Consider the following 135,133-nt stretch of genomic DNA (forward strand, 5'->3'; position numbering starts at 1 on the left):
AGACCACTGATCTAAAAAAAAAAAAAAGCCCATCTCCACTCATTGTTTTATCACATAACTGCCTCTTTAGCCCCCTCCCTGTCTCCATCTGACTTCTCTTTCTGTCTCTTAAAACTAGAGATGATGATTAATTATCTTTGTTCAGTGCCGACAGTGCACTCAGTTCTGTGCAAGACATAAAAGAAGGCACGAGCATACACCACGAAGTCCACTTGGGATTATGCTATTGCTTTTACCGGGAAGACATTCAGATACTACGGGGATAGGCAGCAATATAAAACTTTAATATATAGTCAGAGTCTAAATAACAATCTCCATCCTGCAAAATTCAGACCTGCCCATAAACTTCCCATCAGTACAGGAGTGTTCAGAGCTGAGATTTGGATTCAGGCTCATTGCTTCTTGATTCTCTGCATCACAGGCCTTACCTGGCAACTTATCCTGTCTGATTCTGCCTACATTCTCCTATTACCTTTAACTCCTGACCTGTATGATTGTTTACCCTTAGTTCAGGCATGTGGGTTATGGTGTTGGACAGCCACTCCCACCCTGTGTTACTGGGCAATTGTAAATGTTCACCTCTGATGTACAGTGTCTGCAGGGCAGTGTGGGGTGTGGAGGAAGCTGGCACTGCTGCTGTTTCTCCTTTAACTATTCTGTAGGCAAGTAGATGTCTTTGGTCTCCAGAGCCACCAGTCTGCCACCTCTCACCAGCCCTAAACCAACTAAAAATAATCCCCCAAACTGCCTGTTATGCATCTATATCAGGGAAAAGAGAGCAGGAGCTGCCGTACTCTTGAGTAAATGATATGCCTTTTAAAACGCAATTAAATTTTAGAGACCGCATTTCTGATCTCTTAAGGAAAAAAGTGCACTTTTTTTCTTTTACTATTTATTTAGGACATTTTAACAGGTTTACAAATCCTTGCCGTGTAAATATCAGAAACAAAACAATCACTACAACAGTAAGCTTTTGTTTAAAGAGACATTATACAGTAACACAGTCACCAGCTTTCTCTGTTAACAGGATGTAACCATACTGCAGGTGAGTATTATTACAACACTCATGGCATTGTTTGTAGTGATTTTATTAAATTGAGTGAAATCTCTGATTTAACAGACCAGGCACGTCTATCAAATGTTAATATTCCCCCCAAATTGGACAGATATGGTGGTTATTTTTGCAGGCAAATGTACTTTGTCTGAATATTGAATAAATGGTAACCAAATATCTAAGTAACTATTTGTTCTCAGACTATTTTGCTGGGTTTGTAATTGGTGCTTTACATTTTCCATAACAACAACCTCCTATATTTTTTGAACCATTCCTTTAAGTTTGGACTATTTTTATTTTTCCAGTGAGAGGCTATCAGTAGTCTTGCAGCTATTAGCAGATGAAAGATTAATTCTTCATTTTTTTTTGTGTGACCATTTTTGCTAGGAAGCCATAGGAGGGTTTTTCTTATTGTGATACAGACTGAGATTGCTGATCTTTTGCAGATCAGATCCATTCCTCTGGAGGAAATTTGTCTGTCCAGATCCTTTCCCCAGCGTATCACATATGGACTTTTTTTATGGTTAGAAAGTTGTCTGTAAAGATTGCTATAACTTAGTTATAATTTTTTGTTTCCTAATTGACCAAACACCACTTCTATTAAAGTTAGCTGTCTGTAGAAGAATAAACTTTTCTAGAGAGTTAAGAAATGTAATTCCCTAACTTAAAAGCATTGATATCATGGGAGAGTGGGCCAGCTGAAGTTAGTTTTGATCTCTAAATATGTTAAAAAAGTTTCTTTACTGAATAGCTGGGTTATACAAATGAATACAACCATTTGTATTCCATGGCTTTCCCAATCTTTAGAAGCTCTCTGGTTTGTGATTTGGGTTAAGATATGGATTATTTACAATGGGTGTCATTGGGAAGGAGAAAGAACATACCCAGACCCATCGAGTAGCCTATGCTAAAGGATGTGTATACATTTCTAGAGGGCATGATGCTTTTGTGAATTCATGGTAGCCTGGCAATCTTTACATTGCCACAATTTCTTGTTGATTTAAAGACCCAGTATTTGGCTGGGTTAGAGCACCCCAGTTCACTAGTCTTTTGATCTAGCTGGCTTGATAATACCATAGAATATGTGGAACAGCTAATATACCCCATTTAATGGATCTGTACAAAGTATGTGCATTCACTCTTGGGTTTTTTTTATTCCATGTAAATTCTAACATCTTCCTCTGTATTCCTGACATGGTTTTATCTGGGGTGATTACAGAAAGATTTTGAAACAAGATAGATATCTTTGGCAAAATTTTCATTTTGACTGTGGCTATTCTTCCCAACCAAACAATTGTACACTTCCCCCACCACTGTAGTTCTTTTTCATTTGCAGAAGTAGTGGTTTGAAATTTAAATTATAGAGCTCTCCTAGGTTTGAGATTTGAATTTCCATGTACCTTACAGGATTTGTTGCCTATTCGTACCCAAATGTTTTCTGGATGAATGACTTCTACGAGTCTGGCAAATTTATAGCTAGCATTTCAGATTTGGTATTATTGACTTTAAATCCAGAAGCTTTCCTCTAAAGACATGGATTTCTTTAGATACTAATTTTAGAGAAATATTTGGTTTAGATAAAAATAATATATCATCTGCATATATAGCTATTTTCTTTTGTGTTCCTGCAAGTTTTATTCCTGTGATAGTCATTGTTCTGTATCCTGTGTACAAAAGGCTCCAGGGCCAATGCAAAAAGTAAAGGCAACAATGGACATCCCTGCCTAGTCCTTCTGCATAATTCCAGTAGGGGAGATTTAACTCCATTAACTTGCAGAGCTACTTTTGGGCTAATGTAGAGAACACTTATCTGTTTAAGGACGGGGGGCCCAAAGTGCATATGGGATAGAACTTAGAATTGAGTGGAACTTTGTTTCATCAAAAGCTTTCTCTGCATCAAGTGATGATAAAATAAATATTTTTTTTTGATCTGGCATTGTGGATGATTCCAGGTACGCTCTGAATATTGTCTGACACTTTTCTCTCCTTAATGAATCTATTTTGATCTGGATTTATATATACTCAGAGCACAATCAGCTAGCTAGTATTTTTGCTAAAATCTTTGTCATGATCCAGCAGTGATATGGGCCTATAAGAACTGCACAAGTAATGTCTTTTCCAACTTTGTTTGTAGGTTGTGGAAGTTTTTCCCCTAACAGAATAGCATTGAAAGGTAGTTCTCAAGGGACTCATTAATACTTCCTTAAATACCTTGTAAAATGCAGATGGAAAGCCATCAGGTCCTGGAGTTTTACCACTTTTCATGTTTGCTATTGCCTCTAAGATTTTCTTCTTCTATTATTTTTTTAACCTTTATCAATTTTGTTTATTTTTGACAAGCCTGCAACTTCCAGGTATTTTTGAATAATTTCAGAACGTGGAGTATCTGAGGTATAGAGATTTTTACAATAAGTAGCTGATTGTTTTTAATTGTTGGAATAATATGTTGCTTTTGAATCCTTTTAAGCTTTCAAGCTAATGTTTTATCGAAAAGGAAATAGAAGTGATAAGCTATATGCCCTGTATACCAAAGGTCTTTTTCAGTGGCATCTGTTATCAACATATTAAATTTCCCCCTTATATTAATTAATGGTTGATATACTTTTTTTAAGCTTGTGTTTTTATGAATGTCTTATAATCTTTTTATCTCTTGTTCTAGTTTTATTTTTTCTTGAGCTCTCTTTTTTTCAGTCGAGAGGCTCTGATTTTCAACTGCCTCCTAAAAATTACTTTACCTGCCTCCCAGAGAAGATGACTTTTTAATCTTTATCATTTATTTGAAAATATTGAATAATGTCCTCTTTAATTGCTGCAACCCAATCTTTGTCTTCCAGAAGGAAGCAGGTCATTTCCAAAAATAGTGGTCTTAGGTTAACAAATATTACTTCCAATGGTGCATGATCTGACCATGTAATGGTGCCAGTTTCTGCAGACTTTGTCTGTTTCATTAAGAATTTAGCAGTGCTGGATTAAAGAATTTGATGGCCCTGTGCACGATGGAAATCAGGGGGCCCCAGCTTCCTTCAAATTTGACCCAGCTGTCTCTCCCACCTCTCCCCTGTCATGACAAAGAAGTGGCCAGGCCAAGCCTGAATGGTGCTCTGACCCCTGTGCACCAGGTCAGAATGCCACTCACTCACATTTGGCTGTCCCCTGTCATGACAGAGAGGTGGTTGGGCCAAAACTGAGGGACACTGAACCTCTGTCATAATGCCACATATCCAAATCTGATGGTCAGAGGCCTCCCTCAGATGGGATCCCTATACAAATGCTCAGTGTGCACATTGGTTAATCTAGGCCTGGGATTTAAAGATTAACATTACATCTGTTTCAATATATAACTGATGAGGGTGTGAATAAAATGTGTAATATCTTTCCTTATGGGTTCAGTTCTCTTCAACAGTCTGAAAGATTGAACTTTAAAGACGTTACTTTAAGAGGAAGAGCCATTGAGAATAATTACTTAGCTTATTGAAAAACTTGAAATTATTGTGATTCTTTAGCTGTGTGATTGCATGAACCCTTGTGTGGCCAATGTCTTTCTTGTTTCTAATTACGGTGTATTCACAGTTGTGTGCCTGAATATGGTTTGGTTTCTATTTGCAAACTTCCATATCTATTTCTTGTAATAATTTCCTCACTGCTTCCCAGTTTCCTCCCTCTCCTGCCTTCCCCTTAGTTTAAATCCAAAAATAAAATACCAAAATATCATAAATAAGTCCCCAAATGATTGTGCTTTGCTGAAATCTAAATCCCCATACATGCCTCATGAACTCTTGAACTGCTTCTCTTGCAGTCCAAAGGAGAGACATTTTCCACCTATGGGGCCTTAATCCTCGCCTTAGGGAGAGATTACCATCTGATCCTTTGAGTTACATGAAGGGAATTTAGACTGACCCCATAAAGGCTCCTCCCCATCCCCACTCTGTTTTCTCCAATCTCCTCCATCCCTGGGACCACTCCTGCCCAATCCCCCCTTATTTGTCCTTTATTTTCCCTAATTTTGGAAATACAGAACACAGCTATCACAAAGTTATAATCATCCCAATTAAAACAAACCTCACACAGTTTTCTTTTTTCTAACATGAAGGTAGTTACCGCATAACTTTTCATTCTTGATGACTCCCAGGAAGTCCCTTCTGGATAATCTTTATGTTACTTCTCAGGTATCCAAGTCCTTTGGTTCAGCTTCACTTCTGCTATTGTCACTATGTTCAAGAGACTTTTGTCTTTTCTTTTCTTTTCCTATCCTATCCTCCTTTTCTTGGGAATCACCATTGCCAGGATTTTTCCAGCATTTTATCCTTGGTTTCTACCTCTGGAGTATCCTCTTGTATGGCTGAGGTTGGGAGTTGTGTCCCAAGCAACCGGAGTATATGTTTTGTCTTGTTTAAAGTCTCTTAATGCATTATACTTATTTTGGAACTGAATGAGAATTTAAATAGGAATCCCCATCTGTAAAGGATATCTCCCCTCCTGAGTGCTGCTGTAATTTCCCTCATATCTTTTCTTTTTTTAAGGCTAGGTCAGTGAGGTCATGGAAAAATTGTAGCCTGTTGCCTTTGATGTGAGCTCTGAATGCTCTCTGGCTTTTTTCATAATTAAATCTTTCTGCTGATAATGATGAAATTTCACAATTAGATCTCTGGGTCTACTATTATTAGGGCCAGATGGGAGGTGGGAGCTCCATCAAATGTACTTTCTCTACTTTCACCTCTTCCAGACAGCTCAGATTTAACAGCTCTGCAATTAAAGTTTTTACGTACCAGATTGGTTTTCCTTCTTCAGAATTAAGGGACTGCCTGAAAACACTGATGTTGTTCCTTCTTGCTTTTCCCCCTGTATCATCCAATTTAGGTTGCATCTCTGTCTTTCCCTCTTTCTCCCTGTGCCATGGAGCTCCGCAGGTCTATCTTCATCTCTCTTGCTTCTCCTTAGACTAACCCTAACACAGACTCGCTCTTCCAAGTCAGTAACTTCCTTCTTTACTGCCAGAAACTTGGTCTTTAGATCAGGTTTCAGGGCCTTAAACTCAGAGATCAACTCCCAGATGTCCACCTTGGTAGCCATTTGATTTTCTTCAACCCTGGAGTTTCTACCTGATTTGGCTGCCATGTGTCCATTATGAGTCTGAGAGGTCTCTCCACGTTAAGAGCCAGAAACACTCCTCTTAGAGAGCTATTCATTTAAAATGTCCAGCTCTTTTTGGAGAATCCATCTTCTGCAACCCTGTTTGTTTGTTTGTTGAGGGGGGAGTTTAGTATGTTTTGGGGGTCAGTGGAGGCAAATAACTCTGCCATCCCCTCAGAGCTCAGGCTTCATGCAGCTGTTTTAGTCTGGTCGCCCTGGTCCTCCAACAAATACATATTTTACAACCTTCCATGGAAGATTTTCCCCCCTCCGACTACTTGATGGAATATAAGTTTATAAAACAAAAAACTGAATTAAATATTAACAATAAAAATACCCCCATGCCCATATGGGCCCAACGTACACTGATATCAAAAGGGGAATTCAAACCCAGTGTCTTTAAGTCACCATTTTAGTGCTGGGCATTTTCCCTTCGGGCAGCAGGCCTGATTCTTGTTCTCAGTTATATTGGTGAAAATCCAGAGCAGCACCACTGAAGTCAGTGGAGCTGCACTGGCACAAAAGCAGGGTTGACAGAATTAATTATTTTTTATAATTTAAATGGCTAATATCAGTGTTTATTATTAAGCTTTTGTTTTCGATATTTGTCTATTTAAATGTTCACAGTTGTGGGAGATTATGGTATGTGGGACTCAGACAATAATTATTTAACAACAGTAGATAGTGAGATCCAAACAGTTAAAGCTTTATAACGGTTAAAAACACAAATGATCAGTATCACGTCAATATGTGAAGTAAATATCCTTAAATCAAATGAATACATTCTCAAGCAGCATTTTTCATACTGTGCCTATCTGTAAATTTCAGTTGCTATCGATGGAAATATTTTTTCATCAGTTTGTGCGTGTACGGTGCAACCGACGTTATCCTTCCAAGTTTACATAAAAGCATTGTTGGACCAGAACCAAGTCCAGCACTTTCATTCTCTGCCTTTTCTAAGCAAGTGGGGAATTGAACGCAGGTCTCTCTGGTAAAAAAAAAAAAAAAAAAAAAAAAAAGCTAGTGTCCTAACCACTGGTCTATCTGTGACAGTCCCACAATGTCCTGGACACACCCTGTGGAATGAAGTTAAACCTTATTCAACCAATTTTACATATTTTGAGAGTTCATCGTACTGAAAATGCAAATGTTTATGTACTATTGTGGGATTGTATGGAACTTCTTTTGGAGGAAGGACACAGTGAATGCAATCTCTAGACGACATTAGGAACTTCAAAGGAGTATTGGGGACAAATACGTGTGAAGTGGATTTTCTAGCCAGTATTTGGAGAGTGAGGAAAATGCAAATGTCCACCTTGAATCCATCCATTTGAAGCTGCACTTAGAGCAGAGACCCACTGTGTTGGCTGATTCCTTATATACAGAACGAAAGAACCAAACTGGATAAATGAGTGATTCACAGAGTCATGAGTGGTTCTTGGTCTGAGCAAAGAGTGCGGTGATCTTGAAACCACATGGCAACCCCATGTTGTGTTTTGAAGGTCTGCTCCTGCTAGAGCCTATGGCAGAGTTGGTGTGATCTCTGAAAAGCTTATTACCCTGCATGTAGGTTCTTTTTATTGTTTTTAATATGTTTTCTCTGTAGTGCTGTTGCCTTAAGTATAAAATGTGCTTGCTTAAAAAGAGCTGTGACGTTCCTTATAACTGTCGCAATTACACAGTGCACCATCTCTGAGGAGAGAAGCAAAGCAGATCTGCTTAGGCAGCCTGTCCTTTGCTGGGAAATAACACAGTGATGGAAGGGAACTATTCAGCCTGAAAACACCCCATCGGAATAGAGAGAGACGTGAGTCTCCACCCAAGAGAGACAATTGCTAGGGAGCTGGAAGCCTGAGAGTGGGTGCCCTTGCTGGGCCACGGAGGGGAGATACAGGTGCAGCTGTTCTGAACTGTGACATCATCATGTCTCCCTCTTATGCCTTGGTCACCCTCCCTAAAGTGATGTTTAAGGCTACCACCCTCTCTTCCTTCACATCCCTTCTCAAGATCACCTTGTTCGGATGGCTACAAGAAATCAGCCAAAGCTTTACGGCCAGCCAACTTAGCCCCCAATAGTTGGGGAAAGGTTATTATTAATTTTATTTTGGCTTTTGTGGTACTAGAGATGACTCAGTGCTTAAGGGGATTGTCAGAGATCTGCTTTATTTGACATCCAGTTCCAACTGTTGTGCATAACAAGAGCTTCACAGCACCCTGCCCATACTCTCTGTCTGGGAGGCTTAAAGGCACGGTTCCCAGTACTACAGTACCAGCTGAGACCAGGGCCCAACTGGACTATACTCTGTGCAAATGCACAATAAGAGGCAGTCCCTGCCTTGAAGAGCTTGCAATCTAAACAGATAAAGGGTAGGAGGATAAAACAGAAACACCCAGAGGTGCAATGTTTTGCCCAGCAAGTCTGTGGCAGAACAGGGAATAGAATCCAAGTGTCCTGATCACTGAATCAATTTATTTATGTCATTACAAAAGTAAACGGAATGGATCTGTGTCTACTACAAGTGTCCATATTTTTGGTATTGCCCTCTCCTCCACCCATCATCTTAGTGGCCCAGTCTTGCAATGAGATCCATGGAGGTGGAATCCTGCACAGCCCCACTGACTTAATTGGGAGTCTCCAAGGATGTAAGGTTCTGCCCACCAATGCTCATGGAAAGATTGTGGTTTTGGATGGTAAGCTCTTTGGTGGCAGGGAGTCATGTTGACTTCTGTATTTGTACAGCATGAAGCACAACTGGGACTGGTCTTGACTGGGGCCTCTGGATGCCAGTGTAATGTGAATATTGACTCTGAATAATTTAAATTAGGGATTTACAATCTTATTTTACCAAATTGCAAACCCACTCAAACATGGTGGGTTCAAAAGTTCAACCTGAATTCAAACATCCTTGGGTTTTGCATTGTACTTAGGAGGAACTGTAAGAAATGCAGCAGAGAGGGAAAGGGAGAGAAATAATTCTGTGACAATTGAGGATTAAAACCGGGTGAGGGAATTAAGACCAAATACTCACAGTGTGAAACAGGAGCCGATACATACTAATGAAAAACTAAATATAGTTTCTGTACTAGATATACAGGGCAACCACTTGTGTCAGCCAAGGTTTTGGGGGCTGCTTATACTTCTAACACATTGCAGAAGCGTCCCTCTAACTAGAGAAATGTAGGGAAAGAAATATCCATGAAAAACAAACGTGGCTTTAAATGATCATGGTAATGAAAGGTTCACAAACTCAGTTTTGCACATCTCCAAATTTGCTAGGAAAACGAAGCCACAAATCTCACCAGGTTCACCCATCCCTAAGGTAAGCATTGGGGGAAGACCGAACTGAATTTTGCAGAAGGCTGGAATCCTGTCTTGGGAAAGTAAGTTGTGCTGGCTTTGCAGCAATATGTACACACATGCACACAAAACTAACTTTGTAACAAAGTGATGCAGGCTGCAAGAGCTGTGTCAGTGAATGGAAGCAATCCTGACATGGCAGCTCTGTGAAAGGTGCTAATTATACTGATCTGGGTACTATGCTGTGCGGTCCTTTGCTCAGAGGAAGGATGTGGTGCAGGCATAAGGAACGGCACTACAGAGGAAATGGGAGAGCAGAAGCACCTAGACACATCAATAATTCATAAAATGCCAGCAGCAACAAAGGGAAAGAGGGACCAGAACTAGGGGAACAGAATACCATAAAGCTTTTTAATGGTCTTGTTCTATTAATGTCAGATTGTGACCGTTTTTCAAGTAGGTGGAAGTTTTCCAAAACTCCCACAGAATTCAGTGACAATAGCTAAATAGTGCTTGCTTTAGCTAAGGCGTTTGGTCTCAGAAGCAGAGTATTATCAGTGTTACTGGGTGTTTGATGCTATTTAAAGGCGCTTGTAATTTTTCAGGAGGTTTTAAAGGAAGGCCTGGAATGGTCTGCATACCATAAGTCTTGTAAAGGAGCTGCTGTATAATAATAATATTGTAGAATCATACTGGAAAGGCTTCTGGTATCTTGTATTAATGTATTATTAGTTTATTGATTGTCCACATGTTTTCTTTGCCTATATCCAACCCACACCCCATCCGTCTCTATTAACGATTAGCCAACTGTCACCTATCTGTCATCTGTGAGCATCCTGCTCCCACCAGGGCTTTGATCCAGTTGCTAGTTCTGGTGCAGTGCACAACAGGGTCTGCAAGGTTGAGTGGAGGCATCATACGGCCGCAAGCAAGTTCAACCCTAGGCACAGTCCTCTACGCTGAGAAGGCGTGTCAAGCTCCTTGTACATCTGCTCCCTTCCTTCCACCAGTTTCAGGATAAGGGGTAGGTGTGTCTGAGCAGATATGGGTTTAAGTGAGATCCCAGCATTCAGTGAAGTGCTTAGCTGCACGCTCGCCTCTTTGGCTCTAGTCCTGCTATCACACAGCAGTAGCTGGGTGGCCTTACAGCTCCACTCACAATGGGGCAGGATCAGGTCCCCTGCTTGCCCTGTCCTTGCTTACCACTTTTTGTGTTAACTCATGAATATGCCACACCTGCGCTCTGCAGGATCAAATCCCTAATGCTGCTTCTTCCCCTAGGTAGAAGAAGATCATGATGTACTTGGGCAGAACTCCACTTCTTCTGGGAGATGATTTGTGAGGCTCATAGATCACGCTGTTAGGAAGCTTTTCCTGATACTCAACCTAAAGTTTCCTTTGCTTAATTTCATCTCCTACTCATAGTTGACACCTTCATACCCTCATAATTGTAGCTAATAGTTGGCTCATAATTATACCCCCTCTTTTTGCTCTCCCTCTTCGGTATTTACACTGGATTGGCCCTGCAAAAAATGACTTGGGGACAAATCCTGTTTGCCTTATTCATGTGTGCAATTCCCATTAACTTGAGTGGGACCACTTATGTATGTAAAGCAAGTAGGGTTTGGGTTTGAGTGTTGAGCAGGGAGGTACAGTATATGGGAGCCAATGGAGAGGACACCGACACCATATGATATACCTACTCCTTTCCCGGGGAGCTGCTCCCATGAAAGCTCAATGCCCACGTGTCTGTCAAGTCACATAGAAATGCGTTGGGGAACTTGTGCACTTATCTGGGTGTCTCTGCTCTTCTTGTGTTCAGGACATCTCAACCAATTTAATCAGTAAGTGGATCCTTGGATGAGCATATTGGCCTTTTTGCACTCAGATGAATAAAATAAGAGGGCTAGATATTTAATAGCCCATTGTGGTACAGGGTCTGGCCTCAGTGTTTGTAGGTATTTAGCTATGGATTTCATTCAGCAGGCATCACTTTCAAAACAAGGGACTGTTTCATTACTGCAGCATGGCAACCTAAGAAAATACTTTCCCACCAGGTGGTTCATGCTGGCATTGTACAATGAACTGAAAAGTTCTAAATGAAGGCTGGTACTTTTTTTTGTATACGTGATCTATGACATTAAGTGGCACATCAGGTGGTTTGTGGTCCAGTTCTGAGGTGGAGCCAAAGAGGAGACAGCGGAAAGACGAAAAGGGTGTCCTGATTCTACCCTTCTGCAGGCTAGGAGTAAAGCCCACTGATTTCAATGGGAGTGATCCATATCTAGAAGTAAAGTAAAGGGCACACCACCTTCTCCTCAGCTAAACAGAGGGAGACTACCCGCACATCCTTGGTCAGTGTGGTGAGGAGAGCTCCCCCTTTTATTTCAGTCAGAGAAAAGGCCCTGAGTAAAGAGGAAAAGCAGGACAGAACGAGAAATAGGAGAGAGCTGGCAGGAGCTTGAGACCTAAAAAGCAGAGAGAAAAAGAGATACATAAAGGAACATGCTCCCCTGACGGAAAGGAGAAACAAGTAGCTCTCAGTGGAAGAGAAGGTGTGTGTGTGAGAGAGAACGAGTGAATCCTGGAAGCAGAGAGGAAGAGATGCTGAAAAAAGGGGACCCAGGTAGCTGTACTTTGCCAACTCTGAGAGAGGTGGCCTTAAAGGAGACAGCTAAGTTTATAGACTAAGAACAAACTGTTTTGTTATTGCAGGGAAATTTATATGGCTGGATTGCTGGGATTTTATAAAAGAGCATTGAAGCATCTAAAGTACATGCATACAAGGAACAGCCTGGATTTTTGTCATATAATTATAGGAATATAAGGTAGACCAGACCTTGGAGCTTCCGGCCCTGAGAGTGCTCCTTCAATACACCCTATTGTGTGACAACTGAATTGATAGTATGAGGACTCATGTTATTAAAAGTTTAACAATATTCAGAACCATCTGTTTCCCACCTACACTCCCAGCACTTGCAATTTGCCACAACTGTCATTTAAAGCAGTCTCAGTCCTGCAGAACAATAGAAGGACAAAAGAAAAGTATGAATACTACATGACGGCTGATCTCTGTTATGACATTTATATCCACTGGTGAGGAGGAATGGCGTGAAGATGTCTGTCAGACCAGAGCTTAGCCAACATGTATTCCACATACTGGGGCAGAGTCTCAGCATGATGGGTGCGCACATCTCCTGACAGGATTCAGCGGGTTAGGTGCATTCACGGAGAGAATTATGGACCCCAGCGTATAGAAATACAAAGTATATATTTATGAGTAGAGCAAACAAACTCTATGTGCAGTGGAAGTGGCATATAGTGAGCTCAGAAATCATGGAATTTCTTTCAGAGAACCAGTCCCAAATTGTCTTGGTGCATTTAAGAAATGGACCTGTAGCCGTGTATTCATGCCCCAGCGTCTGTTGCAGCGGGTGATCGGTGCGCTGACACAGTCACTGTCTACCCAACTGTTTCAGATCTCACCACGATAAGGCACAGTGGTCAGATTCAGCACAGCTACTCTTGGGGTCAGGACTGTGAGGCCCAATGACCAGAGCCAAAGAAGTGGGCAGCCACCCGGGGTGGGTGGCAGGAGGGTTGGTAGGGGGACCCAGCCCCTCCCTCTCCACCACATCCTGGTCCAGGGTCCTGTCAGTGGTGAGTGTGGTCACTATCCAGTCAGCAGGGATCCTATCGCAACATGCTTACTGTCTTCGGGTGAGTGGTACCACTCACTGCATCCCCCGGGCCACTTCCTACCGTGAGTCCTGAAGCCGGGGTCCGTTCGTCGTCAGGATTTCCGAGCTCCTTCGAACGGATAGCTGGTTGGGACTCCGACTCCCATCAACTGGCTTTGGGCAGCTGGTCTCCAATCTGGGCCTCAGGCTCTCTGGTTCCTGCAATCGGGGGCTGAAGCGGCTCCTGTGCTGGAGCTTCCACCAAGTGTCCTTGCTCCCCAGCAGTCAGCCAAGAATGAGCTGGGCTTCTCTGCTCTATACTAGTGCAGCATTTGGAGCATGCCCCTTCTGGTCTAAGGGGCAGGACTTCCACCACCCATCATGTGGGATTAACTCTTTCCTGTCTAGTGCGGGGTATGCACGCTCCATCAAAGGACCCTATCCCAAACCTGTTAGGGAGTTCACAACCGGAGTTGAAACAGGATGGCTCAGGCCCTTCATGTGCTGGCTGCAATGTCAGGGAACCTCTTCAATAGGGTGAGGTGTCTTTGGGGGAGAAAAATGACAATTATGAAAAGTTTCTTCTAAGTAATGTGCAGATGGTATTTTCTTCAGATATGTCTAATAGTGTAGTGCTTTACAAACACTAATTCATTAACCCTCACTATAGCTCTGCTAAATATTATTATGATGGTTTAACAGAAAGATTTCCCCATAATGTCATCTCAACATCCATTAAGGTGTATGCCACATCAGAACGAGATGGACCTGCGTCAAAGCGCCACACACACTTATGCTGATCACCAACCTATGTAAGACCCTGATGCAAGTACCCTCAAATGTTGATGGGGCAGTACCTGGAACCCAGATCAGATTCTGTGACTGGTCCCTAGCTCTATAATGGGTCAAACCCAAACCACTGGTCTCAGAATCTCATGTGTGGGAAAACGGCAGGTGAAGGGGAGAGCACACTCCAACCTAGCACCAACACCAGCAGATTAAAGGCACTAATACAAGAGGGGAATTTTACCTTGTCTTGTATTAGGCTGTCTCCCTGCAACCTACCTGGAAGCAGCAGCTGCCTCACCTGTCATGGCTAAACTGCTCCCACGACGTAGTCCCAATCAGGAAATGAGGACAGGGACTCATTTATAATTTCTATATTACACTAACAATTTCCGAATACAAAATGCAAATCTTGACTTTGACATTGTTTTTAAAGATCTTTAATAAAAATCTAGTGGGAGCGAAATGTCAAAAATGTGATGATCCCCAAACAACTTTCCTGCAATTATTGCACTTGAGCCCATATGCCTGGTTTTTGGTGCAGCAGAGGAGAAAAAGATGTAGGATGCTTTATTTTCAAAGGATATTAAGTATCAGTCCTCACGAGACTCTGAGGTAGACAAGTGTGGTTATTCCATTTTAGAGATGGGGGAATAGGAAGTAAGGATGGTTAAGTGGGTTGCCCAGATCGTACAGTGTTAGAGAGACTATTACTCAGCAATTCCTGGCCCCAAGGGCTCTATCCATACTAATCCCTGTATAGGATTGCATAGGGATTTGTTCAGTCACCATAGAGTTTTTCCTCCATTTTGATACTATAATTATTATCATAAAATGCAATTAGCTAGAGTCAGACTGTTCAGCATTAAACTAATTATTGTCCTATGCAAATAAAATACAAAAAAATCTATTCCCCAAACACTTAAGAATGGATCCATTTCAGAACTACAATCCAAGGCCCTCCTCTGCTTATCTTACCATTTACAGCAAGTGTGTAGTGAATGTTCCACTGGGAACGTCTCTGAGAACACTGACGAATCACCTCAGCATGGCAAAGATTGGCATGTAATGCAGTCTAATACACAAAAAGAAAAGACACATTTTATTAGGAGGTAATTCCAAGACAAAAACTGACCGTGGTGCACAGATGGCCCAAATTCCTCTCCCCTCACCACCCTCAAATTTCAGCTAATGAAGTTTAGAGTAAATAAAAAGTCTTGGTTGCAAACTGTTATGGTCAAATTTTGTGTGTGTGTGCGCGTGCGCACATTTCCTCCTCTGCTCCTATAGGCATCTGCAGGTGCAGCTGTTTGCATATATAAGCACCTATATTTGCACACACCAGCCAGGTGTTGGCACCTCCCAGATCTGTGAACAAACTTGTGTTAATTTAATGTTAACATTAAGGTTTGGTTTTAACTTAACCCACTGTCATCTGCAGACCACAGTACCTTGGAGTGGTCTTTTATCCCCCTCCTCCCTTCAAAAAACCCCCAAAATGAAGGCACTCATTTACACAGAAGTCAACAAAATGCCAGAGTGCAGAGTTAGAAAAGTAAATACTTCATTTACCCTTCCTAAGCCAGAAACTCCCTCCCTCAGCCCTTGTGTTCAGATGCCAGCTGAACATTGCCACAGTCCGAAATAAGACCTGTGGGTCTCCCATGGCAGATGCTGCCACTGCAATAGCCTAAAGACCCTGCAGCCAGCCCAGGGCAAAATTTTTAATTGAACATCAAACTTCAACTTTAAATCTGAAAAAATTTAAAAAAACAAAAAAGACAAGATGTTAATGTCTCTGAACCTCTTTAAATGAACTTCTAACTGCAGCTAATGTGAACCACGCAGTACTGGGGAAAGGTTTGTGATTAGCAACTATACAGAAGGCCTTTACCCCTCTAGGGTTGTGCATGGAGTCCAGTACAAGACAATCAATGGCAAAGGAGCCTAAAGAGGCTTTCTTCTTTAACCAGGAAGTAAACCAATGTGGCAAATAACAATTAATGCTACAAGATTACAAATAGAAGGGGAGATCCAAGTGATTCTGATCCAGATAGCTTTAAGAACCTGACTAGATTCAAGAGACAATGTCAAAAAAATTCAAATTTTATCTATCTTATCAATTGTCTGCCTGCAAAGTCTGTGTCATTTCTCTTGATTTTTTTTTAACCCCCAAAACAAATGCTTCTCTAGTAAAATAAAAACAGCATCAGCAGCCCTGTGTAGAGTGTATCACTGAGGAGCAACAATGCAATAATAGATCTATGGGAATGTTTTGTCTGATGGAAAAAAGAAAAAAATAAGGAAGTAGCTGTTTCCTGCTCCCAAGGAGTTAGAATGAGCAGGGAGGAGGGGAAGAAGATTTTTGTAAAGTTATGGAGGATTCTCTGTAGACAGCAGATTGGCCCAAAAGATACCAGGTTCTGCCCTATCTGATGAGGAAACCTTTCAGGGTTTTGCTTTGTGTTTTTTCCTAAGAAGATCCGTTCACTTAAATAAGTGTAAATGTTCGTTTAAATTTTCATTCTTTGAAGACTTGTTTTCCTATGCCCCCCCATTTAGTTTCACTCGCCTGGAGGCAGAATTGGCATCTGTCCCATTTTCCAAGGAGTAGTCCCGTTTTTGGTAGGGTTTCCACATTCTACGGGGCAATAGAGATGTGCAACCCAAAGAATACATTTCCAGAATCACGCAGATAGTGGCCCCAAGGTTTTTTCTGACAATGGTACAAGGGTGTCTATGGAATCTGGTCCATGATATAGAACAGCTGGCAGCAGAGGCAGCACAAAAGTAGGGCAGTTTCCTATTCTCATTCCTGCAGAACAGTGGGGACCAGCACCCTCCATCCCATCTTACCCCAGAATATCTTCTTTGGGGTTAGGGACAGAAGCCTGGCCAGGTGGCCCCACCACATTCTCAAGATGGGGGACCAATCATCCATCACCCTCAGGAGATCCAAAGAAGAGGTGACATTGAGCCCTGAAAACAACGAACCTCAGTGCTAAGAGGGAGTGTTTCAGGGTACTGAACATGCTCCTAAGAAAACATTCAAAGGCAATGAGCAGGCTGGGGGGCTGTGAGAAGGCAGGGTGATATTGGAGGAGAGCCTAGAGTGAGCCCCATGCGGAAAGAGTCTGATATTTGGATTCAAGTCTCCAAATATTTTGAACCTAGATGTGATCTTCTGAATTTAGATACCCACGTACAAGCAGTAAAAGAGTGCTCAAAATACATTTGCAGCTGACACGTTACTTAAACAATGCTACCCCTCTGAAATGTTACTTAACTTCACATCCAGATTTGTGGGAATGACTCAAGCCCCCACCTCTATGACTCTTTGTTTGCATTAGAGTCAGTTTGCTGTCTGTGTTTGTTCCCGTTTTGTGTTTTCATGCCATGAGTCTCGCAAACTAGTTAACTGGCAGAGTGTTCGTGGAAAATGCAAGTTTTATATTAATACATATATATGAATGCGGACAATATCTTCAGAAAGTGAATTTTGAACTCCTTAAATTGCACTGTTTTCCAAAAGTCACATTCCTCCAATCGGGGAGCTTAAACAATACTGATTAAAATGGTCTGAATTTAGAATACTCACAATGAACGGCTCTTGAATGATCTACAGACCAAGAATTATTGGCTGATATTACTCAGCAAATAAAATTGCAGAGCAAATATATTGAAGACAATTGTAAACTGCACATGGACAACAGAAAAAAAAGGCAAAATTTGACAGAGAAATTATTCACTATGAATTATGTGTGTTTCGCTGTGGTCACAACACAAAACATTACGCTGCAAGACTTTAATCCTGTATCAAAAAGGAGGCAGCCCCTGAGCAAACGGTCCCTGCAGGGAGATAAGCCATGTGAAAGAGTTGTTTGGAAATGGTGAAAGGACCTCCTCCTGGAAAAGGGCCAGTTCTTCCTTGAACATAAAATATAAAAGAAACCAGGCCTTGCAGATGCCACTATCTGCCAGTCTGTAATTAATAAATTATTGAGACAATCCTGAAACAAGTAGATGAATAAGGGGATGAAAGATCCTATAGGAAGACAGACATCCCCACTGTTTGGGGAGGATTTAAACTGTCATGTCCAAAAATTGTTTTAATCTCCTGCCATCAGATAGTGCTGAGCACTTCAGAGGTGGAACAGGCAGTTGTGATTGAAGACAATTAGGGGCAGGGACTCGTGTCCTTTTTCATCTCCTCTTCCTTTGGAGTTCAGGAGACAGATATATTTCATCTTGCTGCTAGGACACAGTCAGAAAGGAGTAGTTTGAACTCCTGCTGCTCCTTGGAGGGACAAAGGAAACACTTCTGAATCCACTCCTTTCTGGAGACCTATCACCACCCGCCCGTCACCCTCTGTAAACATGGCAGCCTTGAAAGGAGACAGTGCTGGGGATCTGGGGACTGCTTTTGAATGGGAGAGACTGGGGGGGACAGAATGGATCACTCACTCATCTCAGAAGACCAGCAGGCGCCCTCTGAACTGTCAAAACTCTTGTAGCACTAGTGGTTTTCAGCAAAATGCATGAATAAAAATTAGGTAAAGTGAACAGGAAAATCAAAGTTAAAATATCTAAGAGTCTTTTTATCAGAGTTCCATCAAAAGCTCCCTCAGTAATTCTGATTATTTTTATTATTTAAGAAAGGCTGCTTTTTTTTTTTCCAGGGGAAGAGAGAGCCTGGTAAAAATAAGATCATAGAATCAAAGCAGTTAGAGATGGAAAGGCTTATTAGATCAGCAAGTCCACCCCTGCAAGGAGAGATCATTTGAGGCCTCAGATATGGATTCAGAGCTTTCTGAGTCTTTAACTGAAGAGGTGAGAGTGTTGAATCTTTAACAAAGACAGCTTTTCTCCCCACTGCTTCTCGGGTATTTTAATTGTATGTGTGTTAAATTAAACATAGTTTTAAACAGTCTGAAAAAATGGTTTCCTTCAACAGATAATCACATTTCACTTGTATGGTATCTCTGATATCATAATCCTACCAGTTCTCCAGTCATCTATAGAGTTTTCTAGGGAAACTAGGGTCCTGAAGGCCTGAATTTCTAATTTTTTTAAAAAAGGTAGGAAACAGCTGTTTTGGTTTTGAAAGAAAAAAAACTTCCATAGAGAAGCAAAAAGGGAGCACAAAACATACTTGTTTTTTTCTTTTGCAAGGCAACTTTAACTGATTCTACACTTGATCTCGGCCAGTCCTAAATTCCACTAATTCCTAAGAAAGTAGCTACATTATTTTTTCTACGTCTTAATTTAGCCGTGGGAGAACTTCACAATATCTGGGGTACATATTGAGATAGGTTTCAGAGCCAAAAACTGTAATATACACTCCAAAGCTTTATTTAAATAATCTTACTCTTTGGAGTCTGCTGGACTGGGTCTTAAAATGTCACATTCATATTCTCTCTTCCTCTCTTTCATGACCAGGACTTCCTGTTTCTTTAAGTTCAAGAAACATCACCGGCCTGATTCTGCATTGCCTGCACGCTTGTGTAGTAATTGACTTGAATGCAAAGTGGGTGTAAAATGATATTAAAGGTTGTAGGGCAATGAGAATCAGGCTCTGTGATAACAGCTTTTTTTCTAAGTAAGTTAGCATATCTGCTTCCAGATCCAGGCAGAGACTGGAATAGCAGAGTAGCAGAAAAAGAAAGAAAGTCCCTTTAAAATCAAAAGCTTCAGTCAATTTTTTTCCACTCTCCAGACGGTTCAGTACAGATGAAAGATCAGGCTGGCTCTTATTGAATCTGACTGGTTTATCCAGCCCTACATTTTCTGAGTTAAATCTGGTGAATTTTTGGAGGTGACTGGTGTGCTGGGGATGCCTGGTCTACACTACAGACTTAGGTTGTTGCAAGGCAGCTTCCATCGACCTAACTATGGAAGTGGAGTGAAGTCTGCTATGCCGACTTAATAACTCCACCTCCATGAGCAACACAGAGTTAGGATCGATGTAATTAGGTCAACACACTGTCAGTGTAGACAGTGCATTGCTAATGTTGGCTGTTACTGGCTTTCAGGAACCATCCCACAATGTTCCACACTGACAGTACAATCGACACAAGCATTCCTGGTGAGGATGCGCACTGTCGACAGAAGGAGCAAAGTGTAGACATGCACAAGTGATGTAATTACAGCAGTGGTTGTATGCTGACATAAGTTAGGTTGACTTAATTTTGTAAGTAGAGACATGGCCTAAGCATGAGCGTAGCACAGGCATGTGCAGGCCAGGGCTGTCTCTGCCCAGAGACGACCTGTACCTGCTGATGGGCCAGGCGCAAAATGAAGGCAGCATCTTCAGCAGATGTTACTGAGCACTCTCAGTCCATGTGAGCATACTCAGTACAAACCAAGAAACAACTTGGAGGTGTGGGGGGGCACATGTGCCGCCTCTGCAATAGGATCCTGACTGGCAGTAAAAGTCCTGCATTTTAGAACTGGGTCTCTTCTGTGCAGAGACTGTCAGTTGTGTTCGAGGGCTTATGGTGCTGTAGCTGGGCACCCGGCTGACAGATGTGTGGGTGAGGACGGGGAGGAGGGATGCTGGGATGGGGTCTAGTGTTGGCAGCATGGTAGGTCCTTTGTTTGTGGGAGGGACATCTCTGCCCTCCTTGTAGACACAGTGGTCTGTCATGGAAGCTGCGCTGGCAGCACAGCCCTTTGGGCCTTGTCTAGACTAGGAAAAATGTATGTTTTGCAATCAAGTTAATTCCACTGAGCTAGCTCCACTGGATAGAAGACTTCACTTAACACTCTGTTTCACACCGTTAGTGTGATTTTAGCAGGCCAGCCGAGAGGAGTTTAACTGTGTCTACATTGGGGATAACTGAGGTTTTCAATCCAGTCAAGCTAGCAGTTAGCTTATTAGAATTCACTCGAGTGGAAAAAAAGCATCTTATCTCCTAGCTTACACAAGACATTGGAAGGGCAATTTCCCCACTCCACAGCTGTAGGTGAAGGAAGGAGGGGAAGGCTGGCAAGCTGCAGGTAAGAGGGTTAGAGGCAGGCACAGCAGAGACAAGGAGAGACTGCAACAGTAAGAGAGAGCAAGTTGCTAATTCCACCCCCTGTTCTCACTGGGTCTCTGTGACTGGCATTTACCTTTTTTTGTTTTTTTTTTGGTTTCTCAGTCTATGAGGGATGACACAGTGGGGGCCCCCTGCTGCAGTGACATGCCAGTTGAGAAGTTCTGTTCTTGTCCATATCCTCAAATTAACCTGTAGGAATGTGATGATTTGTAATTGCTCGGCGCACAAATCTGGGAATGTTTCTGGATTCACATTGGTACAAATCTGACTGCTGTACAAAGTTTAAACCTGAGCTAGACACTTACAAGGGCTGCCTGTCATCAGGTAGTGGCTTTTTAGGTATGGCTTATGTTAGCTCCTGCAGCTGCCAACCACTGGCCAGAATCCCTCCCTGATTTCCACAGCTACTTTCCCCTCTGCAGTGACTGGAGACTCTTAGGAATCCAAAGTGGTTGGAGGGTAGTGAGCAAGGGGGTGAATGGCACCAAGAGGGAATGTAGGGTGAAAGGCTGGTGGTCAGAAGTGAGTTCTGTCATAGGTGGGAGCAAGGAAGGGAGAGGGAAGATTTCTACACATAATTCATTTATGTGGAGAAGTCTTCTTTTCCCCACTCCCCCCCAGCATTATGGAGTCCTCTTCAGTGCCTTGAGATTCCTCACCTTTCTTTACTAGAGATAGAAGATGCGGGGGTGGGTGTCTTCAAAATCTGGATCTGTACTTGGTATCAGATTAATACTGATGGAATATACCAGATCTGACAAATCCATCCAAATTAGATTTGTCACACACTTTTTAACATAATTCATAGTATCTACTGTCTGCTGGGGGTGGTGGGGGGAATTGCTTTTTGGTGAAAAGTTTGGTAGAAGAGTTCCCAAATTCTGGGAATATTAAGGAGCTTTGCTCTTGTCTGTTGTGAAGCTGGTTCAACTGATTTAAATGTCTTCTTTATAAGAAAGAAAGAAAGATTTGCCTCTGAACTCATAAGGTTTTAACTTGATAGTATTTCAAAATGTCCAAAATTTTATTCTATCAACCAGACGTGCTCCAGAAAAATGTGATTTACTGTGAAATGAAGAATCTGAGAGAACCTTTAATAATGTGACAGCAGTTGGCCCAGACACCATGCTAATAAATTGTTTGTGTAACTGTTTTTGGATGATGAGGTTGACAAGCCAACATGAGGCTAAAAGAGGAAATCTGCCAAGTCAACATGGTATGCCTCAGGCTCAGCCTGCCTCTAGTTGCTGCAGAAGGCAGCATGCAATGCACCAATTCCCAAAACACACTGCTTCAGTCACAAGGTACAATCCACTGACCTGGTGCCAGCCAGAAAGCCAACTGGGCCCTTTGCATCCTCAGGCAATCCTGATGTCCGTGTCCCACGAGGCACCTGCTCTTTGCACAACTTGCTCAGAATGCCTGTGCCTTGCAAAGGGCAACAAATCCACTTCCTTCCAGAGCAGACATTGAAACTGGGAGAAGGATAACATTTGAACTGCACTGCCAAAACCATAGGCTACTGCACTACAATAGGTAAGTGGGTAAGGCAAGCCATCAGGACTCTGGGGTTCTTATCCCAACCCTGCCACTGACTTCCTGTGTGACCTCAGTCAAGTCACCTTATGAGAGAACAATAGATAATGCACACATGGCTGATACACATCCTTCTTTCCCTCTCTGAACTGAGTCTACAACCACTGAAGCTTGTCACACTGTGACTGTAGCATGGAAATGGAGGGCTGTAAATTTGCTTAGTTCAGTGAACAAAAATCAGTCTGGAATTGTTCTTTTCGTTTATTATGCATATTGCGCTGCAATATGCTAGGCATTGTACAAACACAGAGAAAGACAGTCCTGTACTTACATTCCAAGTAGACAGGACTGGCAAACAATAAACTTACACAAGCAGAAGGTTCAAGATGAGGTTAGGAACACATCTTTGTAAACTCCTTTTATTTCCTGTTGTCCCCTCCCCCCCGCCTCTTCCTCTCTCCAGATGACTCCACCAACATGCCCTGCCAGTGCTGCCCCATGGTTGTTTCTTCCAGTTGCCTACCCCATAGCATAGATAAAGATTTAAAATAGAAAATGCTCCTTCCCCCGACATCTTCAAAGAGATAAGTTGGAGCATTTTTCCTCTCCCATGGTCCCCAGAGGATGAGGTCAGAGTCCATCATGCATCAAAACCAGTATCTTTTTATTTAAACCCCCTTAACATGGAGATTGAATCACCTTATAAGATCATATGGCACCCATTCAAGTAATAATTCCAAAGTCCCCATCTGGATAAGGAGCCCTGATCTGAAATACTTTAGTAGGGTCTGAAGACTTGCTTTCTAGGCCTTTTGCTCCACCTCACTTTGGCTTCCTCTGAAATGGCTCCTTCACCTTTCCATGCTGTTTTACCCCCATAGTTTGGTGTGTTTGGCTTTAGCCATTAAAATAATCTACCACTAAAGCATCTTCTGGCCATCAAGAAGTGAGGAGCAATCTACATCAGTTGCCCTTGGAAAGACAAACGAGACAGAACAAACAAACCATGTCAACAACCAACCAGTATTGCAGACTTTCCCCACTCAAGTCCATGAGAAGCTGCAATGCTGTATTTCTGCCACCACATGGTGCTGTGTGAGGCTACAGATCAGCAGAACTCCCAGGTTCATAGACTTGACTGCAGAATGGCAGCTTCCAACAAATATTACTGCCTTTTCTTTAGGTGGAAACCCAGAACACAGGAACCATCCCCCTAAGTTAAGAGTGCAATGTCTCCCACCGCACCACGGCAACAATGGAGATGCATCATGGATTCCGCCGTCTCTGCAGGTCAGAGTGGATAACACTGCTAGAGCAGCATTCAGGAGAATGCAAAGGCTGCAGACCCTGCCTAGGAGACATAAAGTTTGGGGGTAGCAGGGAAGGCTTCCTATCATCCTTCCTCCAGCGTTGTGCATCCACTCTGAAATTAGCTACACTCTGATGTATAGTGAAGGACAGCTATCACCTGCTTTCTGAGGCCACAGAACTTTTTGGAGTTGTTTGACCCACTTCTACTTGAAATGCCAGCTGGCGAAAGCATTTTTCTTTCTTTTTATATTTTCTTTAAAAGAAGAAGAAGAACAACAACAACATGTAGCTGTAGAAGCAAATCAAAAGTTCTTCTTGATGCTCTGACAGGCTCACCACAGAACGTGTGGAATATACTCCATTTCTGTGCAAACTCTTTGTAGATTCCCATCTGTGACTCTATGAATATTTGATGCCAATGGCCAGTATACATACCCATATTACTGATACTTTTGCCCAGGAGCTACAGCACAATTATCAGCTAGAAGAGTAAGTTAAAAAGAGCCCATTCATTAGCAACATCAAAGGGTCGGGGATATATATATATTTTTCCCAGCTAGCAGTTTTCTGAATTTACACTGTCAGACCGTTATCATCTTACATTCATGCCATTGCAGTAAGGCAACCATAATAGCTTGCTTTTAGAAACACTGTGAGCTGCCTTTATGCTGACAGTCACATACACAGCTTATTTGAATGAAGTAAAACACACCATTAATCAGGAGTAAATAGCCAAGGCATCATATAATAAAAATAATAGAAGGAACTCCAGATAATACAATAAATAAGACTTTGCCCTTGTATCACATATTTCAATAGAGGATCTCAAAGTGCTTTACAAACACTAATTAAGCCTCACACAATCCCACTGGGAAATTAATTCAGTATTGCTACTATGGCTGGGCAAATAGTGCAATCGCCTGCAAATGTTCACAAACAAGCAAAGTTTGAGCAAATTTGGAGGAATATTTATGAAAAGGAAATGTGTAATCATGAATATTTGTGCCAGAATTGGTTTCAATCAGAAAAAAGAAAGTAAACCATGTGATCTATGTCCGATCAAAACAGCTCAAATATCAAGTATCAAATACTCTCATTGAACCTCTTTCTAGAAGGATGATTCTTTGCAAATACTAAGCAACAAATAATTCTGAGTGATGCACACACATTCTAGAAAATTGGGATCTCTTTTTAGACAATTAGCAAACAGAAAAATGATTCTCTCACTCTAATTTCCTCTCCCATTCCACAGATGAAGAAACTGATGCAGAGACAGTTGAGAATAGTTTTACAAAGTTATACCATCAGTCAACGGCACAGCAGGGAACAGAACCCAGAAGTTTTGCTAGGACAGCATGAAAGACTCAGAAGCCATTGCCCACTCAAAATCAAGGTGAGTTTCTGTGTTTTTTCACCAATAGCAGCCCTGGTTTGGGAAAGAATCCAGACCAGGCTGCCAGCCACTGCCATTCTCACAGGCACCTCCACCTCTGTCCCCTTTCGCCCCAATTCCATTTTATCTCGGGCACCATCATTCTGTGTTTAGTTAACCGTCTCAGGTTTCAACTGGGAGTTCAAGGGTGCCAGCTAGCTGTTCTCCACTCCATCATGATTTCCAAGGTGGAGCTGTTTGGGCCACTGCCCTATAATTCATACAGGGTCTTAAGGGAATCGAGGGGCAATGGAATAACCCACCTAATAGCCAAAGAGAAAAATACTTTTACTCCAAATTCCTAGCAATTGGCCCAACTGAGCCAGTGGTATAGATATCCCATAATCCCTACCAACCACAAAGAGAATTTCTTGAATACCTAGCTCAGGGGTGGGCAAACTTTTTGGGCCGAGGGCCACATCTGGGTCGGGAAATTGTATGTAGGGCTGGGGCAGTGGGTTGGGGTGCGGGAGGGAGGGAGTATGGGGTGTGGGAGGGGGTGTGGTGTGCAGGAAAGGGCTCAGGGCAAGGGATTGGGTCAGAGGAGGGCTGTGGGGTGTATGAGGGGGCTCTGGGCAGGGGTGCAAGAGGGGTGCGGACGGCGGGAGGGAGCTCAGGGCAGGGGTCTGGGGTGCAGGAGGGGTGCAAGGTGCAGGCAGAAAGTTGGGGGGTGGGGTGCAGGAGGGGTTCAGGCTCCGGCCCAGCGCCGCTTACCTAAAGTGGCTCCGGGGTGGCAGCGGCGCGCACCGAGGCCAGGACAGCCTCCCTGCCTGCCGGCCCTGGCCCCATGCCATGCCACTCCAGGAAGTGGCTGGAACCATGTCCCTGCACAGCCCCTGGGGGAGGGGAGGGCATAGGGCTGCACGCGTTGCCCTTGCCACACCTCCAGGTACTTCCCCCGAAGCTCCCATTGGCCATGGTTCCCCATTCCCGGCCAATGGGAGCTGTAGGGGGCAGTGCCTGGAGGCAAGGGCAATGCACAGAGCCCTCTGCCTCTCTACCCCCACCCAGGGCCCCAGGGACGTGGTGCCAGCTGCTTCTGAGGGCGGCGCAGGGCCTGTGGCACCACGGGAGGTAATCCCACAGGCTGGATCCAAAGCCCTGAGGGGCCGGATCCGGCCTGCGAGCCGTAGTTTGCCCACCCCTGACCTAGCCCTACCATGCAATAGAGCTTATAGGGTGTGCCTGCTATCACTGCAGCAGAGTGGGAAGGAGACAGCAGGTGCAACAGTTACCTTGTTCCAGTGCCATACTATAATGAAGGCATAGATTGCCCCCTTAAGAATGGATTGGAGAAGCAGTAACTCAGACCATATGATCCTTTCTTCCCCTACAAAGAAGCAGCCATATAGCACCCCCTGAAGACTCAGCATATGGTAGAAATGGTTATTGGGCCCCAAGAGGATGGCACAGAATAGGAGAGGCTCATCTCAAAGACAAAGTGTGCTGGAGTAGAAAAGAGAAAACACTGAGGAAGGGGGATTTCAAGGAGGTCTGCTCAAGAGCACCTGCAGGGTTTGGTCCAGCATTCCCTTGCACGGTTTGTGCAGCACTAGTCCTGTTCCCTGCTTTACCACCAGATCTCACTCAATAAGGCTGTTGTTCCATTGAAAGAGTCTGGTGACATAAGAGCCTCTGCCCCAGGATGGAATTTTCAAAGCTACATTGTTGCATCTTTGTTATTAAATGTTTTCCTTTGAGAAGTTGTCAGTTTAATCCATAGTTGAGTAAAGTCCATTAATTATTGCCTACCGTGGCAATACCAACATCCAGCTACCAACAAAACCAACGATAATACTGTACGTCAGTCAGAACCAGACTTTGCAAGTGATTTAGTCTATAATGATCTCATCCAGATTGTAGTGTAGATTTTAAACCAACTCAAAGTTCAGAGCTGTTTGGGTGAGCTGGATTTGGGATCAGGCACCTCTTTAGTATACTGATTTTTGTTCTATGGGAATTTTAAGAGGGTATGTGTCATAAGAACATGATAACACCTGACCTAGGGCATGTTTGTCAGTCAATACACACATACCTTGTACTTTCATATTTGTAATTAGTTTTCTAGCATCTGTGGTTGTCCAGAAAACCGTCTGAACCTCATGTGATGCCGTGCTGTCTGCCTGGGGGTATGGTAATAATGTAGGGACAGGCTGGAAAATATCTCTAATGGAAGGTCTTAATATTAATGGGCATCATGCCATGCACCTCACATGGGAATTGTGAGGCTTAATTAATTGAAAAGCTCTTTGGGAACTACAGATGAAGGGTGCCACATAAGTGAACCTATTTTTAAGAACATATTTATTATTCCTAACATGCATATAATAAATAAATAAAATTAACCATAACCAGGAATCTGTGAAGTTTTGCTGCATCTGAATGGAGTGAAACTTGATAGCTTTTCACACAGCTGTTCAAGGGGATCTCCTAGTGACTGAAAGGAGAATTACAAAAAAGAGTTTCAGAGTAGCAGCCGTGTTAATCTGTATCCACAAAAAGAAAAGGAGTACTTGTGGCACCTTAGAGACTAACAAATTTATTTGAGCATAAGCTTTCATGAGCTATGGCTCACTTCATCGGATGCATTCAGTGGAAAATACAGTGGGGAGATTTATATACACAGAGAACTTGAAACAGTGCATGTTACCATACACACTGTAACAAGAGTGATCAGATAAGGTGAGCTATTACCAGCAAGAGAGCGGTGGGGGGAGGGGAAGGGAGGGGAGGGGAGGGGAAGGGGCATCTTTTGTAGGGCCATTTCCAGCAGTTGACAAGAACGTCTGAGGAACAGTGGGGTGGGGGTGGGGGGCTGCATGGAACCTTGTACATCCCTGTAACAAGACATCTTCGTTGACTTCTGTAATCCGCATGAAAAAGAAAATCAGATAGGCCAGAATTGAAGGAGTCTAGTCTCAGAGTTCTCCCTTCCCCAAGGAATCTGCCCCCTCCATCACATTCTTTTTTTAGAGCACCTTCCAATGGTGGTTCCCATTGGAGCTTGTTTCTGATGGCAAAGAAAGCAAACAGGAAGTGTGGTGCAGTATGGAAAGGAAAATACAAACTTTTCCCCTATCAAAACTCAGCTGGTAAACAGGAAATGGGTCTGCATTAATCCCCACATCCTAGAATTTTGGAGTAGTTTGAATGTAGGCTCTTTGGAACAGGGACCACCTGATTGGTCAGTGTTTGTACAGCACCTAGCATGATGGGATCCTTGACTGGGGCTCCCAGTTGCTATGGTGATACAAACAATAAGCCCCACCTTTGAAGCTCAGGTCAGCTCTAATTAAACATTAGAAAAACCTAATCTAAAAATCTCCTTGAAGGCTATTCTGAAAATCATTGGGAAATAGTAATGGGGTTTTGGACTCTCTGTTCCAAAAACTGCAGGGAGCTAGTTGCCTGGAGAAGAAGGAGCAATAGGGTAGTGGAATTTTGGTCTGAGGGAAGATGGGAGAAATGTGTTTCTTATAAATCAGCTTTTGCAGCAAAATATAGTAGACATTAGGAAGAGAGCTTGGTTCCATGTCAATCTTCTCATACTCCAGTTATGGGATCTGTAGTCATTTACAGAGATAAGAGTTGGATCCTTTTAGCACAGTCACTTGCTATGTATGCAAATGTGAGCTCATGCCCAATGCAAATGCAGCATGGATGTTGTGACATTTCACTCCATATCGTTATGAAAATATGCTTATGATATGAATATGACATAACTGAGATATACTTTATACAAGGTGGCTTCATGTGAGATATCATTGGATAGAAAAGGAGTACTTGTGGCTCCTTTTCTTTTTGCAAATACAGACTAACACGGCTGTTACTCTGAAACCTATCATTGGATAGGTTTTTACTGAATGTGATTATCCGATTTGTATGACTATCATTTCTGTATCTAAGTTAGGAATATTAACTATGTATCTGTATTTTAAATGTGTCACTTTGGGTGTCACCCCCAACCAGCCCTTCAGGTGCAACAGTGGAAAAAGCCAGATAGGGCTAATGGGCCATTAGCAGAGACAATGGACTGTGAAAGGGCTTAGGGTTGTCTACACCTGCACTTTACAGCGCTGCAACTTTCTCACTCAGGGATGTGAACAATATCTAGGGTGAGAAATTACTATTTGTAACCAACTTCTTTGGTGAAACAAGCTTGTTTGTGTGTTTGGTTTTATTTGTTTAGTAATCTGCTTTGTTCTGTTTGTTCTGTACCCTTTAACCACTTAAATCTGCCTTTTATAGTTAATAAAGTTTGTTTTGTTTCTTATTAAACCCAGTTTCTGTAATTTCTAACTGGGGTGTTTGTGGGTGGAGGGGGGTGGCAAGAAGTTGTGCTTACCTTCCTCCATCTTGAGGGAGGAGGCGGATTTCATAATATACCTTTGGGTCTCCACTCCAAGGGAAGTGGATACCTGAGTGCTGAGGCAAGTCCCGTAAACTGAGCCATCCCAGAACTGATCTCAGTATCTGTTTCATTCTGAAGCAAGACAGGTAAAAAGGGTCCCAGGCTGGCATGACAGGTATGCTCAGTGTATCTCAGCACATCAGGGGGCATTCTAAGGGGTCCAACCCATCACAGGGTGGTTGTGGGTGGTATTTGTAATAGCAACTAATTTTTAATTTCCCGTAGGAAACATAGTCAGCTGTCAGGATTATTTTGTTCTTAGTAAGACCTATTATTAACTAGCTAGTTCTAGCTAGCATTTTACTGATCTGACTGTGTGTAGCTGAAGGCAATACCTCCTGTTCATGTATAAATTTCAAATTGTTAGCTACACTCTTAGGAGAAAGGGCTGGGGATGTAACTGGTAAAGGCGAGGCACAGGTAACTACAGTTCTCTTCTGCCTGTGTCTGGGATGCGCACATTAAAGATCCCATAGCACTTGCAGGGAGATAATCCCACTATTTTGGCAAACATTTCCTTTGTCAGCAGTAAGTTCTAATACCCAAAGCTGTATACAGGGTATTTCTTATGTGCAAAACATATGCTGGTTTCCCCCACTCACTTATTATACTATCAGAAAACTATAGAAATAATTTTGGGATACCTCAGCTAACCCAAAGGGACACAGATAATTAAGATCTAAACCAAACATAGGGGATACACATGCTTCTGAAGTGAGGGCCTTAATTAATAAAGACTTTGTTTAAAAGAAGAAGTGGTACTTTCTCATTCACTTGGATAGATAATCCTGCATTTCAATATATTTATAATTTTTTACTTGCTAGCTATACTTAGTGAATTGAGATGAGAATTTAGCCCTACGGGGCAATTTTTTAAATGTGGATATCATGGGTCAGGTGCCACCACAAAACTGTTTTTGGATACAGAAGTAACTTGCAGTTACTCCACTTGTATAAGAACATAAGAATGGCCATACTGGATCAAACCAAAGGTCCATCCAGCCCAGTATCTGGTCTACTGACAGTGGCCAATGCCAGGTACCCCAGAGGGAGTGAACCTAACTGGTAATGATCAAGTGATCTCTCTCCTGCCATCCATCTCCACCCTCTGACAGAGGCTAGGGACAGTTTGTACAGTTACCCGTCTGTCATACATATATGTAATTTTACAGGAACAATGTTTAGCCTTAGTTTGAAATTTACTGTGCAAATACTCTCTCAGATTCACTGTGCTGGACACTCTCCTATATATTCCGTCTCTTTCACACATACACAAAATTGATTTCTGTATTTTGTATTTATTGTTGCTGGACAGGTGATTTTATCTTGATTTTATTTTTCAAGCACTCCAAACTGTGCTTGCCAAAAGGTAGCTGGCTCCAAAGAGTGTGCAAATGAAATTAAACGTGAAATGGCCAGTGGCATTGGAAAAGTTCTTACAGTGGGGTGCTGAAAGCTATTGAACAAAACTGTAAACCCTGTATATGATGGAAACCACTTCAAGCCAGGGGGTGCTACTGCACCCCCAGTACCGCTAGTTCCAGCACCTCCTGGACATGGCAATGTAGGAAGTGGAGAATGAAAGTGCCAATCTGGTTATGATCCCAAGCATATGTGGGGTTTAAAAAGTGGGAGGGGGGGCTGTTAGTTAGCCTCCCCCTCGCTTCTCAGGGGCGTTGCAGCAGAAGCATTGTGTGTCAACTACAGGAAATCTAGTCATAAGAAATCAACTAAAACTATCTCTGTCCTTCTGCCATCCTCAGAAAGGGAGGTGGTTGCCATAGGAGCCGGGGCCACTCACTAAGTACATGAGAGCTTTGCTTAGCTCAGCAGAGCCAGCTTCTTCCAGTCAGCGGCCCCCTTGGGGCAGAATGACCCCTGCTGCCAAGCGCCGGCATCTAGGGCAGGCCGTGGGGCAGCGGCCAGCCCGTCAATGGTTTTCTTCATTGGCCAGCCCCAGCCCCTGGAACTGCCCGGGCAGCCGGCCCGACTCTAGGAGTCCAGGGTGCCAAGGCACCGGGAGGCAGCCCCCCCTACAGCAGGTGGAGCCACCCAGCCCGCCTCTGTCCCCGCCGCCTGTGCAGCGTGTCCCTGCCAGTAACTTATGCATTTAGCCTGTAAATCAGACAATAATGCTAATACCGCTCGCTGATTGGCTGGCAAGGTCCTAACTCTGTTCCCTGATTCGCTAGAATATCTGAATTTTGTTCCCTGCTTCGTTGGCACGCTCGCTACTGCCAGAGGGTCTCCGATTGGTTGGAGTGGGAGATTATTCCTTTCTATCATTGGTTGCATGGTACGTCATTTTGTTTTTTGATTGGCCGGCATATCGCTCATCCTGATCTTTGATTGGTTAATATCCTACTCGTCCTCTCTTTGAATTGGTTGTATCTTTCTTTCCGTTTTCCTGACTGGCTGGCATCTTATGTGAGGTCAGTTCCGGTCTTCCTGTGGGTCACGGATCACGTGATACGGGTCGCCTGGGCCACTAAGGGGAGCAGGACGGCTTCTCGCAGCCAATCACAGCTTGCCTTACTTCCCTCGTTCAAAGTCGGCGGGCGCGATGGCCAATCCTGGTTAGGTCCCGCCCATGTGTCTAGTGAGCGACGGTCCCGTCAGCCAATGACGTGGGGCGCGGCCTGGCGGTGGAGGTGGCGGCTTCGGCGGGGCTGGTGAGGCGGTGATGGCGGACAGAGGAGGCGGTGGCGGCGCTGGAGCTGGCGGCGGCGAGGCCGACGCGGGGGCGGCGGCGGCGGCGGCGGAGCGGTACAATAATGAGATCAGGTAGCGCAGGCCGGCGGGGATTCAGGGAGAGGGAAGAGCGGGATTTCACACGCCCCGCGTTGCGGCCTGGCCGTCGGGCCTCCCCCACCGGCCCCTGCGGCTGCAGGCTCCTCCCCCAGGGCCTTGTGGTCCCGCGCGCCCACCCTTCACTCCCGGTGGTTTCGCAGGGTCTTCCGCTTCTCCCCCATGGCCCGCTGGGCAATCTGCCCATGATCCCTGGGTCCGGCAGCTTCTCCCCCCTCTACCGCAGCAGACCTTCCCCCGGGCCCCGCCATCTCTCTGTATCTCCCCCTTCCCCCGGCGGATCCTCCCCTCCCATCCTCTCTCTGCTTCCCCCTCTGTGCTCCCCGCGGAACCGGGCCCGGCGACTCGTGTGAGCTGCCTGCAGCATGCTGCCTTGGGAGGCAGGCGCTGCCTGTAGGCTAAGCACACCACGAGCTCTGTGTTCCCTGGCGTGACGCACGGTATCCAGGGCCTCAAGGGGCAAATGCAGCCGTGCCTGTCATGTTTGATTTTTCTCTGACTCGTGCTCTCTTTCCATGCTTCCCAAACTGCAGTGTTGCCCCCGTGTTAGTAATTGCATAAAAGCTATAAAGCTAGAACGAAAGCGTTCAGTTTTTTGGGGGTAGGATTGATGTCATTTGGGGGTGTGTGTGTGTGCACAACATCCAACAGGCTGGGACTCTCATCCTGATTGGGGTGTTGCACCTGAAACCTGAAATAAAAGTAACGCTCTCTGGTGCCTGGTGCAACAGGCAGGAACTAATGCCAGCATGAGTGGTAAAATAGCTTTATTGGGCTTATTTAATTGGAACATAAGAACCTGCCATACTGGGTCAGACCAAAGGTCCATCTAGCCCAGTATCCTGTCTTTAGACAATGGCCAGTGCCAGGTGCTTCAGAGGGAATGAACAGAACAGGTCCTCATGAAGTGATTCATCCCCTGTCCCCATTCCCAGCTGCTCACAAACAGGGGCTAGGGAAACATAAAGGCTCCTGGGAGCACATAACCTGGTGTTATGGTGATAGGTGTTGTAAAAACTATAGTTCTGTCTTAACAGTACGATTCATGGTGTTGCTGATAAAACCCTGTCCTGTTTGGGACCTTGCTCTCTGACTGTCATTTGCCTTGTTTCTCTCATGACTATTAAGATTAGCTGGGATGCTGTTATTGTCAATTCCTAGGATCATGTTTTCCAGGCCTGACAGAAGAGTCTTCTCAGTAAAGAGTGCCCCTAAATTTAGAATTTGCTCCCTTTGGTGCTCCATCACTGTTAGAGGTTGGTGATCTTTGGGGCATCATTCAAAGCACATTAATTTTGTTTTGCTCTTGGGCATCTCAGGGTTGGTAGCAATGGTCAGTTGTGTACCACATAGTGGGCTGCCCCTATAATTTCCTTTTTTAAAACCTATGTAAAACAGCACCTGGTTTCTAAAACTTTAGGTGCTTTATGAAACTTAAATCAGCAGAAGTAGAAGTCTGTATAATCTGAGTGCTGAGTTGCATGTGTTTTGCCGTTCACCACCTTATAACCTTTGTTTTTTTCAATTTTGAGTCATCATGCCAACATTGGTATTGCACTGGCACTAAATGGTGGGCAAAATTGTTTTCCTGAGAGCATCAGAAGAGCGTTTGTTGGTTGCAAAGGTGAACGTTTTTTTCTATATATACACTTATTAAGCTGCCTGTGTAGTGGGCTGGGTGGCACATTGGGTTTAGTATATTAGCCTTTCATCATTGCAGATCAGAGTTCAAATCCTTCGTTAGGTCATAAGTGAAAAGGATGCAGATGGTCTCATCCAAGTCCCTGGTGGACACCCATTTACATTATGGAATAGCTAAAAACCTTGGCACAATCGGCAGCCATTGCTCGAGAGGCCTAAGATGTGACTATAGATAGACATGGTGATTCAGGTCACGTTTGAAGTGCTTTGGCAGAGCTGTGTGAGGGAAGCTTGCACAGTGCCTGTCCGTACTAAGATGGTTCAATCTAAAGGTCACTCATTTTCATGAGTGAAGAAAATCATATTCAAACTTCTAATGAATTTAAATTGTGGGGTGGGGGGGGAACCTATTAAAGTACTTGTACTTTTAATTTTATCTATTGAAACTTGACAGAATTTGTCATGTCCTTCTGCTTTTACTAGTTTCACTTTTTGTAACACAAATTAATCTATCCTGCAACTAATCAGCAAACACAAATAGTTTTCTTTTGGCTTTACACACAGAATGGCTCAGCAGCAAGCACTGAGATTTCGTGGCCCAGCACCCCCACCAAATGCTGTCATGAGGGGTCCACCACCTCTCATGCGTCCACCTCCACCTTTCGGCATGATGAGAGGTCCACCTCCACCACCTCGTCCCCCCTTTGGCCGACCTCCATTTGATCCTAATATGCCTCCAATGCCACCTCCGGGAGGGATTCCTCCACCAATGGGGCCTCCACATCTACAGGTAAAGAGTGTATGGGTTTGGTTTTCTGTTTTTGATGTGGATGGATGTGGTAAGAAGTCAGCAGCATTCAGAAGCAATTACAGCAGGAAAAGAAAAAAGTAAATGTAAAAAAAAAAAAAGATCAGAGCCTAGTTAGTTTTATCACACTGCATGTTGTTCAAAAATATCTAACAGAGGGTCCTTCACATGGTTCCTAAAGTCAAACATAATGGAATCATGTGCACAGTTAAGATGAGTTCATTGACAAAAAACTCCAGTAGTGCAGTTAAAATTCTCTGGTAGTGCCTTGTGTCCTTCCAAATCATCAAGTTTAACTACACTCTATCTTTTGAAAACAAGGTAATGAAGAGTAGAGCTAACACAAATTTAAACCTCGGAAAACTATTAAAGTTAAGGTACATGCCACCCCCACAATGTAACTGCTCCTTGGAGCTGGCCTTAGCCACTTGGAATGGTTTAGTAAGGGTGGTGCTATAATAAGATATGAAGAGTAGAAAGGAGAATGTCCCATTGTGTTGTGATCAACAGTTTTTAATTCCAACGTTTATCTACATGCACTCCTTGTGTTAGATATGGTTGTATTGAATGGTGGATCAATTAGTTGGAGCAGTTTGGAAGAGTAGTTACTGTGATATGAAAAGAGGTGCATATGTACCTTGAGGGATCAAGTGGGCCTAATTTCAACGCTGGTTCTGTTGAGGTGTGTCAGTAGTGGTGCACAGTGGTCTTGTCATGTGGATTGTCATCAGTCTAGTGAAGGGATTGTAATATTTAGCAAATTTGGGTTGGTTGCTGTGGAGTGGGCACAGTCTGTGTGGGTAGCTCCTGTTTGCTATGCCTGGCTTAAACCAGAGTTTTGTCTTAGCAAAGAGGTGTACTTTGTCCTACAGTGCTCGTAGGTGCAGTTCCCTGAGTGTTCTGCAGCATCTCCAATGATAGAGTGCTTGTATGTGTGTTATGGGTGTGTTGCGGTATTGCTCGGAGAGAATGGAATTAAGATTATGTTGTGGTGATGGTATATACCTTAACTGTGTATTTTCTGGTGTTTAGGAAGGTGAGCCTGGCACCCTTTCCCACTGCTGGAGGTAGCATGGGGAAGATGGGGAGTTCTGGATTCTCAGGCTGGTGGAGGAGTCATGGGAAGGAATTGTAGGTGTATTTGTAAGGGAGGGAGGAGGATTGTGCACAGATGACTCCACTTCTTTTCCCTCCAAGCATGTCACTGGAGGGGAAGGTGCCCAGCTGCCCACTCTTTATGGTAATGTTGTGTCCGTGCTTCTGAGATGCCAGAGAGCAAAGACTTCAGAGGATGATCCCTTGTTTATTGAGAATTGTAGAAAAAATACTTTTTTTGGAAACCCAGTTTTTTATCAAAGCTTTAAGTCATCCAACTGGGTTTTCAAAAACATAGTGTTTGATCTCTTACACAAATAAGGGTTGTTATCTAGAGGTGTTCTGGCCCCTCAGTAGCTGTGCCAGAGCACAACCCTGAGGGGCAGAGCCCTCATCCCACTCCCTCCCAACCCTCCATGGCACTGCTCTGATCATCATCATCATCCCCCCCCCCCCTCATATTCCCTTCGCTCTCCACCAAAAAAGTTATAAGAATCAGAAGAAGTTATGATCTGATCATGCTAGTGGAGCGGTGTATTGAGAACCCTTGACCAGATGACACCGAACATTGATCGCATTAAGTTTTATTGTTCAGGAAAGGGTGAAGACTGAGTCATGATTATGTTATCCTAACCATTTACTGTCTTTCATCTTCACTGTGTTATTTTTAAATTCTTGCTATTACTTTAAAGTAAAAGCGGAGTTTACATGTAGATTTCATAGCATTTTTAAAATATCACTTTTAAACCAGAAATTTGGACCTCAGGGTGAAATGTCCAAAAGAGCCCTGCAGCACAAAATGCATTTCCTGAAAACTGCGTAGGGTAGGCCTTAAGCTCTCAGTGCCTGGGTGCAGCTAAGGTCCAGTGATGACAGCAAGTCATCTTGAGCCACCTATTCACTCTCATAGCAGGCTGCCAGCAGACCTGTTTTTACAGAGCCCCTGGTCTCGCTGCATATATATGTTTAAATGCATCCATGATGCTTGTGCCAACCTGGAGTTACAAACATTGTCCTCAGTAACTTTGTCAGTATTGCTTCCTGAAAGGGCCAGGAGGGGGAGAGGAAGCACATGCTAAAATAAATCCTGAGTGACTAAGGTCAGTTTGGGATGGATCAGAGCCTTAGTTTGAGCACAGGTTTGCCCAAAAAAAGTGGACGAACCCGATGATTTTGTAAAATGCTGTGTTTTAGGGGGTCTGTATTTTGGGGAGCCCCTGGCTCAAATGACCCCAAATTTGAACTGCTTACACTGTCTAGCACAGCAAATTTCAAAAGAATCAGAATATACATATGTTTTTTTAGAATACTTAGAATAGTCAACCTTTAAACAGAAGAAATGCTCAATCTTACTAACAGGAGAATTGTTGCTTTGCTATTATGCTAAAACAGTGATATTCAGACTAAGGCTCGCAAGCCATGAGTGGCTCTTTAATGTGTCTCCTGCAGCTGTTTGCAGCACATGATATTAAAGCACTGTGATTCAATTATTAACCAATCAGGATGCTTTTATCATGTTAACCAATTGTAGTTGATTAAAAATAATAATACCTGGTCAGTCATTTTTCTGGGAGAATAATATATAAACTAAATATTTCCCCTGCTTTACTGTTTAAATATGAATATATAGTAGTATACTAAATGAAGCAATGAATTCATACTACTGTGGCTCTTTTGGGTAATGTTGATCTCTAGTTTGGCTCCTGAACCACTGAGATCTGAGTATCACTATGTTAAAAGTTCATGTACTATGGGGGACATGCATGAAATAAGAATTTAGAATGATATTGGGGTGTATCAAATTAGTATTAAGCATTTTAAAATTAAGATTTTTTTGCTACCTTTGGACATTTAGTAATAACTACTTAAGTTGAACTAATCCTCTGCTGGATCATCTGTTTTTTATTTCTCTTCAGTGAGGGGGGAATCATTTATGCTACCCCAGGCCTCTTCTCTTTATATGGCCACTTCTTTGCTGCTTTGCATTTAGTTAATACCTCAAGGCTTGAAGTACTTGTTAAAGCTGTTCTCTGTGCTATGGGTTGACTTGTCATGAGGTGTGGCCCTTCCCTTGATAATACTAATTGAGGCCATGGCTCCCCTGATTTTCTGTCACTGGAGGCATTCCACTTCCGTAAGCAACGGAGCTAGGTGGATGGAAGCATTCTTCCACAAGGCTGAGGATTTTTCATACTCCCTGAGTATGCTATGTCAATCTAAATTTTAAGTGTAGAACAGGCCAGAGATTGTAATGTTGTTTCAGTGGACTGTATTAGAACAGCATGGAAGACTGTTGCTAAGTCTTTGCTTGCTGAGGCTGTGCAGTCAAGTGATACAGAATATGAACGCAAACTGTATATGGCAGACCTGTGACATTGTTACTGTTATATGATTTTACACAGAGGCCACCATTCATGCCTCCTCCCATGGGTAGCATGCCACCGCCTCCTGGTATGATGTTTCCTCCAGGGATGCCACCTGTCACTGCCCCTGGAACTCCAACTATGCCACCCACTGAAGAGATATGGGTAGAAAACAAGACTCCAGATGGCAAGGTAAGACTAGAACCAAATACAGCAAGGAGCTATCAGGAATAGTGAGTGACTGCTACCATGTTACAACATCTGATCTTGTTTGCATTGGTGGTGGTGTTGTGTTGATCTTGGCCATTGAGGCTGCAGATTGTGTATAGTAAGAGTCTTTGTTTTTGTCATGCTAAATAGGTAGGCAAAACAGAGCAATTTCCTTTTATTAATACATATTCATATAGATATTAACTTTTTCCCTCCTAATTTGAGGATGGGGGACCAGGCCATTCATTGTGAAAACATACTATTGTTTGACAATGACTTTTCTACTCTATAGGTCTATTTCTATAATGCACGAACGCGTGAGTCTGCATGGACCAAGCCAGATGGGGTAAAGGTTATTCAGCAATCAGAACTGACACCAATGCTGGCTGCTCAAGCGCAGGCCCAGGCTCAAGCGCAGGCCCAGGCTCAAGCGCAGGCCCAGGCCCAAGGTGCCTCCACACCAACAACCAGCAGTCCTGCATCTTCAGTGTCTCCATCAACCTCGTCAAGTACACAGTCCTCCATGACCTCTACTACAACCACAGCCACTTCAATTTCACAGACCATTTCCAGTGAGTTACTGTGGGTTTCTTAGGCTTTGTGAGAGTGGGAAACAAATGCTACCTTGGAGGAAATACTGTAGTAAAGACTTAATGTGACATGTGGCTCCTCTTTGCCAGGTATTTTGTTTTTTCTGCTACTGCTACCCATATGTTCTCAAATAACCAAATAGATGCTTAATAGTTATTGATATACTTGGAAATGCTTTAAGAAAAGGAGGAAGGGGTTGTTCCACCAAGGTTTCCCATCTTACCTGTCTCCAGGATTCAACCTGCCCTTCTGGCTGAGGAGGTGGACATGTCAGTGCTGCCTCTGGAACAAGCAGAGTTGATTGTTATAGAGCAGAACTTCTGCTTTTTCATTCTGCAGAGCATCCCAGTGCTTCAGTTACTTTGTGTTTTGAGTAACAACGCAGACCAGGAGAGGTTCTGAGCTTTATTGATGAATGATCCATGTAGTTTGAAAACTGTTGCTCTTCACAGGGGATTGACCTTGTGGAATGTATATATTTAGATTGTAGCCATAGCAAATAATCTTACAGTTGACTCATATGTCATTTTTTTACTAGACCTGCAAAGCTAGAAAGTAACTACCTAGCCTATTCTCTTGATATATTTAAGTGTAGTGTGTAGGGCATTATTTTATAGTCTGTGTAGACATTTGTTAAATATGTAACAATGGACAAGAATCACAGATGTTTAGATTCCATTCCATATCAGATCTTTGAGATCCATAGTTTACTCACTGTAGTTTTCTCTGCTTTTGAGGCATATGTTTATAGTGAGGCCCTTTTTATGTAACTTAATAGAGTATTGTAAAAATTGACTTGACTGTTGGCTGCCAAAAATGTAATTTTCTGACACCAAACACTAATGAATTTTGCCTTTTTTCTTAAGGAAGTTCTGTTAATGTTGATGCCTGTGGCCAGGTGCTAAAGCTTGTGTTTTAAAAGATCAATTTTCTCAGCATTCAGAATCAGTCTGTAAAGTATTGGGGGTCAGAAGAGCTGGGTTCTAATTCTGACTGTGCCATTGGTTTATTGTGTGACCTTGAGCAAATCATTTAATCTCTGTATGCCTCAGTTTCCCTATCTTTAAAACACGAATAACTCTCTTACCCTTTGAGAACTGCAGATAGTGTTAAATATATACTAAATATTAAGTATCTTTATATCATTGAAAAAGTGAGTTAATCACTTTATTAAATAAAGGAGAAAATAATTTCCTTGCAATATGTTTTTCAGTTTTTATGACAAATTTAATATCTACAACATAATCACTTAGTACAAGAAAAGTGATATTTCTCCATCATTATACTGTATCGTCTCGTAAATTTATAACATTGCTTTCCAGGGTAAAAAATCAAAATGATGCCTAGTATAAGTTTAATTCTTGAAACGCATTGGCTGCCACTTTTCCTTCTTTTACCCCACACATTGATATACAACATTAGCATCCTGTCGAAGGCTAACTCGAATCATCCTGCAAGAAATGTTGAACTGAATGTTTAATATTCATTTACCCACTAGGAGGCACTGAAGGCCTAGAATTCTTCCATTCCATGACAAAGCATTTTCCTAAACTTTTCTTTGATTATACATGCTTGAATCACAGTTGCATGGCCACAATCTAAGAATACCACACTGTTGTCATGTACATGCACATGCAAAACTGCTGCCATTATATTGTTTAAACAACAATATTCTTTGTGCATTAGTTCCTTCATTGAAGGTTTTGTACAACTTTCTACTCCTAGTTGTCTCAATCTGAACAGAGGTTCATATTTCACTTTTCACCCAAACAAGTTAGACTAGTTCTCTGGTAACCAAAGCAAGGAAACTTTTGCCACTGCTCTAGAGATTTGTTAGTTATATTATACAAACAAGGGGGTGAGGGAAATAAGAAATATAAATTGATTGATTTTTTTTTTTTTTTTTTTCCTGGAATGATATAGTGTCACAGGGTGGAGGGAGGGATTTTTATTTCCAGCGAGCATCCTTTTCTTATATGTGCTTCGGTAAGGGATGAAATACTTTATAGTGTGTGTAAGGAAATATTTGTGAGTGCTCATATATTTACAGTTCACATGTTGTACCATTTAAGAAAACTACACGTTTTTTTTTTTCCTTCTTTCTTTTTATCAGCACCAACAACACAAGACCAGACCACAAGTTCAGGTGTTTCAGTTGCTACATCTTCAGTTAGTGTTTCAACCTCCGCTCCTTCTGCTACACCTGTGCAGACTGTACCCCAGCAAGTCCCACAGACGTTGCCTCCTGCAGTTCCTCATGCAGTACCTCAGCCAACAGCAACAATTCCTGCTTTTCCACCCGTAATGGTACCTCCATTTCGTGTCCCCCTTCCTGGCATGCCTATTCCACTTCCAGGTAAATTGGTACACTGTAGTTGTCTTATCAACTATGTGTCCATGTTGTCAATTTGTTTGCACTCATGTGTCTACTGTGTATTTAATTGCCTAAATCCTCTCCATTTAGAACATTTTCTAAAATAATTCAGGTTTAGTGGACAGACTTTAAGTAATAGTCACTTGAAACACATTTTAAATATTTAATTTTCTGATACAATTATTACAAAGTTATTTAAACATGTAAAATCCTTGCTTTGATAATACAAATAAATTAGAATGCACTGAAAAGTGCATTTTATAAATGGATTATTTTAAAGGGATCGTGTCTATACTCCAGTCTCATACAAAGTAATGAAGAGCTGGATTAATTCTTTAAGTGACTCTGAGACTGTTAATCAACTGTAAAAATAGTTTATTGCCAGTATGCCCTAGCACTACTTTTTTTCATATAGCAGAATTCATGGTTGGTATGTGATCATTGCAGTCACTTTGTTACTTGGATTTAGAGCTTTAATCTTATGCACAAATGGAATAAAACTAGAGGAGACTAAAAGTGAATTACATATTGTAGAGTCTCTCTAATATCCGGAGACCGTCACAGCTACAACTATTCTGCATACATATTCAAGAGCAGAAAGTATTACAATTCAACACTGATCTCAAGTGTTCCCAAGCCTGATCTCTTGCAGCCACCAGGAATAGTATTGGAAAAGGAACAAAAAGGCTTGAGTTGCAAGGGCTCATGTTGAAGCTTAGTCCATGTTCATAGATTCTAAGTCCAGAAGGGACCATTGTGATCTAGTGAGTCTGACTACTCTATAACACATACGATAGAACTTTCCCAAAATAATTCCAAGAATATATCTTCTAGAAAAACATCCAATCGTGACTTCAGAATTGGCCATGTTGGAGAATCCACAACCCATGGCAAATTGTTGCCATGGTTAATTACTGATACGGTTAAAAAATTACACCTTATTTCCAGTCTGAATTTCTCTATCTTCAACTTCCAACCATTGAATTGTGTTATACTTATCTATCCGATTGAGGAGCCCATTATTTAATATTTGTTCCCCATGTACATACGTATAGACTGTAATTAAGTTACTCCTTAATTTTCTCTTTGTTAAGCATATTTTGAGCTCCTTGAGTCTATCACTGCAGGGCGTGTTTTCTAATCCTTTAATCATTCTCATAGCTCTTCTCTAAACCCTTTCCAATTTTTCAACGTTCTTGACTTGTGGGCACTAGAACTGTTCACAGTATTCCAGCAACAGTCACTCAGTGCCAGATGAAGAGGTAAAATAACCTCTCTACTCCTACTCAAGATTCCCCTGTTTATGCATCCCAGGATCACATTAGCACTTTTGGCCACAGCCTTACACTGGGAGCTAATGTTCAACTGATCATCCACCACAACCGACCTATCTTTTCCAGAGTCATGATTAGAAAAAAAATCAACTTTATAGGAGTGATACAACAGCACAATATTGCTTTCAAAAGGAAATTATAGGGAAGTCATCAGCTTAAACAAGACAAAATTATAGCAGGTTGAGGACAGTACTCTGGTTGATGTTGAATGTTAGGTAAGTAATTTAGAGGTCTGATTCTGTACGCAACTGCACATGTGCAGAATTTATGTCCATCGCAGATTTCTTTGCTTCCCTGCAGAAAACTGACTTTCTGACGGGGAAGCAAAGGGAAGCCACAACAGCAGTCATGGGGCCCTCTCCAGCAGTATGTTTTGGGTGTCCAGGGCAGCTGGCAGAGAGAAATCACTGAGGCAGGGGGCAGGACTGGGGAAGACCGGCTGGTGGCTCCTGCTCCTCCCAGCTGGGTTGGGGAGGACGGGACTTCCTCTTTCCCTGCATGGCATCTGGGGCCGGGTCAGACCCACAGTCAGACTTCTCTCCCAGCTGCAGGAATCTCTGCAACCCCCACTCCCCCAGCTCATTCACCCATCACTCCTCAGCTGCAGGGGGAGGGATCCCTGTACAGGGAGCTGCTCTCTCATCCGCCCAACCTCCATGTATCCAGACCTCCTCATACCCAGACCCTCCTGCTCAGCCTCACCCCCGAACTCCAAACCCCCCTTGATGAACCCCACTCTCCTGCAGCTGGACCATCCCAACAAGCCACCCGCACCTGAATCCTCACCCCACCGAGCCCCAACCAGCTGTACCTGGATCCCCACCCCACTGAGCCCCATTCCACCAGTATCTGGACCCCACCCCATATTCCCCCCCCAACCCACACCTGGATCCTCCCACACTAAGCATCTCCACACTTGGATCCTGCCTTGCTGAGCCTGCCTTCCCACACCTGGTACATCTGGAATGGAGGAGCAGGGCCCTGGGGTGTTTCTGGAATAGGGCCGGTCCTTGCGCTCTGTCGGGTTTAGGTGCAGCCTCACCACTGAGTCTTTGTCCTGGGGGGTAGCTGTACAGTGATTTCCCACCTCTGTGCAACCAGTGGCCTGTGTTCCCCAGTGCCATGCTGGAGCCTTCACATTTATTTGACAAATAAAATTTGCAGAATTTTAAAATTGTGTGCAGAATTTTTATTTTTTTGGCACAGAATTTTAAATTTTTTGGTGCAGAATGCCATCAGGAGTAGATTCTTACATATTTTGGGGAGTTAAGGGAAAAGAATAACTAATTATTAAGTTTTAAAATAGGCATCTTAAGTCAGGATGAAGAAAGTTTGACTACTCTTAACTTCAGTTCCTGCCTCTGCCAGCAAATGATCAGTGTAAGAGGAAGGATCCAATATTCTTCATGTAAAATGCATATTCAGCTATTCTTAAGTGTAAACTGGCAGGCAAAATTTGAATGATCAGTACAATAAGGAAACAATTTCAATATCCAATAAACTGCCCATGAACAAAGGACACTTGTATTTTTTGTAAGTTTCCAGTCAGAAACTCCCACACTGAACACTACACTGGAAAAGAAGAGAGAAGTGTGAAAAGCAAACAAAACACCTTGGTTATTTGATGAAACATTTTCTTCAAATTCTCTCAGAACATGAATATAGTTTCTGAAGTTCTGGAAGACTTATACGTGACCCATTTTCCCTTTTCACTGGGAAATAACACATTGGATTGAACTGGGAGGACTCCATGCAGTTTTGAATATGTTTTCTTTGATTGTTCTAAATACACATTCTCTTTGATTACGGAACAAAACTATGTTTTGTTTTTTAATTCAGATAAAATTGATTTAACTTGGTTGTGCTTTTTTTGTGATGTTCCTAGAAAGTCTTGGAATATTCCCACCATAACTACAAAATGCCTGAAGAGATGAATTTTTAAGAAACAAGCTAAAAAGATCCTGTTAAAATATTAGCAGAATTTAAAAAGACATATTGAGCATAAGTTTGTAGCTCTTTTGTGTTAGGCAGTGATGAGCATGAAGCCATCCAAAGAGATCACTTCATATTAAGAAAAAAGAGCTGAGCAGTGCAATTGACAAGTGATCTTGACATTTAAAGTTCTGCAGCATATTGTGAAATGACACTAAATTAACTCTTCCGTTGTGTTAATATCTTATGATACTAAATTTTAAAGTTGGTCTGCTTACTCTTAATTCATATGTGAAAAGCTAGCTGTACATTTAAAAATGTGAAATTTGTCAGAGGAAACCGCTTTCTTTTTTTTCCCCTGTAGTTGCTAAGAAGTCTGTCTGCTCTTCAGTAGAACCAATTTCTGTGGTCAGACAGATGACATTATTTATCCTGATTTAGTTTTAGGACATACTGTAACTTCCTTAACAAAACAAATCTTTACATGCATTTAAAGGCTGTAGCATAAAAACAAAACAAAACTAGACAAACTTCATTCAGTACCATTTGATTCAATGCTTCGGTATCCTAATTCATATATACTACATAAATGCTATTAGAAATTTTAATAAAAAAGCTCAAAACTAAAGAGCACTGACATTTTGTCTTTTCTAAAAGTTTTTTTATATAAATTGGAAGTGTATTTTCTATATTAGATTTTTGATAAAGAAAATTAACATTTATTTTGGTTATAAACACAGGGGTTTAATTTCATTTTGTGTTGTGGGAATTCTCACCTCTTACTACTTTCATATGATGGGAATTGAAGCATTTTAGGGTCTGGGGGTATATTTCTGAGTTTTTCAGTTACCAGTCTGAAAGTACTGGATTGATACTCAGAAATACTATACAGTCATGACCCCTTCCCCCTAAAATGAACTGTCTTCTGGAATCTTTTTTTCCTCCCTTTTATTCTCTCATCTCTCCTAGTGATTTTTCATCTCACTGAAAGGGATTAGATGCCACAGCTTCCATACCTTTCAGTGTCATTTCTTTAGTGAGCTAAAAGCAGTTCATGGTACTACCTCTCCCAAAGGCTAAATGTTCTGCCTACACTGCATTCCTACCCCATGCTGCTTCATAGACTGTGACAGAGCTAATACTTCCTACCGCTGACCCACCAGTACAGTTTCTTTGTTTGTGTATATTTCTTCACCCCTTCACAATTTTCTTTTTGCCTCTTCTCTTTCAGCTTCAATGCCTTTTCCTAATCGCCATCACCTCCTCTTTCCTTTCTGATTGAAATTGTGCTTTCCCTGCCACTACCACTCCCACCTTTGTCTTAATTGATTAAAACTGTACCTCCACTGTTGCTCGTGCCTTCTTTCCAGCTGGAGTAGGAGCAGGATGAAACTGCCAGGGACTGCAAGAGTTTCTGCAGCTGCTTCTATTGGCCTCTTCTGGGCAAATGCTATGAGCAAAACTACCGTCAGCACAATCTCCTGCAACATTGTCCCATACAGAGGGGTGAGGCTCTACCCCACACTGAATTTAAACCCCTGAATCCTCGCTCAAATGTTTTTATAAAGTTCTAATATATGTTAAAACTGTGGTTCAACGTAAAACAGTAAGCGTTGCTGTAATTTAGAACTAGTTTTATAGTTGATCTGGCACCACTTTTCATAATCTGTTGAAACAAAAAAGAATTTACATGTTCCTGCCTGGGATGTGTCTTTTCTATTGGAAAATGACATTCTAAATTGTAGCAGGAAAATTTGTAGTATTCAGACTTCCAGTAAGAGCCGACGTACAATGGCAGCTTTCCAACATGCTTGCTTATCCATTTTACAGGTGTAGCAATGATGCAAATAGTCAGCTGCCCGTATGTAAAGACAGTCGCTACCACCAAGACCGGTAATTTTTAAAACCATCTTAGTTCATTTTGTCTGTAAGTTGGCATGGTAGTGAATGTTACTGTTTATCTTTTTATTTTTTTGCTTTCCCCCAATTAATGGATCTGTATATTTTTATTTTCAAAAAAGGTCTAAATGAAAACATATTGGCCAGCAAATAACTTTCCTAATGAGTTGTTAGTGTTAGCCTATTTAGTACGAAAAAGCTACACAAATGCACATTATTTTAATCATTGATTTCTGAGATAAATGTAAACCTCCTCATGCCTATACTACTTAGTTTTATTTCTTATGTGTGGGGATATTTTGTTTTTTCTACTTCCGTTTGTACAGGGACATGACTGCTTGCATGTTAGTATGTATGTGGTGTATGAGTGTCTTAGTATAAATCTTCATTTTAAGGTTGTGCATTATTTAAAAATAAGCCATTTTCAGGAACAGATGTGTTTTTATATAAAAAACAGTTGCTTGTTTCTTCAGTAATGTACTGATTTTTTTTTTTGTCCGAGGGTAAAGGCATTATAACTTGTACTTTATTATTAAACTGCTCTAAATTATGACCATATTGTGTTGGTCCTATTTTCTTACTTGAAAACAAATTTGATTTCACTTTCCAAAAAACCTGGTATATCAGGGAAATGGTATAGTAATATTATGTACTGGCTCTTCATCTCTAGGTACTTGCTTACCATTTTGCCTTAGGACATGAGCAAAATGGTTTTGGTAGTCTGTCTCCAGTACTCCACAAAACCATCACAGCATAGTTCAATATTACTCTTTTAAAAGCATTATGTCATCAGACTTTACCTTGAACTGAAATAGCAGGGATTTTGCTCTTGAAACACTGATATTGAATGCCTAAAATGCTATTACTCTTTAGATCACTGCATTTTAAATAATTGTACCAAAATTTGCCCAGTTGAGTATGGACACTTGTGATTTAGAAACATGGTAGTACAATTAGTAACATCAGCTTCCAATTTTTGAAAAAACAGACTTATTTTGTAGTAGTTTACATTAAACTATATGCTTAGTTGATTATCATAAAACAGTATTTTGGTGCTTTTGTGTCACAAAATGATACTTCATTGTCACTCGCTCTTTTGTTTTGTTTTTTATTGCTCCTTTATGTAGGTGTCTTGCCAGGAATGGCCCCTCCTATTGTACCTATGATCCATCCTCAGGTTGCTATTGCCGCTTCACCTGCTACTTTGGCTGGAGCAACAGCAGTCTCTGAATGGACAGAGTACAAAACAGCAGATGGGAAGACTTACTATTATAACAATAGGACTTTGGAATCAACATGGGAAAGACCCCAAGAACTGAAAGAGAAAGGTACAGCATTCGATTTTAGAGTCCAGCCACAACTAGGTATGATCACTTTTACGACTTATTATAAACATTGTTGCAAAATGTGAATGAGAATTACTTTAATCCTCTTCTCCCTTAATTATGATTTCCAAATTGTGTTGCTAGTGGTAACTTTGGGTTGGGTATAGCTCTTAGAGTTAAAGCATATTTGTCTTCTATTATGTTAATAGGTGTTCATTGCTGCTAAACCATGGAACATTAGATATATAAACACACACACCCCTGCTTAAAATAACTCTAAACCATGCTAGTTAAGACTGCTGCCCATGATCTAATTGACAACTCAGTTTTCACTAATTCAGCTTACTTCTCCTGAATTGAGAGGGCCATAAGACAGAGAACATCTGAATTAAGTTCCCTGAATAAAGAAGCGTTTTCTAGATCCTCATAATATATAAAATATATTTTAAAGAAAAGAAATAGGTGCAGAAGAATGCTTAGAAGGCTGTCTCTCTGCAGTTGCATTGTACTGTCTTTTTTAGGCAAGATGTCCATTCCAGAAACTAGACTGCATCATTCACTTGAGTATTCCATACAAATTTAATGTATAAAGCATTTTCTAGTGGTTCTGGAACCCATGCAGAATGCCCAGTATCCAAATATGTGTCTGCTTAAAATTGCTCTCTCGTATTTCATCCTCTTCTGTAATGTTCTTTAAAGTTCCAAATACATTTTAAGACTTTCATTCTCAGTTTTTAATATCTCTTGAATCTTGATAAATATGTAGTTTATTCTAGAGAAGTTCAACAAACTGCAGTTTTTTTGGAGCAAGAGTATCTAGCTCACCCTAGTTTATTTTGTAGCTCCTAATGCATCCAAAAAAGTTGCAGACTTGTCATCTCCCTTCCCAAACCCATGGTCTCCCTAACCAAATTTTAATGTCATGGAAGGGAAGGTGATAGCAGCTGATCTTGCAGGGGATTCCTTTCTGAGACCTATTGTCACCAGACATAGTATCAAAAACGAACAAAAAACTAATCCAGAAAATAAGGGCACTGTAACAGTATATAAACAACAAGCAGTTTGCTAAAAAGGCAACAGTCTGCAAAGGAAGTCTATGTCAGGATGGTGTGCTGCTAATAGCAACCCTTCTGCATCATATAAGACCCACCAGAGCAGCCAGCAGTGCAAGTCAAAGCATTCAAATAACTTCCCTCTTCCCTCTCCCCAATATTCATTGATTGGATTTTAGGTGGAGAAGTAGTCTCTGTGTTGGAGTTAGAGAAATACCTCTTCCTATCACACACAATATTCTTTTATTAAAATTTAGTGCAATTTCAAGCCATCACTTTATTATAATATTTGATGGTTAACATCCCTAACTGACTATTCTTCCCAAGTGACTTGTTTCTATTGATGTAACCTCCTTGTCGGATTTTTGACTTCTAACATTTCCTGCTGGCATTGGGACTAAGTATAGGAACAGACAGGCTGCTAAAGGGCAGTTTTAATTACAATTGTGAAATCCTTGCATGGAACCTGCTATAAGAAATATGTAGAATCTGAGTTATAATTTATCCTGCTAAACAAGGAATGTGCATGAGCACTTCAGGAAACTGGACTGAATTTGGAGCTCTTGTCACAGGGACACACACTGAAAATCACATCTCTTGCTACTGTATTTACATGCAACACTTACAGTTGCTATAAAAGTTGGCGGGGGGGGGGGCAAATATTCTCTTTCAGGTTGTTTACTTTGTGCATTTGGTGTTACTTTGTATTTTGTCAGTTTCCCCTGTATTGTCTGTGAGGTTCCTGTTTGCTGAAAAGTCCAGAATTTTAAAAAAAAACAAAAACAAACACTCAAATCAGGCCATACTCCTTACAGAGTATTCTGTCAGAAACTTTAATTTTTAAAAATGAGCCAATTTCAAAAATTAAAGTTGACTGTGTCACTTGAGTCCTATTAGGACCCTTATATGGGTAGCAAGGTGTTAGTAAGAGGGATTCCATTTAAATTTTTTTCTACAGTGAATGGCCAGGATGCCTGTTTTTTGGGTCAGATTCTCTGCCCCATTCCAGTTCCTTCACAACATCTAAAAAACAGAGAGCAACCAGAATTTGGCTTCAGCTGCCAAGTTGATAGTTCTCCCAGCAGAACTTCTGCCTGGGGGGGAGAGGTGGGGAGAAATGGGGAGAGTAGGGTCCACTACAGCAGTTCACACACCAACGGCCATAAGTTAGGAAAGACTAACTTACGTTGGGGCTGGGATACCTTGAGATCAGGAGCCCTAACTGCCTTTCCCCCATGTTGAGTAGATCCTGGCACAGGAGAGAATCTGGCCCTTTGAGGATGACATTTAATTTAAAGTCTGATGAAGAGAGAATGGCAAAAAATAAAATAAAAAATAGTTCAACTTGAAAAACCACATTGATAAACTGAATCTGATGAGTTCAGTAAGAATTGTAGGTTACCGTAGGCAAACTTTTAAAAAAAAAAAAAAAATCCTTTTCTGATAGAAAAAGTAGAAGAGAAGATTAAAGAGCCTATTAAAGAACCTACAGAGGAGCCTTTGCCAATGGAGACAGAAGAAGAGGAACCCAAAGAAGAACCTATAAAATTGCTGATAAAGGAGGTAAAAGACCTTGCAACCAAATAAAATAATCTTTCTGTGTACATATGTGGATGCAGACATATTGATAAGAGATTATGGTTACTAATTTGAGTTCTTAGATTATTGGGGGTGATTTGAAAACAGTATTCTTTTCTCATGACATTTAGTGATTTTTTCTAATTAAAAAGAAAAAAATTTAGAGATGAGTCAGGGAAACATCCCAATTCAGGCAATTGTTTAAGTATATTTAAATTCCATTGAAGCCAATGTTAAGCATGTGGCTTAAGGGCTTTCCTGAATCTGGGCCTTGATTTAAATAGAAACTAAATTCTGTAGCATAATAATCAAAAAAATTAGTACATTTGAGAAGACCAATTGAAAACTAAGAAGAAGATATTAAGAAGGAAGGTTTTTTAAACATATTAGGCGCAAAAGAAATTCTAGCAATGGTATAGGCCCATTACCAGATGGAGATGGTAAAATTGTTAATGATGCAGGAAAGGCAGAGTTGTTCAATAAATATTTCTGTTCTTTATTTGGAAAGAAGCAAGCGTAGCAAGGTATCTTCTTGGTCTCACTAGCCTCAGCTGTTTTTAGCCTTGGTGAGACAGGCTTGGGTAAAACAGTCCTAAGATGCACAGGGGCAGTCCGTTCCTTCTCTCAGTCAGTCTTTTGGGCTTGTTTTTCTTCTGTTATGAGAGGGAATGCAGCCTCCCCTCCTGGTGAGGCTTGCTGTCCTGCTGCTCCTGGCAGCTTGACTCCTCCTCTCTCTCATCATCCCCTCTTCTCCCAACAGGGGAGGGTTTAAGAAGGTCTCAGGCAGCCCTTAGGATCAGCTGATTCCCACTAATTGACCTCAGGTAACTCCCTCTCAGCTGATCCAAATTGATTCACTGGTAGCCCCTTCTCAGCTGAACCTGATTGACCTGTAGTTACCCCTCCTCAGTTGATAGGGAGGAGGGCATTTTAACCTTCTTGAACTGTTTTCTAACCCCCCTTGCAGCTGTCTATCCTGAGTTTATCACATATGCCCCCTACCCCACTCACCACTGCAGGGTTGGGCTACTTGCATCGGCAAACAGTGCACCCTCGACAAGCCATCTGTGTTGCCATGCTTGATTCCGGACCTATGTTATATTCTGAAGTGGAAGGGTTGTAGCGATAAGAATCACCTTGTTCAAATAAATTTGTTAGTCTCTAAGGTGCCACAAGTACTCCTCATTCTTTTTGCTGATACAGACTAACATGGCTACTACTCTGAAACTTGTTACTCTTGTGTTTCTTTCTTTGTTTTGGTGAATCCACTTCAGAGGGGCATGGTCTGTGATGAGGGTAAACCTCCGTCTGAGTAGGTAATAGCAAAGGTTTTCTATGGCCCACTTTACCGCCAGGCATTCCTTCTCTACTTCAGCATATTTACCTTTCCTGAGCAGGAGTTTCCTACCAAGGAACAGGACTGGCGGTGGTCTTCTCCAACCATTTGTGAAAGAATCACTCCCAACCCAACCTCAGAGGCATCAATTTGCAAGAAACTCTTTCTCCCAGTCTGGAGCTACCAGTACTGGGATGGTGCAGAGGGCGGTCTGCAGATCTGCAAAAGCCTCCTCGGCCACGCTGGTCCATCTTACTGTGTCTGGGCCACAGGCTTTTGTTAGGTCTGTTAACGGGCATGCCCTGGTGGTAAAGTGGGGGATGAACTGCCTATAGTATTGAACTAGTCCCAGGAATGCTCTGACCTGTTTCTTCCGGACTGGTCGGAGCCAATTCTGTGTAGCCTCTAACTTGTTGAGTTGGGGCTTCACCATGCCGCCCCCTCTTCCCCCGCCCACCTCCCACATATACGCGAGGTACTTGGCTTCTGCTAGCCCAGTCACGCATTTGGAGGGATTTTCAGTCGGCCCGCCTTCCTCAGGCTGTCCAGGACTGCTTCCACCTTCTCCTAGTGCGTCTTCCAGTCTGGGCTATGTATAACGAGGTCATCAAGATAGGCGGCCCCATAGTTGCCATGTGGACGCAACAGTTTGTCCATAAGTCGTTGGAAACTTGCAGGAGCCCCATGTAAACCAAAAGGGAGGACTGTGTACTGATACAGTCCTTCTGGTGTTGAAAAGGCAGTCTTCTCTTTGTCGGCCTTGGCCAGGGGGATTTGCCAATAACCCTTGGTCAGGTCAAGGGTGGACAAAAATCGTGCTTTTCCCAATCGGTCAGTTAGCTCATCTATCTGGGTATAGGGTACGCATCAAATTAGGACCCTTCATTCAGTTTCTGGAAGTCATTGTAGAACCTCATACTGCCATTAGACTTAGGTACTAGGACAACTGGACTTGACCATTCGCTATGAGACTCTTCAGTGACTCCTAACTTCAGCATTTTCCTGACTTCTATCTTGATCTTTTCTCTTTTTGCCTCCGGAATCCGGTATGGCTTGTCATTCATCTTCATTCCAGGTTCTGTGAGGATGTGATGGTGAACCTCAGTAGTCCTGCCTGGCTTTTCCGAGAATGTGTCATGGTTGCATTTGATCATGTTGATCACTTCAGTTCGTTGGTCAGGGGTCAGTTCCGGGGATATTTCCAGTTGGCTGGGCTGGTTGCTTTTGGGGGTTGGTGACCCTACAATGACCACATGAGCTTCTCTGTCTTGCCAAGGTTTCAACAAGTTTGTGATAGATCTGTTCCAGCTTCTGGAGACCAGGCTGTTGGACCTTGTAGTTGACTTCTCCAATGGCTTCTTTTATCTCGTATGGCCCCTGCCACCTGGCCAGGAGCTTGCTGTCCGCTGTGGGTATGAGCGCCATTATCCGATCTCCCACCTGGAATTTTCAGATCATCACTTTGCTATTGTAGTATATCCGTTGGGCCCCTTGTGCCGTCTCCATGTGTTCCCGCACTATGGGGGCACTTGGGCTATCCAGCCTTTCATCTGCAACGCATGCTCAGTGATGTTTCTCTCTGGGTTTGGCTGTTCTTCCCAACCCTCTTTGGCATTGTCCAGCATGCCACTGGGGTGGTGACCATATAACAGCTCAAATGGGGAAAACCCAGTTGAAGTCTGAGGAACCTCCCTTATAGTAAACTTTAGGTATTGCAGCAGGGCATCCCAGTTCTTCCTGTCCCGGTTCACAACCTTTCTATCACGTTCTTTAATGTTCTGTTAAAGCATTCGAGGCCATCGGTCTGCGGATGATAGACTGACGTCCTTATGGTCTGTCTGTGGAGCATTGCACATAAATCCTTCATTAATTTAGACACAAAATGGATTCCTTGATCCATCAGGATCTCTTTGGGTAGCCCCACTCTAGCAAAAATTTAGATTAACTCCTTAGCTATGGTCCTGGACATAGCGTTCCGTAGGGGTATGGCCTTGGGGTATCGAGTGGCATAAACTACCACAACTAGTGTGTGCTAATGGCCCCAGGCTGATTTCTCCAGTGGCCCTACTAGGTCCATAGCTATTCACTCAAATGGGATTTCAATAATCGGCAGAGGTTCCAAAGTGGCCCTTAAGTGTGGTCGGGGGCCATGTAATTGGCTTTCAGGACAAGAGGCACAATATCATCGGATCACCGCATAAATTCCAGGCCAAAAAGACCTCTGCAGAATTAGATTGAGAGTTTTATCTACCCCTAAATGCCCCCCTGAACAGATGGCTGTGGGCTAGATCCATCATGCCCCTCTGATGCTTCTGCGGTACTAAGAGCTGTTCCACGACTTGCTCTTGGACCTGGGCGACTCTGGATAGCAGATTCCTCTTTTATCATATAATATGGCCCTGGGCCCTTGGCTCTCCCTTCCCCAGGGACCCCATTCACCTCAACTACTACTTTGCGAATATTGTTATATATTGGATCATTGGCCTGATCCTGCCCAAAATTCTCCAGTGAAGGTCCAGTTTGCCCAAACTCGGGGAAATATTTCCATCTCCCTCTCGGGGGGAGTCCTCGGGGAACTGAGTCCGGCTGTGGGTTCGTCAAAAGCCTGCATAGTTCCCTTATCAGTTGGGCCAACTCTTTCCCCTACAAGTGTAGACTTCTGGTTCTGGGCCAAGATTCTCATTTCCCTCCTTATCTTCCCTCCTTTCTCGCCATGTCTTCCTCGGCTTCCCAGGAGGAGAGAACAAATCCTGGGCAAATTCACGGAAGGCCAGGGGGTGCTAACTATCAGGGTCATCACATTGCTCTCAGGGTTATCACTGTCTTTTGACTCCTCTCTGGGGAGTAGGCTGCCAAACCCTGGGAAGTCTCGTCCTATGAGGACTGGGTAGGGGAGTTTCGGGACTACTCCCACCTTCACCTTAGTGGGGTTTTCGAGGACTTCTATTTTTACCGGGATGGTCGGGTTGTAATTGACATCCCCATGTACACAGGATATTCCTGTGCACTTGGCCCGAGATAGTTGGTCTTGCCCGACCAGCTTTCCCGAGACCTGCGTGACCGCACTTCCCAAGTCCACTAACGCAGTGGACTCTATGCCATTCATTTTAACTGGTCTAGTATACCGATGAGGGACCATTGCAACCCCTACTAGATTTATTAGGTTGTATGGTCCTCCTGTATCTCCCAGGTCGCATTGCATGGGCTCTTCTAGGTTAGGGCATTGGGCAGCTATATGCCCTATTTCCCCACATGCCTAACATCTGTACCCTGCTTGGGGCAGCCCTCTATTTTTCAGGCTGTTTGGGGCCTTATCCCCCCTCCCCCGAGTCTTCCTCCCCCAGTTCCCAAGTCTCTCCGCAATCTCTGGCTGTTCTTCAGCCTCTTCCTCCCCTGCATAGTTCTTCCCAGGGCTACAGCAACCTGGACCCTCAGTGCAGAGACTTGCCTCCTATTCTGGCGCCTTCCTTCCCCGGTGGTCTGAGAAGGTTCTTGGGCTGCTAGGTTTCTGTCTACAAGAACAACTAGCTTGTCATATGAGGAGGGATCATTTTGACTGACCCCTCTTCTTATGTCTGGTGGTAGCCCTCTCATGTACCTGTCCAAAACTATGATTTCCCCAATTTTCTCTGGGCCATGGGTCTCAGGGCGCAGCCACTTCCAGGCTAGGTGGATCAGGTCAAACAGCTGGGACCTCGGCGCTTTGCTGTCCCAGTATTTCCACTCGTGAAACCGCTGGGCCCTTATGGCTGTCATCGTGCCAGGCCTTGCCAGGATCTCCGCCTTCAGCTGGGGGTAATCTGTAGCTGCTTCTGTTGTCATGTCAAAATACGCCTTCTGGGCCTCCCCACACAGAAAAGAAGCAAAGATACTTCCCCACCGGTCTTGGGGCCAGGCCTCCCGCAGGGCCGTTCTCTCGAACGCGAGGAGATATGCATCTACGTTGTCATACATTGTCATCTTCTGTAAGTAGTTGCTTGCCTGCAGGGGTCAGGTCCCGTGGGGGCCGTGCATCCGAGTGGTCAGGGCCTTTAGCTGGTTTACAACCTCGTGCAGGGTGGCTCGATCCTGGGCTGCCTGGCTCATCAGTAACTGATTCGTCTCCTGCTATATTCACACTGACTCCTGCTGGGTAGGCATCTGAACCCTGGTAGCCTCTTGTTGGGCTGCAGTGGCCTGCACCAACGCCTTCACTAACTCCTCCATTTTTTTTTTCTTCTTCTTGGGGTGATATACCTTGCCTTGAGATGGTGCGCCACAAAGTCTCGCTCACATATCCTGCCCCTGACACAACGTGTGGCAAGGTACCTTCTCGATCTCACCAGCCTCAGCTGTTTTTAGCCTTGGTGAGATGGGCTTGGGTAAAACAGTCCTTCTAAGATGCAGAGGGGCAGTCTGTTCCTTCTCTCAGCCAGTCTTTTGGGCTTGTTTTTCTTCCCTTATGGGAGGGAATGCAGCCTCCCCTCCTGGTGAGGCTTGCTGTCCTGCTGCTCCTGGCAGCTTGACTCCTCCTCTCTCTCATCCTCCCCTCTTCTCCCAATAGTGGAGGGATTAAAAAGGTCTCAGGCAGCCGTTAGTTGGAATCAGCTGATCCTAATTGACCTCAGGTAACTCCCTCTCAGCTGATCCAAATTGATTCACTGGTAACCCCTTCTCAGCTGAACCTGATTGACCTGTAGTTACCACTCCTCAGTTGATAGGGAGAAGGGCATTTTAACCTTCTGGGACTGTTTCCCCCATCCCTGTCCCCCCCGCAGCTGTCTGTCTTGAGTTTATCACACAAGATGTAGTCATATCAAGTGAGGGTGAGGTACTTTCCAGCCCATTAGTAATTGAAGAGGATGTTAGATGACTTCTCTTAGGGATAAGCATTCTTAAATCAGCAGGCCTGGATAAATTACTTCAAAGACTTCTAAAAGAGTTGGCTGGGGAGATCTCTCAACTGCTTATGCTAATTATTAATAAATCTTGAAATACTGTGGAAATTATAGACTATTCTAAAAGAGTACTACTGTTGTGCCATTATTCCAAAAGGGCAAGTGGGATGACCTGGGAAACAGATCAGTGAGCCTGACATCAGTCCCAGGCAAAATAGTGGAAAAACTGATAGGGAACACAATAAAGAATTAAAGGACAGTAATATAATTAATGCCAATAAACCTAGTATTATGGAATGTAGGTCTTGTCAAACAAGGCTGATTTCATTTTCTGAGGTATTACAAGTTTGGTTGATAAACTTCAAAGAAGTAGTGTACTTATTTTGTAAGATGTTTGACTTAGTGTGGCCTTGTGGTAGCTGTTTTGGTCCCAGGACATTAGAGGGATCTGAGGAGCTCTGTTGGTGAAAGAGAGAAGCTTTCATGCTCAAACAGAAGTTAGTCCAATAAAAGATATTGCTTCATCCACGTTGTGTCTTTAGTACTGCATCACATTCTGATTAAACTAATTAGCACAGTATATCCATGGAACATGTTAAATGGATTAAGAACTAGCTGACAGGTCTCAAAAAGAAGGCATCAGTGAGGAATCATCAATCAGTTGTGGTGACGCAAATGAAGTTCCAAAGGGCATGGTACTTTGCCTGACACTACTTAGCATTTTAATCAGTGATCTGGAAACAAATATAAAATCGCTGCTGATAAAATTTGCAGATGACACAGATTGGCAGAATGGTAGATAATGATCATATGTACCAATCAGAAAGGGCCAGGTCACCAGGAAATCCAAACAAAATGTGTTTTAATACAGCCAAATGCAAACTTATACATCTAGGAACAAGGACACAGGCCATATCTACAGAATGGTGGACTATCCTGTAAAGGGGTGACTGAAAAGATTTAGGGGGTCATAGTGTACAACAACTCAATGTAGCTAGCTCCCAGTGTGATGCTATGGCAAAAAGGGCTAATGCAATCCTTGGCTGTATAGACAAGGGGAGAAGTGAGAATGAGTAGGGAGATGATATTTATATCAACATATAGCATTATTGAGAATGATAGAGGTTTACTATGTATGATTTTGGTGTCCACATCTTAAAAAGGACGTTGAAAAACTGGAGAGGGTGCAGAAGAGCCACAAAAATGATTCGAGGGCTGGAGAAAATAACTTACAGTGAGAGGGTTTAGAGGACAATCCTTTTTAGCTTATTGAAAAGAAGATTAAGGTGACTTGGTTAGTATTTAAGTACCTTCACGGGAAGAAAGTACCAGGTACCAAAGTGCTCTTTAATCTAGCATATAAAGAACTGGTGGCTGGAAGCTGCAGCCAGACAAACTGACATTCGAAATTAGGCACAAATTTTTAACAGTAAGGGTGATTAACCATTGGAACAAACTACCACGGGAAGTGGTGGATTCTCCATCTCTTGAAGTCTTCAAATCAAGACTGGATGTCTTTCTGTAAGACATGTTTTAGCCAAACAAAAGTTGTGTTAGTCAAAAACAAGTTATTGGGCTCAATAATTGGGGAACTGGGTCAAAATTAGTGGCGTTTGATATATAGGTGGTCAGACTAGGTGATCTAATAGATTCTTCCTGCCTTAAACTCTGTGAATATAATTGAGGCTGTTGATTAACATTATTTTAAATAAATAAATTTGATTCCACATTACTGTCAATTGGATATAAATGAAATAGCTGAACAGAGAACATGGCAGACTCTTACAACCTTTATTTTTTCCCTTCTAGGAACCAAAAGAGGAAGAAATGACTGAAGAAGAAAAAGCAGCTCAGAAAGCAAAACCAGTTGCAACTACTCCTATTCCTGGAACCCCATGGTATGTAGTGAACTCCCAATCCACACCTTTGGTATTCCAATTCCTTTCCCTGTAGTATGTTGCAGGAAATGTGTTGTTGATGAGGAGTGTTGCTCCGTTGTTGGAACAGGAGGCTGGGAGTCAGGACTCCTGAATTCTTTCCTGGCTCTTTCACTGACTCTCTGTGTTTCCTAGAGCCAATTACATAATTTGCTTTGCCTCTTACCTGTCTGTTAAATGGTTCCAACGCTGTACCTGCCTTACAAGGGGAATGGAGCTCAAGATTTGTAAAGTTGTTTGAAATCCTAAATGAAATATACTTCAAACTTCAAAGTAATATTAACAGTATTATTGCAAGATCTCTAAATTGAGGGTAATGAAGCCTAGTCTCTGGGAGCAAAAATAGGACTGTGAAGGACAAAGCTCTGTAGATCTTAATGTTAATAGGAAGTTTGGGAATATCATTTGACATTTGGATGTATATCTGTCAACCACATTGGAGCCCTTAAGTTTGGAATTGTTGCTGCTCAGTGTGCTAATATGAAAGTAATCATGCTGTGAAATAATAGATCAGAGAACCTACTGTAAGAAAGAAAATCATGGGGACCATTGGAAGGAGCTGTCTGCCATTTACAAGAAATGTATACACAGTATTCCAAAGGGGCTTCCTGATATGATTAAAATATATGGTGGATATACACAATACAGACTAGAAAATCTGGTGGGAAAACCTCTGTACCTCTGCTTGGTGGATTTTTTTCTTTTTTTAACATTTTCTTTTTCAAGTGGTTGTCCACAGGATTCCATTTTTGCTGCACATATACCCAGTGCATGGGAGATCAGATTCTTTTGCCCATCAGCATCTTTTGAGGGCACACCTACCCCCAGCTGTCCAAGGAGTTAGAGAGAAGAGTAGGCCCAAGCATGTCTCAGTTCTTTCTTATTGTCTGCGGCAGCAAGAGAACCCCTACAGAAGTCATGCTTTTGTACGACTTTGTTGTAGACAGTTAGTGGTGAGTTAGTATAGTTGATACATAGTTAACTTTTAGTTTGACTGTTAGCTACAAAAACAATTGTTTTTGTATTTTTTACTAACTTTTTTCATAGAGAGTAGGCTCAGAGCTACCAGCAGCTATTCCTTCAGAGACTACTTTTTGAGCAGGAGAAGGGCATGGGTCTTAGAGGATATGTGTACGCTGAGGTGGGAGGGTCCCAGAGCTTGGGCTGCAGCCTGACTGGATGTCTACACTGCCAATAAATAGATTCTTAGCCCAAGCCCTGTGAGTCCAAATCAGCTGGCTCGGGTCAGCTGCTGGTATCTAATTGCGGTGTAGGTATGCCCACAGGGAACAGGCCCTCATTATTCGCCTGTGTCCACCAGTGTAGTAGCCATATGCTTATTGGTTACGCCCGTACTGGAGTACAGGCGTCCTGAAGTACACAGCCATATTCCCGCAAGACAACATCCTCTGTCCCCATTTTGAGGGGTTAGATCAGAGGTGGGCAAACTATGGCCTGCGGGCCACATCCAGTGACATCCACTGAAAGGAGCAAATCGGCTGAAGTTCAGAACATTCTGCTCCAAAGCAGGAAATTCTCAACAATATTGACTTAAAAGCTAAATGGAAGAGGTTTCCTTTGTGAACATTTGAGGATCAGTTATATCTCTTTCAGCAACACCCATTTCAGCAAAATTGGACTATTTACTAACTTCGAAACCATCTTGATTTTTCAGGTAGTTCCATAAAGTGTTCATCTAGTAGCAATATCTGCTCATCACCCTCCTATCTATGGCTGCACTGTATTTTTGCACCCTCGAGTGGCTAGATTTCTAAAGGGCCTTATTCATCGTTTTCACGCAGTTTGGGATACCTAAGTGTAATATTAAGTGTTGATGGATCCCCCCCTGTGAGCCAATAGCAACCTGCTCCCTATACCTATCAGTGAAACCTTCTTTTTTAGAAGACCTTACACTAACTCAAAGGGAGAGAAGATTCAGACCCCCATGGAAGGTCCCCCTTATATAGTGTTTCATAAGGACAGGTTTACTCTCAGACCTCATTCCAAATTCCTAGCCAGAGTTGCTTCAGAGTTCCATATGAACCAATGTATTCTTCTCCCGGTCTTCTTTCCCAAGCCTCATCAACCCCAGGGGATGCAATACTTCATATTCTTGATGTAGTAAGGGCATTGTCATATTAGCTTAACAGAACAGAAACATTTAGGAACACACCTAGATTGTTTGGGACTTTGCTGATAGGTTTAAGGGCCAGGCAGTATACTCAAAGAGATTATCAAAACGGGTCTCCAGCAGTTAAGAATTTCTTACAAGCTAGCCAAGTGAGATTCCTCTAGCCACATGAGTTCATTTCACTAGAGCTCAGGCAACCTTTGCTGCCTGTCTGAAGAATGTACCTATTTCTGAAATGTATAGGGAAGCCATGTGGAACTCAGTCCACACATTTACAAGATACTATTCTTTGGTAGATGGTTCCAAAAATTATCCCCATTTTAGTGGAGTTGTCTTACAGTCATTCTTTAAGTACGACTTCTAGTACCTAGCTCCAAGCAAACAGGCAACTGCTGGTTAGTCACCAAGAGTGGAACTGTGATTCTTTGAGACTTGTTGTCCACACGGATTCCATGATCCACCCTCCTGACCCTGCTACTACAGAGTACTACTCCTATGGTATTCTGTATTGGCAAAGGAACTTAGGGTTGGTTGGGCCTGCGCCACCATTTATGCTCTCAGGTATGGGGATGTGTCCCCATCTAGAGCACGGATGTGGCCTTAAAGGATGCTGCTGGCAAAATAATCTGATCTCATGAGCATGAGGTGTACATGCACCTAGAGTGGAATCCATCTAGATCAGTGGTTCTTGAACTTTTTTTTCCACGGACCACTTAAAAATTGCTGAGGGTCTCGGCGGATCACTTAATGATCTTTCCAAATGCTGTTTGTACCATTAGCTAACTACTGTAAAATGCTTTGGATAAAAGCGCTATATAAAAAAACCCCTTAATTAACGCTTTTTTGTTCTACAAATAAAAGCATACAACTCATATTTCAATATCAGTAGTCTTACCTTTCTAATGCAATGGATGTGCCCTCTCTCCCCTAATATTGCAGCCCCTGAGCTGCGGCTGGGAAGGACGGGGGGGCAGCAGTCTCCCCCGCCACAGCAGCCACAGAGCTGAGGCTGGGAAGGAGGGCCGTCTCTCCCCAGCAGCCACAGCCCCGGAGCTGGGTAAATTCACCTCTTTCTCTGGCCGATGCAGCCCTGCATGTCCCAGATTCCCTCCACCCCATCTTCTCACCCCACTGCCCCCTCCCACCTACCCTCTGTTCCCCCCAAGGTCACCACCTCTCTTTACATGTGCATCTTCTCCAGGGTCCAGGCACCTAATTAGTGGAGCCGTGCAGCCCTGCACGGCTCCACTAATTAGGTGGGTGGCCCTTCATTCTCTTGTGTGCGGCCACCCAGGCGTGCACCTTAGAGGGAACTATCAGCAGACCACCTGAATGGTGCTTGCGGACCACTGATGGTCCACAGACCATGGTTTGAGAACCTCTGATAACCTCTTGAGGATCCACAGTTACTATGAGATAAGTAACCATTCTTTGTGTCTAAATAAAGGAGCCTAATAATGTCATTTCTTTGCAAGTCTGGTTTAACCATTGATGTCTCTTTAATACCTGGGTCTTAGAACAATTAAAGTCAAGTCTCTATCTAAGGCTACCTCTGTAACCACTAACATAGTAAAGCAGCAGTTTTCACTTCAGAGCATGGTCTGTAAATTTCAGACAGCAGTGTAAGGATTGAATTTTCCCATCTGGTGACTTTATCAAGGTAGAGGAGATAGAAGGTTCCTTAGTACTAATATCTGATTCAGACTTCTAGACCTAATACTTTTCTAGAGTGGTATTGGATTTTCTCTGTCTTTTGGTAAACATGTTGGTAAAATTCGATTTTTGAGCTTTGAGGCCTATTATGTAAACTACCAGGGAAAACCAGTCCTTCAGTTCTCTTCAGGGAAAATAGATACATCTTGCAGTTATGTGTTAAATATAACCTAGACCTGACTATGATTTTCTGTTCTGGTGAGCTCGCCTGCTACTACGCTACAGGATACCAGAATGTAGGTCAATCACATGAATGGGAGCTAGACCAAAATAATACAAGGCACATTATTTCCTATATGGAGATGTAGTTCAGGTTAGACTTTTACACATTTGGTGGAAACAACAAATGCAGATTTGTTAGAGGACAGATGCATTCAGAAGTGGCTCCCCTTCTCTCCCACAGAACTCAACTCTTCCAATCTGTTGGTGTATGGGTTTTTTTTAATGTCTTCCCCTGTGGCTATTTCCTCATGCTTTTCTAATGCTGCATACAGTTTTATGAAGCAGCAGCTGCAGAATGAAAATTGACTAGACTCCAGTCAGTTTTACTTCCCCCTCAGGGTTTTGATCAGTAGCAGTGACACTTTAATATTTTCAGTTTTACTCTTTGCTGGTTGAGAAAGCAGTAGTATCAAATGCAGAATATCAGCTCTATTGCTGAGTGAGTAGGATGGTACTGTGTTGCTTCTCATTTGGAAGGTTAGCTTTGCAACATTATAAAGCTGCATTTTTTAACGAAAACTTACATTCTGCAGAAACTGAAAGTTTTAGGCCACTTGCCAGAGAAAGTTCTCTACTGGTGATTGGTGAGTGTGTGTGGGTTTTTAACCCTGTTGAAGTGCAGTATCATTCATTTAGCATCAGTTTGTTTTCCTCTGTTTCTGTAAAGTGGATAGTGAATAGCTGGAATAGATTAGAAATCTAAATTCTTTGCAGGGTAACATTAGAAAGCATTGTCTTTTTTCTGGGTGACTTCATATTTTCAGTTCTCATGGGTGTTATAAAGCAGGCATATAAAATGAATATAGCTAAAACTGAACTTGGTGCATGTGCATTCTCTGTTTCAAAATTCTTAGGTGTGTGGTATGGACTGGTGATGAGCGGGTTTTTTTCTACAACCCAACCACTCGTCTCTCTATGTGGGACCGGCCAGAGGACTTAATTGGAAGAGCTGATGTGGACAAAATTATTCAGGAACCTCCTCACAAAAAAGGAATGGAAGAAGGAAAGAAACAAAGTAAGAGGAAAATCATCATTATTAGTCCCCATTTTCCCCATCACCCACCTTCATAGGATTAATAGAGAGACAATGAACAACCTTTCACACAAGCTCCATTTTGTGCTTATTTTCAAAACGAGCATAAAAAATAAGTGATAGAACTGTAAGCCGACTTTGAAAAATGAGGTGTAATTATGAAATCAGAGACAACTAAATTAAGAAGCTGATTGGGATAGTAAATTGCAGATATATAAAATGCTTAGAAAGAAAGCCCAAGAGAATAAAGGGGATGTTAATGACAGGAGAAATGTTATGTCTGTTAAAAGAAAATATGTATGAAAACAGACTAAAGGAATAAACAGTCTTTATTGAGAAGAAAGGTAGAAATGGTTAAAAAAATTATAGGAAACGAATAGATTTTCAGGCCAACAAAAAGTAGACAAAGATCTAATCACAAAGATAAGACAGTAAAATACTGGAGCATTGAAAGAAGGGATTAAATTAATGTTGACTGAAATAAAATTCTGCAGAGATCAGAAATTGGTTATTTCTGGAGGTTAGGCAGCATTGTTTTCATTAGGAAACTACTGAAATAAGACTATTTTGGGCATATTTTCTAATATATCATCCAAGAATGATAGACTTGCACATTTAGGGGGGAAGGTTGTTCTTGGAAGGAGAGGTATAAGGGTGATGATTTAATTCTAAAAACAGTAGTGCAGAATATTACTTTGCAATTAGAAGATATAAATGGGCTCTATGAAGCATTCACAAAGGCATGTTTTAGCCTCAGGTTTTTTTGGAAATGTGAGGTAGATGTTTAATTCCTTTAAAATATAAAACTGACCACAAATCATGTAGTGCAGTGTTTCTCAAACTTTTTGCTGGCTAGCCATTTGGATTTAAAAGAAAAAAATCGTGACCCCCTCCCACCCTCCCTCTAGAAAGAATTGTGACCCTCTACCTTCAGCCCCACTCAGGGCACAGGGCTCAGGGCTTCAGCCAGGCCTGGGGCTTGGGACTCAGGGCTCTAGCACCCCTTGAGGAGTTCCCGCTTGCAGCTTTCTTCCCTGGTGATCCTAATGAAGTGGAGTGGTGGCCCACTGTTTGATAACAGCTGATGATGTGTTTTCTTCCAACTTATACTAAAGTGCGCCCCAGTCCTACAGTCAGATCCACGGGGGGAGGAAAGTGGGTCACCTATACAGTTCCCTGGGCTTCTTGCTGGGTTTAGGGATGATAGTTCGATTACTTAATTTCACTGAAATGAATGAGTTCAGCATTTTGAGTTTGTATATTTATGGTTCTGTTGTATTTTCTGCATGCTAGACCAAGCTTTGGCAAAAAGTGTATAAAACACCAATGAAAATAGAGTTCTTAAATCTTGTTATGGGAAAGGGATTTTAAATGTAATTAGTTAGCAGATTTCATAAGAACTAATCCCTTCTGTTGAATGAATGGAAAATAGAATATGGAAGAGAATTGTTTTGTGGCTAATATTACAAAACCAGGGTGTTGGCGCTTGCTGTAACAATCTGATTTATAGGGATAATTAAAGATGGAGAGTTAAGCATAATGCCATAATGACAAAAATTACCGATCTCTGATGATATTTCTCTAAAACTGAATGAAGAATAGCATCTAATTTCTTTCAAAATAGAGAGTTAAAATTGTGATCAGGCAGCTTTATATAGTATGCAAGAAGCTTCAGGCATAAGTTGTGAACTTTTCTTTACTTCATCTAGAAGACTGTTAATGAAATTTACCTTACAGTTAAAGAAGATCATGAATCAGCAGAGGAAACAAATGATGATGAGCCTATTAAAACAAAGAAGCGGAAGTAAGTTAATCTTAAACTCTTAAATGGACTTAGTCTAGATCTAGAAGGCTCCATCCTGGTCTCAGCGGCACTAATGCAACCCTGTTGAAGGCAATGGGATTGCGTGGGTGTAACGGAACAGGATTACTTTAGATTTCTGCTACCTTTCTTGCTAATGTTACTAAGTTTGAGGGTTTTAGAGCTGGATAGAATTCGTGTTGAGAGAGAATTCCATCTTCTGTGGAAGTCATAAATAATAAATGTGTGTTTGTGATAGAAGCTATCTGTGATAGCCAGATCTCCCTCAGGAGCATTTTGAGCTGTCTTTACATTATACAGTTCTGTGGCATTAGCATATGCCACTCATTTGCCCAGTTTGTGTTCACTCTGTTTGCACAAGTTTTTGTTGCCCAAAAAAGATAGTAGTATGGATTTTTGAGCTGGAGTTTTTCTATAAAAAGGCTGTTTTGACTGTGCTATAACATCATGAGTGATTGTTTTTGCTCTCTTTGATTTACAGAAAACCAGGGCAAATTTTATTGTTCCTAGAGCTATATGCCTTGTTACAAGTAGAAGTGAGTTTGTGTGTGTGTGGTTTTTGAAAAAGGGCGGGGGGGAGGGGTGAGAAAACCTGGATTTGTGCTGGAAATGGCCCAACTTGGTTACATTGTAAGGAGAGTGATCACTTTAGATAAGCTATTACCAGCAGGAGAGTGGGGTGGGAGGAGGTATTGTTTCATGGTCTCTGTGTATATAATGTCTTCTGCAGTTTCCACAGTATGCATCCGATGAAGTGAGCTGTAGCTCACGAAAGCTTATGCTCAAATAAATTGGTTAGTCTCTAAGGTGCCACAAGTACTCCTTTTCTTTTTGCGAATACAGACTAACACGGCTGTTACTCTGAATACTTCCATCTTGGTATTTTATGTTTGATGTAATCATGAGGTAGTCCCTGGTTATGACTGCGAGAATTTAGAATAATACTTCTGGGAACTAAGAATGTCTCACTAACTATCCCTAGAGGAGCAGTGTATTTTTGAAAAATGTCTTAACAACGTGGATTATTTGGTGGGGTTATTTTTTTGGCAGTTCCCTCCTTAAACTCAATTTGATGTACATTATAAATGTTATAATCTTGCTCAATCATGTCCTTTTTAACTCAGTAAACAGAGCCTGGTGTTTTTGACAGAGATAGAATATAAATAGAGTATAAAACAAAAGATGGATTAAACTTTTAACCATAAAACTACTTTTCTTTCTAGTGATGTTACATTTTCTTTTGTGATTCGCTTTATAGTACTTAAAATCGGAATGCCTTGTTTGTGTTTATTCACTCTGATGTGTCAGTCTTTGACAAACCTCTTGCAGTGGTTTGTACAAGCCTGTATTGCTGGAATGATCTAAAATTTCTGTTCTATTTGTGATGCAGTTAGATTTCTTAACTGCAGTGTTAACATCACTTTTAAGAGGATGTTTCATTTTTACAGGAAAGATGACAACAAAGACATTGATTCAGACAAGGAGGCTGCCATGGAAGCTGAAATTAAAGCCGCACGTGAGAGGGCCATTGTCCCTCTGGAGGCGCGAATGAAACAGTTCAAGGATATGCTGCTAGAGAGAGGGGTCAGAGGAACTATCCTTTTGACAATAAAGTAGAACCTTGTTAATTCTTACTTTGCTAATTTGCAAGCCTAATAATTCTCATACACGCAAAAGCAATCTCATTCCACTTCTGAGGAAAGATTGAATATGATTAGGGGCTGTGATTACTAAAATCATCAGTTATCCTAAATAATTAAAACTGAGCTAAGTTGTCAAAATAAGTGAACCAAATATTCTGTGATGAATTATCTTTTCCTTTCATACCTCCCAATTCTTTGAGCCACAATCAGTGTGAATTAGCAAGTTTTTGTTTTATATTTAATTTTCCGATGTTAGTTTTCAAGTTTCAACAGTGTGCTGCTGATGTACAGCAAAGAGAAGGGGATAAATCCCTGCCCCAAAGACTTTTTTTCTATTTAAAAAAGTATGTCGTATATTGACAGGTCAAAACACAGGTAGGGAGGTGGAGACTTTTCAGAGGCACAAAAGTCATATTAGGCACCCAGTACCCATTGAAAATCAGTGGGAGTTGAGCACCTCGTTCCTGTTTGTTCTTTTAAAATCTTCCCATAATCACAACTTGAAAGGAGAGAAAGTTTCGCCTCATCTTTCCTTAGACTATTCTGCTAATGTGGAAAACTAGCCATTTATTTTTTAATTAAACTAAGTTTGAGGCTTGTTCATTTCCAGTTGACTTTTATAGATGCATTGACTTGCATATAAACATTGCTATCATTCTAGGAAAAGAGAAGAGGTTCCAAATTTGAAGTGATGCCTGTACATCTTTTGGTTTGATCCGCGGCAGTGGCATTTTATGGGTTATTACAAAAAAGCTCCGTTGAGATCAGCATACAGATAGCATTTTTTCAATACAAAGATCCATTTGTGTATGAGTAACTTTTAATTTAAAAACTCAGAATGTTTAGCAAAGGAACAGAGCAGTCATGGGAAATCAAAATGCAAAGCTTGAAGGTTCTCTTCTGATGTAGCGATTTTTAAATGCCACGCAGTAGTGGTTATTTTAATGAGTAATTAGATGTGTGTTACTTCTGTGTAATTATGTAGAAGTTTTCAGAGCCAATTAGTGTGGAAATTTGCCATGCTAACCTCCCACCGCTTATCATCTATTAGTGATGAAAACTTCAGGATGGATTTCGGTTATGTCTTCTTTTTGACAGGTGTCCTGTAGATTTCAAGCAAAACGCACAACCTTTGTATCTTTAGGGGAACTTAATTACCAGGCAAAATCCTGTCTATTTTTTACTTTTTAAAGGTTTCTGCCTTTTCAACCTGGGAGAAGGAGCTGCACAAGATAGTTTTCGATCCTCGGTACTTGCTTCTCAATCCTAAAGAAAGGAAACAGGTAATAGGAGAGGTTAATTAACTTCAAGACACACATCATTAAAATAATCTTTGAAAGTATAGTTCTTTAAAACCTCCCCTTCGGGGACCTGTGTTGCAAATGTCTTTTTTTTTTTTTTTAAATGCTTTATTTTCAACAAAGAGCAGAAGCTGGTACTTTCTCTGATGGTAAGATTTATTTCCTGATGCAATGAAAATTATATATGGTTAGGTGGCTGCCAAAAAAGAGGTGCAGCAGAGAGCATCTTCATTGTCACACCAAAATATTAATAAAATGAGTAACAAACACATTAAAAATCTGAGCAATGAAAAATTCAAGCACATGCTTTATTATAAGGCAGGCTCAGTCCAGGAATCCTTTTCCCCAGATGAAGGAAGAAAAGTGAAAAAACTTGAAAAGCCTAGGAGAGGAATAAGTCCCTTTTCTTAACATACTACCCAGAAATGTTTCAACTTTTTATTTTTATATTAGTATATTTAAATCCTCCAAATAAGTCTCAGGTTAACAAACAAGTTATGGGGGGGAAATGTTCATATGATGACAAATACTAATGTATTACACCACTTCCCATACATGCATTGGGAATGGATTCTGAGTGTATTATAGAAGCAATTCCAATCTCTACATTACCGTTGCTATGCAAATATGTGAGTGTTGCATAAATGGATGGTCTCTATTATAATGGTAATTAATCCCTTAGTGTAAGTAGTCAGGATTACGCAGGATGCCCATGCTAATATAAAATGTATCAGTTGTTAGGGGGAAAGGAGAAGTTCTGTTCTCTTGTAAAGAGGTATTGAACAAGAATGGATTAGTAATTCCTTCCAAAATAATGGTGTGGGTCCGTGTGTGTGTGTGTAATACACACACACACACACACACGGACCCACACCATTATTTTGGAAGGAATTACTAATCCATTCTTGTTCAATACCTCTTTACAAGAGAACAGAACTTCTCCTTTCCCCTAACAACTGATACATTTTATATTAGCATGGGCATCTTGCCTAATCCTGACTACTTATATATATATAAAGAATGAAAGGGAAATGGTATTGGTTATTTCGGGTATTTTAGTACTGCCAGGGTACATCTACTAGCAGAGCTTGGGGAGATATGGTAAAATGGCTTCCTTTGGAATTGTCCTGCAATTGGAGAAATAAATGTTGGGCCCGGGCCCTGAGGGGTCATACAGAGACCATCCGTGAGTGTGAGATTTCTCTACTAATATGAGGTCAGATCTGCCAGTTTGCTGGGCCAAAGCAGGCATACCCTTCCACAGACTATTTGGGGAAACTCTGCAAGTTAAAACACATGAAGTTTTCTTTCCCTTCGCCCTTTCCCTACTTCCCTTCATAGGGGATGATAATATGGCTCCAAATTTGTACATCTTATGTCTGATTGGTATTTCTTTAGGTATTTGACCAGTATGTGAAGACCAGAGCAGAAGAAGAGCGCAAGGAAAAAAAAAACAAAATAATGCAGGCCAAGGAGGATTTCAAGAAAATGATGGAAGAAGCAAAGTTTAATCCAAGGTAAGTGGCGTATTTCACATTCACATGTGAAAGCTTTTACCAGGTCAAAATACATTTTATTTTTCAGTAGGGCAATTTAACCCCCCTTTTGCTCCTTACTCTTTCAAAACTGTAAAAGAAGGGGGAAATGAACTCTAGAAAAATGTTGGGCCTGTTGAAATGTATTATTTTCCTCTGCATGATTATAGGCTTCCTAACCAACAGAGTGCTGGAATTTTGGAGTTTGTGATGTTTTATATAGTCTAATTCACTGGTTCAGAATGTGAAAAAATCCCCAGCACATGGCTGGGTGGTGAGAACGGGCTCATTTTTTTTTCTGAGTGTTCTCATGTAGCTCTTGTAGTCTTTGTGGATCGTACTGGCCTGTGAGAAGTTTTCCTTGTAGAAGAACATCACAGTATACGTATTTGGGTTTGTTTGGTTGTTTTTTTTTTTACCTTCAATGAATAAGTGTATATCATGTATTTGTGGATGTGTAGATAGTGTACACAGTATTACAGACAATATTAATTTTGCAGTATAAAAATCACAATGAATCTATGCCATCCCGGGGTATCTATTGCAATAAGTGTTTTGGTGTTTTTAGCATGGATACTAGATATTCTAGATTATGGTGCCAAGGTACCTGAATTGCCCACGTTCATAGTTCTCACCCAAACAGCTCATAACCATCCTTATGTCACTTAATAGCTTATAAGCGTTATATTTTACATTAGATGTATTTCAGTGTCACTTTTAACCTAGATCAGACAGGAATTCTTTTATGTTAAAACAACGGTTCATTTGATTCACTTCAACTTCATGGATTCAGTGACATACATTGAAATGTGCTGGAAGCTGGCATATGCAGTCTTTTTAGGTTAACCAGCGTAATTGACTTCACATCTGTAAAAGCAATCATCAATCAGCAGTGTTTTTAGACACCCAGTAAGGGAAGTTGTCAGTAAAATTACATTTTTTGGCAGCTGTGGGATTTTGAGTATTTAAAATACATTAATGGATGTGCTAAATATTCCTTCAGAATGATTCACTTTAGTACTTTGCAACCCAAGAAAAACTAAAACTGTTATCTCTGCGAGTGTTTATGTATACCAAGACAAACACTGTTTTCGCACAGAAAAAAAATAAAAATGGGAGAGAAGAATATAATGTCCAGATGAGGGAGTTCATGTTTTGTTTTACCCTATCCTTCATCTTCTAGTGGCAGTTGTTTGTCTAAGGCATTGCTGTACTTCCATGGGTGTCAACTACTTAAAAAAAATCATCTATCCCAGTCTAACATGCTCAAGTTTGTATTCCACTCTTTTTATACAGCTCGTGTTCTTCAGTATAGCTGTACATTCACTTTCTAATCTTTTTGAACAAGCTATCAAATTTTCTTCTTGTTTTAATTTACCCTACAGCAACGGTAGGCGGGATTTTCCAAGTCTAATTATTTCCATGCTGTGATGAACACATTCGTATGATTATAAGTGTCTCACGTATTCTTGGGGCCAGATTTGCATCAGATCTTGGAAAAAGCACAGTAGTGTTTTTTTTCGAGGTAAGTGGCAGTACTATATTTACTGCACATCTGAGATTGGAATCTGGCCCTGGAGGTGAGAGAACTGTAAAGAAAATGCTACAGAGATAATGGGTGGAAAGCCTTGCACTACTGCACCTGCTCATAGTGTTAAAAATATCCCAACTTTTTGTGTCATAAGGTTAAACTATATAATGTTCATTGCAGGAAAATTAATTTATCCAGTGTTCTACATTGACTAACACCAGATGTTGAATTTCCCAGTCTTAGCACAGTTTGGCTGCAAGTGAGTGCATGTCAATTTTAGATCGCACAGCCGTGAAATATCTGGACAGGCTGACTACAGTGTTAATCCACAAAAAATTAAGGTTTTTTTAGACAATTGTATTAAGTAAATTTATTTTCTTTGGTTGCATTGTAATCTTTTTTCCTAAACCTCCACACCTGCACAGATAATATAAGTGCAAGTCTTGAACAATATTCTTCTTTGTGTCTGCTTAACCCAACTCCTTTCTGTAGTTTACTGATCAATTATTTGCATAGTGAGAATAGAGGGGTTTTTTTTTATTGTATTTTGGCATGTGAGCTAGCAGAAGAAATGGTGTTTTCTGCTGAACCTACTTCACAGCAAAGATAGCTCGAACAAATCAATTCACTTGCCATTTTGTTACAGAGCTACTTTTAGTGAATTTGCAGCCAAGCATGCTAAAGACTCGAGATTCAAGGCAATTGAAAAGATGAAAGATCGAGAGGCCTTGTTTAACGAGTTTATCACAGCGGCAAGAAAGAAGGAAAAAGAAGATTCGAAGACCAGAGGTGAGAAGGTAAGGTGGTTTTAGTTCCAGTGGTGTGAGTGGTGGGAGCTTGAATGGGATGGAAGAAAGCCAGTACTTGGTTTCCAGTGTTCTTTCGCTGAGATTTTTGTTCCCCAGCCTTACAGCTTTTAAAAATACAAATATTTGACTACTGCTTTTTTTTAAGGCCTTTTAAATTAATCTTATTAATTTTGCAGGTATATCAACTTTTAGTAAATGTAAATATACTGATCGTTTATTATATTAAAAAAAACAAAACAAAAACCACAAGTCACATCATGCTGTTTTAACTGGAATGATATTTGTCTTTTTTTTAAAAAAAAGGTGACATCCTGGAGGATGAAAAGGATGCTTGTCTTCTTTGGGTAGAAAATCCAGAACTGGCCACTACCTTCCTCTTCTCTCAGTGGTGGCTATAAGATTTCAGAATTCTTTGTAGACTATTCCATTTAAATTTCAAAAAGCTGCTTTGTCTCCTTTTTCTACCTAAAAGGTAGCACTTGAGTGACTTTCTAATCTTTCAGTAAACATACCTTAAATATAAATTACTGCTTATCAGAATTAAAGGTTGACTATTAAAGATTAATGAATTCCAAATGTCATTTGGCTGCGATGTCAATACTCAGGAGCAAGTGCTCACCACTGGGAAAACAGACTGCTATGGAGGTGGCATCAATAGTGTTACCATCAGAATATGCAGCCTCTTTCCTAAATGTCCCTGTGTGTTGTGTGAATGGAGAAGAATAACCTCTGAAGCCTAATCATTTTTGACATTTAAAATCTCCAACATTTATCTTGTAAAACAGAGCTAGTGTAAAGTCCACTTATTAGGAAGCAGTGGTGAGAGAGTAGCATGACACTTGTAGAAGAGAAAATGCTGTGGCATACAAGAATTGGAATACCTTAATAATTGAAATGGCAATTTTGGATAAATATTTCCAAAGTAAAGAATTTGATTCCTCTAATTTAATGCATTATTGGTTTTTAAATTACATTTATTCTATTGCTGATATTTTCAATAAATGATTATGCTTTCAGAGAAAACTAATGAAATCTAATTGAAAACTATACCTAAACTTTTACATACTGTATTTGAACCACAAATGTGGAATTTAAAAACACTGTTTTTGCACCATAGCAATAGTTTAGCTGAAAGTGTAAAGAGATGTAAATGCTTTTAGTTTTAATATTGCATGATTGTTCTAAATTAGACAAGTTAAAAGAAGAAAGACTGTATTTCTCTTTGTACTTGAAACTAATGTTCTTTCTCCAAAAGCCTTTTGTAACCATTTTATGTATTCTGTTTTATAACAAGTGGATAGACTTTACAGTTATGTGCTGTGCGGCCTGTCAATCAGTTCAGTCTGACAGCTGTCAATCACTGACACGCAAAGTATTATGGGATTCCCTAGTGAGGAAAGAATTGGTATCTCTGTGTGGTGACTTTAGCCTCCCGCAGTTCCGGTACTTTACATTTTTTTAGTTTTTCCTTGTGAAGTGATGAGAGTTGTGCCCAGAATGTGTTGACTGAAAAAAAATTCTAAATACACCTGCAGTATTTTCAGCCTTATTTCTGTTTTCTTTTAAAAAAAAAAAAAAGTAAAATAAAATAAAATAAGGCCGCTAAATTGTAAAGTGAAGCTTTCTCAGCCAATATTAAAAATCCAAAGATTTTCTATAAAGAAGGTAAGCTCTTCACAGAAATCTTTAAAGTAAGGGTTTGAAATATGGTTTTGATTTCAGTTGAGATTTATTGTACTAAACAGTGCCATGGGAGCCTCTCTTTCATGTGGTCATACAGTCCTTTTTATTACTGTAATGTGTCAAATCCTGCCCACCTTTACTCATATGAGTAAGTGGAACTCCATAGGTTCTATTCAAGTGAGTAAGGTGAGTGAAGTTTGGCTCAGTGTGTGAATTTTCAAGGTGAAGAAATGAAGGAATCAAGTGTAATATGGGTTGGTAACATGGAAGCTTTTCTGCAAGTTCTCATCACACTGACCCAGAACACTTCCTGTCTTCCTCTGGCCTTTCCTCAAAATAGACATTGCAAGAAAACTAGCATAAAAGGCCAACAAACTCAGTGTAAGCTGAAGTCTCAGCCATATGTATACTCACTTTGCCAAGATTATAAGGTTAGTGCATTAACTTTGTTCCATCTGACCGTTATTATCCTATATTAATAGCCATCTACCTGCCATTCTGCTCTAGTTTAGGCATGTACTCTGTTCTTTCTCAGTTCAGGACACTTAAGTTGGCAACATCTTAAGCCCTTACATAGCAAGATGACAAAATTTTCTCAGGTTATTGTTTTAATTAATGGCTTGTTAATATCCTGCCCCACCTATTGACTTGAGGTGGCCTGTCTTAGTGCACTGCCTTGTGCCATGTGCATGTAACCAAGGACGTTTTTGGGTGCCGAAACAGTGTTATACTGGCCTCTGTGTTAGAACTGTTAAAAACGGCATTGCGTTTTCTGAGGGAAGAAAGCTACTGGCTACAGGTTCCCATTTACTACTAAACAGGCCCGTAGTAAAGGAACAATCAGCTAAGACAATGTCTGTTCCTTCTTGACTGAAGAAAAAGTACTAGGTTGTGAGATCATGCTGGCTTTAAAGGAGGAGAGGAGGGAAGACAGCTAACTGTTTCTGTAGTAACAGGGGAAAATGTTGTGTTGATTCTTGAGCTGGAGCTCGTGCCATTGTATTACTGTTTGCAGTTGTGCTTTGCTTGTGCAGTGTTTTAGTCCCCTTTCTCCTTGTAAGAGGAACCACTGCATATTGTGGATTCTCACCAGGCTCTCAGGATGGATTAATGAATAGCCAGTGACCAGTATAAAAAGGAAGCAGAAATACTGTCTGTGTAGGTATATATTGCAAAAGAGTGCTCCTGTTTACACTTTGACCAATAAGATACCCTTACTTTTATAGATTTCTGTAGTAACATCTGAGAACTCCTTGTTTTACATTTTAAATGTAAGTTCCTAATGCTCATGGCTTAGAAAGCTTCGTATCTTGATACTGCTTGCATGTTTTATTTAAGATCAATTCTGGAACAACATACAGCATTTTATAAAATAAGTAAAAGGTTTTGCTTTGTATCTTGTTCAGCACCCTAAGGTTGATTTACAGTACTGTAGGTGAAGAGTTACAAACTTCTCCACTGTAACACTAAGGAGTTGTTTCCTAATCTCTACTGTACTTGTCTCCTGTCTTGAGATAGCACAGGAGAAGTCCATAAAGGTTCTTACAAACCTAAGCAATAAAAACACTGTCAAGAGCCAAGTTCATCAGTGGGGAAGCCTGCAGAATATTGGCTCTGATCTTCATTTTACTTTAATATGTGGTAATAACTATATATATATATATATATGTCATTTTAAGAGAGCTGGAAGATTTCAGTTAGCTGATAAGGCACACACTTCGATAGCCTTACATTAGTCTTCAACTTCCATTGTTAACTTCTGTATGTGGGAGCTGAGACTTTTGGGGGAGTGCAAAATATATAGCCAAGCCAGCCCAAGCTAGGTAATAGTATTATACTGCAGCAAAGGAACTAGTTATGGTTTTATTCCTATGCCACCAGGGCTTGGTAGTGCTGTGAAGGCAGCATGCTTAACCCTGGGTAGAGAGTGCTTTGAGCCATTCAGTGGGCTCTAGCCCTTCAACAAGTGATGTCAACTGGCCTCTCAAGGGAAGGCTTGTTCTCTTGATTCAGAAAGATGGTGGCTTAAATGCCAGGGCCTTGAGGGTTTGAAATAGTGGGAATTAAAGAAAAAATCCTAAGATCCCAAAAGGGATATGGAGGAACATCCACCCCAGGGTTAAAAATCCTTACCAACTGTACAGTAGCTGCCCTTGCAACTGCTGATGCAATGTTGTATCACTAGTTTGGCTCTTCTGTCCTGAGGTCTAAAGTTAGTGTAGGACTAGATCTATTAGTCCTCCTTAATGTTGTAGCTATGTACAGTGTTGAGGGTTTTATTATTTGTAACATGCCATTTCCATTTTTTAAAAGTAGCTACAAATATTTGTTTATACTTACATAATATATTTTAAATGTAACTGCTGAATTACAGCATATGGGCACACTTTTGAATATATCCGTCTTCTTAAGACTATAGACTTAATCATTATTTGCTTAAGTTCTGTACATCTTTGTTCAGTTAAAAAAGATTTAATGAAATGTAACTAAAATCCCACTATTGATCTTAAACAGGAGATCGCTGTACTGTTTACTGTTTAATCGCAGATACTGTATATACCTCCATCCACTGTAAACTTGAGGCATGAACCCATGGGTATTTGCGCTCCCTAATTAGGGCTCTGCTTAAAATCTAACTAGCTACTGTGTCATGGATGCCCTGAAATACTGGTTTGTGCAGTATAGAAGTTGGAGGGATTGTATTTTAAAAGCTCAACAAGAAAGCTTAAATTAGAGTAGAGCAAGAAAACTAAGTGTGTGGATGAGTATTTCTTTAAGGTATACAGCTAATCTTAGATTTTGATAGTCTTCCTAGTGTTTCTGTTTTAATATATTTCACAAAAAGTATACCCAAAGTGGATTTTAGAGATAATGAACCCTAAAATTCAATATACTTTTAGTGATTTTGATGTTCTAGTATGTAAAATTCATATAGTTTGCTTCGTTGAGGTAAGTCTGCCTCTTTTTCTATTTTTCCAAACATTCAGGAATCCCGTTATTCATGAATTGTTTTTCTTCCTATATCTTCTATGTAAAAATAGATTAAAATGGACTTCTTTGAACTACTGTCTAATCACCACTTAGACAGTCAGTCTCGCTGGAGCAAAGTGAAGGACAAAGTAGAGACTGACCCCCGTTACAAAGCAGTGGATAGCTCTTCACAGAGGGAAGACCTTTTTAAACAGTACATTGAAAAAATAGCTAAGGTATGTGTGTATTAGTTAAGTGCTGGGTAATACTTTCACTGTTGTCTACACTGTTGTTAATATATTTAAGCAGTTTCAGAGATTAGTAATGCTATCACTTTTGTAGTGATACACGTGGAATGCAGCCAGACATTTCCTAGTTCCTATTAGTTGTAGGTATAGCTAGATACTTAGTCATATACTTTAGCTGTTAATCACAATCTCCCAGATCATCCCTTGACACAGGTTTACAGTGCATGAGCGCTGTCCATGCTAATTCTGCCAGTGTGCACAAACCTGGGGAGTGGAAAAGGTACTTGAGAGAATTCATCAGGCAGAGATAGGGGTAGAGCCTGCAATAGCTCCTTTTCATAGCCACGTATTCCCAACCAGACTAGCAGAGGTTTCCTTCTTTCATGTGGTTTCCTTTCAAGTGAACTCCAGTTGACTCATATGCAGTGCCTCCATTAGTTCTTCCATTTCTGATTCATGTTCCTACCTGCCTCTTCAAGGAGCTAATGCCATGAATGAGAAGTTAAAAATAGTTTAACTAACATTAATTTCCACAGCAATTTGCAGTTGAGTTTGTCGCTACATCGGGGAGCATGCTTTATAGAGTGGCTGCTCTCTGACCTGTTTCCTTCCCCAACTCCCATCCAGTGAAGATCCAAACTGGCAATGGTCACTTAATAGCACTTATTTATTATATAGAGATTTTAATTCATATATCTCAAAGCACTTTATAAAGAAAGGATTATCTCCATTTTACATAGAGAGCAAAAAGGTGAAGTGACTTGTCCAAGGTCACAGAGCAGTCTAGTGCACGGTCCATCAGACAACATCACTTTCCCCTCTCCTTCTTTCAGTTGTATTAGTTTTGAATATTTATTTTTACAAGATGAGATTTTGGGGGACTCAAAAGCAGCATGCAGTTCAGCTCACTCCTTTGCTTTCATGTGCATGAGCGGAGGAGGGGAACATCTGTCCCAAAGAGGTGGGATGGACACAAGATTTATCTGTTGTACTTGAACTGAATAGCTTCATCATTCAGACAATCATTTTGAGGTTTGATTTCTCCTCCGTGGGATGGGTTGAGGCATGTCTCTTTAAGGATGTTACAATAGCCACATACAAATGGTTGAATGGTCTTTGACATTTTAAAGCACAGGATTTTTAATACCGCTGTTGAGCTTTTCCTCCACTTTAAGTTCACAAAATAAAATCTTTAGCAAGATTAGCTTTTAGTGTTGCCAGCTAGCACCCTGTATACACTGTGGCTCTCAACATTGCTAACATTGCCTGTAAGCCAGTGTTAGCAACAGAAGGAATTCTTGCAAAAATGCCCTAAGTGGAGACAAACCTAGGTAGTTCAGAAGTGGTATATTTCATTTTACCTATTTCATAAATGACAGTTTGTTTGATGATACTCATCCTATTGTTTCCATTAACTGGTTCCATTAAGATGCTGCCTCTTTATATGTTGTTAATGGGGAAATATGCTCTTGCTTCTGATTCAGAATTTAGACTCTGAAAAGGAAAAGGAATTGGAAAGGCAGGCTCGCATTGAGGCAAGTTTGCGTGAACGAGAAAGGGAGGTTCAGAAAGCTCGTTCTGAGCAGACCAAGGAAATCGATAGAGAACGTGAACAACACAAACGAGAAGAGGCTATCCAGAATTTCAAAGCGCTTCTGTCTGATATGGTGAGGCTTGCACAGTTCTGTCTCTGATTTGATTACTGTAGGACTTTATCTTTGCCAGAACAGTTCATCTACTTGTTATACTAATATAGAAATAAGTTCCCTGACTACACAGCAGCACATTAGCACTGGTAGTGATTAAGCTTCTGTTTCCATGATGCATTTATTTTTTCAGGATTTTTGTCTTGCTGGGAAAAATATGCTTGCTTCAGCCTCACAGCTGGTGTCTGAGGTTTCATCCAACAAGTGCATTATTACAATATTACCAAAAAAGGCAATTAAAATTGTAAATACTTTGTACTAGAAACTCTAATGCACATGTTGGAAATAAAGATTTATTGATTCAAGAGCATTTTCCTCACCTCGTTTTGTCTGCCCTACTCATGTCCCCAGCATAGCATCTGACCCAGCTCTTTCCACTTCTCAGTTAGAGAGTACTTTATTGCACTAGCTGATCCAACCCTTGAAATACCACTTCCTAAGAGGGCAGACTTGGTGAGATGAGAATCTCGTGGTATGAAAGGGGAACCTCTTGCCTGCTGATCTAAGATGTGGCATACCTGAAGGTGGGTGGTGGTTGAACACAGATTCCAGTACTGTTGTCTTTTTGGGGGGAAGGTGCAGTATATAAATCCAGTTTCTTTTAACCCAGTTTCTTTGCTAGGGACATAATGCAGGTAATATAGATTTAGTAGGAGCTCCTTGGAGGTTGTTTCTGGTTCCAGAGAGTAAACCTTGGACTAAATAAAGTGCCCAGTAGCCACTAGGAATTGATTATGATGTATTTCAGAGGCTGCTCTTCTAGGTTAATACAGTATATTATTCATAGGGGAGGATCCTGATTTTTCTATAGAGAATGGCAGAGCAGTCCAAGTAGGGTGTATCTATCTCCATCTGAACTGGTGCACAGTGAGACTCTCTGCAACATGAGGTTGGCATTTGACAGTGGTTAACTGCATGAAAGCTGTCATTGTCTCTTACCCCCCTTACCAAATACAGTTTTAATTCAGATAAAAGTTGATGATGAAGTATAAGCTAAGTGTTTGAAGAATTGTCTGATAATGAAACAGAGAAAGAACGTTTTTGTAAAAGAAAAGTGGTTTTTGTAAAATGTAAATTTTTGTGTCAGGTGAGATCTTCAGATGTGTCATGGTCCGATACTAGGAGGACGCTCCGAAAAGATCATCGGTGGGAATCTGGCTCCCTGCTAGAAAGAGAAGAGAAAGAGAAGCTTTTTAATGAACACATTGAAGCACTTACCAAAAAGAAGAGGGAGCATTTTAGGCAACTTTTGGATGAAACTTCAGCGGTAAGAGACTTGTGCCTGAAGGCAGTACAGTTGATGAAAATGAGTGTCTAGAAATGGAAATGACCACTTATGAGGTGGAAGAAAAGTGAAGATAGTGAAGTATTAATGCTATTATACAAGGCACTGGTCAGACCTTATTTGGTCACCCATGTTCAAGAAAGATTAATTTAAAATAGAACAGGTGCAGAGAAGAGCTACTAGGATGATCAGGGAAATGGAGGGCCTATTTTAGGAAATTGGCAGAGCTTGGCTTATTTAGCCTTACAAAAAAGAAGGCTGAGGGTGGATATGATTGTTCTCTGTAAATACATTAGGGGGATAAATACCAAGGAGAATGAAGAGCTGTTTCAGCTAAAGGACAATGTTGACACAGGAACAAATGGATATAAAGTGGCCGTGAACAAATTCAGGCTGGAAATTAAAAGGTTTCTGACAATCCAAAGGGTGAGGTTCTGGAACAGCTTCCCAATAGGAGTGGTAGGGACAAACTACTTAATTAGTTTTGAGAGAGAGCTCGACAAATTTATGAGTGCAATTGTATAACAGGGTTGGTTGTGATGGTACATTGGTATGTTCCCAAAGCTCACGTTTCAGGGTTTCAGCTGGCCACTGGCAAGGGTCTGGAAGGGATTTTTTTGTCCCCCAGTGTATTCTGGGAGGGGTTTTTTAATCTCCTTTCTCTGAAGCCTCAAGGATGATCACAACTGAAGATGGAATATTGGACAGGGTGGGCCAGAGCTCTGAGGTGGCACCAAACATTGTCTCTCAGGTGCTTGGCTGGCTGGTTCTTGTTCACGTGCTCAGGGTCTGACTCGGGGTGGGTAAACTTTTTGGCCCGAGGGCCACATCGAGGTTGCAAAACAGTATGGAGGGCTGGATAGGGAAGGCGGTGCCTCTGCAAACAGCCTGGCCTCCACCCCCTTCCACTTCCCACTCCCTGACTGCCCACCTCACTACCCCCGACCCATCCAACACCCCCTGCTCCTTGTCCCCTGACTGCCCCCTCCTGGGGCCCCCCGCCTCTAACTGCCCACCTGCTATCCAACCCACCACCCCTCCCCGCTCCCTGTCTCCTGACCGACCCCCTCCCCGAATGTCCGCCCCCTGTCCCCTGACTGCCCCCCCGGGACCTCCTGCCCTTATTCAATGCTTCCCCTCCCCCTGCCCCCTTGTCCTGCTGCTCTGAGCAGCATGGTAGGCTTATTGGAAAGCCTGGGAGGTAGGCGGGTGCAAGCTGTGCTGCCCGCATGGCGGTGTGGCTGTGGGGGAGGGGTCGGGGGCTTGCCTCCCTGGCCAGGAGCTCAGGAGCTAGGCAGGATAGTCCCGTGGGCTGGACGTGGCCTGCGGGCCGTAGTTTGCCCACCTCTGAATCATAGAATATCAGGGTTGGAAGGGACCTCAGGAGGTCATCTAGTTCAACCCCCTGCACAAAGCAGGACCAATCCCCAACTAAATCATCCCAGCCAGGGCTTTGTCAAGCCTGACCTTAAAAATATCTAAGGAAGGATAGTCCACCACCTCCCTAGGTAACGCATTCCAGTGTTTCACCACCCTCCTAGTGAAAAAGTTTTTCCTAATATCCAACCTAAACCTCCCCCACTGCAACTTGAGACCATTACTCCTCGTTCTGTCATCAGCTACCACCGAGAACAGTCTAGATCCATCCTCTTTGGAACCCCCTTTCAGGTAGTTGAAAGCAGCTATCAAATCCCACCTCATTCTTCTCTTCCGCAGACTAAACAATCACAGTTCCCTCAGCCTCTCCTCATAAGTCATGTGTTCCAGTCCCCTAATCATTTTTGTTGCCCTCCGCTGGATGTTTTCCAATTTTTCCATATCCTTCTTGTAGTGTGGGGCCCAAAACTGGACACAGTACTCCAGATGAGGCCTCACCAACGTCGAATAGAGGGGAACGATCACGTCCCTCGATCTGCTGGCAATGCCCCTACATATACATCCCAAAATGCCATTGACCTTCTTGGCAACAACGGTACACTGTTGACTCATATCCAGCTTCTCGTCCACTGTAACCCTTGGTCCTTTTCTGCAGAACTGCTGCCGAGCCATTCGGTCCCTAGTCTGTAGTGGTACATGGGGTTCTTCCATCCTAAGTGCAGGACTCTGCACTTGTCCTTGTTGAACCTCATCAGATTTCTTTTGGCCCAATCCTCTAATTTGTCTAGGGCCCGCTGTATCCTATCCCTACCCTCAAGCATATCTACCTCTCCTCCCAGTTTAGTGTCATCTGCAAACTTGCTGAGGGTGCAGTCCACACCATCCTCCAGATCATTTATGAAGATATTGAACAAAACCAGCCCAAGGACCGACCCTTGGGGCACTCCACTTCATACCGGCTGCCAACTAGACATGGAGCCATTGATCACTACCCATTGAACCCGACAATCTAGCCAACTTTCTATCCACCTTATAGTCCATTCATCCAGCCCATATTTCTTTAACTTGCTGGCAAGAATACTGTGGGAGACGGTGTCAAAAGCTTTGCTAAAGTCAAGGAACAACACATCCACCGCTTTCCCCTCAGCCACAGAGCCAGGTATCTCGTCATAGAAGGCAATTAGATTCGTCAGCCATGACTTGCCCTTGGTGAATCCATGCTGACTGTTCCTGATCACTTTCCTCTAAGTGCTTCAGAATTTATTCTTTGAGGACCTGCTCCATGATTTTTCCAGGGACTGAGGTGAGGCTGACTGGCCTCTAGTTCCCAGGATCCTCCTTCTTCCCTTTTTTAAAGATGGGCACTACGTTAGCCTTTTTCTAGTCGTCCGGGACTTCCCCAGATCGCCATGAGTTTTCAAAGATAATGGCCAATGGCTCTGCAATCACATCCGCCAACTCCTTTAGCACTCTCTGATGCAGCGCATCCAGCTCCATGGACTTGTGCTCGTCCAGCTTTTCTAAATAGTCCCAAACCACTTCTTTCTCCACAGAGGGCTGGTCACCTCCTCCCCATGCTGTGCTGCCCAGTGCAGTAGTCTGGGAGCTGACCTTGTTTGTGAAGACAGAGGCAAAAAAAGCATTGAGTACATTAGCTTTTTCCACATCCTTTGTCGCTAGGTTGCCTCCCTCATTCAGTAAGGGGCCCACACTTTCCTTGACTTTCTTCTTGTTGCTAACATACCTGAAGAAACCCTTCTTGTTACTCTTAACATCTCTTGCTAGCTACAACTCCAGGTGTGATTTGGCCTTCCTGATTTCACTCCTGCATCCCCGAGCAATATTTTTGTACTCTTCCCTGGTCATTTGTCCAATCTTCCACTTCTTGTAAGCTTCTTTTTTGTGTTCAAGATCAGCAAGGATTTCACTGTTAAGCCAAGCTGGTCGCCTGCCATATTTACTATTCTTTCTACACATCGGGATGGTTTGTCCCTGTAACCTCAATAAAGATTCTTTAAAATACAGCCAGCTCTCCTGGACTCCTTTCCCCCTCATGTTGTTCTCCCAGGGGATCCTGCCCATCAGTTCCCTGAGGGAGTCAGTCTGCTTTTCTGAAGTCCAGGGTCCATATTCTGCTGCTCTCCTTTCTTCCCTGTGTCAGCATCCTGAACTCAACCATCTCGTGGTCACTGCCTCCCAAGTTCCCATCCACTTTAGCTTCCCCTACTAATTCTTCCCGATTTGTGAGCAGCAGGTCAAGAAGAGCTCTGCCCCTAGTTGGTTCCTCCAGCACTTGCACCAGGAAATTGTCCCCTACCCTTTCCAAAAACTTCTTGGATTGTCTGTGCACCGCTGTATTGCTCTCCCAGCAGATATCAGGGTGATTGAAGTCTCCCATGAGAACCAAGGCCTGCGATCTAGTAACTGCTGTGAGTTCTGGAAGTCTAACTGATTGTCATGTGTGGGGTTGGGAAGGAATTTCCCCCCAGGTCACACTAGCGGTGACCTTGAGGGGGTTTTGCTTTCTTCTGCAGCGTGTGGATTTGGGATCCTTGCCAGGATTATCTGGATAATATCTCATTTAATTATTTCTCTGCTATTGCGGGGTCCTTGTGCACAGTCAGTCACAATGTATTGGAGGTCAGACCAGATGATGTAGTGGTCCTTTGTGGCCTTAAACTCAATGACTCTGACTTGCATCCCCTAGCTTTACCTTCTGTAGTTAAAGTTCTCAATAATAATTCTTCCCCAGGCTTTTTCTCCCACACCAACTTTCCTCACTTCCCTAAGAAAGGGAATGCTGGAAAGAACAATCTTTTTCTCACCTAACCAGTTATACCACAGTAACCACCTTGAATGTTGTGGTCCATTTTCACATTCAGTCTTTTCACGCTCTTGAACCTGGTGTCGGTCTTTGTAATCAGTAATTGTCATTCATTTTCCTTTGGCTTTTTCACATCTCTTCAGTGTTGCATTATTTGATACCTTCTATTATGACACAGTCCCTTGGTGTCTTGGGCATTTTAATCTTCTGTCTTTGCTCCTACCTATTCAATAACTTGTTTTAATGAATCGCGGTGGCAAGCCTCCGGGATTCTGTCCTTCACTTTGTCTCTTTTATCTTAACTGTAAAATTCATTCTTAACTTTCACTTGTATACCAATGCTATTTAAACCTCTCTCTCCTTTCTTAATTTGTTACTTTGTGTCTTCCTGCCTCCCTTTTATCTCGTTCTGGCTTCATCATAACTTTCTTGAAGTCTTAGGAGGCAATCTTATTAAATATTGGTTAGAGGAGTATCTAATATTCTAATCACTTTTTATATGGCACACTAAAATAAATTAAAACGATGAATATCTGACTTTGAGCTGGGGCTTCTATACATAGCTGTTTTTACGCATACAAACATGCTGTTGAAATTATCCAAATATGCATTAGGAAGAACTGTTAGAATTTAAACTACAAGAAACTTTCATAATTTTGTGAGGACTTTTCTCTTAAAATCCACCAGTTTACAGAAAACAAGAGTTCAAAAAGGAAAATATATGCCACAAAACAATATGAAAGTAATACTAAAGGGATAAGAGAAGTCAACAAAATGGAACATTTAAAAATTGTTACTATGTCCTTAGTTTTCTCCCTTATGCATGAGGATTTCAGGGCTCTCAGGAAAGTGATATGTACTTGCATGCTTAGACTCTAAATATAATTTGCAATATTGAACTGTTTTTGCCTCTTTTGAAAGATTACTTTAACATCAACGTGGAAAGAAGTGAAAAAAATCATTAAAGAAGATCCCAGATGCATTAAGTTCTCTTCCAGTGACAGGGTAAGAAATAGTCTTGCTTCATTGCTGCTAGCCTTCCCACAATATCCAAAGCAAAAGAGAGTGAATGCTTGTTGAAATGGATTCCCTTTCATGTGAATATAACTATATCACTGTGTTAATCAGATATTTGCTTTTTTAAAAATCTTAATTAAAAAACACTTTTCTGTAGTGATCTTTAAACTAATTACAATAAAATTATTTCTTACACACTGTAAGTTAATATAAAGTACTTTATAATCTACCGTCACCTTTTCTATGGTATTACTCTTCTTTTTCTTCATGCAGAAAAAACAAAGGGAGTTTGAAGAGTACATCAGAGACAAATACATTACTGCCAAAGCTGACTTCAGAACGCTATTGAAAGAGACCAAATTTATAACGTACAGGTGTGTATCATAGTGTTTTAGAAGAGCAAAGACTTTTCTTTACTGTACCTTAAGAGTGTTGATGAATGGAATTTCACTTTCTCCTCCCATCTAACATTTATAGGCCAGTGTCTGAGGAGTTTTAGTGCAAAATTGTAGATTACTAGGCTGCCTATGAAGTTGCATAGTAGTGAGAGGTCCATCACTGTATGTTGGGTTCTGCACTGATTATTATCAAGTGTTGGCAACTATTCTATAGCAGGGGCTTTTTGGATTTTTGTTTTGCTTGAGAGCATTGTTTTGGGTATTTTGAATACATTGTCAAGTGATTCAGCTCATTCTGTAGTGAAGCCAAATTACCGTTTAATTAGGGTCCTTGGTTCAGGCCTAGAAATGTCTTTGCTTAATACCCAGTGAAACTTCCAGTGATGTTAGGGGAAGTTTGGAGAAAAGATAAAGGGTGAAACCCTACCCCCATTAAAATAAAAACAAATCTCCCATTGACTTCAGTGGGCTTTGGGTATTAGCTTTACAAACAAGTTAACTGTTGAAGTCAGTCTGGTCTTGAGCCTACTGCAGAATGTTATGGTCCTAGGTAGATTCCCATCCCAGTCCTAGGTAGATTCCCATCCCAGAAGCAAAAGAGCTTGAGGTAGAAGGCTGCTGACTAGGTTTCTTAGATCCTAATAAGTTGCTTGTTTCCCTTTGCAGCCAGTGCTGTGTGTAAAGTATTGGAGCTCTGTTTCAGTTGCTGCTGTTCCCAGTGGGCTGAATTGCAGTCTGAAATTGATGCGGTAGCCAGATTGATACATCAATCAAACTGGGCTGCAACTGGGAGTTTAACGTCCATGTTTTAATAGTTTGCTTCTTCTTGAGTGCTTAATTTCAATTGTGATTATTTTTTTCTTATTTTTACATTTTTGTGGTTCATTTAATGCTGATAAATGGTTCTGGCGGCCATTAAGACTGAAGTCTTCTGTTTATCCACAGAACAGATACAGCACAGGCAGTGGCAGTGCAAGATTTTTTACACACGCATTCCTGCCAATGTGCCTCACCCCTGACCTGATGGGGCATCTGTATAGGTGAGAGGATAGCTCAGTCTCTATGCCCTTTCAGCGCTTGACCTATCTGCTGACACTGTCAAGAGAGGTTCTAATGGTGCGGGTAGTTTTTGTAATTTGGACATCTACCACCAATAACTGGACTAAGATTCCCAGTGCATTTTATGCAGGCTCCCAGACCGCTGCCCAGATGGTAACTGTTACACTTCATTTCAGATCCAAAAAGTTGATCCAAGAATCCGACCAGCACCTGAAAGATGTAGAAAAGATTTTACAGAATGACAAGCGTTATCTGGTACTTGACTGTGTGCCAGAGGAGAGGCGCAAGCTCATAGTATCCTATGTAGATGACCTGGACCGCCGAGGTCCCCCTCCACCTCCCACAGCTTCAGAGCCTACAAGACGAACAACAAAATAATTATGAAATACTCTCCCAGTGGGGTGTCTGTTAATTCAAAAGCTTGCATGAGCCATCTGTCCGGTTTTTACATCTACATTACCGTGAACGAATATTGAAAACCATCTGAGGAGCAGAGGAAGCAGCAGCATTTGTGAACATAAAATGGTCTCTGTGCAAAGAGAACACTTAAGATATTTATGCTTTTCTTTGTGTGGCATGACTGACAAAAATCCCAACCATGCAGGCTGTGTCTAGTAATTTTAGATATCAGAACAGTGGACTATCTGTATATGAGGTGTGGATGTCCGTGATATTTGGAGGCATTCTTTTCAGCAGTGTTATATATGCAAGTCTTAAGGATGATTGATATTTGTGGTTTGAACTAAACTACAAAGTACCACAAACTTCCTCCTAATGGTTACCCAAGTTCAGCTGTTTTAACAGATGAAACACTGTCTCAAGTTAAACTATTGAGTGCTGAAGGCTACAGTAAAAAAATATTCTCTTAAATCTGAAAACAAATGGCCTGATTCTCTATTTGCTTTCACCCTTGTAAATCAGAATTAAGTCTATTAAAGTCTATAGAGTGACAGTGATGTGAGTGAAGAATTAGGCCCACAGAGACCAAATTAAACACCATTCTGAATTTGTTCACGGGTCTGCTTTATTTCCTCCCCCCGTCCGTGTCTCCCACCCCCCCGGACTCTGAAGTACAGGCAAAATCAGGTTTCTTTTGTCCAAGTGAAGATTTGTCTGATAATTTTTTGCTCAAAATTGGAAACACAGTAAATAACAATGGTTCCCAGAACAGGACGGTTGTATAAACATATTTTTATTTACCATAAAGTGATCTTTACTGATTTCTGGATTAGACTGTGGATTTCCCTTCTGGGTAATTCTTGTAAACTATACTCCTGTTATGAATGTTAAACTTGTGTTTCTAAAGTTTAATTTTGAAATGTTGGGATTGTTTAGTTTATGTATTTGAACTACAATAAACCAACCCTTTTTATATATGGATTGAACATGCTTAATAAAGAAGACATCTTTGAGATTTAAACTTAACAACAAAAAATCCAAACTAACATTAGCCATCCTGAAACAGATCATTTGCCTAAAGAGACAAAATGAGAGTTAGTGATAAATCATGTAGACAAGTGTAATTTTGATACTAGAACATCGTATTCAAGTGCAAATACAATACAAAATTTGCAAGACAGCAAAAATCTCAAAATTTGTGCATGTTTGCTTAGTCCCTTGGTCACTTTAGTGTTCATTGTACTTGAGATGTTGAAAGAGCAAGAATTCCTTTGGTACATAATCTGTGTGGTGGGGGTGGGGGAGAGTTTCCATTTTTCTGATAGGACACAGCTCTCTCCCATTTGGATCTTCTTTTCTCCACAAAAAAGATTTTTGGAATGAGAGAAATCATTTTGTCATGCATTTTTGTTGGACTGCTGTTATTTGAGCCTGCTGGTGCTCCAGGTCCCAAAAAAATCAAGTGGCTAACTCCTTGCCAGCTGGGAGGGTCTTGTTCACTAGAATATGAAATTACTTTCTGTAGTTTTAACAAAGTTGTATAACCCATGAAGTTTAGGTAAAGGCAAAAATTCTCCTCTTCCATATTGTTTATTAACATGTATTTTACAGTAGTACTAATAGGCCCTACCATGTTAAGCACTTCTATCACACACAAGCTGACATGATCTGGATTCTCTTGGGTTCTTGGAATTTAGATCACAAGACAGATTAAGAAAATGTTGCCCAAATTAACACTGTAAAAATGTGTTTAAGAAGCAAACATTTAATCAGTTTTTCTATAAATGCACTAGCAATAAAACCTAAAAATCAAAAGCATAAAGAAGTGACACATTCCTCAGCTCCTCCTGAAGAGAGAGACAAGCTATAGTGGAAAGAAAAGGAGTACTTGTGGCACCTTAGAGACTCACGAAAGCTTATGCTCAAATAAATTGGTTAGTCTCTAAGGTGCCACAAGTACTCCTTTTCTTTTTGCGAATATAGACTAACACAGCTGTTACTCTGAAAGCTATAGTGGGTTATAGATAAAAGATCTTGTAAAATTTGACATCAAGATACAACCTTAAGCACAGGGCTAGTAGTGCACCCCACCCCCCACTATACTTACAAAATAAAATCTCTGTATTGGGTGTGTAAACCGGCATGTCTGGACAAAACCATCTGGGCCTTCCCATCTCCTCTGACATCTCACTAAATGAGCAATGCATCATGTCCTGATGATTGACATCTCTAGCTCTATTGGACTGGGTAGGGACAGTGCCTGTTCCTGTAAAGGGCCCTCTGACTAAGAATGACCTGCTTCTAGTCTATCTCATGCAGATGTAGAATTTAGTGGTATGTGAATGTCAGATCTCAACTGCCAAAATGAAGCATGAGGTGGCCTCTCAGGATATGTCTACACAGCAAAGAAAAACCCAAGGTCCATGGCTGCTGACTTGGGCTGCAGGGCTATTTCATTGCTGTGTAGACATCTGGGCCCAGGCTGGAGACCAGGCTCTTGGACTATTCCAACCCCAGGCTTCCAGAGCCCGGGTTCCAGCCCAAGCACAGATTTCTACACAGCAACGAAATAGCCCTGCAGCCCAAGCCTGAATCAGCAGGCATGGGCCAGCTGTGGATTTTTCTTTGCTGTGTAGATATACCCTGAGATGCCAAGTATCCAGATCATGACAGGCTTTATCGATCAGTACCCTGAATTGCACTCAATCCAACTGAGAGCTTATGCATGCTTAGGTATAATGGTGTCTTATATTCCATGTGTGAAGCTGGTAAGAAAGCAGGCCCGCCAGATTGTGCACTAGCTGAAATTTGAGTGGACTTCAAGTGTGGTGGTGGTAAAGTAGTCTACACTGGAGGGATGCAGCTAGGATAACTAGTGGATTGGAACAATTGTGACCTCTTACCCATGTACAGATGAAACACAGCCAGCCATTGCTGCAGTCTTGAGACTCAGAAACTCAGTTTGGAAAGGTAATCCAGGAAAAAAAAGGGTGGAGCTCATACTCTGCCTGACATTAACACATCTGTCTCATAATTCATAGATTCTAAGGCCAAACAAGATTATCTAGTCTGACCTGTATAGCACAGACCACAGAACCTCCCCAAAATAATTCCCAGATCAGATCTTGTAGAGAAGCATCCAGTCTCGATTTTAAAAATGGTCAGTGATGGAAAAATCCACCATGACCCTTGGTTAAATTGTACCAATATTTAATTATTCTCACAGTTGAAAGTTTTACATCTTATTTCTAATCTGAATTTGTCTAGCTCAATTTCCAGCCATTGGATTGTGTTATACCTTTGTCCACTAGATTGAAAACTTAATATTTGTTCCCCATGTGTATTTATAGACTCTAGTGAAGTTACTCCTTATCTTTCTCTTTAAGCTATACAACCACACAGTCATGTTAGGGTTTGCTCTTGTCTGTGATACATAATGGGTATTGTCTAGTGCTGAGAAAGTATGAGGCTGCATCAATGAGTAGAATAGCTCCTATTTCCGAATACTTGGGGTAATTCACAAGGTAGGACCAATGGCTAAATTCACTGAGGGCAGCATTTAGCCCTAGTGAGAAATTCTCTCAACTCTCCATTTTGTAGTGTTCACATAGGAACCAATCACCCTGTTAAGATACAATGCTAGTCAAATTCAAGAGAAATTAATAGAATATCTCAATGACCATATCAACATAGCTTTATAAAACAGTCCATTCACTGCTACTTAACTAGAAGAAATGTCTCCTTTGAATTTCAGGGGGCTGAAGATAATGATTTTTGGATCTAAGTAAGGCAAACCAACTTCACTTTTTATTTATTCACAGTTGAAAACAAACTGACATTGACAACTGTTATGCTTTATAAGTGCTTTACAAAATGGGCATGAAACATTTTCATTGAGGGAGAAATCATATCTAGCTTAAAACAAGATGGCTAAATATACCTTCATCTCTGTAATGCACATTCAGAAAGAAGGGATTATTGTTTTGGTTCTGAAAGGCAACTCTGGCCTGTTGGCAAACCTCACCTACTTTTTCAGACCTCAGTGCATGTTTTAAGTTGTCTCAAAAAATATTTCTGAAAATATTTCAACTTCAGCAGTCAAATTCTGCATTGTCACTCTGTGCAACTATATTGAATTCCACAGAAGTCATTGCAGCACTTAAACCAGAAAATTCAAAAAGATACATAATCTGCACTGTATATAGTTTGTAAATACTACTATTTTAGCTTTCTGACGTTTAGACAGATGCTGAAATTTAGCTCACCGGTTTGTCCTGGCTTGTTAAGAAGAACCACTTTTTGTGAGTTTTGTGTCAGTTCTCCTTATTTCTGCTCTCTGAATTCTGCGTGTCTCAAACACCTTTAAAAAAAAAACAACTCCATTTTGGCTACTGAAGTGCAAAACATCATAAATATTTCAGAGAAGACACTTCACCAAAATCTTAGAGTAGGGATTTGAACTATAAATGCATTGCCCTGATATACATATATATACGCACATGCACACACACACAATATTGTGGGTGAGATGATACCTTTTACAGAACCAACTTTCTGTTGGTGAAAGACAAGCTTTGCAGTTCACATAGCTCTTCTTCAAGTCTGCAATATCCTGAGACCAACAGGGCTACAATAATACTGCAAATATGAATATTGTTACAGATTAGGAAAAACATTTAATGAGCACAGGAAATGGTAAGAATTTCATCAGTGTAACACTTTGCATTTCTTCAGTATCCACTTAAGCACACTAGTAAGTAACAAAACTATACTGACAAGACCCTTCCTCTGGTTAAAACTTCCCTAGCTTTCTAATCTCCAACCACTTTAGTGATCACAGCCTATATTGTCTCTTTCTCTTCGTGGTCCCAAGGAATAGGGTCATTGTCTTGAGCATCGGGGGCTGCTTCTCGGTCATGCCAGAATTGCTCGACGTCTGGAAAGACGGGCATCTCCTTTTCCAGGCTTTCTAAGGCCTGAGGGGCAGCTGGGAGTTCTTTCTCTTGCTCAGCAATCTCTGGCTCTGGAGAAGGGACCGAATCGGGGAGAATCTCAGAGTTAGCAGCTGGGATTTCCTGGTTGTCTGTGGCAGGGAGAGGCTTTTTCAGGGTCAGCCTTTTCCACAAGCCCTTAAAGCCCTCTCTGAATTCCTCAGACATCACCAGGAAGATGAGCGGGTTGGCCGAAGAGATGGTGAACATAAGGGCTTGGGTCAGAGCTAGGAAGCCTTCGGGGGGAGCAGGGCCTGCTGGCTTTAGGTGCCAAACCCACAGCCAGGATATCCATTCCGGCAGCCACATCACGGCCAAGGTGACAGTGACGCTCAGCAGCATGATTGTAAGGCGCCTGGATCTGATCTGGTTCCTCAGGTTCTGGGTCTTGGTCCCCCTGCGCTGGCACCTGCCATAAGCGCGCCAGAAATAAAGGAAGGCGCAGAGCATGGGCGCGCAGAACACGAGCAGGGGGTAGAGCTTGACAAAGGCAGCCATGAACTCCCGGGCGGTGGCTGGCACTGCCACGACGCACGCGGGCGAGCCCGCCGCGAGCTCCCGAAGGGTGCTGAAGAGCCAGAGCGGCAGGGAGCTCACCAGGGCCACCAGCCACGTGGCCAGCAGCACCGCACAGATCGTGCCGGGCTCAATACTCACTTGCTTGGCCGGGTTGCTAGCGTACATGAAGCAAGCCTTGGCCACCACGGCGGTCGTCAGGCTCTTGGCGGCCATGCACGTGTGGAGGAACCCGTCGGAGGTTTTGCAGACGAACCAGCCCAGGGTCCAGGCGCTGCGGGAGTAAGCGGCTGCCCGCAGGGGCGCCGCGAAGAGCAGGAGAAGCAGATCCGCCAGGCTGAGGTTGAGGATCAGGGAGTGGATCAGGGAGGGTTTCCCTCGCCTGGCGCTGTAGAGCAGGATGCCGATGACACACGCGTTCCCCGCCAAGCCCGCCGGGCAGATGACGCCCAGCAAAGCGGGGATCACCGCCTTCCACTCCCGCGAGTCGTGGGGCTGACAGCCCCCCGCGAAATGCACCTGCGGAGCCAGGGAGCTGTTCATGGTGCTGCAGCCGGGTGCCGGGACCGTCTCCCGCGGGAGTCACGCCCAGCCACGCTGGGGACCAGCCGGGCGCCAAGCGGGCTCGCTCCCCTGCTGCCTGCCCCGCCGTCTCTCACCCGATCGCCCCCGCCTGGCGTGACCTGGCAGGCGCGCGAGCGCAGCGCGTGTGGGAAGCCGAAGCTGGCCCGCCTGGCCCAGCGCGCTATATACCGGCCGCGGCTGGGACTGACACGCCCCGGCGGGAGCGCATTGGCCGCGCCTCAGTAGCACGCCTGGAGCCCCGCCGGGCAGCCCCGCGGCGCCCCTGAAGCGCCGCCTCCCTGCCCCCCGGGAAGGCGGGAACGGGGCTGCCATGGAGCCCCTCGGCGGGAGGGCCGCTGGCTGTGCCCCCTGGCTAGCAGAGCGGGCGGGGAGGGAGCCCGCCGCTCAGCCTGGCAGCCCGTCCCCAGTCCCCTCACAAACGTGGCTCCGGAGGGCGTTTGAGCGCAAGCCCCGGCTGGCGGAGCTCCCACAGGCCGGCCGCGGGGCTGGGCCAAGGCAAGGCTCACTCCAGCCGCGGAGGGACGGGCTAGAAATTAGCGGAGCGTTGTCGCCTTGCAGCGGCCCCTCGCCCGCAGGCCGGCTAAGCCCCCCCCCCGCAGGCTGAGAGTTAACGGACGAATAGCAATTCGTTAATAAAAGCCGCGCGAGGCACATGTCGCGCATCAGGAAACTGGGTCCTCAGTGGTGCCGCCGGGAGGCGACGTCCCGCTCGTTGAAGTGCTCCAGGGTGGGGGCAGCCGGGGCAAGTTTTAGCCGAGCTGGGGCCCGTCTGCGCGCTACGGGTGCGCAGGGCCGAGCGGGAGAGCGGGGAGAGAGAGGTGCTGACAAAGGAGTAGGTTGCTCCGCGAGTGTACCAAGCGCTCCGTGTTTACACTGCTCCGTTCCAGCTCCGTCCTCCCAGTAATCTCCAGCCGTGAAGTATGGAGCGAACTGACTTGAATTTGGCATCAGCTGTACAGCTCCAAGAAGGACGCTTTCTAAGGTACATTGCTATGAAACATGACAAGAAAGCGGCTATACTTCCACAGGGAAGTGTCTCACTGCTTTAGCAAACCAGTCCCGTATCATTTCCATGTATTGGTCTAAGTCAATAAATACTATCTAGACATTATTACCTGTCATACAATCTAGACACCTAAAGCACATTCACCAATCCCCAAAACAAGGATGCTATTGACACTCCCCTGCTTGTCCTTGTTAGATGCTGATTGATTAGTCCATTATAATTTACAATTCCTTTTACCTTTTAGACCGGGGTGGGTAAATTACGGCCTGAGGCCGCATCCTGCCTTCCACATGCTTTAATCCAGCCCTCGGGCTCCAGCTGGGGAGTGGGGTCCAGGGCTTGCCCCGCTCCGCACTCCCAGAAGCAGTGGCATGACCCTCCCCTGCCTCCTACGCATAGGGGCAGCCAAGGGGCTCCGCATGCTGCCCCCGCAGCTACCGTTGGCCGGGAACCGTGACCCATGGGAGCTACAGGGGTGGCGCCTGCGAACAGGGCAGCTCGCAGAGCACCTGGGCCATGCCTCTGTGTAGAAGCTGGAGGGGGGACATGCCGCTGCTTCTGGGAGCTGCTTGAGGTAAGCACTGCCCAGAGCCTGCTCCCCTGCTCCCCTCCTGCACCCCAACCCCCTGCCCCAGCCGCCATCCCCCTCCTTCCCTCCGAACCTCTCAGTCCCAGAGGACTGCACCCCCAACCCCTTATGCTCAGCCCCAGGCAGAGCCCTCACCCCCCCACACCCAACCCCCAATTTCGTGAGCATTCATGGCCACCATACAATTTCCAAACCCAGATGTGGCCCTTGGGCCAAAAAGTTTGCCCACCCCTGTTTCAGACTATTGATCAGATTAGTCCCTCTCACAAGTAACTGAGCAGCTGTTTGGGCCCCAGCATGCTCCTATTGAGTTCAGTGGCACAGACTGCAGCCCAATATGATTATAAAATAATGTTTACATCAGACACAGCTGAGGTAATATAGTTTCAGTACAATGGCCCTATCCTCCTTAATTATTTCCTTTACTCCTTACTAGTCCAACAGACCTGCCGGATCTCTCACAGGCTTCCTGTTACTGCTATACTTAGATAATATCTTATTTATTTGCGTGTGCTTCGCTCTTTGCTCTTCAGATTCCACCTCCCCGTGCCATTTCCATCTTACCTTTTAAACGTCATAGTTTATGCTTATTTCCATTGGCTTCACTAGGAATTTCGTTTACTGAAGGACTGGGTGGTAACCTCTTGTTCATGTGACTCTATTAAGGTTGCTTAAATAGCCTCCAGGCTGAGTGTAAGGATCTTAATGTCCTTACTTTTGAATGTAGGGTCCTTATGACTGGCATCATCCTCACTCTTCCAAGATTCCTCTTTAAAAATCAGCCTTTCAAAAGATTAGTGTCAAGGTGCTAGTTTGTTTGCTATTATTTAGTGCCTCAACCATTGCTACCTCTTGAATCAGCTTCTGGGTAACTTAACTCTAAATTGATATTAGCCTCTTCACTGTGTGCTCTAGTTAGAGACAATCATTTAAGGTACTGAGAAGTGGCTCCCCTAACCTATGGCATTGACCAAGCAGTTGAAGCCATCCATTTTATTAGCGCATTGACAGTGCACCTGTTTTTATGTAACACATTAGGCTTGCTACCCAGTTACTTTTCCAGGGCTGTGGACATGGGCACTGTAAAAAATGTAAAGTAATAAACACACATGCACTGTCATCAGTGGGCAGAGACAACTGTCTCCACTCTTCAACTGCCATTGTAGTTCTCCTGACTGCAGCACCAGTAAACAGGAGAAAATCTGCCTGCAAAGGTATGCCCCTCATTATTCCCCTAGGTTGCCTAACCTGAGCTCTGATGGGCCATGAGTAGGAGTAAATTTCATAGTCATGATGCTTTTACATGTTTTAGCAAGTCCCCATGAGTTGTTCAGCGCTAAACACTGACAGCATCCCAGCTGTACCAACAGGGCAACAGTAAGAGGCAAATTGCAACACAGCCATGTATTAGACTATTTAAGGTTTTATGTATTGTATCTAGCAAACTGAACTGCATTCTCAGCTCTAATGATATTCCTGCTTGGGTAAGATACTTGCCTACATCAGAAGCTGGTTGTAAATCTTAATTAATGCCTGTAAATCACATCAGAATCCTCAAATGAAAGGCTTACATGCAAACATTAAAAAATCTTATTTTTCTTAATTGCATCATTATTGTATCTTCACTGGCTTTTGAATTGTTGCAGATCTTAATTTTATTTCTTCTAAATTGTTTTCAGCTATCTCAAGCCCTAGCTAACTTTCCCACAGAGCCAAGTAACTGGCAAATTTTCTGCCAGTGGTGAGTGTAAGTTTGCATTTGCTTTACTTGTGCTACATTTTTTCTACCCATTGGGAGTGCTTTATCAAAGGCATGAAGTCTGATAGAACGTTGTCTAACAGTGAGATGTACATGGTACAAATGAAATAATAAAGATACATAGCTCTTATAGAGCACTTTTCACGAGCAGATCTCAGAGCACTTTATGAAGGGCCCTACTTTGATGAGTTTACAATTGATACTAGACTTTATAGAGAAAGGGATGACAATAAACAGTGGTGAAGGGCACATGGGAGGATGAAGATCACAACAATGAAAAATCATGAATTATGCTTGAAGTTAGTCTCCGATCAGATCCCAGATTTAAAAAAAAAAAGCTTACACTGTCTAACGCTGTGATCTAGCAGAAGTCTCTTAAGTTTTTTATGCTTCAGTTTTCCCAACTTAAAAGAGGGATAATACATACATACCAGATTTTTTTGAAAGACAAGGTAGAGGAGGCGATATCTTTTTTGGGATCAACTTCTGTTGGTGAGAGAGAGAGGCTTGTCCAATAAAAGATATTACCTCATGCACCTTGTCTCTCTGATATCTTGGGACAGACACAGCTACAACAAAAATGCAGATTTTTTTGAAGCACTTTGAAATCCTTCGATGAAAGGCACTTGTGTTATAAATACAAAGTATTATTGCTCTTATTATAACAAACTTTTTTTTATTCTGGTCTATCAGTTTGTCACTTAGCTGTTTCTGAATTTTAAAGGATGGGTTTCACAAAACAAAACAAAGAGCTCAGGGAAATAAACATTCCAAATGGCGGAAACCCCAGTTGCTGGTTTTTGTTGTTGTTGTGGTTGCAGTTTTGGAGTCGTTTCAATTTGGTTCTGAATTAAACTTCATTATTAAATAGGAAAATAAAGGTACAGAAAATAAAACTTTGATCTATGCTGTCCCCATTAAATGAATAGGTTTGGAAGTTGTTGCCTTAATGCTGCTGAAGTATGTTCATAGTCACCCCTCAGCCTTTCCTGGTAACACCAAGAGATGGATTCTTTTTGTCTGTGATCCAGACAAAAGCTAAAGTGAATTGTCTGTTTATTATTCAGTTTCTGCTCTCCAGCTGAAATTACAGATGAGCCACTTCTTTAGGTGACAATGGAAATTATTCTTATTGCAATGAATTATTATTTGTAAAATAAAGTTCTTGCTACAAAGCCTAGGCAGCAATAGCTGCTACTCATTCCTGGATGTCCTTGCTAGAGTTGATGACTGATCTCCTGTGATGAAGGCAATACTAACTTTGAAGGCAGTGTGGTCTGGCAGATAGAGCACAGGTCCCTGGGTTGTGGTCTCAGCTCTGCTACTGATGTACTGCGTGATCTTAGGCAAGCCAATTAGGGCTAGATCCACAAAGGGACTTGGGTGCTGCAGTGCTTAGCATTGCAATACCTAACTCTTAGGCACCTTGCCAGGCAATGGAATTCACAGCCCTTAGTTAGGTGCCCAAACGCCCCCTGCATTCTATGAGAGAGTTAGGTGACTAAGCAAAGGACTCACAGAAGCCAGCAAGCTGAGTGGGGGAGCCACTCCTGGAGTTAGGACTGACACAATTATCCCAGCAAAAAACTTTTAAATGTCAGCCAGACCTGAGACTCCCAAGAATCAAATAGCTAGCAGATGGTAAGGCTTCTAATTGATATACATTATTTTAGATGCAAAAAGTTGATCCACAAATCCATCCAGCATCCGAAAGAAACAGAAAAGATTTTATAGAATGACAAGTGTCATCTTCAGAGCCGAGTAAATGATTCTCAATCATTTGTTCAACAATTTTGTCCTTTTTTCCTCTGTGCAATTTGTTGATGAGCAGTGTGCAAATTCCTTCAACAAACAGTTTTTTCCCTGTATATTGTTTCCATTAAGTATTGTCAATGTCATAACTGAGAACACAATTCGTAATTCACAGTGTAATTGATGCTACCAATTTATACAATTTATATAATTAAAAACTAACTTTACTAACCACAGCCCCGATCCTGCAACTGGATCAGCATGGGCAGAACTTTGGGGTCCTATTGATTAATGATTGAGACAAAGGAGTTTGCATGAGAGGATGGGTCCACACACACAGAGCTTCTTGCAGGATTAGTTGCAAAGACAGCATGTCTCTTCCATTATCGTTTGTAATTCACAATTTATATTGACAGGTTTCAGAGTAACAGCCGTGTTAGTCTGTATTCGCAAAAAGAAAAGGAGTACTTGTGGCACCTTAGAGACTAACCAGTTTATTTGAGCATGAGCTTTCGTGAGCTACAGCTCACTTCATCAGATACATACCGTGGAAACTGCAGCAGACTTTATATATACACAGAGAATATGAAACAATACCTCCTCCCACCCCACTGTCCTGCTGGTATTGTTTTGGTTAGTTAGAAACATCAGCCAATTAGGAAGCAGAAAAATATCACATGGACTTAATGAGTAATCTACACAAATCGCAGATTTTATAGCTGAATCTACAATTTGAAGCTTGGTTTTGAGGAAATGAAAGCTAAAATTTCCAAGTACCAGAGCTGGAAAAGCTCAAGAGTTTAAACGTTTACAGAAAGTGATCACAAAAGGGTAACAAATACAATTGAAATGAAACCCACTTTTAAGTTCAAATACATATTCACAGAATTTTTTACCCTGGTTCATTCACTCTGACTTATCTCGAGCCTGATCCCAAGTCATTGAATCAATAGAAAAATTTCTACTGATTTCAATAGGCTTTGAATTGGACCCCTGGTCCTTGACTATGCCAGAGGAAAGATACAATTTCATCATGTCCTACGCAGATGACCTGGATCACCAGCTCCCCTTCCACTTCCCACAGCTTCAGAGCTTATAAGATGAACAACCAAATAATTACGAAACACTCTCACGCAAGGGTATCTGTTAATTCAAAGCTTGCATGAGCCATCTGTCAGGTTTTAACATCTACATTACCATGAATCTATTTCAAAACATCTGAGGAGCTGAGGAAGAAGCAGCATTGTGAACATAAAATGGTCTCTGTGTAAAGAGAACATTTGAAATCTCGATGCTTTTCCTTGTGCAGGATGACTGTCAAAAATACCAGCCTTGCAGGCTGTGTCTAGTAATGTTAGCATCTCAAAACAAAAGAATAACTGTGCATCAGATATAGAGAGCTGTGCTTTTTGGAGGCATAATTTCCAGTGGAGTTATATATTAAGCTAGGTTGGGGGCGGGCATTTACACCATTATATAAATATATTTTTACAAGACCTACATTTTAGACTTGAACTCTCCACTCATTTTCAACTTTGACACTGATGATTGTCCACCAGTCTAAGCCTTAGTGGTTCTCTCTTTTCATATCAAGGATGGTCTTGTGGTTAAAGCATTGGACTGGGACTCAGGTGATCTTGTTTCAGCTCCCAGGTCCCCCACAGATTCACTGTGTGACTGCAGGCAAATCACTTCATCTGTTTATGCCTCAGTTCCACAGCTGTAAAATGGGGATAATATTTCCTCACCTTGCAAGGGTGCTGTGAGGATATATTCATGAATGCTTGCGAGAAGTTCACATACTGTGACATAGGGGCCATAGAAGTAGATAGACAGACCTGTGTTATGCAGTAGTTGATCATAATGATCACACTGGCCCTGAAATCTATGAAACCATCCAGTATTCTGTTGCAGAATTTGTTTGCAGTTTGCACTGTGGATCCTTTTCCAGTTTTTATAAAAGCCTTATATTCATGTTGCCAATTTTCAGTCTCTCTCCCCCCCCCCCTTAGCTCTGATACTTTTGGATTGCTTGACCACTTACTGTTCCCTTCTCTATCTTCTTTCTTCCTTTTTTACTATTCAGCTGTGAGCAACCTTTTTCTATTGCTATTATGTAACTTTAATTGCAGGCCATAGTAATTGAGCCAAGTTCCCCAGGTTATAAAGTAGAGCTAGGTGACATTTGTTGCATGTAACTTTTTTCCAGTAAAGAATGGACACTGAAATATTTCACAAATTTGCTTCAATGTCAACAAATAGTTTTGGGCAGAAAAAGACAAATAAATAAATCCAAAAATATCAACACATTTTGTTTCAATATTTTCAAAATGAAATGTTTTGAAAAGTCACCTTGAACTGAAAGATCATTTCAAATTTTCCTTACATTTTATTTAAAAGACAATAAGAAACATTTAAAATGGTCAGACTTGAAACAAAACAAAAATTTCCCGACTTCTTAATTAGCTAAAACTTTTTAAAATATTGTTTTTTGTTTGACCCAAAATGTGTTCCCCCCCGGAATTGCCAGAGAACTGAACTAGCCGCTGTTTGCCAGCTCCATATAAAAGGTTGAGAATTCTGAGAGAACCATAACTTTGTGTTTACAAACCTCAGGTGATCCATTGAGTTGAAATCATCCAAACTGAGTGCTCTTCTGTTATTAAATGTTTCCACTAGATGGTGCAGCATCTTCGTGGATCAAAGGATAAAAAGGAGACTGAAAAGTAGCAACAAGAGGAGCTTCCATTCTCCATTCCATTCCATAATCTCATCATCAGTGGCAGTTTCTGTGGAGAAGGTAGGGGCAATGAGACCAAAGTCTGCTCTCTTTGGCAGAGATGCTTTGTTACTCATGGTCCAAGGTGCAGTACAAAAATATGTATAAAGGAGTCAATCAGAAAAGAGAAGCTCTGAGACCAATACACAGAATTGCTTGTAATATCACATGTCTGAAATCCTGACAGAATGTATTACATTAGGAGAATAATAGGATCATTTGGAAAAGCTGGACACAAGAATATTACTACGCTCTTGCTCCTTATGGATTATTGAAGGAAACCAGACAAAAAAGGAAAAGAGGGGGAATGAAATTCCAGTTTAAACCCACACTCATCCTAACCCAAAGAACAGGGATGGAACTCAATTACAGCAGGCCTCTGCTTTTGTCTGCTACCTGGTGAGCTGCTCTGCTGTTTTAGCTCAATTTGTACCGGTTGTTTGGCTTCAGATGCTAACCTTAGTAGCTAGATCCACAAAGGTATTTAGACCTTTTAGGTATTTAGGCCTAGATCCACAAAGGTATTTAGGCTCCTAATTTCCTCTGAATTCAGTGGATGTTAGGAGCCTAAATACTTTTGTGGATATGGGCCTGTATGTCTGAGCGCCTGATAAGGGGTACAAAGCAAGCATCCAGCATCTAGTCAAGAGAAAGAAATGAGGCAAATTGTCTTCACAAACAGGAAGACTCCAGTTTGAAAACAGCAGGAGTTATGGAGCTAATGGTTTTTGGGGCTTTTGGTCCCTCAGGAGAAAGCAGCACAGTCCAGTATAAATCAGTAGATACAAAGGAAGGGTTCTAATGGAATCTAAGGGTAGGCTGACACTGCAATGTAAGCCTAGGGTTAGTAGAACTTGAGTTAGCAGAACCTCGCTTTGTTAATCTATGGCTTGAGCATCTACACTCATTTGTTACCCCATGTTAGGAATTGTTGAACCCTGGGTCCCAACCTGAGGTTCCAGCATTTTCACTGCATTATGCAGGCCTCAGTCCAACCACCCATATCCCAGACTTCCTTGTGCCTTCCTAAAATATGGCTGCTCTAGCCCTTTGTTCATGGTGCAGTGTGAGAAAACATGAGTGTCAAGAAGACAAAGAAAGTTGGCCCTTGAGATTGTGGAATACTTTTGGTGGACTCACAGGGCATGTCTACACTGCAGTTAAGCACCCATGACTGGCCTGTGTCAGCTGACTTGGGCTTTCAGGGCTCCAGCTATGGCGATGTTTAATTTTGGCTTATACCTTTGGGCTCAGGCTGGAGCCTGAGCTCTAGTACCCCGTGGGGGGTGGGATATCCCAGAACTTGCTCTCCAGCCCAAGCCTGAATGTCTGTACTGCAGTTAAACAGCCCCGTAGCCTGAGCCCTGCCAGCCGAAGTCAGCTGACACAGGCCAGTCACAAGTGTTTCATGGCAGTGTAGACATACCCTTTCTGGTCTGGAGAGCACTGAGCTGCTGCTTACGATAAGAATGGGGCCATTTCTGCCACAGCTGTCAGCAGAGGGCAGCATGTTCACCCAGCATGTTCTTTCATTCTCACTTAAAAGTCGCAAATAATTTTTTCTCTCAGCTGAAAAACTTCCATGAGACAAACAAATGTTTCAAGGCATAATTGAAACCTGAGGGCCAGATCCTCCCATGGTCACCTGAGTTCAGCTCTTTTGTGCCATTCTTTTCAAATGCCAAAAGGACTGGAAAGTGGCCTAACTGACATCCTGGGATTCTCCCAGCATAGAGGAAACCTTGGGTGAAATAGGGCCAGTGGGGCCAGCTAATACCTTATGATGTCTCACAGCTCCTGCTGTAGGGGACATGATGGTGTCAGGGAAAGAACACTGGGCACTCAGGTGATCCGTGGCTGCTAGAGCAACCCCATGGCATCTGGGTATAACTTAGAGCAGCCTTGTGGTATAAACCTTGGCCCCACTGCCCCAAATTGAGCACAGTTTGGCAGCCATATTGAAGATAAAACACGGGACTGTATTTGGATACGGTAATGGTACAAAATATACTCAGCACATCCCTAATATAATTAAGTTATTATTATGTAGTCTTACATTCTTTCACAGGTATCTGCCATAGCTGTCACCAGCCTTGCTACATGCTAGCCAACTCTTGTCTTATAGCACAGGGAAGGTGAAATGGAAAAGGTTAATCTAAAATCTGCAAATCCCAACATAAAATATTTTCTGTAAATCACCCACTCAGTACCTATTACAATGATGCACTTACTTATCATTCTTCAGTGGTTTGAACATAAAGGGCTATATCCTCAGTGGGTATAAATCAGTGCAGTTCCGTTGCCACACAAATTAACCCCATCTGAAATTGATTATGGTTTACAACCCTTTCCTGAAGTTCTGGTCCGATTAATGTATCTGTTAAATTAATAATTGTAAAGACTATCAAGTAAGCAGAGAAGTTATTCAGTATAAATGGGGACTGCATGGAAACAGATTTTCCAAGCTAATTTTGGTTAAAACATCAATACCCCTTTCCTGATTTCCCTCTTCAGGCTCTTAACTCTGTGTTTTAATTGCATTTATGTTAACCAGGCATGCCCTGTTCAGTGTAATCTATAGTGTAGCTACATGAAACAAGTGGCCTTGTAATCATTTTGTCCAGCTGTGCACTTGGAGATAACTAGGCTGGTATTTTGCATGCTTTTGCAGTGGCTGCTACCAGTTATTTTAGAATGTATAGAATTTACCACAATGCTCGGTGATCAAAGTATCCCACTTCATTGATGTTATGTTTTATCCTCCACAAAGAAAGAGGAGATGGAAGGAAGTAGAAGTGAAATGTCTGTAATCGAATTTCGGTGCTTAAAAAGAAACTGTAAAGTAGTTTAAGCCTCTGGTTTGACCTACAATAATTGTTCTAATTAAGTGAGGGGGGGAGCTCTGCAGATTTTAAATGTTTCTTTCTCACTCGCTTTTTTAAAACACAGCGCTTGGTTAGCCACATTGTAAATACCAATAGTGCAATTGTCACTAATTGGCCACATTGCTGGGAGCTCCAACAGAGAGGTTGTCACGGAGTCACCAGGCGGGCAATGCTCTGGAACTACTCCATATGAAGCCAGTCAGGACTCTGGGGGAGTATGCCTCCTCTCTCTGACCATACGGTCGCCAGGGCAAGAAGCTTACACAGCTTCGACTTTCCTGGATCTGACCATGGAGCATTCAGCATCCCCTTTCCACACCATGTGCTTCCCACAGCGAGTCTGTCTGGGCGGGGTTCCTGGGGAAGCCAGAGGGCCCTGCACCCCAACTGTGCAGTAAGACATGACTCTCAGCCAGCCAGTAAAACAGGTTTATTTAGACAGAAACACAGCTTAGAACAGAATAGCACAAAAATCAGTGACTTTCAGCCAAGTCCATCTTGGGAAGTCCTGGTCCAGAAGCTCTGGACTCCTCATCTTCCAGTCCCTCCAAGCAGACTTCCAGCTTCCAGTGACCCGACCTCAGACACCTCCGTTGCTCCTTCTCCTCCTCTTTGTCTCTCTTCCTGGGCAATGAGTCTCCTGGTTGTCACTTGGTTGCATCCCCCTCCTGGGTTTCAGGTTATGAAGGGCACCGGCCATAGCATAAGTGCAGGCAGCTGGAGCAGCCTCACCTGCCCCAGAGGTCTTAGCCAAAGTCACACACCCCTATTCCCACCACCCAGGTATTGGTGCAGCACACAGAGAAACTGAGGCACACACAGTATTCATGCAAAACAGTAAAACTCACTTAGGCTCAACAGTAAGACTCACAACATAACAAGGGAAAATCCCCACTTCATCACAGAGATCAAGGGCTGAATGAGCCTGGGGTAAAATCTTGGCCCTTTGAAGTCACCCATTGACTTCAATGGAGTGGCCATGATTTCACCCCTGGAGAATAAGCTACCCAGTCACATATAAGGTGGCCTAAGCAGGCACAGTGGTGGGGCTTGATCCTGCAAGGAGCTGAGTCCTACCAAAGGGGCTTTTGGCAGTTCTAGGTGGGGCTCAGCGCCTTGCAGGTTCAGGGCTTCCATCCCCAGGGCTGTCGGCCCACCATCTTTCAGAGGCACCACATTCACACTCACAGAGTTTGAACCACAATTATTAAGAAGTGAAAAGAAGAGCCTGCAGCAGCCACCCTTCCTGACTGACTCTTCTGTATGGCTGAGCTGTTTAATATTGTGCACAAAAAAGTTCTCAGGGTATAAGAGGGGAGCTACTAGATTAGACACAGTGTGGGCCAATGGAGACGGCACTGGCCTCACACTGAGGAGATTTGGGGACTAGTCCTAGCTGTGCCAATGACTTGCTACATGACTGAGTAAGTCACTTTCCCTCCCTGTGCCTTTAGCATCTCAGGGCAGGGACTGTCTCATACTTTAGGTCCCTTATCTCGGTAGTGCTACCTCAATAAAATGTTTATTAATAGTAATAGATATATAACTCTACAACGGACTTATTGATGTGATTTAAATTGTTGCTATTGGATAGTATGGGAAGGATAATATATTTGTGTAACTTCAGGGGAGACAAATCACAAAATATAGTGGTGGTTTCCTCCCCCCTTTCAAACTGGGAATATTTTACTGTATTTTGGTTCTGGTTAACCATATCACCAGCAGAGGGAGCCTATTCTCAGAGCTCAGCTCCTGCATAACCATGGGAGTAAAAAGAAAAGGAGTACTTGTGGCACCTTAGAGACTAACCAATTTATTTGAGCATGAACTTTCGTGAGCTACAGCTCACTTCATTGGATGCATACCGTGGAAACTGCAGCAGATATTATATACACACAGAGATCATGAAACAATACCTCCTCCCACCCCACTGTCCTGCTGGTAATAGCTTATCTAAAGTGATCATCAAGTGATCATCATTGTGAAGAGAGTTGTCACTTTGGATGGGCTATTACCAGCAGGAGAGTGAGTTTGTGTGTAGGGGGGTGGAGGGTGAGAAAACCTGGATTTGTGCTGGAAATGGCCCAACTTGATGATCACTTTAGATAAGCTATTACCAGCAGGACAGTGGGGTGGGAGGAGGTATTGTTTCATGATCTCTGTGTGTATATAATATCTGCTGCAGTTTCCACGGTATGCATCCGATGAAGTGAGCTGTAGCTCACGAAAGCTCATGCTCAAATAAATTGGTTAGTCTCTAAGGTGCCACAAGTACTCCTTTTCTTTTTGCGAATACAGACTAACACAGCTGTTACTCTGAAACATGGGAGTAAAGGAACACAATTAGGCACAACACAGGGAAGAAAGAAATACTGTTTATGTGGAAGATTGATTAGATGGCAGGCAAGATTGGTAGTGGGCTGGAGAGACTTTCATCTCTAGGTTACGAGTTTGAAGTCAGTGATAACTGAAAATTGTTACCATCTGATACCTACTGGGTGGCCTCAGTTTGGTGGATCTCCTTCCAGTTCTTAGTGGAAAGTTCTCCATACCACACAAACTACCATCACTGATGACCTCTTTTCTGGTACGCTCATCAAGAGACCAAGGACCAGATGTGGAAACTGACCTCCTCATTCCTTGAGATGATTCCTTCAGGTTAGGTTTGAAATACTTTGGTGGTGGGAGTGCTTGGGAGGAGTCACATGTGGATTGGCTGCAGAGAGGGGAATCAAGGCTCACTCATAGGCCAGCATTGAGTGCAGCGATGGAGGTGGGCCACAGACTCTGTGACTACATGTGTCCGGTGGCCCCAATACCTAGTACAAGTGGAGCAAAGGGGCTATTGCTGCTATTCCTGCTATTCCAGCACATGGGCTGGAGAAATAGCCACAGAATAACAATGTTACTGTCCTGCAGCTTGGCCTCAGCTTGGATCTAATCTTCCTGCCCTTCACCTGCTTAAAACCAGATTGCTCTGCCTCAGGGTGGGGGGGTGGGGAGAGTCAATTTCACCCTATCTGGATAACAATACGCATGTTCATTCTTCATGAACGGTCTGTTCAGCGGGGGGCTGCACATTTGGTATTATTACCATATTGATTGACACCAACAACCTTTCCTAAATGTGACCCTGCAGTGTAGCCTGTCTGTCTGCAGTGCTCACATGCTACAGTGCTCTCTAATAATAGAACATGAAGTAAAAGACTTTACTGAAACCCCCTTTAACTGAGGAATAAAGTGACTAGGAGCTGAGGCTTTGGATTAAAGGCTCAAAGTATTGTGATCATTCGTGTGAAATGCAGCGTCAGGCCATGCTTTAGCTGCAATTACTCAATAGTGTGGGTGATTTATAAGCCTGATTCTGATCACATTTACACTGGTTTTTGTACCCGGGTAACTTCATTGACTTCATGGGAGTTACTCCAGATTTATAGCAGGGTCAGTGAGGTGAGAATCTATCACTATATCAATATTTACACATAGTTAGTTTCTAATGATTAACTGCTCACTGTCTGAAAAGTTTATTAAATCCCTAAACTTACTTTTATTCCTTCCTTAATTCCCCCTTAATCATGTTGCTTGAAACCTGTTGTGGTTCACTTACAAAAAACCAAAAACCTCAAATCCAATCAAACTCTCAATTTCAGTCTTTATTCTTTCTCCCATCAAATACTCCAAATTCCTGAATCAATCTCTCCCTCTCTCTCTTTCTCTCTCCCCCCATCAAGTCTTGACGTGCATTAGGAGAAATCTTAATTTAGTGCACACAGTATAGTCTCTTGGCTGATTTTCAGAATGCTGCCCTTACTTAATATGCGTACTGGATATAGTTTACCTGCAGTATATCAATCATAATCTAGTTGATTTACATGCTCTTAGCATTCTCCATGCCTTAGTTAATTTATCATCATCATCATCATCATCATCACCCCTTTTTGTGTCATAGGCATTTTTTCATTGCCATCTCTTTAAAACTCTTAATTAATAATCTTCCATTTGGCGTATGCTAAAAGAAATTTCTTCCTCAGTTCCTGCATGTCTCCAATGATCCAATTGTGATCTGATTATTATTGGACAAACAGAAAGGTTACATATGGAAGTACACTGGTTTATGGGCAAATCAATTAATTTGTTAAAAGCCATCGGAAAGTTACATTGCTGGTAGGGAGTTTAGGCAGCTTCAAGTACCTCTAAAATGATGTGCTACTAGAGAAACAGCGCAGTTCATTTCAGTGTTCAGTACCCACTGATGAAACCGGGTGGCTTGTATGTTGGGAACCAGAGTGGTATTCCCCTGTTTAAAGTACTAACATGGTACTAACTTCTGGTCTCCAGTATCTGTTCTGATGGACACTAGCTGTCTTTTATAGCAATCTCTGAAAAGGTAAGGAGATACCTTTAGTGCTCCGACCAGCAGATCCTAATATCTGAGGAGGTGTGTAAGTGCCTGTTGACTGGCTGCCTTTGACTGAACCGTTGCTTCACCCCTCCAGAATCTAACTCATTGGTCTAATTTCAGAGGTAAGTGATAGTAAATCCAAAGGAATAAGAATGTGACCCACAGTAGAAGAGAACGGATGTTTGTCTTCCTCTAATGGCTGGTTCACATAAATGGAAGTCAGCTACTACTGCCAACTAGTAGATTTAGGAGTTATTTACAGTGGGGAATTGCCTTAGTTATAGCCATCAACGTAGCTGCACCAGTGCTGAAGAGCAAAGCCACTACAGTATTTGCAGCAGTGGAGCTAAGCATACCCCAGCACCTTGACACTGCTGGACTCACACCCACTTACTAATGTCTAATTTACATCCATGCTTTACTCATCACCTGGGAATTTGTCACACTAAGCCAAAGCTTGATCCCTGTTCTTCGTGCTTAGGGCTTCTCAGCAATACAAAACTGGTTTAAGTGGCTGATTGGAGATTGTCTTGGTGTAGGAAATCCACATAGAGCCCTCATAGCAAAATCTGCTCTTCCCCTCTCCTGCCCTTTGCATAAGGACATGTTGGGGACTGGGTATGCCTGGAGTTCTGGTGCACATTCTAGTGATTCCTGGCTTCTAGAATAGTCCCCTTTCTGAGCCCAATGTACAGAAATTACGGTTGTGCACAGGCAAAGATGGAATTAGCCCAGGTATATAGATGAATAAATGCCAGATTTTCAAAGGTATCTAGGTGCCTAAAGATGCAGATAGGTGGCTAATGGGATTTAGAAAAGCACCTACACATCCATTAATTTCAATGGGTGTTAGGTGACTTTGTTTAGTTGCTTTTGAAAATCCCACTAAGCATCTATCTGCATCGTTAGGTGCCCCAATAACCCCAGTGCCTTCTGTTACAAGAGCTGAGGCGTATTGTGGGAAATTTACATTGTTACTACCTATGATGAACAGTGGGCTACAGTCTCTGGGACTGGCAATACTACACCTTCACAAGTACAAACCAAGAGTAAAACAACAGCTTTCTCTCTTCTTTAGATCTGGTCTCTCTTAGTGCTGAGAGATCAAAATGAAGTAACAAAGAATTTACCTCCTTTTCTGGATGCAATAATCAAAGCTTTTGGCAAAATGCCTGCTCTTCATGACGCCACTAGGTAGCCCTGGTCTGCCACTAAATGAATTCCTTTTGCTTAGCTTAGCACATCCTGCAGGAAGTCATGCATTCTTTTATGCTGCTGTTTTTAAAATATGGTTAACTTGTTCATTAAATGAAAAATATTATTATTAATTTTAATGTATCTTTTTTCTTGAAACCAGATGTTCATTACAATTTATTTATCTGCTTATTTTGTGGATAAACTAATTACATAGGATATGCCATGTTTCACGTGCATTGTAATTCTGTTCTATAGTGTCCACAAGCAGGAGGAATAAAATTCAGTGGTGGGAATATCATGATCCCGGTCTGCCTGGGGTGAGGGATGTGATGGCGTATACAAACCCCACACTGGGCCCAAAGTGGTTAATAGGCAATCCTGGGCCCAGGTAGCCCCACCCCTCTAGGCTTGCCAAACATGCTCCAACTGGAGCAGTGGACTAAAAGGGAGCTCAGAAGGCCGGGCAAAGGCTGGTGGACGGAATGCAGGAAAGAGGAAACTTCTTCAAGATGCTAGTCAGAAGGTTGAGCCTGAGAGGGGATCACTGCAGGCAAGGGCCTTGGACAGAGCCTTCTCCAACTACCACCCCTTTGAAAACCGGCAGGTCCTGCCCCTTTGGACTCTGTTGTTTGTTGAGTGACTGACTGACTGTACTGGAGTTGACTGCACTGACAAACTGAAGAGAGTTGTTGGTAGGAAGAAGCCCAGGGATGTAAACTTAGACTTGTTGCAGGAAGGACCTTGCTGGTGTTGCTGCCCATGGAGTCCGGGACTTAGACCCAGCCCTTCCCTCTGCACTGGGTTCATCTATCACACCCCGATAAGGGCTGAGGCCCACATGTGGTTGGAAAGTTGAAGATTCCTGGCTTAATACCAGGAACAGGTTCATCTACCACCCTGACAGAGAGGCAAGGGGCTGGAAGCCTCATGTGCTAACCATTATGCTGTACAGCCCTCTGAGCCCCCTATCAGAGGAGCATTATGGTGTGTTGGGTTTGGAGTTTTTCTCTCTGAGGCTCCCATTCGGTCCCCTCTTTCCCCCCACTCAGACTGCTTATGGACTAAGCTGCTACATGAGCAGGCAAAGCTGGGCCCTGAGTTAATGTAGAACCAATGTCTCAGACTGATGTCAGAGGGACCTGTGTTTCTACAGGTATCAGCTTCAGGTTGAGAAGGACCAGTTGTATTGGAGGATGGCACTGATCCTGCTCATGATGCTATATAAGCTTCGCTCGGGTAGAGATGCCAGTCAAAGATGTGGTTAGATAAGTGGTTTATGTAACACTGAAGATTTCATCTCTTCCCTGATAGTGATTCTGTGCCAATTATCTTCCTAACTATCTCATCATGTCAGAATAAGGAAATATTAGGCAGAAAAATCTTGACTATTTTTGTCCATGCTTTCCCTTCTTCTGTCTGGTATATGGATTTGCAAGAGAGTAATATAGCAATGTGGTGTATGCACAAAATATAATCTTACTGTCACTCAACTGGTCCATCTAATCATGCTTGGAGGAAGATTCTTTTGCCATATCTTTGGAGACAGTATTTCCTTGAATGACATATCCTGTGTTCCAAATAGATGTTGTATAATCTAAATTCTCCCTGAATGGAGCTAACCCTGACAGCATGTTCCTTGAATCATGAGTATTATTTACTGTTGAAGCTGTCAAAATGGTTCAATTGATTAGAATTTAAATTAAAAACTGTTTAGAAAATAAGAGAAATACATTTTGAAAAGCAAGTTCATTTTTCAAGGTTACCAGATAGGATTTGATCATAGGTAGGAAATTCTGAATTCCACTTATCTATGGTTCAAAATTTCACTTAGTTTGTGGTGTTAATTTTCAGATGTTTATACAGAGTAGCTTCGTCTGTGAGACATTTTTCCCAGTTCACTAATCAGTTTAATCAAATAATCTGATATGAAACCTTGAAGTATATCTTGCTGATCTATACTTTGTAACTTTTACTATTTTAACCATAATAGTAATTTTCTTTATTCTGTAAAAACTGAAGGGTAATATTGTTTACCATCATTAAACTATTGAGTAGTTTAATTTCATCTTTCTCTTCCTTCCCATGCAACCTTAACTCTGCAACCTTGAGCAAATACACTACATTTCAATCTTTAATGAAAGATCTTATACTCTTTCCAAATACTACAATACAGTTTCACACTACTTTAGATTCAAATGTATGAATCTGTTAAGCCCTATATGCAGAGGTGAAAGTAAGCTGGTATGCCCCGGTACAGCATACGGTAAGAGCCGGTGCACTGTACCGGGACTGGCTTTCCCAGATGGCAATTTAAAGCCCTGGGGTAGTGGCAGCAGGGCTGCGGCGGGGATTTAAAGGGCCCCGGAGCTCCAGCCGCCGCTACCACCCCAGCCCTTTAAATCCCCGCCGGAGCCCTGCTACCGAAGCCCTAGGGTAGCGGTGGTAGGGCTCCAGAGGGGATTTAAAGGGCCGGGCGGTAGTGGCTGCCGGAGCCCCAATCCCTTTAAATTTCCACGTGAGCCCTGCTGCCGAAGCCCTGGGGTAGTGGCGGCGGGACTCTGGTGGGGATTTAAAGGGCTCCAGAGCTCCAGTCGCCGCTACTGCCCTGGGCTTTTAAATCCCTGCCTGAGCCCTGCTGCCCGAGCCCTGGGGTAGCGGTGGCAGTCAGGAGCCCCCAAGGCTCCTCAGTGATTTAAAGGGCCCGGGGCTCCGCTGCGGTAGCAGCAGCTGGAGCCCTGGGCCCTTTAAATCACTCCCGAGCCCCAGGGCTCCCAGCTGCCTGTGCAGCTGGTAGCTCAGGGATGCTTTAAAGGGCCCCAGGCTCCCAGCTACCACTACCGCAGCTGAAGCCCCAGGCCCTTTAAGTCTTGATTTAAAGGGCTGGGGGATTTAAGGCCCTTAAGGCCTCTTCCGGTTAAGGCCACGCCTCTTCCGGTTGAGGCCACACCCGCTGCTCAGGACTCCAGTGTACAGGTAAGTCCTCTAGCTTACTTTCACCCCTGCCTGTATGTTTTGCATGCTAGCTACCTAAAAGAGCACACTTCAGCACCACAGTTAAGACCAGCTGTGGTCTACAGTTGAACATCTGTGCCTGGGGGTAGGGCATTTGGAGAGTTCATGGTGGCTCTGGAATCTGCTTGCTCCACAGATCCAAATGAGCCCAAGTTTATTGACTATCAGGGCACAAAGACTTGGGGCAGGTGATTGGGGGGAATGCACGTAATTGTGGGATGAGTCTATTGCTAACATTGATCAATTAGTTCTGTGTATTATTTTCCAAATGTCCCCAAGGACTATGTCATGGAAACATTTTATACATTTTGAAATAAATTCCTTAAATTATTTTAAATTAAAATACTCAACCTTTTTGAAACTAAAGCATCCAACAATCTTGGAATTTTCCCCTCCTACCCCATGTGATCAGCAGACTAGTCCCCTCTACGCTCCTCTAGCTGCGTGTCCTCTTTTAACTATTTGCATTTGTTTAATGGTGTTGGACTCATCCATCTGTCCCCAGTTCCTGCCTGCTGTGAGAAATGTGAGGTGGCAGGCAGCTATTGATCAAACTAGAAGTAGGTAAAGCTTGAGCAAGTTTTGATAAGCCAGATTAATGGACAACTATGCTAATGGCAAATTTTCAATAGAGCCTAGAATGAAGCTGACTGAGAGGATCTTCACATAGAGTTCCAACAGCTTTGCTACCAACTCAAACTGGCTAGACACCTAGGACTGGATCCTGGGCTGGGCCAGCTCACACTTCTTCTAGATGGGGGTGAGTTTGGGAGGTAAAGGTGACTCTAAGTCATCTCTCCACTTACCCTGAGCCTGGAGAAAGCTAGGGATCAAATTGGCCTCAACTGTAAGTTAGAGAACCTACAGGGCTGCTCTAATTTATGTTGGCTGGAACAGTCACCTAGGGACCATTTCACTGACTTCCAGTCGCTGAAGCAGATGGTGCTCCAGTTTCACCCCTTTCCAAGTCTCACTATATTCTCTAATAAGTCCCCCTTGTCATGCTGGAGTGGTGCAAAGGGGACTTAACCAGGGCTAAACATCTGGCTATTCATTTTAAGTCTAGGGAAAGCTCGCACTAGGGTGCTGCTGCCTAGGGAAAGAATTGATTTGTTACCCTATCTTTCTTCCCTTCATTGGCTCTCCCCCTTTCTAGTCCATTAGAATAGGCAACTCGCCTTCTGTTTGCCCAGTTTTCTGCTACAGCCCATGCTGCTGTGGATGACGTTCCAGAACATGGAGTTTTCTGGTCTGCCTCTTCTGGAATCTTGAACTGTGAACTTGTAGTGTGGGGTCTTCCGGCTGTTCATCTTGCTGCAGTGGGTGGTGCCAACTGTAACATGGCATTTAGGAAGGCAACATATAATTATCCCAGGTAGAACTTTGCCTCAGTTACAGGCTGATATCCCTACCCATGGGGAAAGAATTGAGAGGATCTCTACTGATCAAAGATCAGTGGATATTGGTTCTACATCTCATCTGAAAGATGGCACCTTTACCAGCAATACATCTCCTAGCATCATGCCAGGACACTGGATCAGGCAATGCATTGCCTGTTCAATCACCACCACTACTTTCTGTGGCACCTTTTGTGTGTGTGTGTTACACCGTGCTAAAAGGTTGTTTAATGGTAGACAAGATAATACAACTGGTTGTCAAAAAAACCCAGAGCATTTTATTTAAACCAGAGCAGAACTGGATTCCACCTACCTACAATATCATTAAATATATGAAGTATGTATGTAATAAAAATTAACTATTTGAATATACACTATAACTTACTATGAAGTAAATATAACCCTCTAAATAAAAATGTCTCTCTCTCTTTGTCTGCACAGGCTATTATCTTATAGGTGGTGGTGGTGATGATTATTATTTTTAGTTCAAGGTTCTGCTTTCGCCAGATCTCTCATTTGGTGCTATCTAACACCCAAGTCAGTCTTTTTACCTCCAGCGTCTCTCGTGATGTACTGAAGAGATGGATTTGACTCCAGTGGTGCTTGCTTGTGGGGGTGCACATTGGGCCAGACCCACTGGATCTGAAAGACCTTTGCTTTTCCTGTTCCAGTTCTCTGGGACAACATGAATCAATGACAGGAGATGATCAGGAACATACAGAAACGGATCCTCAGGAACATGCCATCAAACGGGGACTGACTTGACCAGCCAGCTTTAAATTAACGATACCCAATTCTGCATGTCTGTCTGTCCTGCCCAATCTCAGCCTTGCCACTATCTCTGGGTTTCTCTCAGTCCTGGTTTACCTCTGGCTGTCCTCTCCCCTCCTCCTGTTTCTCTCCATTTACTCTCAGACACTCTCTCTCTCTCTCTCTCTCAGGCTCCCCACCTCTGTCCCTCCACTGTCCCCCTCCCCTCCACAGAACAATGACAGTGCATTTACACGTGAACCTAAATCCTGTATCCCCATTCAGCCTCGAGTGCCTTTACCATATTTACACAAATGCTGATGAAGCGCCACCCTACTTAGCTTGTACCACCCACCAGAGCAATGTGATTTCATCTACTGTTGACAGCAGATGAAATCACGTTGCTCTGGTGGGTGGTATGGTAGGGGTACAGGTATAGTATGGCTCAGAGAGCAGGTCTCATTCCAAAACTCTCCTACGGCCTGGGCACTGCAACAGCCTTACTCCATGGAGCAAGAATAAATGGCATTGTTGGGATCTGATTGACGAACGTTGAAAGCTTTTCAAGTTTTAGCACCCTTTCCATTGAATCTCATGCTCACTGATGTTTTGTATTCTGGTCTTTTTGTAGGTGTATTAAAAACAATATACAGAATATTAATAGTATCAACTGCCACCCCAGGCTGCATTTCATGCGCAGTTACATTGTGCTAACATTTACCCACCGCATTACTTTTAATACACAGATGCATTGTCTTTAATAAGAAGACTTCAACTGCTGAATTAACATCAGGGTGACCTTAGATCTGGCTCTTCTATTGGTAGCTAAAGCCATTTCTTTGAAAGCTCTTTGTATGATACCATCTGGCATCTGTTCAGTGAGCTATGTGAAAATGAGTTAGTGGTTCAGTCCATATCCTAGGTGGAATGTGTCCATATCTGCAAAGCGACCACCATCATAATACTCCTCACTTCCATGGATCTCAACATGAGTCACAAGCATTGCTAAATTATACCTTATGACCATCCCTCCCACCCCAGGAGGTGGGTATGATTATTTCCATTCTACATGCGGGGACACTGAGGCACAAAGTGTGGCTTCCCTAAGGCCACTCAGCAAGTCAACAGCTAACAGGAAGTAGCGTGCAGATCTGATTATGAATCCTATGCTTGAACCAATGGAACAGTCCCTAGAGGATTGTTCCAGCTAGGATTAGTTAGAGCAGCACTGTGGTTGCTCTAACTTGCATTAGTAGCCAGTTTGGCCTCTCCCAGAGCCAGAGAATGCAGAATGGCTTAGGTGCACGATGATGACATTGCCCAGAATCCAGCCCTAGGGGTTTAAACAACTGTCAATCCTCTGCCAAAACTGTTGACAGCAGCCAAGGCTTATTGGGATGAGTGAGACTAACCTACTTTGTCATTCACTGAAGAGAGGTGGGCAGTGGAGGAAGCTTGCTCTTTGGTGCATCTGTTCAGTAGATAACAAAGACCATCAATCTGGCATGTCTGACAACAGAGCTCTTCTGCACAAGGCTCCAGTCCTTTTGCCTCCTCTCCATTATCACACGTGCCCCAGATCTGTTTGGTAGTCACATTTTTACAGAATTTCAGCTGATTGAGGTGCATGAGTGATTTTTAATTAAAGCCAAGTTGTTTGTTTTCTCCAAATACAGTACCCTAATTAAAAGACAAACAGTATAGAACTTCATCAAGTACCATGGCAGGGAACAGCAGTAAAATGCTAACATCCAGAAAACAAATTAGAAACCTTTATCAACAAATGAAGCAGCATATGCAAATGGGCTACAGCAGGCAAAAACAAGGTGGGGGTGCAGGGAGGGGACAGGAGACCAGCTCACACTTAAATCACTAAGTGTAAAGAGTGAAGAACTGCTCTCAGGTGATGCATCCGATGAAGTGAGCTGTAGCTCACGAAAGCTTATGCTCAAATAAATTTGTTAGCCTCTAAGGTGCCACAAGTACTCCTTTTCTTTTTGCGAATACAGACTAACACGGCTGCTACTCTGAAACCTCTCAGGTGATGGTTGCAGGGAAAAGAAGTGTATGAAAACAGGTTGGCTGATGCCATTCATTTCTTCAAGTGCTTGCTCATGTCAGTTCCATTCTAGGTGTGTGCCAGGGGTGAAAGTAAGTTGGAGGACTTACCGGTACACCGGAGTCCTAAGCAGGGTGTGTGGCCTCAACTGGAAGAGGCGTGGCCTTAATCGGAAGAGGCCTTAAGGGCCTTAAATCCCTGGGTCCTTTAAATCAAGATTTAAAGGGCCAGGGCTCCAGCTGCGGTAGTGGCGTCTGGGAGCCCGGGGCCCTTTAAATCACCCCTGAGCTACCAGCTGCAGAGGCGGCTGGGAACCCTGGGGCTTGGAGGCGATTTAAAGGGCCCAGGGCTCCAGCTGCTGCTACCGCAGCGGAGCCCTGGGCCCTTTAAATCACTGTGGAGCCCTGGGGACTCCCGGCTGCCACCGCTCTGGCAGAGCTTTAAAGGGCCTGGGGCTCTGCTGTGGTAGCAGCTGCTGGAACCCTGAGCCCTTTAAATCCCCGCCTGTGCCCTGCTGCCCAAGCCCTGGGGTAGCGGCGGCTGGGCTCCGTCGGGGATTTAAAGGGCTTGGGGCTCCAGCTGCCACTACCGCCCCAGCCCTTTAAACCCCTCCAGAGCCCCGCTGCCGCTACCCCAGGGCTTCAGCAGCAGGGCTCCGGTGGGGATTTAAAGGCCTGGGGTGGTAGTGGTGGCTGGAGCTCTGGGGCTCTTTAAATCCCCGCCAGAGCCTCGCTGCCTCTGGCTTGGGGCTCCAGCAGCCGCTACCGCCTCGGCCCTTTAAATCCTCTCCGGAGCTCTGCCGCCACTATCCCAGGGGTTCGGCAGCAGGGCTCAGGCGTGGATTTAAAGGGCCCCGGCAGAGGGGTAGCAGCAGCTGGAGCCCCAAGCCAGAGCCCCGGCGCCGCTACCCCAGGGCTTTAAATTGCCGTCTGGGAAAACAGGTCCCAGTACGGCGCACCATCTCTTACCGGTACGCTGTACCAGGGTGTACTGGCTGACTCTCACCTCTGGTGTGTGCGCACCCATGTGCGCGGTTGTTGGAGATTTTTGCCTTAGCGGTGTCTGTGGGGCCAGCTGTGCCACCCCCTTGAGTGCTGCACTCATGCGTCAGTAAGTCCAGCACCACCAGCCCAATGCCCTGTCAGTTCCTTCTTACCGCCAGTGGTGGTTAGTTGGAGCTCTTTTCTTTGCATAGCAAGAGCTAGTGGTTTCACCTCTTCTGACTTCAAGCCTTATGGCCTTGTAAATAGTCTGTTTATAGTCATTAGTGTTAAGTAGTTGTTAAGTGTAGTTAGAAGTTAGAGTCCCAGCAGGGACGTTGCCCCGGGGGGCATACCCCGGCCTCTGGAGTTTAAGCTCTGCGTGGACTTTAACAGGCCTATGCCTGTAAGTGACCCCCACAGCAGCTGCCTCAAGTGCTTGGGGGAATCACATGTGAAGGACAAGTGTCATATTTGTAAAAATGTTCAGCCCAGGACTCAGAAAGAGCAGGATATTCGTTTGCGGGCTCTCCTCATGGAGGCTGCCCTTCCTCTGGCTTCCAAGCTGCCCTGCCAAGACTCACCTAATACCTCAGCCTCGGAGCACAGCACACCTCTGGCACTGGGCTCCACCTGGCACCGTTCGTTGTTGCTGGTGTCCAAAAGGAAAACAAAGAAGCACGGGTCCCCGGCATTGGGCAAGAAGGGCCATGATGGCACAATTTTTGAAAGATCTGGAGTGTCTCTACCCACACATCTGGGATCCAATCCCTCCCTGAGACCTGAATCTCATGCTGTCAAGGCTCATGGGGTCTCCCTTTAAGCCTCTGGCTTCCTGCTCTCTCCTGCTTTTCTCCTGGAAGTTCTCACTCCTGGTTGCGATAACGTTGGCCCTCGGGGTCTTAGAGATTAGGGTGCTTACTTCAGAGCCACCCTATACAGACTTCTACAAGGATAAGGTCCAGCTGCGACTTCACCCAGTGTTTCTGCCCAAGGTCATTTCTCAGTTTCATACTGGCCAGGACATACACTTACCTGTCTTCTTTCCAAAGCCTCATGGATCAGCTGTGGAGTGCAGGCTACATACCCTGGATGTCAGGAGGGTGCTGGCCTACTACATAGATAGAACAAAGTCATTCCGTAAGTCAGTGCAATTGTTCGTTGTGATGGCAGACAGAATGAAAGGTCATCCAATGTCTGCACAGGATTTCATCCTGGATCGTGGCCTGAATCCGCTACTGCTATGAGCTGGTGAATGAAAGTGCCTCCACCGGCGATCGTGATGGCACACTCAACTAGGGCACAAGCGTCACCAGTGGCCTTTCTGGCCCAGGTACCAATCCAAGAGATCTGTAGGGCTGCTACCTAGTCATCTGTCCACACATCTCATTAGGTGCTAACCAGGAAGCTCAGGACGACGCTGGCTTTGGCAGAGCAATGCTGCAAGCTGTAAGACCATGAACTCCAAGCCCACCTCCACTGATACTGCTTGTGAGTCACCGAGAAAGGAATTGATATGAGCAAGCACTCGAAGAAGAAAAAAACATTACCCACCTTTTTTGTAACTGTTGTTCTTCGAGATGTGTTGCTCATGACCATTCAATTAGCCGCCCTCTTGCCCCTCTGTCGGAGTTGCCAGCAAGAAGGAACTGAGAAGGCATAGGGCCAGTGGCGCCTGGTATACCGACGCATCAGCATGGCACTCAAGGGGGTGCCATAACTGGCCCTACAGTTACCGCTAAGGCAAAAATCTCTGATGACTGCAAACACGGGCTCGCACACACCTACAATGGAATGGACATGAGCCACACATCTTGAAGAACAACAGTTACAAAAAAGGTGGATAACATTTTTTTTGTTTTCCAAACTCACCTGCATGGAATTTGGGATAGGTAAAATATCAGCTTGGTTAGATGGGGGAAGATGGCTTTCAACTTTCTTTTTAGGGAGAACTGAATTGTAACTAGATAATATTATAACTATTACTAGGATTCTTTGTCATTTTTATCTATATAAAGAGAAATGCGCAATTTAGGGCTGGCTTAGTGAGATCTGGTGCTATCTGATGGTTCCTTGGTGACCTACATGAAATAATGGCTTGATCAACAGAAAGGGCCTAATCCAGTTTTGTACAGGTCTCAGTCCAGTTTTCAGTTTTGTGCTCCTTGCAGAAATGACTGCACTAATTGACAGCTGCAGAGAGTACAAGGCTGAACTACTTTTCACTCCTAGATAGGATTTCTGCTGGTCAGAATGTGGGCAGTTTGCAAAGCAGCTGCCAGTGTTGTTCCTGTTCAGTGTCTGGGAGTGTCAAAATGGCACCTACCCCAAGCACTTGAATGTAAACCAAAGATAAAGGAGCCTGAATCTTCCTTTCCCACAGTCAAATAATATTTTAAACCATCTTTCCAATAGTGAACAGTTTCAGAGGACTTTAAAAAAGAACATCAAAGAGGTCTGTCAATAAAACCGAACTATCCCTGCCCAAGCTAAACAGTGGCAAACTAAGGCCCACCAAACTGTCATTTTTCTGGTAGGACAAGAAGAAGACCAAGAAATAAAGGTGTAGGGGGAAAATGTGTAGATTATTGTGTGTAGCACTGCAGCCTGACATCTGATTCCCTCAGGAGTCCTAACAAGTCTAAACTCCATGGGAAATGAGTCAGATAACATTGCATTCTGATGAGGCTCGTTTGTTCCCCTAGGGTCTGGAAGATCCTCATATTCCTCAACCCATTTTCTTAATCCTTTCTGAGAATGGGGTTTGGGGAGAGTCGGGAGGGTCATTAAAATTGATAGACTGCTAGCCTGATAACGATATAGAGCTTAATAACAATCATATGTTACGTTACTTATCACTCTGCAAGGAATATTACTGCAGTGACATGTATTAAAGAGGGGTGAGAAAGCCAAAGCCCATTAATGAAAAAAAACCAAACCAACAGTGCTTGTGGCTGCTGTGCTGTGTGATAGACCACTTTGGCTTCTGGGGAGTGTGTCAAGCGCAGCAGAGGCTGCGGGCTTTCACATTGGATTATGTTCTAATCCTGGAATCATTGGCAGCCTGGAGCTCTGGAACTGAAGACAGCATTCATGCAAAGCAAACGGCATCCCCAGAAGCAACTGCAGAGAGCATCAGAATTGAATTTACAATATCAGTCTACTTTTACACAGTTGTACCACTGAGCTTTGATTGAAGGGATGCTGCCTTTTGTGCATCCTCTCGGAACCTTATTTTCTCCACCTTCAGCCAGTCCTCCATGCTCCTTTAAGAATCCACACTTCCATTGTATTTTTCTCCTCCCTCTGAAGGAGTTAGGAGGAGAGGTAGACTAATACTGAGTGCTTCTGAAAATTCCACCTTAAATGGTTGACTAGAGGCTAGTATTTGTGTGAACAGGGCAGGGCACAGCATTTTAGGGCCCACTGGTGTTCATTGGTTGACCTGGCAGTTGTACTATGAGAGCCAAAAAGTTTTCAAGGAGAAAAAAGAAAAACAATGTCCAAGTCTGCATCTTTAGATGTAGAAGTTAGCTGGCATGTGCTGCCTGTTTGCATCTACATGAAAAATGATTTACCTCCATCTTCAGAAAAGCATCCCTTAGAGTTTAAATAACTTACTGCACTACACAAAAACTTAACTAGACCACAACAATTGTGAATTAAAAATATCACAATATGGGATTTGCCATCCTGGCTCAATCAGCATTGGTCCAGTTAGTCCAGTAGTCTGTCTCCATCAGTGGTATACATGGCACTTAAAAGGAAGGTAACATCCTCAACGATAATGTACTTGTAAAATGCTGTACTGCATGGTGGAGGATGGAGAAGGAACTACGCTCTTGAATCCTAGAGTATTCATTTTTTGCATTCTTTTTAGCCTTTTTAGTGGTCCCCAAACTGTGGGGCAAGCCCCTTCTAGTGGGGTGTGGAGGAATGTTCAGGCCTTAGAAAAGCTATGAACATATTAATCTTTTTGTGACGGGCATACAGCGCTCAGCCATAGCAGTGAGATTCCAATAGTGTAGATTGGAGCGATGGATAGATTAGACGTGCTAAAATAGCTTTTTAAAAAAAATCCAATCCAAACTACCTCTGTGCACTTTCGTTGGCTTGCGGACAGCTTTTGCATTTTTCTTGTTTCTGTTACTTTCACCTGGCACAACATCCCAGAATAAATTAATGCCATAATTTAACCTTTAAGTATATCAGTTTAGAGGTATGCATGTATGTTTGTGTGGTACACATGCCTACAGGTTTTAAAATACCAGTTATTACCTAGCCACATTATCCTTTAAACATTAGCTGTAACAATGTGTTGTACAGAAAACTAGAGCTGCTTGAGAATTTTTCAACATTGTCTTTTGGCTGAAAAATGCCAACTTTGCTGAAACCAAAACTTTTTGTGGTAAAGGGTTGATATCAATTTCTTGACTTGAAATAGTTTTTTTAAAAAGTTTAAAAATTGTCAGAATCTGAGTGTTTGACATGTTCAAAATGAAAAATACCATTTTTCCATTTTGAAAACAATTTTTTGTTTAAAAACTTAAGCTAATTAGCATTAAAAATAAATGGTTGAAGGTGACATAAACATTTTGAAATTATCAAAACAAAAATGTTTCAAGTTTCCTGAATTGTCTTTTGGTTCACAAAATTTTCACACTTTTTGACTTTTAAGCCAAGATGGGAAAATTTTTGAACCCTTGAAAATGTTCCTGGGACAGGAAAACCAGTTCCTACCCAGCCCTTCCAAAAACGTGTGCACACACATGTTCATAGCTTATGATATTTGTTATGGGGACAGCAAGGTAAATTTTTTTTACAACCCCACCCCCCCAAGATTTATTAAAACACCATATTTCTGCCCCACAAATAGTGGCTGTCTGAAATTAGAACATTAATTAGTGTAATAAGCAAAAATAAAATTTTGTAGCTTTATATGGATCAAAGAGAGGAAGCATCTAATGAGGGCCAGGGGATGCCACAGCAGGCTGGGTGAGGTGCTTTGAAGATGTCTCCGATTCAGACACATCCTTAGGCTACTACTGACTGGCTGTTTGAAATGATGTGTGCTCCTGGGGACTATTTACAATTAGCGCACATTCAATTTTCTGGAGTTCATTCATTATCATTAATTCTGAGCCTGGCCAGTCACCCAGTAAGAGCTCCCAGAAGATCCTGCCCTTGTTAAACAAATACACGTTCCTCCATGCACTGTGCAATGTATTCTCTGTCATTAGACACGCTTTAAGGCTCCCCCACCCCTGTGTTGTATTTTATGGAGACTCCACCGTGACTGAGGCTGAAAAGCAAGCACAGGGACCCCTTGAATATGTGTGGTAATGCCACCTCATCTTTCGAGGGGTCTGTAGTGAGCAAGGTAACAGTTGCTAGCATCACAGTTTATTTCTCCAAGAGGTGGTACCATCAGCACCAACTCTGAGGACCTTATACTTTGCAGTCAGGCAGTGGCCCTATGGTGTGTCCCTGCCAGCCCATCAGCAGTTATGTGTGTTCTGTTAGTTGAATGTATTGTGTGTGACAGAATATGCCAGAACTTGAACATGAAGCCCTTACTCCAATCTCATGTTAGGGATTGTTACCTGCTTTTGTGTAGCACACGCTGTAGGAGGCGGACTATAGATTTACACACAATGGGAGCCTTGCGCAGCCTCCCTGCCCCAGCTCTCTGACCAGGTAGTGTTTGCTCTTGAATAATGGGATTTTGCACTAAAGTATGTATGCAAATCTGACGGTGCAAATTTAGGGGCTAACCTAAGAACCTATGGGCCAGTTTCAAAAGATTTTGAATCACCAGGCTCAAGAGTGTGACAGGCAGCAGAGGTGGGTTCCATCGGCCAAGCTGCTCGCACCTGTGAATGGAAGGAGCTCACAGCTTGCATTAACCCTTTGCAGTACTGGAGGAGCGTGCTGTGAGTTAGGTTTAGGTCTGGGGCTGGGGTAATAGTAGCCATTGTTCGCATAGGGCGTCCCATGATGATTTCAAATGGACTCAATTTGTGTCTCTGGGATGGGGATGACCGAATTTCCATAAGGGCCAGTGGTAAAGCAGCTGGCCAGTTTAACCCTGTGGAACTACAGATTTTTGCCAGCTTATTTTTAAGCACACCATTTCGCCTTTCAACTGCCCCTGCACTCTGTGGATGGTAAGGGCAGTGCAACAGGTGGGTGACATGTAATACCTGGTTTAGATGTTGAACAATTTTTCCAGTAAAATGTGTTCCCCGGTTACTAGACAAAGTGGCAGGAATTCCCTTGGTTGGGATAATGTGGTTTAACAGACATTTTGCAACGGACAATGAATCAGCTTTGCGACAGGGAAAGGCTTCAATCCAACCCGAAAACAGACATATTATAACTAAAATGAATTCATATTTCTGACACTTTGGCATTTGTACAAAATCAAGTTGCCAGTGTAGGAAAGGTGCTTGAGGCAAACCCCGGAACTCTTGTGTTACTTTTACAGATTTGCCTACATTGTGGCTTTGACAAGTAACACAAGCGGCACAGTGGCGGGTTGCAAAGGAGCTGAAATGGGGAGCCCACCACCCCGCCTTACTCATAGCAGAGACCATCCCCTCATTGCCGACATGTGAAACACCATGTAGCAGGGCGGCTAGAGATGGGTAGAGTGAGAGGGGGGCTACAAAGGTACCGGTGGGCGATCGCCAAAGGGAATCAGAATGCAAAGAGCAACCCAAAGCACTCCAGGAGTCTTTCTCTGTTTCTGGGGCAGAATCCTGGAGCTGAGCGAGATGAGACAGGGATGGTGGCATTACAGAGACAGAGAGGGGACCAAGAAATGCTTCTGGTGAAGGTTTTATAGTGGTGGCATGTTTTGCAGTAGCATCAGCAAGTGCATTACCTTTTGCCACCTCGGTGTCTGCCGCTTAGTGGCCAGTACACTTAACAATTGCCAAGGCAGACAGAAGTAAAACTGCATACAGGAGGGTGGCAATGTAGGGGCCATTCTTGATAGGGGTACCAGTAGAGGTAAGAAAACCTCGAGCCTGCCAGAGGGTGCCAAAGTCATGCACAACCCCAAAGGCATACCGAGCATCAGTAAAAATAGTGGCAGAGAGCCCCTCGGCTGGAAAGCAGGCACAGGTTAGAGCAATCAGTTCAGTCACCTGGGCAGAGGTCACAGAGGGTAAGGGCGCAGCTTCTGTGGTCTCAGAGAGAGAGACCACAGCGTACCCTGCAAGAAGGTGGCCTTGGTCATTTCTATAACAGGACCCATCAGTGAATAATACCAGGTCAGAGTTAGGGAGAGGTACATCTGAAAGGTCGGGGCGCGGGACAGTGATAGCGGAGACAGTTGCAAGGCAGTCATGGGGTTCACCATCACTAGGTAAAGGAAGGAGGGTAGCAGGGTTTAACCGGGAGCAGCGCTTAATAGTGATATGTGAGGCTGAAAGCAGCAAAAGTTCATACCTAGTGAGGTGAGCAGAGGAGAGGTGAGCAGTGTTGCGTTGCAGAAGGAGAGTTTCCACAGAATGGGGAATCATGAGAGTGAGAGGAGAGCGGAGGACAAGGGACTCAGACATCTCGACCAGGCGCGCTGCAGCAGCTACAGCGCGTAGGCAAGAGGGTAAACCCTGGGCTACAGGGTCCAAGGTTGCAGAAAAATAAGCCACCGGGTGATTTCTGTCACCGTGCTCCTGAGTAAGAACCCCAAGGGCACAAGCAGATTGTTCGTGACAGAAAAGGGTAAAAGGCTTGTCATAGTTGGTAACCCTAAGGCAGGGGCAGAGGCTAAATTCTGCTTAAGGGAGATGAAAGCAGCATTTGCTTCAAGTGGCCATGGCATGGGGTTAGGTACAGAGGATCGAGTGAGTTCTTGGAGTGGTTTAGCCAGAGAAGCATATTGGGGAATCCATTGCCTACAGAACCCTGTCATGCCTAAGAATTTTCTGACCTGGCGTGGAGAGCAAGGCTGGGGAAAGCTAAGGATGGCTTGTACCCGGTCTGGATAGAGTGTACGGGAGCCCTGGGAGAGAAGGAAGCCTAGGTATGTGACAGAGGTTTGGCAGAGCTGCAATTTTGTGCGAGAAGCCTTATGACCCTTGTTTGCTAAAGCTGTGAGAAGTGTTAGTGAATCAGTTTCTGAGGCAGACAGAGAGGGGAAGCACAGGAGTAAGTCATCCACATATTGGATCAGTGTGGATCCTGATGGGAAAACCAGATCAGCGAGATCCCTGGCTAGGGCTTGAGAAAAATAGGATGGACTCTCTGTATACCCCTGGGGAAGGGTAGTCCATGTATATTGCTGACCCTTGTAGGAGAAGGCAAAGAGATACTGGGATTCAGAGTGAACTGGGACAGAGAAGAAAGCGGAGCACAAATCTACAACAGTAAAGTGGGTTGCATTTGGAGGAATAGATGCTAGTATTGTAGCAGGGTTAGGAACCACTGGAAAAGAAGGTATGACAATACGGTTAATAGCTCGAAGGTCTTGAACAAATCACCACGATTTGCCATCAGCCTTTTGAACTGGGAGGATAGGGGTGTTACAGGGGCTGGAACAAGGGACAATAATTCCTTGTTCTTTTAATGCAGATATAACTGGAGCAATCCCAGCCTCTGCCTCAGGATTCAAAGGATACTGAGACAGGTGAGGCAGAGGTTTGGAATTGTCTACAGTAATCTGAACTGGGTCAGTATTTAATCGGCCCACTTCAGATGGGTGACATGGCCATAGGGAGGAAGGAACCTGAGAGATTAGGTGCTCTAGGGATGGAGTTAAGGGACAGCAAGGGACAGGAGTGGAGAGGGAAGTTTCAGACAGCAGGGAGGCTACAGAATCACATAAGGAAGACTGAGGGATTTGCAGATAGACACCATCTGGGGAGCAGTAAATAGAACAGCCAAGTTTGCATAGCAAGTCCCGTCCCAGAAGGTTTGCAGGGGTGGAATCAGAGAGGAGGAATGCATGCTCCTCAGAGAGGGGACCGACCTGAACAGACAAAGATTTTGAGAGGGGAAAAGAGGTAGGGATCCCTGTAATGCCAACAGCAGACACAGATTTTCCAGATCAGGGAACCTCAGGCAAGTCAGTGGTGCAGATTGTAGAAAGAGAAGCTCCAGTATCAACAAGGAAAGGGAGAGAGAGATCATTTACAGTCAGGACACATTCTCCAGTAGGGGACAGAGGTAATAAGGGAGCTAAAACTTTGTGAGTTTCCCCAGCATCCCGTCATTGTTGGGGTGAAAAATAGGGTTGGGGATCAGCTGGAGGAACCAGCGGGGGGTTCGCTTGATTTCCCATACAATTATTAGGTCATCTTGTACACTCTTTTTTTGCAGTGTCCAGGATGTTTACAGTAGTTACAAACCCCAGTTAATCCAGCCCCCCGCCCCCTTCCGCAACCCCGTCCCTGTCCCCGGTGTGGTCTGCTTAGTCCTGAATAATGCTGTATCTGCAGAGCCATTAACTTTTGGGAGGACTGTTCCTCCTTTCCTTTTAAAGTGCGGTGGCAATGCTCTGCTACTGCCAGCAATTTGTCCATGGTTTCAGTTTCCCATTCCACACTTATTCGTTTTAACATGCTGCCTGTGGCAGGGAGAAGACCATCAACAAATGCATGTGCCAAGGCCCCCTGCCCATTTACATCAGGCTCTTGTATTCCTGAATGTTGTAGGAAAATATCAGTTAGCCGGGACCTATAGTCGCCTGGGCTTTCTCCTTGCCCTTGCTTACAGCAACGTATTGCTGTCCAGTTTGTTTTAGGAGACCACACTTTGGGAATGGCTTGATGCAGGCGCTTCCAAAGAGCCATACACCGGTCTCTGTATGGCAAATCTGGGCCAGTACTTTTTATGGTTGAGTGGCGTGCCTCAGCTGGCCAGTCTGCGGCAGCCAACCATTTTTCATAATAACTGGCAGGAGCTAACAGTTTACACAGTTGGAGGAGATCTGTCTCAGAGGGTTCATAGGTTTCACAGATTAACAGAAACTCCTCAGCAAATTTGACAGAGTTTTCCTGTGGTTTGGGAAAACTTTTAACTATAGATAAAAGTTCTGTACGAGTCCAGGGTTTATAATCCCATATGGACTCATTCTCCCATCTTAAGGACTCGTAAGGGTGCCACAGCAGTTTGATCAGAGTCTCTCATTAACCTCCCATCAGGTTCTCTTTTCCAAGAAGAGATCTCAAGAGAATCTTTGCAGTCTGCTTTGGATTTCTTCTTCATAATATTTTGCAGAGCTGTGAGGCCAATGAGGGTATCTTCTTCACTTTCATTATCTGTAGTCACTGAAGATTTTTTCTTTTCTGATTTCTTATTTGCGCAGGAGTATGGTGGGGATTGGGTTTGATCTGGATCATTGCACAGGACTGGGCAAAGGGGAGCGCTCAGACTAGTGGTGGGAAAGACTGCATCCAATTGAACTGTTAGTTTTTTGATAGAATTTTTAAGAGAGGTGAGTTTTGACTCAGTCCATCTACGATTTGCCTCTTCCCACCACTGCATGAAGCAGTCTACTTCTCCTCTCTCCAATTTGGTTTTTGGGAGGACAAGTTTGCTTTTTAAAGCGTCCACTCGATCCTTGTCCCAAGAACCTAACAGTGGCCACTGTAATTTGGGGTTCTCTAGAGCTAATTTGGACCATTTTTCAAGAAACCTGCAAGAGTCCGGACCCCTCCTAAAATACATAAAATAAGCTGGAGTTCCCTTAGGGAACTGTTCTACCTTAGACTTCTGATTATCCATCCAGGAGGACTTCACACAGCACTCACACAAGAAGGAAATTTCTCAGCAGAGCGGTACCCGGTGCAACACACAGAAAGGAGCCCACAGGCTACTGCCTCAACTGCCCTTGCTTTCACACCAGGGGTTATACCCAAGGCGTGGTGTGGCTGCAGCTGTGCAGATTCCACTTATTCAGACCGTGGGGATGGGGATCCCTTGGTCAGCCAGTCTCCGGACAGAGATGGCTCCCAGATTCACACACACACCACGGGGAAGACGGATAGAGACAAAGACAAGACAGTCCTCAAACCAGTTAAAGCACAAAAATAATAATTAGCTGAGACGTCTGATTCCAGAAGCTGGATCCAATGACCCCTACCCGAACAGAGTGGGAACCAACAAGTTCAATGGCGTAGACTGCGCTGCTGCTGTGTACCTTTCTGTCTTGTGGAGGATCGCTTGGACTAAGCGTCCAGGCGCCGGCTGCCACGATCGTCCTGCAAGGCAGTCAGGGATCACACAGCCTCAGTGAAGCCGCTTGCCATCTCGGTGGAACCTCCAAATTGTCAAAGTTTGACTCAGACTCACAATTTATCAGACCACTCTGTTTTATTAGCAAAGCTGCTCTGCTAATACATTTAGAAGTGAGCCCCCCAAGTGGGGCTTGTGTCTCTTAATTTATACAGTTTTTGGAGAACAAGTTACAGAGAAGTTACAGACAAAAGAAGAAAAAATATTTTAGTCACCACCCTTCGAGATCCCTGAGACCAGTCACGTATCTTCAATTACCTGCCACCTTTAACAATCTCCTTTAACAGCTTCCAGTTAAAGTTCACACCTTCCATTCTGATGCCTGCTTCTTAGACGTGCTGGCTCTATCTTAATTGCTTCTCCATTCAAAAGCTAACTGTCCCTACATGTGCTCCCTCAGATACTTTGTAACATGTTTTGGCATGCCCGCTCATATACAATGTATCCAGCATGTTCCCTTATACAACGCTATACTTATACAATGTTATACTTCCACAGTGTATAAGGGGGAGTCGCATTTAGAGGCTTGCTATGTGAAAGGGGTCACCAGTACAAAAGTCTGTGAACCCCTGATATCATGTATATGCTCCAGCTCTGGAGAAATGATGCAGCCTGGATTTCTTCAGGAAGGCATATAGTTTAGGGCAGATGTTTAGAACGCATTACTCAAAATAGCAGTAATTGTAAATGCAAATGACCGCCTGGCATGGCTTAAGAGGAATAATTGGCCATTTGCCTGTGCAAATGGTGCACAGTTGAATACACATTTTTGTGCCTGCTCCAGAGCATGCATTTTTCAAAAACTATGGCCCTTGGAATTTGGAACGAAATAATTTTATTGTAAATTTGGAGAAAGTTGCAAGGGGTAACCTGTGTCATGTGAAGCATGTCCTATTGATTTGTTAGTCTGATGATAAGATGGATACAGATTGAGTCTTCAATTGATTCAGTTTAGCAGATGAGTGACTTCCAACCAAGTATCTCTAGATCTCCATAAGCTATGCAGGCAAAGCTTCTTCATTTATTGTAGTGTAGGATTCAGTCATTCTGATGGCTGTGGTTTAGAATGTATTTACGCTTCTTCTAGTTCCCTTGCTCATGTTAGTGCTTTCAGATCAGCTGCTCAATGCTAAGAGTCAGGCTACGTCTACACTACTGCAGTAAGGCGACCTACACTACCCAACTCCAGCTACATGAATAACGTAGCTGGAGTTGACATACCTTAGGTCAAGTTATCACGGGGTCTACACCGTGGGGGGATCGACAGGAGAAATTCTCCCGTTTGGTCAGGGATCAAGTACAGGGGTCAACTGGAGAGTGATGTGCTGTCAATTTGGTGGGGCTTTACTAGACCCGCTAAATTGACCACTGGTGGATCGATCTCAGTGTCGATCCCGGCTGTAGTGTAGACCTGCCCTCAGTGTTATCCAGCTGTGAGGTCTGTAGCTACCAGAATAACAACTGCAGTCAAGACTGGGAATGCATTTCATGGAAACAAATGCAAAGAAACAAATAAATGTCTGGACAGAAGCAGTCAGGCTGAGGAAAATGTAATTGTTTATTTGCAGGTTCAAAAATACGACAAGTGAATTAAGATCAGGAAACTAGCCAGCAGACTCTCTAGACAGATACTTTATGTGCACATGACGCTTGAAGCATCAGAAGTGTTGCCATATAGATAATGTAGGAATTCAGCAAATAAGTTTTGTTGTGCTGCATGTGCAAAGTGAGTGGCTTTCCAGTCTAATTGAATGGCTCTCCATTCTAATGCAGATGTAGAAACTCCAGGATCTGCTCAAATGCAAACCCCAAAGAAGAATGATGACTTCTGTCTTTTGACAATATTAAGAAAACAGCCTGTCATGTTGGTGGCGGGGCGGTGGTTCAGAAAGAATGGGAAGAAATTACTTAAAATAAGTAGTCTTGATTGATTGGTTAGTACCTGAATGAAAAAGATCTTTGCCCTAAGGCTTCCTCACTATCACCAACCTACACCAGATGTTAGCTGACTAGCTCGATTGCTGTCCAACTTGTTTAAATCAATGCGATTTGTACATTTCATGGTTTTCATGAGACATTTCTCAACCATTACCTGCCACTGCCGTGGGCAAACAACGTTTCAGATGACCCTAATAACAGTCGAACCATTAGTTTTGTGACTGTGCCTTGTGCGTAAATAGCTTTCATCTATCCGCAAAGCAAATATTCTTATGGTAGAGCACTCAGCCTCTATTATTATTTTGTAACAGAAAATGGACATTAATTTGGCATTGGCAGTACCATTTCATGCTGCTTTTCCTCATGTTCATCTGAACAATGCCTTAGAAATGACTTTTTTCCATTGGTGTATTAGGTTAGTGACCTTTATTGGACTGCTTTCCAGTGATGGACGTTACTGTAGTTGCGCTGTACTGGCATTAACTCAATGTATTTTCTTGACAGTGTGCTAATCTCTTACACAGCATGACTATTTAAGAAGGGAGGCTATCTGTATATATTATAGTGAACTGGCTAGTGTGTAGCTGAGTAGATAATTGACAATAAAACAAGGGATCATCGTCTCCTTTTCGCGATTTCCTGGAATGTATTCAATATCCAAAAGTATTCAAGAATTTTATTATATTTGTACATTTATTTTAATTCATTGCTTGATTGCAATCAATGACCTGTGACTGTTTGACTATTGCTTTGTTGGTCAATTGTGATTTCTCACATAATCCACGTGCTATTCTTTCTCTTCCTTGATTGGAGGAATGCATAAGAACTTCCAGCACAAATAATCACGTGCTACTTTAAAATTAATTTCCTACTAATACGCACGCATGCTGCGACAAATTTGCTTTCTTTGAAAAGTCATTGCAGTGATACTTGCTTGCATGATATGAAGTGAACGCACCTTTTTTTGGATGGAATCAGATCTGCCCAGCTAGGTTTATGAGTTTTAAACTGTTAGCAGCTAATGGAGATCTAGAGCTCCAATTTTTCCAAGTATGAAATATAAAAAACATAAAATGAAATAAAAAAAGAATCTCATCCCACAGCAGGGCTCCTGCTGCAAGAATTGTGACCTGGTTCACATAGGGTTGTCAACTTTCTAATTGCACAAAACCAAACACCCTTTGACCCTTCTCAGAGGCCTTGACCCCCACTCATTCTATCTCCCCTCCCCCCATTGCTCACTTTCAGTGGGCTGGGGCAGGGGTTTGGGGTGCGGGAGGGAGGTAGGAGCTCTGGCTGGGGGTGCAGACTGTAGGATGGGGCCATAAATGAGGGGTTTGAAGTGTGGGAGCAGGCTCAGAGCTGGGTCAGGGTGTTGGGATGCAGGCACAAGGGGATCGGGGCACAGGCTCCAGCCGGGCAGCGCTTACCTCAGGCAGCTCCCGGTTGGTGGTGCAGTGGAGCTAAGGCAAGCTCCCTGCCTGCCCCAACTCCACACAGCTCCCAGAAGAGGCCAGCATGTCCCTGCGGACCCTAGATGGAGGGGTTAGGGGGCTCTGTGCACTGCCCGCTCCTGCAAGCACTGCCCCCGCCCCCCAGCTCCTATTGGCTGTGGTTCCTGGCCAATGGGAGCTGCAGAGCTGGTGCTGGGGGCGGGGGCAGCACACAGAGCTTCCCTGAACAGCCCTCCGCCTAGGGTCCGCAGGGACATTCTGGATGCCTGGAAACCCTAGGTGCACATGGTTGCAATACTACTCACTCAAATTTGGCCCAGCAGCCTCTCCATCATGACAGCCCATGCGCCAGGTCACAATTTGCAGAGTAGGGAGCCAGGCCCAGCTCATCAGGACAGGAGCTGCCACTAGGAGGTGAGTGGAAGGCAGACTCACTCTGCAATCCACCCCTCTCAGGCCCTCCCACTCCACAGGGGCAGGACCTGACCCCTTCCCCTGCTCCCCAGATGGATAGAATGAAATAACATGAAATTCATGACAAATAAAATTATAAAGAATTTCCTGGGTCTCTAGAGATCCCCCTCCAGGTCACGTTCCAATGGTCATTGTGAAGTTCCAGATAGTCGTGGTGTCAAGCAGCAAATTCTAGAGGGCCACAGGTTGGTTATGGTATAAGCCTCTCTCCAGGCACTATCAAAGCCTCATAAGAGTTTTTTGGCACTACCAATACTTTCATCTATTGAAATCAGATCAAATCAGGCTCCTGGAAACTAGAGTGGGGGGGGGACTGCAAGTAGCAAGCAAAAGAGACAAGTCAGATGGACAATTTCGCTCTGTTCTCTTCAGTCATCTTTGTGGGCTGGCACTTCATTAATAGCCTGCACTAGCTAGGTCCTATTCTTGTAGCCTGATGATTTTTCCAGCAATAATGAACCAGCGTTCCGTTGAGGAGGAAAAGACACTTTCTTTGAATGTATACTATAAAGCCCTTGAGTAGTATATGCCCAGCATACCCTTTGCGATATGTCTATATCAGATACAAATCATATGAGCTACCACTGTCAGCTTTAGGCACTGCTGAGCTAGCTCAGTGCCGTGTATGACTGGGCCCTGAATATCAGCCTCCTAGCATTTTCTGTTGTATCAAATCAGGAAATTTCTCCTTTCAGGCATGTGCTTTGGTTTGGCTTCCGTCTACAAACCCTGTTCAATATGCCATAGCAAATATTGTCCTTGCACAAACAGAGGGAGTGAACATGAAGGAGAGATTCTTTTTGATTCATTCATTGTTTAATGAAAAAGCTGGTTCTTCTGGTTGTTCTCCTACCTGGACTGGCTGAGGATGGGGCTAAGGTTTTAATCTTATTTTACAGTTGTGTTTTACGTGAATACTGTTTTTTGATCTAAAGCATAATGAAGCTACATCTATACTCCCCACATTAAGGAGTAGACCAGGAGATGTTTGCTAGGGTTGCCACTTTTAAAATGCTGATAACCAGACCCCCAAGGCCCTGCCTACTTCTCCGCTTCTTCCCCTCAAGGTACCCCCATCGCTCGCTCCTCTCCCCCATCCCTCTCCTCGTCGCTTGATGGATTGTGTCAAGGAGCCTGCCTGCAGGAAGGCGGCAGCCCTGGATGAGCAGGGGCTGGCACCTTCCTCCAGCCCCACAGAAAGCGGACTTTTGGTTCAGGTGCCATTTAGGGTTGCCAGGTCCCCTTTTCAAACAGCCTTTCCAGTTGAAAACTGGGAACCTGGCAACCCTAACTGGCACCTGGATGCAGAAGCCAAAAACCAGACTGTCGGGGTAAAACCTGGAAGGGTTTCAACCCTAATGCTTCCTGAAGTCCCATAGGGCTAAATCCTGAAAAAGGTTCTTGATATATTTATGAATTTGGCCTTATGAGAGTTCAGGCCCTCAGAGGCCCAGCCCAGAAATATGCACTGCATCATACATGCCAATATAAGGCCTGCTTCTCCACTGCATTGTATTTCATGTTGACATTAAAGGCCTAGTGCAACCCCCCCATGAAGTCAATAGGGGTTCATCTAATAGGGTTGCCAGGTGTTCGGTTTTCAACCAGAACACCTAGTCAAAAAAGGACCCTGGTGGTTCTGGTCAGCACAGCTGACCAGGCTGTTAAAAGTCCGGTTGGCATGTCTGGCTCCTAGGCAAAGGGGCAGCCAGGGAGGCTCCGCATGCTGGCCCCACCTGCAGGCAGTGCCTGCAGGCACTGCCCTGAGTGCTGCCTGTTCAGCTACAGCCAATGGGAGCTGTGGAGGCGGCGCCTGTGGG

The 135,133-nt window shown here is 43.0% G+C and overlaps 2 protein-coding genes across 10 annotated transcripts; one reads left to right on the plus strand and one right to left on the minus strand.

The window, feature by feature from the left end:
• Nucleotides 1-32,337: 32,337 nt before the first annotated feature.
• On the plus strand, nucleotides 32,338-88,519 carry TCERG1 (transcription elongation regulator 1). Of its 9 annotated transcripts, XM_077825230.1 has the most exons (23): nucleotides 32,357-32,462; nucleotides 34,019-34,110; nucleotides 34,692-34,917; nucleotides 38,433-38,585; nucleotides 38,896-39,175; nucleotides 41,308-41,550; nucleotides 46,665-46,727; nucleotides 47,861-48,097; nucleotides 50,558-50,673; nucleotides 58,711-58,799; nucleotides 63,759-63,919; nucleotides 65,675-65,741; nucleotides 67,208-67,343; nucleotides 68,596-68,685; nucleotides 70,102-70,220; nucleotides 72,416-72,566; nucleotides 77,303-77,467; nucleotides 78,964-79,146; nucleotides 80,273-80,452; nucleotides 85,593-85,676; nucleotides 85,962-86,062; nucleotides 87,037-87,126; nucleotides 87,322-88,519. In XM_077825230.1, the coding sequence occupies exons 3-23, from the start codon at nucleotides 34,693-34,695 to the stop codon at nucleotides 87,521-87,523; spliced, it is 3,135 nt and encodes a 1,044-aa protein (XP_077681356.1). In that variant the 5' UTR covers nucleotides 32,357-32,462; nucleotides 34,019-34,110; nucleotide 34,692; the 3' UTR covers nucleotides 87,524-88,519. The 9 variants fall into 9 exon arrangements, with proteins under 9 accessions (XP_077681351.1, XP_077681352.1, XP_077681357.1 ...); XM_077825225.1 differs by lacking the exon at nucleotides 34,019-34,110 and having other exon boundaries at nucleotides 32,338-32,462; XM_077825226.1 differs by lacking the exon at nucleotides 34,019-34,110 and having other exon boundaries at nucleotides 32,338-32,462; nucleotides 47,861-48,061.
• A 3,866-nt stretch (nucleotides 88,520-92,385) lies between these two features.
• GPR151 (G protein-coupled receptor 151) lies at nucleotides 92,386-93,594 on the minus strand. The gene has a single exon (XM_077825472.1). It carries the CDS (start codon nucleotides 93,592-93,594, stop codon nucleotides 92,386-92,388), a length of 1,209 nt encoding a protein of 402 aa, XP_077681598.1.
• Between the last annotated feature and the right edge of the window lie 41,539 nt (nucleotides 93,595-135,133).

The sequence above is a fragment of the Eretmochelys imbricata genome, chromosome 8 (assembly GCF_965152235.1).
Source record: "Eretmochelys imbricata isolate rEreImb1 chromosome 8, rEreImb1.hap1, whole genome shotgun sequence".
NCBI classification, from domain to species: domain Eukaryota; kingdom Metazoa; phylum Chordata; order Testudines; family Cheloniidae; genus Eretmochelys; species Eretmochelys imbricata.

What these genes read in the sequence shown, in the direction of transcription:
- TCERG1 (XM_077825225.1), top strand. Translation starts at nt 32,362, where the DNA reads ATGGCGGACAGAGGAGGCGGTGGCGGCGCTGGAGCTGGCGGCGGCGAG. An exon ending in ATTAAAACAAAGAAGCGGAA is followed by an intron (nt 65,742 to 67,207) that starts GTAAGTTAATCT and finishes TCATTTTTACAG; the next exon opens with GAAAGATGACAACAAAGACA. An exon ending in ACATTGAAAAAATAGCTAAG is followed by an intron (nt 77,468 to 78,963) that starts GTATGTGTGTAT and finishes CTTCTGATTCAG; the next exon opens with AATTTAGACTCTGAAAAGGA.
- GPR151 (XM_077825472.1), bottom strand. Translation starts at nt 93,594, where the DNA reads ATGAACAGCTCCCTGGCTCCGCAGGTGCATTTCGCGGGGGGCTGTCAG.